The sequence below is a fragment of the Neovison vison genome, chromosome 1 (assembly GCF_020171115.1).
Source record: "Neovison vison isolate M4711 chromosome 1, ASM_NN_V1, whole genome shotgun sequence".
Lineage (NCBI taxonomy): Eukaryota > Metazoa > Chordata > Mammalia > Carnivora > Mustelidae > Neogale > Neogale vison.
Genome location: NC_058091.1, coordinates 101,625,507 through 101,759,945, shown reverse-complemented (window position 1 = coordinate 101,759,945; position 134,439 = coordinate 101,625,507). Strand labels below are relative to the sequence as shown.

Here is a 134,439-nt window from a genome sequence, read left to right as displayed (position 1 = left end):
TCACAAACAATTCAAGTTTCTCCATTGTAGAATGTGTGAAAATTCTTAACTTCAGTAGTTTGAAATGCATGTTTACTATTTGACAACTTGAACATAAAAGTTTTTCTACAATTATTTCAAGCAATATTTGAGAGTATAATAGTAGTGGATACTAGGATAGTTTGTCTTGAAATTGGTTCATAAATATTACACCGAGACAAACACCCTAAGTTTGTTGAAGAGAAAGCTGCGATTATGTTTTGCAGAGATATCCACTGCTTCATTTTTATGTATCTTGTTCTTCTTCTTCTTCTTCTTATTATTATTATTATTATTTTTTGGTAGTATAGATGGGTAAGCTTCCTAGATTGTCTAGTTAAATTTTTCTTTCAGCTGTGTCCATTTGGTCTTTTAAAATCACTCATTGATATTTTTAAAATTTGTTTAAATTTTTTGTATTTTTTGTTTCTATTAATTTATTCTTGAAATCCTCCTTTTCCCCCCCAATGTCCTGGTGTGTACGGGTTTAAATTGTGGTTTCTGGTTCTTTTGCTGTCTCTTTATTTTAAGCATAGTTTTGGGTGTTTTTTTTTTTTTAAGATTTTATTTATTTGACAGACAGAGATCACAAGTAGGCAGAGAGGCAGGCAGAGAGAGAGGAGGAAGCAGGCTCTCCGCTGAGCAGAGAGCCCGATGCGGGGCTTGATCCCAGGACCCTGAAATCATGACCCAAGCTGAAGGCAGACACTTTAACCCACTGAGACACCCAGGCGCCCTTTAAGCATAGTTTTTACAATAGTCTATTTCAGATGATTTCATTGCCTCCAGTTTTGGGGTATGTTATATTACACGCTGTTTTATTTGATGACTCCTGCTTATGTTAGATCATTTCTTTATGTGGTTTGTAGTTTTGATTTTGAACTTCTCTTCAATAAGGATTTTCCTGCCTGTTGGAATACTGTGGACGGTAAGTTGTTGAAGGGATGCGATGTACTCATAGCATGTGCTCGTGTTTGTTCAGTTGGTTTAGGACTAGTTTTTCATTTGTTGACTTGAGGAGTCTACTACCACCCTGAAAGGTGACCATGAAGTCTTTGGTTTTCATCTTTAGAGGAAAATTTTATTTTTCCCCCTTAGATCCTCAGGCTAAATTAAATATCCTTATTACTTCTCCAGACTTGCCTAGGTGTCGTGATGCTATTCCTCCCCTCTACCATTCAGGTGTCACTCTTCGAGTCTTTAGCTTTTTATAGGGAGTTCAGGTTCTACACATAACCTCATATAAGTCCCAAAGTCATGTTCATATCCCAAATGGACTTTTAATCTTCAACCCTGAGAAATGAGGCTTTTCCTGAGCCTGATAAACACTTGAACTTGCACTGTGTTACTTTACAAATCTCTAATTTTACATTTCTTCTTTGTTGCTGGCACCTAAGGTTTTCTACATCTTTTATTTAAACTCATATATATATATATTTTTCTTATTATCATGACTGTATGTTATTTACTGTTATTCTACTTTTATAGCCGAGAGGCTGTTTATCAGTAGAATCAACCAGGTTGTGGGAACTGGACTAAAAAAAATTGTATAATTTGCTGTTCAACTAGTTCCTTTATTTACCTTATTTATTAAGGTGCTGTTTATTCTCCCACCCTTAATTCTCCTTGTTTTGTTTTGTCCCCAAACTTAGACATCATAACTTCAGATCTTGCCCTAAATGAAATCTATGCCTATATATAGCCCTTCATTTATTCTCACCTACCAGTTACTCCTTATATGTGTCTAGGCACTTACTGTATCGTTTTTTTTATCCTATAATGTAAAACTGTATACATAGAACACTTCTGGGGTGAGAAGGCATAAATCCTTCTAGCTGAAAGAAATGCAATTAGTGCTTTGGGGAATTTGAGTGTGTCACTGTATAATCCTGTTCTGTAAGGTAGTGGTATGGTTTGGTATAAAGATAAGTAATAGAAATGTTTACGACAGAGCCCTAGGATATAAAAGTCCCTTTGTGTTTTTCATTTTGAGGTCATTATTCACCCTTCTTTACAAAATAAACAGGAAGAATTGTTTCCAGGTACTAAAGTTTAAAAGTTTGGGGAAAACCTTGCAAAATATATTGCAAAATATATTGCAAAATGAAAACTGAAATACTTAAAGAATGACAACTGAGAAACAAAAATTTAAAGATGGATACTTTCATATCAACAAAGATAGGATTACTATTTCTAAAAGCTGCAAGTATGTCCAGATATTTTCATTGAAAAACGCTACAGTAAATGTCTGCAACTTTACAATTTATGTAACCAAAAGGTGGCAGTGTTCCATTTGGTTTCCTTCGGAACCTCATTTGCTAGAGGTATGAATTTAGACAAGTACTCTGCCTCTAATTTGCTTTTAAAACAATATTGAGTAATACTGCTATTACCTCATGTGCCAAAAAAATAATTATGATTAAGAAGACAAATATTTTTGGCAATAGGAGTTTGAAAGAATTAATTGTATCAAAACTTTAATTTGAACAGCCCCAAAAGAGACATTTCCAAAATCAGTATATGGGTGTTTCACATCTTAAAATATTTCATCTGTTGTTAGATTATCTCTTTAGTGTTCTACTCTGTCTTGACTACTGATTGATATGTTTTATAACACTGTGCAAGCATTGAATTATGTTCAGCTCTAAGTAATTAATGAGAGAAACAATGTGGGTTTTGTGCTCATAGCAGATAATACATTTTTATCAGTACGAATAAAAGTTTTCTTCACAGAACAAATAAATATTTATGGCCATTGATGAGTAGGTTAGAGATCTACACAAATACGTAATTTTATCATGTTAGTGTGACAATGAAAGCTAAAATAAATGGCTGAAAAAGATTTCAATCCCCAATTTTAAATCTGGTCCAAAATCTTAAATGAAAGCTTACTTGAGGCAAAAATTCTTTTTTACAAGTATATCCTGGCAAGAACTGACCTAACAGTCAATTATTATAAACAAAGTCCAGGTTTCTTAATTAAAATACAAAATATTGGCTCGCCTGCTTAGCCTGAAAGAAGTTATGTCTTGAGGAGACTGCAATTATGGTGGCGCCTTCTAGTGCCACTGATGGTCAGGGCCTGTCAGTGTTTGTATAAAACCCCCCCTTTTTTTTCCTTCTTTTTTCTTTTTTTCTTTTCAGCTTTGCAACAGTGCTGTGCATTGTTACTTCATTAGCTCAAAATTGGCATAAAAATTCTAAAACAGAAGTTGAGGGATTTTGTTTTGAGTTTAGTCTGAACACTGAAAAAGTTTCATTTTTATTCTCATAAATGTGGGAAAAAATAAACTCTTCCATTTATTCTGGTTACATTTTTGGACTTGGGGATTTTTATCTCCATCTGCCTACTGTATATAAAAGTTAGAATTGGCTCTATTTGGCAAATAACACTAAATACAAATTAGTGGACTGTTCACGGCACTTTAAATTTTAAAACGACTTTTACAGAAAGTCTTTATTTGTTTGAATGATAGCTATTTTTAGCGGCTGAACCAAAATTTGATTTTATGACTGATTTTATCAAAATGAATAAAAACTCATTTTTCGGTTATCTGTGTTAGTGGCAAGGACTTCTTAAAGGGGTTTATTCATTCCTTTAAATCTCCTTTACCACCTAACCTAGGAAAAATGTCGTGTATAGAACAGGTTTGACTAGTTTTCATTTCATCTTTTCTATTCCCTCGCCATCCAATGGACGAATGCAAATGACGGTGAAGCTGTCTCCCGTTGGTCAGTGAGAGGAAGAGAAAGAGTCATAAACTGATTGTTTTATCTTGGGCTCATATTACAGTTGTTTACTTCCGCATAGTATTCTCAAGACATCTGTAATAACGTGAAAAAGTAAAACTGTATCTCATCATTTCCAGAAAACTACTGTTAAAAGCACATACTTCTAAATTCATATGTATTATTGTTCATCTGGTGAGTTTGGCTAGTGTTGTTAATGGATCCCATGGGCGTGAGAAAATGTCCTCCGGGAGATCAGCATTTTGACCTTTTGTGTTTTAAATTGCAGGATGAGTTTTGTTGAGTTGTGTTATCAATGTAATAGCAGTTTGCGTGGACCCGCAACGGTGACTACATTTCTTAGACTTTAATACTATATTGGTAAAGTGATAAGATATGTGAATATTTACTAATGTTTCTTTTAAAAGTGGGTGTTGTTTAGCTACAGGTAAATGCTTAGTAAATATGTTTTAAATAAATGAATGCGCATTAACTCTCTTGGACATCTATCTGCCAAACACTGTACTAGGCAGGGGGATATAAGGACACATAAAAAAAGTCCTGTCCTCTAGGAATTGGTCACTAAATAGTGAAATCGAATGGTACCTGGTGTTTGTTATGTGCCAAGTCCTATGCTAAGTCTTTTCACATTTATTAACTCATTTAACCTCATAAAACCCTGTGTGGTAGGAACTGTTATTGTCCCCATTTTAAAGATTGGAAAACTGAGGTTGAGCGCAGTTACATAGCTACGATATAGGGAAGCCAGCATTTACGTTCAGTCTGGTTCCTGAGCATAGGCTCTTAGTCACTGTTTTATCTTGCCTCTCCAATTATAACATACCGATTAATTCTTTGACAAAATGTGCTAGTTGAAGAGCAGTCCTAGGATATGTTTTACCAAATACCAATCATTTCCTTAAATAAGTGACTCCATGATAAAATTTGCTTGGAAAATATTGTGTACTACCACCACTGCCATTAAAATATCTTTATTTATTCTAAATGTGTACCAGCAAGCAAGTTCTTTGGACAGTTTATAAAAATTGTTTAGTATTCCTCTCAGTGACAGTGTTCTGAATATTAAACTTGCCAAATGCTATCATAACAATTGCTTTGCATTTATGGAAGAATATTCATATACTGTGTCATTAAAGAATCATAACAATATTCTAGAATACATGTTGTTAATATTATCCCAGTTTTGTTTTGTTTTGTTTTGTTTTTTAAGAGGGGCACTGCTGGGGGGAGGGGGAAAGAGAGAATCTTAAGCAGCCTCCATGTCTAGCACTGAGCCTGATGGGGGGCTTGATCTCATGACATGAGCCGAAATCAAAAGTTGGATGCCTAAATGAGACCCAGGCACCCCAATATCCCACTTTTTTTTTTTTTTTTTTTAGATTTTACTTACTTATGAGAGAGTGAGAGAGCATAAGCAGGGGACTCGGCAGAGGGAGAGGGAGAAGCAGGCTTACCACTGTGCAGGGAGTCCAGCCTGGGGCTCGATCCGAGGACTCCGGGATCATGACCTGAGCCTAAGGCAGACGCTCAACTGACTGAGCAACCCAGGCGCCCACTCCCACTTTTTTAAGATAAAGAAACTGAAGTGGAGGTGTTGAGTGTCCTTTCTTACATGTAACAAAGTAGGCAGAACCAGAATTACTGCTTGAAACCACTCTGATCAAAATCTAATGCTATACATTGTGAAAAGTCAATGTCCCCATAGTGGAATACATTTTTATAGGCATGACTATATGCTTTGGACCATCCTTTCTCCTTTTCATATGTTGCTTACTCGAGTCAAAGCTTAGCAATCTAATTCTTCCTCTCTTTTCACTCACCAAGTTCAGATGTGGACTACCTGATTTACACTAATGAAAGACCTCAGGGTAGATGTGCGTTTAAAATATTCTTCCTTAAAAAAAATAATAAAGTGTTCTTTCTTGTACAGTGGAGGAATAGTTAGTTAATCAAACTTATTCTTCTGCCACTGCAGTGGTCTACCACAAGAACAGATTTGAGATGCACTGATAGATACATAAGGAGGCAATAATACTACAGAGAGACATGCTTTATGATCCTCAAGATGTTAATAGATTGTGCATAAAGATAACAGCATGAAATTCCTGGCTTTGTCTAACTTGTCTATCTGTAGACATAACATCTGTAGACATAGCATTAGGGAATAATATTTTCGTGATAATTTTAAGTGTTTTTCTCCCCATCAAGAGACTAAACAGGAATATAAACACTGAATCTCAGTATATCAGTGAGGACCAACCGCTGGAGAAGCTTACAGGAATCTAAATTCTACTGTGCCATGTGCTTATGATAATAAGCGACAAAACACACTGATTTTTATGAAACAGTTTCTCATACAGTCTGTCATTTTTTTTTAAGATTTTAATTATTTATTTGACAGGAAGAGAGATCATAAGTAGGCAGAGAGGCAGCAGAGAGATAGGGGGAAGCAGGCTCTCTGCTGAACAGAGAGCCTGATGTGGGGCTTGATCCCAGGACCCTGAGATCATGACCTGAGCTGAAGGCAGAGGCTTAACCTACTGAGCCACCCAGGTGCCCCTCAGTCTGTCATTTTAATGGGTTCAACAACCCCATGGTGAGGTATTGTTCCTATTCACAGGTGAAGAAACTTAGATTAAGAAGAGTAACTCCATCCTGTTACTCTTAGTCACATGATTACAAGTGACTTTTCCAAGGTTATTCAGACAATAAGTGGCAAAATCAAGATATAAATCTAGTTTCCCAGTTGACATTCTTCGAGTACATGTTAAGTGATAAGGTGTAGTCAGTACCTACTAGAAGATTCAAGCATCCAATGACAAGGTTACTTGCAAGGAAAATAGTATACATGTTATAGGGCAATGAGTTATAAGCTGATACGCCATGATTTTACTGAATTTGTCCTTATAGGTGATTCTGATTCAGTATATTTAGATGATTCAATAATTATGTTTGGTAGAGGAATCACACCCATGTATTTTGGGGCTTATAGTTGTAGAATCAAGCACCCATTGACATCTATAGATTTAGAACAGAAAAAGCTCAGACTCGCCAAACTGTTCCAGAGTTCCATGGAAGTTAAGTTTTACCACCTAGAGAGGGCTGGAAAACTTGACCAGTTGTAAATGTTGACATCTGTATCATTCCGTTTAAGGGACATTATCAGATTGGTCTTTGTCCAATAAGTCTTTTTCAATGATTTAAGAAGCATGTTTGAAAATACATGGAAATAAGCAGCATATCCACATATGAGGAATTCCTGAATTACATTAGAAATTATAGATGATTTCACTTAATTTTATTTACTTAAAAATGGTCAGAAAATAACATATAATTGATAAGCATTAATTCTAGAGAATTTTCTAGAAGTCTTAAAAGACATTTTAGAAGACAGTATTGAGTGTTACTGCATGTTGGATTAGAGCCTCCTATTTAGAGAACTGTGTTTCATGCTAAGAATATAAAAATGTTGAGAGTAAAATGTTCATACTTTGGAATCAAGGTAATAATCCAGTGTGCTAGGTGTGGACTAGCACCTGGATATAATTTCAGTTACAGATTAGGTTATTTATTTTTTGTACTTTCAATGTAAGGCTGAATTTTAATATTTCATTAAAATTCATTCATTTAATATTTAATTAAATATTCATTAATATTGTTATTTTTTTGGCCATGAATGTTAAAAAGCAAATGCTTCAAAAGGATTTATATATGCATCTGAAAACACCAATCTAGTGTTGCCTTGATAAGCTACATATTTGCATCCATTTCTACAGAAGCAGTTTAAACATTAAATGCATTTATCGATGGGAAAAGTATTATTGTACTGCAATTTGATGCTATCAATGCCTTGCTAATAAATATGCAGTGATAGAAAATGCAGCTGTTCCAGAAGGAAGAAGAAAGAACTGGAGATTAGGAGGGGGAGGTAGGATTACCCTGAAGGAAGAGAGAGCTGGTGAAAGGTGAGAGATAAAGAAAACAGTTACACACTTGAAGAGAGTTCTAGATAAGAGACCTAGGAGGATAGGCTTTTGAAAATGGAGACACAGATAAAGAGTTTATTGTAAAATGGAGGAGCAAAGATATCAAGAGAATGCCAGGTTGCAGAAGTGAAAATCAATAGCATTTAAATACAGAAAGTAAGTGGGGAAGAAAGATGGAAAGGAGATTCAGTACAAGAGGGAACTTCAGAGGTATACATGCACACACCAGGTGCGTCCAAGCACGCACACGCATGCGCACACACACACAGCCGTTTCTAAAAACCAAGAAGGTAGGAAAGTTTCCTAACTGAACATTTCCAGTGTAGGCAGGGAAGACACCTGTTATGTGAGCACAGGTGAGTGTTTTAGTTGAATTTAAAGAGTTATGTTGTTGTGGTTCACACTATGTTACAACCCAAGAAAGAGTAGCATGCAGGGGCGCCTGAGTGGCTCAGTGGGTTAAAGCCTCTGCCTTTTGCTCAGGTCATGAACCCAGGGTCCTGGGATTGAGCCCCACTTTGGGCTCTCTGCTGCGTAGGGAGCCTGCATCCCTTCCTCTCTCTCTCTGCCTACTTGTGATCTCTGACTGTCAAATAAATAAACAAAATCTTTAAAAAGAAAGAAAGAAAGAAAAAAACTGCAGCATAGAAGAGCCAAGAGGACCCTGTGATCACAGATGTCAGTTTGAAGAATATATTCTTATTCCTTCTGTAATACAATAGCATTTTCTGTATTAGAAATGGAATTTTAAGCTCGGTGTCCAAATACAAATATCTAAGGAGGTTGTTCTAGAACAACTGACCTCTAAATTGGCAAGAGGAGGGATGGCGTTTTATTATTGTAGTGGGTGCTGAATAAGCTGTACTTAGTGTCTAATGGATGCAAATGTTTTTGTGGACATAAGCATTGTGTATTTGTTTAAGGAATTTATTGCTTAGCAGCAATCAAGGAAAAATCAAAGGTCTTGTTCTAATTTGGAAACACTATTATTACACTGAAACATACTCTTATTATGTGTGTAATGGTTTAGATGTTTCTAAGACTATCTGTTAGTGGTTCTTAACTCTGGCTACGTATTAATCAGTACTAAAAAATACTGGCATCTGGGACTGTCCTCGAGTTATGATTTAATTAGTCTTTGTTGTGGCCCAGTCATTAGTATTTCTTAAAAATTCTACCCATTCCCTTTTGTGATTGTAATGTGCAACTTGATTTGAGAAACTTTGCGTTAAAGGAATTTTATATGTTTATAACTTGAATATTGATAATGGTTGTCTGTCCTCCTCATTATCAGTTATATTTCTTCAGCATGTTCTGTTTTAGGAAAAAGAGTTCATATCCTCTCATGTTACAGAACATTAATGGGTTTTGGGTGACAGATTGCACACATTTTTTTCTGTTGCTAATGGACAATTTTTGTGATACAGTTGGAGTTAATTTATTAGGCTCTAAATTTATCCTGAACCTTTGGATGTGGATTCTGTGAAATAGTGTCTGTTTTGTGGGGGGGGGGGGAAAGATGTTATGGATAAGTAGAGTCATTTAATTAAAAGCATTGCAGATAATAGTAAATATGCTATCGAGGCAATTTTGCATTGGGTAATTTTTAAATTTCCTTCAGATTGTTTTATTGGACATATCATGACTAGCACCATTTATGTATTTTATTTTCCACTGAGGGTTAATTTGCTCTTCATGAGAATTATTGAGGTAAATTGACAGGTGTGCTCTTCCTTGAACTTTAACACTCCCACAGATTTTGCGTCTGTCAGTATGCTGGTAAAGTTTTCATCTGCAAAAGTGTAAGCTATAGAAAGTATGAATTTAGGGATGCTTGGGTGGTTTGGTCGGTTAAGAGTCTGTCTTCGGCTCAGGTCAGGGTCCCAGGGTCCCGGGATCGAGTCTCCTTGCTCAGGGGGGAGCCTGCTTCTCCCTCTGCCTGCCTCTGCTTGGGCTCTCCATCTCTCTGACAAATAAATAAATAAAATCTTTTTTTAAAAAAAGCATGAATTTAGAAACTTTTATTTTGGTATTTTCCAACTTATCTAGTACCTTTGCCCATGTCCAGGCTTTTTCAGATCTCACGTCATCCCAGAGTTTCCTGGGTTTCTCAACTCTGTATATACCTGTTTAAGGCTTAGCAGGGGTGGTGTTAATGGTTAATGGTCACTTTCAGGGTCTCCTGCATTACAATATAGGCCATAAAAACAGAACAAACAAACAAACAAAACAAAACAAAACCCTAAAACAAAGCAAATAAGCCATTGCAATTCAAAAGAATGAGGTATTAATTGACAAAAGTTGCTCTTTTGGGTCAAGGAGGACATTAATTCAATAGACATAACCTAACCAGCTCTTCTTGTAATGATAGACTGAGGCATTTTGCAATTGTTAATGTAATGATGCTTTTCCTTCTAAGTCATTTTGATTGTCTAGTATTGACAGAAGTTTGTACTTCAATTTATAACTGGGAGGAGGCTCCTAATAAACCAATTTCTTCATGAAAGTAGTAACCTTTAGTGTATCAGGCGAGCCTACCTACTAAGAGATACAGTGATTGCTCAACTTATGTGCCTAATGAATCCTTATTCCTAGGTTTCCAGAGAGCACTGTTTAAAAAAAAAAAATCTCTGGAATATTGTTCATCTTTGTTGAAAAATATGTTGTGTGACCTTTATTAATTGAGTTGTTAGTATGTACTGTTTGACATTGGTGAACCAAGTAAACCAACCCCCTACTTTTACACAACATTCATTTTAGTTAATCTCTCAAAAAAGTTGGAAATAGCTTGATTAATAGCTATATATAAATAATTTTATGCTATTAAATCAATTGAAATGACAATGTATGATTATAAACTCTGAGGGGACAAGAGCTTTGTTTGAAGTTTTTGATATTTCTAAAGATAGAGCACACAGTAGTCACATAGTAAGCATTTAGTAACTATTCATCAAATGAATAAATAATTCCAAGTGGTGGGATATTTTGATGGAGTTTTTAAATTCTAAATTGCTCTGCCAATGAAGACATTCTTTCGTGGTTAACTGCATAACTAACTGCTTAATTGTCACCTAACTACTTAAAATATTCTGTCATTTGGTTGAGGGATAAAACATTTAATCTAATATCTTGACCAATTGTTCTTAAGTCAGTCAATTGGGAGTCCATTTGTCAGATACAGTTCTTAGGCCTTTCATTAGCAGTGTTTGATTCAGAATAGTTAAAATGTTGGTTTGTTCTCCCTTAAGTAACTATTAGGAAGCCTACTCTCATGAAATGATGCAAAACAACCTTAGGAATGTATAATAATACAAAGCATATTGAAAAAACCCTCTTTTCACTTCAAAATATTCACTAATTTCATCATTTATAAAAAATAATACTAAATGTTGAATGTTTCTGTTGACTGTATTTTATTATTAATTTCTAACTTTTCCTTAAAAGATATTCCTTAGACAAAAAAGTGTAGGCTGCCCATGATTGCAGCCCCTTTCAGTTACTGCAGGCAAATCTAAGGCGGGGCGGGGGCGGGGGGTGGGTGGTGGCATAGCACCATTCAGGACCCCTGCTATGTATGCCATATTCTCTCTTTTACATGTGCTATGTTTTCTTGGCTCAAAAAGAGTGAGCTGAAGGCAGTTTAATATCACAGAAGCTGCTGTGTTCTGCCTGTGCATGTGTATTCACCAAGAAGATTCTAGAAGGAGATGTTTTCCCCGAAGTCTCCCATTACTGGCAGTCTTTCCAATCTTCTCAGCAATCTCCTTCCACCCTTTCTCCTCATGCCCTCCAACATGATCCAAGACAGCTGCTGCTTAAGGATTTTATGATTGCATTAACATTATTTTGGACTATTTTCCAAACTTGAAAGATAATTTAGGAATGCAGATATCATGTATATTAGGTATCTGTCTTTAACTGCAGTCATGTCTTTCACTGAGGAACTTTTGTTTCAAGGAGAAACCAGCAACGAAACCAGAGGTGAAATATAAAGACCCTTCCAGAAAAAACAGATTTACAAATGTTTCAACTTTCTTTTGAACAAGTTTCTTCTGAAAGTTTGTCTATTGGATGTCGGTGGTTTACATATTCGTGGACTAAATGCGTCAAATTTTGGTGAAGGAAAGAGAAAATGAACAGAAAGAATGACAGTGGAGATGTACCTCTTAGCTGGATTCAGTTGTCTCTGTACCCCACCAGAAGGTCTCTCCCATTAGTATATAGCCCAGGCTAATATTACATTATGAGAGGTAGGTTTCTACGCAGGTTCCTCTTCTTGAAATGTAATTATCTCTAGGAACAATTCTTGAGATGCTTTGGGTGTTTCTCCAGTCCCAACCTCTTTCTCAGGATATATTTATTCAGTATGTTCAATGACTTATACAACTTTTAAATACATACTCTGAAATTTGGAATGTTTATACTTTGCAGTTACAGATACTTTGTCTTTCAAATTGCTCTCATGTATATAAATACACATCTACCTGGGAATCCAAGTTATGTAGTAAAATACATTTAATTGAAAATGAATCTGGCTTTTCATTTGGTGGTTAGCATTTCCCCTTTATTCCTGGCCAGTTTTTTTCTTCTTTATTTTCTTTCTCTCATTGCACATGTTGATCCTTTTGAAAAATGAATGTTTGCCAAATCTAGTCTGAGTTGGAAGGGAAGGTCGGGGGAGGGTGGATACTAAAGATTCTGACCAGAAATATTGGCATCTGATTTCTAACACAGAGGTAAGCTATATATGCCTGGTTAAGTGGTTAAATCACAGTGACACTCATTGATATTATAAATCATGCTTTGGGAAAATGAGTTTTTGTGACTTGTGACACCTAAACTCACTCTTATTTTTCATTTGTATCTTAGGGAAAAAAAAAAAAAAAAAGCATGTGTGGAAGATAATAAACGTTTCTTCCTCTAGTTTGGTCAATTTTTACTTGTAACTTTATGCTGTACTCTAGAGACATGAAGCGTGTTCAGAACCTTGACCGTTTATTTAAAAATGTAGAGAGAAACTGTAGGCTTTAGTTGGGATTGGTTTTCTAAACACAGAGAAAAAGGTTTTGGTCTCAACGTACTTGATTTGAATCCACAGCAATGACCAAAAATTCTTAGGTTAGTTTGGATAGGAAATAAACAACTTCAAGAATTGTAGTGGTTTAAACCCTTTCTTATTGAAATAGTATCCCTTCATCCCTGTTAGCAAAGTTATCCCTTGCTAACAACCTGCACTATTACTCTTCAGTGATATCAGTTTTATAAAGGTGCTCCATGTATGTTGGTTCTTGGGTCTGCCACTGTGTGTCCGACATGGCTGCTAATAAAGGATTCTTCAGTAGGGCAAATATGAAACAGCATTGTCAAGTTTTGGGGCAGTGGGTTTGTATAAGAAAAATGAGGCACACAGTAAGATTCTACCAGCTCTTTCAGATATCTTGCCTTCACCAACAAACTGAAGACTTGTGAAAAATACGCCTTCGCTTTAGACACTCAGAGGAAATATTTAAAAAGAGATTAAACAAGAAACCAGACGCCTCTAGGTAGGGTAAAAGAAAAACATTAAAATTTCATAATAGTTCTAGAATTTGCTCGATAAATCTACGCTGGTATCAGAATAATGTCCCAGACAATGAAAGTACTGTGAGCCCTAAGGTTAAGTGAGAGCTTGTAAGGAAAATTATAGCTGTGCGAAAACAGTGTAGACTTCTAAATTTTAAAGGCATTAAACATAAAGGATAAACACGTACTTTGCTCATTTCCTTGGATTAAGTATGGTATTTTAGAAAGGTGTGCACTTTCCCCATTATACCCATCAAATTTTGAAAATGCAAATTCCAATCTGGATGTAGTCATAGAGAATAATTGACTTGTGTTTATTTGCATGGGTTAAAACAAACCAAAATACTGAGTATAACTTATGGGAAAAATCTAATTTGTAAGTCTGTTTACATTTCAACTGAAATGTCTTAAGACTTAAGAATCATGACACTGTATCTTGGGGTATTTGTCTTTCAACCGTAACTGACTTAATAAGAGAAATGGAAATATATTTTTCTGTTTAAAATTTTTGTATTTAAAGATCATTAAAGCTGGGCTATCTCATCATCATTATTAAATTACTATAACTACTGCTTTGGGAGCTAGAATATATTTACTGCTGATTACTTCTCTACTGTATTTTATTCTAAAAAGATCTGTCATTGAGAAACAACAAATTAACTTCAATTTACAACTCTTCCTTTTTTTTTAGAAGTAAATTTTAATAACTCATAAAAGCTAGAAATAACCTCAAATATAGAACTGAGATTTATGTTAATTTAGCCACAACCTGAGACTTAATATAAGAGTGTATTAAATGTGTACTATGAAAAGAAAGATATAAAAGAGTACTCTATAAAACTGGTGGCAAAATTTTCAGTGTGCTGCTTAAAACTGGCTTTGCCCCCACCCCAGGACTTCTATGCCCCATGTATCACTGTGCTGTGTTAGATGCGTGGCTATAAAATTGTGAAAATGAAGACTTTTCTGGTAGCAAAAGGGTTAAGTTCTTTTTGCTTTACCAGTTTCAAATTACAATGAGAAGCCTCTTCTTTCCCAGCAGGGTTGTGCTTACATTACTCTTTAGATCTCCCTTGAAGAGGGCTGGTATATTTGTGCCTGCTGGAGGTGGAATTAACAGTTAGAAGGAGAAAGGGATTGAATGGACTTACAGGAAGGTTTTCAAGTAAATTCAGGGAAACACATTTACTTGAATAGTACAACCTTGAGTCTTATTTTACACTAAGACGACACAAAAGATGTTAAAGTTATCACCAAGCTGCCGGACAAATATATATTCCAACACCAAGGTGCAGATCAGCATAGATCTGTGATTCAGAAATCAGGATTTGTCTTGGAAAGAGCTCAAGGGTTGAGAAGAACTCAAGAGCAAGTGAAGATAACTTTGGGAACTACAGTTTATCAGAAGATCAACTTTCCTTGACTCAAATACCAAAGGCCTGATTACCATAAATTCCTATAGGAATGCATAGGTCATCTGATCAAATAATTTTATCCGTCTTCTGCTACATCAATGCAGCAAAAACTCTTAACAACTGTGGATAATTGGAAATCCAAGTTTCAGCTTTCTTAGAAATAACTACTCTTGACATATTCCAAAATATTGAAAATAGGACAGGAAAATCAGTGAGCATATTATGTTCTGAAATGTCACTGTCATGAAGAATAGGTAAATTTGTTTTTTCAGCTACTGGGAAAACGCACCTCCTAGGAACTTAGATTTTTTTTTTTTTTTTTTTTTAAAGAGGACAAGAAGGACTAAAAATATCAACTTTTGCTTTTGGACAAAAATGCATCTGACTGTATTTCTACTTAGGAGTATTGTGGGTTTCCTCTGGAGCTGCTGGGTTCTAGTGGGTTATGCAAAAGGAGGTTTGGGAGACAATCATGTTCACTCCAGTTTTATTTATAGAAGACTACGGAACCACGAAAGACGGGAAATACAGAGGGAAATTCTCTCTATCTTGGGTTTGCCTCATAGACCCAGACCATTTTCACCTGGAAAACAAGCTTCCTCTGCACCTCTCTTTATGCTGGACCTATACAATGCTATGGCCAATGAAGAAAATCCTGAAGAGTCGGAATACTCAGTGAGGGCATCCCTGGCAGGAGAGACCAGAGGAGCAAGAAAAGGATACACAGCTTCTCCCAATGGGTACCCTCGCCGCATACAGTTATCTCGAACGACTCCTCTGACCACCCAGAGCCCACCTCTAGCCAGCCTACATGATACCAACTTTCTGAACGATGCTGACATGGTCATGAGCTTTGTCAATTTAGGTATGTTGTTCTTTTATTTGTTAAACGATGTTATTACTAAGTGGAAGTTTTTCTAATAGTCAAGTAGCAGCCTGGTAGGTGGTCATGTTTATATAAAGTCATTTTCTGTAACTCTCTTCTCCAGCTTCTGTTTCCTCTCTTTCATTGATACAAGGTAAGATTTTGCTTTAGGCAACAAAGTCATACACACAGGTACATATATTTCATTTTTTAAATATGAAAAGCTAAAGTTAAACACTTACAGTCAAGTAGCTTTAGGTCCTTGAAATCTTGTTAAAATTTCAGTCATGCTTTAATGTGTGAATAAATAAGCAGTAGTCTACAAAAAAGGAAAATTTATGAGGATAGCTGTGCTATGGGCAAAAAAATAATAATACAAATAAGAAAGAGGTGTTTGTAGATTGAAAACTAAGTGTCTTTTTGGAACATTTTTTTGTTAGCAATTTAACAAACATGTAAGTATACATTTATTTGCCACCTAAAAACTCTCATTTGGCCGAGTCAGTTATTGTGAAAATATCAACATACAATTAACTAAGATCAAATAATTCTGAAAAAGATTACTATCTAAGATTTTCAGGGAGAGATTCTGAAAGTGTGAAAAACACTTTGGAAAAGAAGCTTCAAACTAATATTTCTTAACTTAATGATGAAACGGTATCATACCCATTTGATTGTTTCCAGAAGCAAGAGAAATATAAAACATGCTATGATGGTCTCTACTTATGCAAAAGCTTCCTCTTCCTTTAGGATAAAAAATGAATCAAAAACTTCTTTGATTAGCAGCATTATTAAAGAATACTTTTTAAAAAAATTATGTTTTACTCAAAGCTGGTATTTTTGTGGCAGATTTAAAATACTGACAATACCAAATGGTAAATTAGTGCCCAGTATTTCATCTCTTAAAAGTATTAAGGAGTTACCAATTGAAGGTGATTTCACAGGGCTGTATTTTTAAAAATGTTTTAGTAGAGGCTAAAGATGAAAATTCGCTATCTTCAGACATTCAAAAAAATAACATGGTATATAGTCAGTTTTGAAGACAAAATTTTATGAACAAATGTAATCAACTTGAAAGAATTAGAAACATTTTAATGTAAGAACTTTCGAAACTTTGTTTGAAAACTGCAATCTGCTTTGACTTAAAATTGACATGTTTTATTATACTTAATTAAAAACTTCCTTGTATAACATCTCAAAGAAAATAGTCTTTGAAAAGTCAGATAGCAACAAATTCAAATACATGAATGCTTTTATAAAACATGTTGCTTTATATGCTCTGTTCATTTGCTCTTCGCAATCTTAACATGAAGGATAAGGTGCTTAATAAATCAAGTATCGTGTTGCTAGAGACAGAGCTCTCATTATTATAAGTTTCAGTAAGTCATCATTGGTTGCCCTAATCAGGTGTCCTGGAGGCCTTTTCTTCTACATATAATTAACAGGTTTCATTTGGAACTTTCAAGCCATTGAAATATGGCTTAATTCTAAATTAGTTTGATTGCTTTTTCTTAGTATAAGTGATATGCAATGTGGCTCATGGGATATTTTACTTTGTTGCAATTTCTAAAGTATTATTCAGTAATTTAAAGGAGTTTTAATATTCTAACAGAAGAATTTCAATCTAGCATGATTTACATATGCATAAAAAATATCACTGAAAAAATTAGTTCCGGTCACCTAAAATCTGACAGGGCAGACTGTGTCATGTATTTTAAAAAACAATGGCTCAGTCATGAATCTGTTCTAAAATATATATTTTATTGAAATCAAATATTTTGATCATTCACAAAAGAAATATATTTGTTTTAGGAAGGAATTAAGTAGGATATTTGAATCTGTATGCCATTACTTTTTATACATTTACACAGAATAAGAAAACCAAAAACAATAATAAACAGTTTTAATCAGTGACTTTTAGGGCCATTTTTATCATTAAAGCATACTTATATTTTTAAATCAATGAAATTTTGGTTGTATTGTTTGGATTATAACAACAAAACAGTTTACTAACTATACCATGAAACACAATTATTTATTTTACTCTAGAGAAACAATATTAGATATAAACTTCAGAAGATATTTATTTTTATCATGCTTGAACTGCTGAATAGTGATTTATCCTCAATAATGAATTGTATTGTTTTTTTCTCTATTTAATAATACAAACCTAAATGTCTCATGTGAAATTACTGACAAATTGATTCTGGTACTGAGATTTTCCTAGTAGCCTCTGAGGAAAATTGAACCACAACTTTATTTTAACCTTAGACTGTGCCTTCTAATATATCCAAAGCTTACAATCAAACACTACTTAGTAAAAGGTTTTAACTTCTGTATTTCTTCCATAATAAAATAGGTCAAAGCAGACTTAGAAAAGGTTAAAGTGTAATGTCATGATTAATTGCACTAAGAATGTCAGTGGTTCTTAATGTAACATTCATTAACAAATAGTATTTTTTTATGTTCTTAGAAGACTCAGGAGGATTTTGTTCATTTATTTATGTTAGTATCTTAAAAGATATGCATACTGTGGAAACTAAGGGCAAGTGATCAAATTAGCCATAAGCAAGGGATTTGTATTGAGGAAGTCACCTGGATATTTAAATATGTGAAAAGAATCTGTTGACAGTTCCCATAATAAGCTGAATTACACTAAAAAGATATGTCCTTTATATAAACACAAATCTGTGTCATTTTCAAGTCAAATGACGGATTTTCTAGAATTATCTTGTCATTCAGAAAGACATTTTTTTCTAATGTTAGTTTTGCTCATCAAGAACAATTAAACTCTGAATCATTTAACAAAATAATCTATTTTTTAAAATTCCAGATGAGATTATTTTTTTTTATAAATGAAAAATAGATAAGAATTTCCTAAAAGAAAAAATAAAATGTGAATAAATTGCCTTAAGGCTGATGTAAACAACTAAACATGAAAACAAGCACCTTATTTTGACCTTTAAGTTGTTTAAGTGATTTGGACACTCTGAAGAGACAAATATTAATTATTGTGTGAAGAGAAACTTTCCACTCTATTGGATTCATTATTTTTAGGCCAATTTTTTTCAATCTCTAGTGTCCAGCTTTTGCAGGTTGACTCTTCTGCTTTGTCCCTAAAACTGTTGACCATTCCAGGCGTCCTTGCTCAGTCAATACCATGTCATTTCATGGAGAACAAAAATATCTTTCTGGTAAATCTTTTCTTTTTTAACCATCTTTTTCAAAAATATTAAGGATTAGTTTATATATCAGATATCTATGCTAATAAAAGGAAAGAAAGGAAAATCTGCAATTTTTTAAATAAATCTGTTTACATTAAGATAAACATGTAGTGTATTTCTAAGATCTTTTACAATTTTGTTTGATTACTTGGCAATAGTACAATGAAAATGATACAACACTGTGGATGTTTTAGAGGAAAGCACAAAAAACAGTGAACACAGGAAATTTATTTTCATGGTGTTCCCTGTCTACATGTATTTCTCTGATAAAGATGGAGGGTTTTTTTTTTCTGTTTTTTTTTTTTTAAGGGTTTCTGGTCAGTTGACTTGGAGTCAAAAACTTCTTAGATATATTTTAAGAACATGTATTAATTCAAAGGGATAAATACATGAATGTGTTGCTTGGATTTTTTCATATTTTATAACAACATATTTAGCATGTTAAGATATGAAATAGAAAAAAAAAATACTTTCAAAACTTTGAGTTAAACCCTTATCCTTTTACTTCTCCAAATCATTAAACTCTCCTGGTACTGGAAGAAAAAAATGCTTATGTTCTCGTTTGACAGGTTTGAAAGACATCATTGATATTTATTGTTGCTTTTGGCTGACTCAAGTGCCCAGTGGAGAGGAATTTATACGCAGATCTACCTAAAGATGCCTATCTGTGTAGTCTCTCCAACAAGGTTATTAACACTTGTGTAACATAAACTTACCTATAAACACATGCAAGATTTTTTGGGGAGAGGGGGCAGTGATGGGAATGTTGACAAGAGGGTCTAAAACCATTAGAGTACATATTCATAGATACACCTGGAATAACAAATGCTAATATTGGGTGAAACAATACTTCTTTTACACCTTTAACTTTTGAAGAGAAAAGATGCCTGGGAGGGTGGAAATCTTTTTACTCTCTTCTTTAACAACCTTTTGCCTTCATGATTGTGACCCAAGGGATTCTTGTTCTTTAAAGCCGTATTATTGTCAAATGACAGGCATGGCTGCAGTGATAGGTATAATCATATAGTTTAATTAAAAGATTTTTCCTCCTGTTAATAGCCACTCACAAATAGCCAGTTGTAAAAGTTTATTCAGAATTAACACCTGGAACTGTGAAGGTATGATAACATAAATTCAGAGGGCATGGGTGGCCTCACCCACTACTTCCAGTTCTCTCCTTTCATCCATTTTTTCAATATTGCCTCCCTCGCTCACCCCCTCCCCTCACATTACTTGGCCTCCTCTTTCGTTCGATGGTCTCTACCTCCAGGCTTTCTTGGCACTCCTCTCTTTCTGTCCCCACCCCTTCCTGGGGTCCGCTTTTGGTCCTTGTTTCTTCATAGCTGGAGGCTGAGATTAGCTGAAAATCAATTAGTTACAGCTTGATCATTTAGGTACAGTCTCCTGTTTCTCTGGAGTTGAGAAGGAAAAGGTTATGATGTGCCAATTGCAGCCTCCACCCATCAGGAGAAAAGCTCCCCGGGGCATCAGAACTTCTCTGGCTGTTGCCATCCCCTGGAACTGTTTCTCCACCATCCCATTCTTCTTTGCCTCCTCACCTCTCCCTGAGGATCCCATTGACAGAACTTAATTGTTTTTGCCTTCCCTATTTTATTACATAATTAAAATTTAAAAGGGGAAATGTAAGGGAAAGTTAGAAAAAAATAAGAAAAAACTGCAGCGCTGAACAAAGATGACGCAAAAAAATGCAATTCTGTTCGTTTATGAAATGCTTTCGCTTACGTCTTTTTTATTTCACACTCATGGCACATCCAGGAAGAGATTAATTCCTTTCTTTAAGTTGAGAAGAGAGGAGGATGAGGTAGGATAAAAGGATCAAGAGCAGAGAACAATGAAGATGAGACAGAGACAGAAATAAATACAAAATTTTTTGAATAGCCCTTGGGAAAAAGAAAATGAATGAAATGAGTCATCAGAGGCTGGTCTTGGGGTGTGCAGGTGGAGGGCGTGTTGGGAAATCCTCAGTCTACCTCACACTGACACAGCAGCTAATTCTACATCCCAACCACATCATCTCCAGGGGAAAACCCTTTCATCCTTCCACACTAAAATACCAAAGTGGGGAAAAAGGAGGGGGCCCTGTGTGTGTGTGTGTACAAGGAGCATACAGACGAGCTACTCACATTTACAGTCATAAATAATGTAGTGGCTCAGCTTGAAAAAACCACAGGTTAAAGGAAGAGGCTTCCCTGACGCACGGAGAGGGGCTGAGATCAGAGGAGCCACTGAAAGGGTTGGAGCCAAACAATGAATCCCTTGTTCGAAGCCATATTTATGAGTGCTTCTTTGCACCTTAAGTTCATATTTTATTGGCTGGGCTGTGGGGTTTCCCCATTTGCTCATCTCTTAAAATAATACCCTTGGCTGAGATCTCCTTTAAAATGCACCAGTCAGCCCTGACAGATGGCTCATTTATTTGGGGAAAAAGGGATGGTGTTGTGATTTTTTTTCTTTTTTGGATGTCTGATTGGAATGTGTAAGGTCCAGTTGTGGATCTGAAAATGGTGACAGTAAGATAAAAATAATAACTGGAGTAGTTACCTGCCATTCTCCGAGATGTCTGTAAGAGTCCACATAATCAGGTAGTCACTCTTGACTGGTAGGAGTCTTATCTAAATTAATACAATTATAATGTTTAAATGAGTTAAGATGGTAAAATTATAATCTAAGAAAGTGAAAACAGAATCTGTTGAAGGGTGCGACGTTTAATATGAAGGGAAAAAAAGATCTCTGATTAGTCAGAAGGATCTCTAGTGGTTTTGGGAGAAGGAAAATGACAACAGCCCTCCATACCCAAGGAGAGGAAGGCAGTGAGCTGCGTAAACATTCCATTATAAAACTGAAAAAGCAAGACCTTGTCTGGTTCTAAATAATTTGATATAGAGACTAAACTCGGGTATGCGCTGTTTTATAATTTCTAAACACTGAGGATCCCTGTCTTCATGATGATGTGGCCTTTCGTTTCTTTTTATAAGCTGCAAAATATTGGTGCCTGCTGGAAAAGAAGCAACCCTGTATTTTAGAAATACGTGAATCTAATTAAACGATCTATTAGTGTGTTTACTTCCTTCTGGAAGTAAATAACTCTTATTGTTCTTGTTGTTTCCCAGCTTTCCTTGAGTTGTTAAAAGTAAAGAAAAAAGATTGAGAAAGGCAAGATAAGCAGATTTAAGTCTCATCTAGATTTTATTCAGAACTAAGAGGTCAAAAATCAGAGGATTTCTTAACATTTACAAACCTGTTCAGCTCTTCTTATGCTGTATGATATGAAAGATTCAATTTTGCTTGCTATGCGCAGGTGTTTCGTCCCTATTGTGACTTTGTGATTAGCCTTCCCATGTAGGAGACACTGTTATTGCCAGTCTTAAGTGCATGGCCTATTGCGGCTCACATGGCTTCAGGGTTTAATTATAGGTTAAACGTGATTGTGTTCCTTTCGGTGTTTCTATCGCAGAAGTAGAGTAGCAAAGAAGAAGCTCCAATGCCTGGATTGGAATCCCATATTCTACACCTTCTAGCAGTGTGACCTTGGGCAGGTTACTTAAATCCTCTCTGCATCCCTGGTTCCTTACCTAAAACATGCCAATAATGAGCATGCCTTCCTCATTGGGGGTGGAGAGAATGAAATGAATGAATACACATGTAATTTTAAGAATAGCAGTTGGGACATAGTGAGCCCTCAGCCAAGAGCTGTTAAACTGTTACCAGAGTTGCACTTATCCCAAGTCTGCTCTGGCATCTGCAAGAGTGGCTAAGTAGTCTGTGGAGCCCAGTGCAAAATAAAAATTTGGGGCCTCTTGTTCAAAAATTATCGAGCACTCCAGCCTAGTGGCAGCAGATCATAAGCTCAGGCATGAGGTCCTTCTGAGTGTGGGGCCTATGGAACTGCCCAGGTGACCTTCCAGAGAAGCCAGCCCTGCATATTTGATTACATGTTGTGACGGCAGGAACCATGCCCTATTCATCCTTTCTTATCCCCAGGGGTGGATCAGTGTCCCAGAAGGAAAGAGAGAGTATGTGCAAGCTGAATCATCTGAGGAGAGTTTACCTAATGCTGTAATGTTGATCATGCTGTGGGTAGAGCTTTCTGGCAAAATAGGGGATAATGCAGCTCCAGAACAGCAGAGGAGCCTTCCGTCAGTCCTTCTGGGCAGGGAGCAGAAACCATTACCAGAAAACTCAGAGGAGAGCTGCGTGGGGAAGATATCCTGCCAGGAACTGTGGCCTTTGTGAGAGGGATGCCATGCAGCCAACCCTTAAATACTCAGCAGGGAGGGAAACCAAGCACTAAATACTCAGCCCCTACTTTTCCACTATGTTCTCTTCGGCACCAAAAGCCACAGGGCCCTGGAGCCTCCTGGTGGAGCTTATGGCAGTCAGCTTCCTGGTGCTGAGAGCAGAGGAGAGAAACGTGGAGAGTGGTTCTTGAGGCACGAACTGAAGATCTTCGGCACAAATCAGTAAATGAATATTAAGTGTTTAGTCAATGGAAGTTCTAGAATCACCTCAGTTTCAGTGCAAGTTAGTTATATACCTGTGTGTGTCCATGTGTATGTGCACACATATGTTAACTTTTGCCCTACTAATTTATTATAAAATTCAAGATATAATCATGATTTCGTGTAGGAGTTATTAACTTCACCAGTTGGTGAAGTGGCAGAATAGACATGATGTGTTGAAAAAGTCTTAAATTGTATAGAGATCAGCAGGATCACATGATATATTAAAACTATTTTAGAACAAACTGAAATTAACAACAAAAACCAAAAATCCCGGGAGAAGTAGCCCTTGCAGATCCCATGACAAACCGTGGACTGCAAATAGAAGTCGCAACCAGAAAACTCCGAATAGAAAGCACCAGTTCATGCAAATACACAGAGCAAATACCAAGAACAGATGATTTTTTTCAATCTTTAGGTCTGCTCGTTCTCAATCTTATGTCTTCCTTCCTCAAGTGACCATGACTGTGTGTTAAAGCATTTTGAATTCCAGGTACAATCAGACGATCTCCTCCCCAGGGAATGTAACAGGCAGAAATGTCAGGATGAGGCAAATTGGGATTATTGTTGTTCTTTGCTACCCTCAATCTTTGGCACCTTTCTTGGGACTCAAAGCCACACACACACCCCCTTGCCCCCATCCTTGAATCACAAACAAGCGCACAGGAGAAAGGTGCCTTTCCCGTATTGTCTACGTTCCCCTTCTAAGTGCTAAGGATGGCAATTTTAACCCGATTTTACATCTGTAATTACCACAAGCTGTGGAAGAGACGGTTCAACTTGGAAATTGTGTAGGCTCTTCTACAAATAACCTTGATGCAGACACTGAAGACTTACTTACTGAGGAAGAAGGAAGGTCGTCAATTAGATAGGCTTAATGGTTCCTGTCTTATAGATGTTTTTCTTTGCTCAGAGGGAACAGGGATCATTTAGTTCTTTAATTGTCTCTGTAGGGTGTGAGTGTAGGGGTTTTGGGATACCAGCTTTGCACACAGCTGCATATCCTTGAGCAAACTATGTCACTTTACTGGGACTGTTGCCTTCTCTGTCAAGTGGAGATCCTAATACAGAATTGTACTTGGGTGAGGTTATAGGCCTGTAAGTCTCGTGAGAGAAGTACTCAATGCACAGCGACCACTCTTGCTACAACTACTTGTACTAGAATTGAGTCTATGGTGCTCTAGTGTCAGAGGAGATCGACACCCAGGCCGCCAGACTGACAAATAAATCCTTGCTGGAATTGTGGAATATTATGCCCATGACTTTTCCTCTACCCAAAAGAAAATGAACCCTTGAATATCCTTGACTCTGTCTTGGCGTTGGACTGTCAGTAGATTGCATTCCCTCATTCACGTATTCTGGAAAAAGAGACCAGTCCTCGACAGAGCCTATAGGTAACTGCGGGCCTTCCCTTTGAGCTCCCAAAGGCAAGAGTTTCTGTGATGTACCACTGAGAGGGGCTTTTCATGTTACCTTTGCTCGGATTCTTCAAATGAACCCATGGTTTTACTTTTAGTTCCAGATACTACCTGTCCTATTTGTTTGTTATGGGAAAGGGGAAATTGATTGTGGCCAAAGGGATAGTATACAATTTGAAAATATTTGGTTGTGAAGGCATGAGCACTCTCTAAAAGACCCTTTGAAAGAAGGAAAAAATGTCTTGAGTTTTAATGCTAATTTTCATAAGTCAACTTTTTTTTAGTTTTAGTTTTTTAAAAAGTTGATTTATGACGAAAATCTCGGTGAATAAACTCCTGAACTGTAAATAGAGAAGCCACTCTGTTCAAATGATCACTCAAGCAAGGAAATTTTCATATTGTATGTAACTGAAATCATGTTTGAATTTATGTTTTTCTAATTTGAGTCAGTTCTTATTACTATTTGTATTATCATAATTTTGTTTCTATTTAATACCATTTTTTAAGTATTTTGACTTTCCTAGACAGGGCTGTTTTGTTTTGTTTTCAGATGACAGTCATATCTTTTTATTACTTTTCTTGAATTGCTTTGTTAAAAATATTTTGAAGCAGGATGGGAACTTATGGGTTTAATCAGAAAAATTGAACAAACGGCATACATGTTTACAATATACATATTGTAAAGTCATCACATTGACTTCTGATATTTTATAATACATTGAGTGGGGAAATCTAAATTTACTGTTTTTTTTTCATTATTTGATAGCATGCTGAAAGATGATCTAATATTTAATTGTGATGAGTAATGTTCTTAAAATAAAATATGGATTTTAACTATATATATATTTTTTGATCTATTCAAATCAACATGTAAGATTTTTCTCTTCCATATTGCTGTGTCAAAACAGTTATCATTCTACTGTTAACAGTTACTTTGAGGAAGAATTTATCCAAATTAAGCAAACCATTATCATTCCAGCATGTGTGCATGTGATACATTTAAAGTATAGGACATTGTCACATCCGTATCATTTAAATTATAGTCTAGTTGTAGCAGTAGTAATTAAAGCAACAAAAACAACAATAAATATAATTCTTATGCCAGAAACTGGACTGAGTGATTTGCATATATTATGTCAATTAATTTGCATCTCAACTGTATGCATAAATATTTTGCTTCTCCTATTTTGTTGATGTGAAAATTGAGACATGAGCAGAGATTCAATAACTTACAAAGGTCGCCCAACTGATAAATGGAAGAATCCATACTGGAACTGTGATCTGTCTGGTTACTAGGATTTAGCTCAGTAACCTACTTTGGAAAAGGTGTAATTTTTAATCGCAATGACGATAATGGTTTATACTTCTGGAAAGCATCATTATGTACCTTATCTGGTTTTATCTGCATTGTCTAGCCCTCATGGAAGTAGATACGATTCCACAGTTGACAGCTCTGGAAACTAGAGCTCTGAAAGGTTATTCATTCAGTCGTTTGACAAATAGAAACTGATTACCTACTATGGGGCCAGGCACTGTGCGAAAGACTGCCTGTTTCACTGCCAACATCACAAGGCAAGAGGAGCGAGGTCTAGACCCAGAATCCCTGGTTCTTGTGCCAGGATCTTTTTGCTCAATGTCACATACTTTGAAAAAATCCACACAAAAATTCCAGCACCCTGTACAATTAAAAGCACTCACTGACATTATCTGCAAGAATGTGTTTTGTTATTTAAATAACCATGTATAATGAACCTTCTGGGTATAGGAAAAATATTTTTTCAAATCTCAATCCCTTTACATTAATTTAAAATAAACAAACAAACAAATTAAAAATAAATAAAAGCCTGTTACCAGCAAACAGAACATTGGGAAGACTGTTAGTCCAAAAGGCATAGAACACAGATAGAACCCAGCTTCAGCAAAGCTTGGGGGCTCTTTCAGAAACCTGTATTTTTTAAGCTGTGGGGTTTTTTTTTTTTTACTCATACAGAGGCTCTGGTGATTTTAAAGGTAGTATCTAAAAGCACTGTTTGCTTCCTGCACATTTCAGAGCATACATTGGGCTTAAGCACTCATCGTTTTTTGTGTGTGTGTTGTACTGAGGAAAGAAGGGCAAAATGTCATAGAGTTTTTCAAAAAGAAGTTGTTTGATCTGGGCTCCATCTTGACCCCTGACCTTCACTTACTTCTTTGTTTGTGTGCTAACAAGGTTATGTCCAGTGTTTACTTTGTTCCTGTACACACTGAACATGATGTGGATTCAAGCGATACTCTGAGTCAGTGGAGACACATTTTCTAAAGTCAAAATGGGTAGAGAGTTCCAAGAATTGGTATAAAGACCTCTTTGCTTCCATTGCTTTGAATTTACTCAGGATATTAGGCATTAGGCAATTATTGCTTCACGTTTGACGGGATTATGAGGGAAAATGGATTAATATTTTACTAGTGGGTTACTCTTCACCATCAGGCTGCTGGGTCTGTGGAGTAAATATTGCAGCAAAACACAGATCCAAGTCTGCTGGCCCGCCATCATGGGAATAATCATCATAGCTACAAAACACCAGATTCTCCAAGTGAAATACTAAGAAGAGGAGAAGAACTCAAGGCAGATCATGGTGTCTGCTCTTCTTGAAATTCGTGTTCCCCAGGTAGCCCGTATCCAGGGCTTGGGAGGCGCCAGACAGGGCACTAACAGCATTTCAAGTGTTCACTCAATTAACTCTCACAACATGAGCCCAATCAGAGATGAGGAAAGTGACACCTGGTGATGTTAAGTCATTTGTCCCAAGTCCCACATCCTGTAAGAGAAGGAACTGGATTCAGAGTCCAAGCTAGTCCCTACTGTGCTGGGTCGTCTTTGTGAATGCAGTGGGGAGGGCTGTCACTGGGGCATTGTTTAACCTCCTTGTAAAGTTCTATATATTTCTCCATCATTTCATGTATTGGGGTATTTTCACTTCATTGGTCATGTTTTATATTTTAGGGAAAAATTATGAAATAGTGAGATTTCTAATAGTCTTATCCCTGGAAGTGGGCTCTTCCAGGCCTTCCTCTGAACTGGGATGCTGTGGCCTTTGGAAAGAGGCAAATACAATGCTCACAGGCAGAGGAACAGGCAGCATTCTGCAGACACCAGTGGTACTGACCCTGGAGTCCTGCAGCCAACTGAGGGAAAAAGGAAATGTGATCTGTGTTGATTCCCAACTTCAGAAGATAGACTTGGCATGAAGAGGAGTAACACTTAGCAAAATGGAAGAGAGGCAGAATATCAAACTTACAAATAGTAAAAGACCTCAAAAGCTGTTGTTGGAGACTGGTACAAACCAATAGTGGGTTTATTTGGATGCTGGGCAACTACCAGTCTGCTGGCCAGTATGAAGGCCCCTGGAGCATGGTGTCCAGCCTTGGATAAATGTCCTTGGCCTACCTTTTCTGACCCAAGCCTGTATTGGCCAGAGAATCTCATGAGAAGCCTGCTGAGTGAATGTTTGCGCTTCAGGACCCCCTACAACCTACAGATTAAGAAATTTCTCTTGCTGTAGATAACCTTGGCTTTGTCCTACTAGTTATGGCTGACATCTCCTCTGTGTTCTATCCAACACTGAGCTATCCACGTTTAATACATATCTCTTAATCTGTGTAGCAGCTACAATTTGCATGTGTAAATGAGCTCACTCATTTCCCCGAACCACATGAACACTAAATACATTCTTTCTCCTCCTCGGGTGTATTATAAATTAGAGGCTAAGGCCTTGAGATAATTAATTTTTTTTTTCCAAAAGGAAGCATTTTGGTTTGACAACATTTCTCAAAGCAAAGTGATGAAGCTCATGAAGATAATTCATTTTCAGCTCTCCTCAGCAATCAAGAGGAATTGTAAAAAGCAAGTATCATGGTTAAAATGTCAACCTGTATCAAAACTCCTGACCATTAATCTCTGCTTTGCAAAGCAAGCCAAGTGGTAGCTGCAGAGTAAAGATGAGCATTTAGGATGTCACCTGCTAGTCTGTGTAACAATTCTGTTTCTTTATCTCTTTCTCTATTTGGCTTTACCTGACCACACCAACACAATCTATGGATTGTAACATAAAAAGTATCAATGTTCTTAGTATTTGATTTTTAATTATTCAAACTGAGATGTACTTAGGAAGACATGTGATAAAATGATTGCTCAGGAAGAGGTCAAAAATCATGTTTAATTTTAATTCATCTTCATTGACAGTGACTAAACAGAAGGCTCATGTTGACTCATAATTATTTAAATCTCTTGGGCACTTCAATCATAATCCGACTTCTTTGTCATTTTCTTAAATGTACTTTTTTTTTTTTTTTAAAGATTTAGTTATTTGAGACAAGAGTGTGAACCAGTGGAGGGAGGAGCGTTGGGTGGGGGGGATCCTTAGGCAGACTCGCTGCTGTGCACAGAGCCCCTCGCTGGGTTGTTTCTCACCACCTGTGAGATCATGACCTGAGCCAAAATCAAGAGTCTGCTGTTTAACTGACTGAGCCATACAGATGGCCTTCCTAAAGTGTATTTCTTTGAAAGCATTGCTATGTCTTCTTAAGAGTTGTTATCTGAAATGTGATAGTCAAATCACTGTGGACTTTGCTGAGAAATGGTAATTAAATCAATTTTGATATTTCCAAGAGGAGACTTCTCAGTATCTTTATTGTGCTGATGAGCATTGTGAATCTCCGCAAGGAGGGGTGATCATATGGTTTCACAAGCACGTTACGCTCTGGGACTCGCCTAACAGAGCCCCATGGTGCCTAGTGTAATGGGGAGCTCATTCCGAGAAATGTTCTTGCATGTGGAAATACCAGTTCATAAAAGCTGTTTTGGAGATAGGGCAAGCAGGGCAGTAAGATCATATATTTGTTGATTCTGTGGTTACTTAATATCCAGATTAAAATGAAGCAGGAGAAACATTTTAATTTCACTGTCTAGAACCAACCATTCTTCAAACTTTTATATATTTCCTTCTATACTTTAAAAAATCCATCTTTTTCATCAGGTTGAACAATGTTTGTATAATGTATTTATACCCTTTGTTCTTTAAAAAGCTTTTTTTTTTTAACGATTTAAGTATTACGAATATACAATGTTATATTAGTTTCAGGTACAGGATATGGTGATTTACAATTCTATACATGATGCAATGCTCAGTACAATAAGTGCAGTTACTTTCTGTCAACATACACAGTTATTACAATATTATTGACTGTGTTCCCTGTGCTATAGTTCTCATCTCCCTTGACTCAGTTATTTTATAACTGGTAGCTTGTACCTCTTAATCCCCTCACCTATTTCACCTATCTCCCCACACCTCACCCCTTTGGCAACCACCTATTTGTTTTCTATATCTCTGAATCTGTTTGTTTTGTTTTGTAGATTCCACATATAAGCAAAACTGTATGGTATTTGTCTTTCTCTGTCTTATTTCACTTAGCATAATACCCTCTAGGTCTCTCCATGTTGTCATAAATAGCAAGATTTCATTCTTTTGTGTGGCTGAGTAACACACCACATCTTTATCATTCGTCTGTCAATGGGCACTTATGTTGCTTCTATATCTTGGCAATTGTAAATAATGCTGCAATGAACCTAGGGGTGCATATATCTTTTTGAATTAGTGTTTGCATTTTCTTTGAATAAGTACCCCATGTGGAATTACTGGATCATATGGTGTTTCCATTTTTAATTTTTTGGGAACCTCCATACTGTTTTCTACAGTAGGTGGATTTACATAGGGAATTTACATTCCCACCAACAGTGCAGCGGGTTCCCGTTTCTCCACATCCTCACCAATAAGTTTTATTCCTTGTCTTTTTGATACTAGCCATTCTGACAGGTGTGAGGTAATACCTCATTGAGGTTTTGATTTGCATTTCCCTGATGATGAGTGATATTGAGCATCTTTTCATGTGTCTGTTGGCCATCTGTAGGTCTTCTTTGGATAAACGTCTATTCAAGTTGTCTGCCCATTTTTATTTGGATGTGTGTGTGTGTGTGTGAAGTTGTATAAATTCTTTACATATTTTATTTTTTATTATGTTCAGTTACATATTTTAAATGTTAACCTCTTATTGGATAAATCATTTGTGAATCTCTTCTCCCATTTTGTAAGTTGCCTTTTTGTTTTCTGGATGGTTTCTGTAGCTGTGTAAACCTTTTTATTTTGGTGAAGTCCCCACAGTCTATTTTTCATTTTGTTTCCCTTGCCTGAGGAAACATATTTGTAAATACGTTGTTAAGGCCTATGTCCAAGAGACTACTGCGCATATTTTCTTTTAGGAGTTTTATGGTTTCAGGTCTCACCTTTTAGGTATTTAGTTCATTTTGAGTTTGTTTGTGTATGGTATAAGAAAATGGCCCAGTTTCATTCTTTTGCATGTAGCTGTCCAGTTTTCCCAGAGCCATTTATTGAACAGACTCTCTTTTTCACATTATATATTCTTGCCTCTTTTGTCTTTTTGTCCATAAGCATGAATTTATTTCTGGGTGCTTAGTTTTTCTTAATTTTTTAGTATATGATTTTTCTTGTTTATTCATTTATTCTTTATGAGCATATTTTTGATGACAAATATTTCACCTCAATAATTCAGCATTTATATAAACATTCTTTTATTATAGGACATGCAGTTTTTCCAGTTTTTACTATCATATACTCTGTTACAATGTTTATCTGTATATGTAAGTTTTGTAAACATCGCTGACATTTTCTGATCATTTTCTTAAAGTATGTTCTTAGAAAATGAATCATTCAATTATTGTTTTTTAAATCTCCTGAAATATATTACTAAATTGTTTTAGTAAATTTGTTTCTTTTACACATGCAACAGCAAGTAAATGCTAATGCTATTTTTATCAAACTGAAACCTAAATTATATGATATGTTTACATTTTTAATAATATAAAACTCATGTTTTTTAAAAAATTTATATTTTTTCTAAGAATGTTTTTTTTTTTACATGTCTGTTATCCACTTATATTTTCTCTTTGGGAAGTTCTATGTTATTTTTGTTCATTTTTTAATTTGCCTTATTTCGTGGTTGCTTATGCTTAGAAATCCCTCCTGTGACTAAATATTTAATAATTATTCACCTTTTTCCCATTTTTATGCTTGAGTTTTTACTTTCCCCCTAACTTGTCATTTGCATATAATAGTCACTTAAAAACATTTTCAAATACTTAAGAGTTTGTAAAATCTATCTCCCACATTCCATTTTAGAAAGAATTGCTTGAAGGCATGCCGCGGCAGATTACTGAAATAGAAATTAAGAAGAATGGGGAATTCATGGTCTTTGAGGAGACCCAGTTTGAGAATTAAAATCAGCTGAGCAAATGGATTTGATCTAAATACACTTATGCCCAAATGCTCTGTAATTTAATTATAAAACATACAGACACATGACCTCAGAACAATTGGAATGCTGAAGTGTCCCAAGTATCTCATAGATTATACTACTTTAAAGACTCATTTTGGGATTGCAGGGAAGGAGTACTAAATACATGCATGTATTATGTTTTAATGCACAAGCAATTACCAACATTTGGCCACAAATTACATTCCCCAGTTTAGTATCCAAGTTTGATTTTTGAGTCTGAGCCTTCATTGCTTATAAGAAGCCCGAGATATTTCAGAATCACTTTTTTTTTTTGTCATCTGCAATTATTGAGATGATCCCAATAATTGTGGAATATTCACAATCCAATTTCATCACCTTGACCTCTTTTGCCCCTTCTAGGTTGAGAGGGATATCTGAGATTATGGAAAAATCCCAGGGTACATCTGTGTATTTGTTAGAGTAAAATATGGTCTCTAAATTCTTATTTCTTCATTATACACATTCATCATTTTATCAATCTCTCTTGGCTTTGAAAAGTTTCCATCATACATAGTAACTTTTTGAGTTTTAACACTGTAACATGGTATAGTTTTGAAAAGACATTTCAGAAACAGAGATCCAAATTTAGATATGATAGTGTGCTAGCTGCAATAGTAATTGGACTGAAGTGACAATCAAATAATTAGATAAATTCTGAATCAAGGGATACAGACAGTGTCTGAGGGCTGTGCAAGTAGAAGAAAGCAGGGGTCGGAATTTTATGGTAGCAAGCCTAGAATTCCAAGGAAAATAAATAACATGAAGCAGAACCAGTCACTATGATCTCAAACCATATAAAACTCAACCAAGCTTCAGCACTGTTCTTTATAAGGAAAGTGAGAAATCAAAATGCATAAAACATCCAATTCTGGAAGGATGAGTATAAGTTGGTAGAAACAAAATTGTTATATGAACTCCTACCACACATTTAAAACTGCATAGTAAAGCACATATACAAATACAAAGTAATGATATACTTGAATAATGTAATAAAGTTACATTAATTGACACATCTCAAGGATTGTACTTGAAATATATTGATATGTGTCAGATGTCATAAAGATACACATTTTTTGAGAATCCATGGGATGTTTAGATAAATCACTAATCCTATGACATACAAATTCTAAAATATAGAAGTTATGGATATCCAGAAAGCACCTAAAACCATGTTTAGCATCATATGTCATTAGGAAAATATTAATTAAAACTGCAGTAAGATACTGCTATGTGTCCTAGAAATGGCTAAGATGGAAAAATGAAAAAAATAAAAAATAAAAACACCAACCAGTGTTGACAAGGTTATAGAACTCTCATAAATTGTTGGCAGGTATGCAAAATAATAGGACTATTTAAAAAAAATCATGAGTTTCTTATGCATTACACATACACTTGCCATTGTGATCCAGAAATCTCACTTGGAGATATTTACTCTAGAGCAATATTATCCTAGGTCACAGAAAAACCTATACATAAATGCCAGTAGAAGCTCTCTTCATCATTACCCCAAAGCAGGAAGAATTAATTGTCCTCCAGTAAATAAATGGTTAAACAAATTTTAGTGCATCCATTCAATGAAGTTCTCAACATATAAAGGAGAGAACCATTAATAAATAGTTCTATCTGTTTATCTAAAACAGATAAATCTAAAACACATTTGGCTAAGTGAGATATATCAGACCCAAAAGGCTACATATTGTATGGTTTCCTTGTATTAAATTCTGGATAAAACAAAAGTCTAGAAATGGGGAACAGATGAGTGTTTGGCCATGGATTAAATGTAGGCAAGGAATTGACTACTAATGGAGCTTCAAGGCAGTGACAGAACCATTCTGTATTTTGATTGTGGTGGTGGTCACAGAACTCTGCATTTGTCAAAAACCATAGATCAACTAGCAAGTTTCATTTGTAAAAGTAAATTACAGGGAGAGCCTGGCTGGCTTAGTCTGTTGAGCATGAGACTCTTGATCTCAGGGTCCTGAGTTCAAGCCCCATGTTAGGTAGAGAGCTTACTTAAAACAAAATTACAAAAAGATAGGCATTTCATATGTCATCTTTATAATTACATATTCATAAAATATAGATTATCTTTTTAAAAAATAAATCTTTTGGCAAAATTAAGAGAGAAGTTAAATGTTTAAAGAATAAGATTTAGAAAATGCCATAATACATGAAAATGTATCAAAACAACAGTGGTTTCCAAAACTAAACTCTGTGATAAATTCATGCCTTCAGAGCTTGTGTCCTAAAAGGAAAAATGGAAATATATATGTAGATAAATAAATTAAGTATTCTAGGCTGGCTCAGTCATGATCCCAGGGCTTTGAGATGGAGCCCCACGTCAGGCTCCCTGGTCAGCGGGGAGTCTGCTTCTCCCTCTCCCTCTGCCACTGTTCCTGCTCTCTCTCTCTTGCTCACTTTCTCTCAAATAAATAAATAAAATCTAAAAAAACCATATAATTAAGCATCTATTCAATTTACCCCATAAATCCTAAAAGAGTGACATATAGAAATAAAGACAAAATGTACTGAATGAGAAAACAAACTGTAGAAGTAATTCATCTTAGAGCTGTTAATTCAGAAGACCAAATAATCAACAAGCTTCTGGCAAATATTAGCAAATAGAAAAGAAAAATAATACAAAGAGAAATAATATATAATTATAAATATTGATTTAACATTTTATAGATTACTACATTAACTCTATGCTAATCAGCTGAAAATCTTAATGAGCTACCTCAGCAATTGAGAAACATGAATAAGTGAACAACATTGGTAATTATTAAAAGTTTGCCCAAAACATTATTTTTTCAAAGGATTGAAGCTTTGTCATTCGTGGATGGGTGGAAAAAAAAATGAAACAGAAAGTGAATGCTGCATAAACTGGCCCAGAATGCTAAAAATATGGCTATCTAGAAATTTTTAATAAATCAGCATACTTGGATAAGAAGATAGGAAAAAGAGAGAGCTCTTTTACTGCATGGCAGAAATCTTAATTAAAATTACTTGCAAATCAAATTTAAAAAATCCTGTGACAAAATCTTAATTAAAGTACTTGCAACATGAAAGTAAGTGTAACTTCAAATAGTCATTTAACTTTAGCAGTTTAGCTTGATCCTAGAAATGAAAGGATGATTTAGTATCAGGGAATCTGCGAATTCAATAAATTATATGATCTTGTTGATGGCATACCTAGAAGGCTAGACACTCAGAATAGATCATTTTAACATCTTGCTTCTCTCTGTGATGGATTATTTTCAGTAACAATTGTGAAATGAATCCAGTAAAATAAAACCACAAAAATACAGTAAAACTTTTTTTATTGAATGACATATATATGTATACACACACAAACACATATACATATTAGTATATATGTATGTTTGCCAATAAAATGATTTAAAAATTACAGTATAAGAAAAGAGATACTAAATTAACATTTATAAATCATACTAATGTATTTTTTGAAATAAAAATACAGAAAAATACTGACCAATATCAACTTGTTGGTCAAAGACACAAAAAATAACATTAGAGTTTCTATTTTCAAGCTTTCTGCAAATGATTTTTTTAAAAAAACTATCTTAATTATGTTTGGCAGCAGTATAGTTATTTTTGTCAATTTGTTTTCACTCCCACTTGATTGAAGAATAATTTCTATAAATTTTAATTTTGAGAAGTTCCATTTCATACAACAACAGACATGCAAATAGTTAAGGAAAGTCATAAACATATGGTTAAATCTATCTGAGATTCACAAAAATCCTATTTCACTTTTCTAGACATTACAACTCTATCCATCTGTGTTTCCTTGGATTACTTTTTCTATTGGCTTTCAAGTGTTTTCATGTTTGAAATATTTCTGCTGAAATATCTTCCCCAGAAAATTCATAATAAAATTCTGTTATTTGGTAAAAACTTCTGAAGTTCATAATGGTTCAGAATCGTTTGAGCTTGCTCTGGGTGCTATTTGTGTCACCAAGTCATGTGGCACTACGTATTTCTGCATTTAAACAGATTAGGTATAAATAATGGAAGCACGGTGATTGTAAAGGAAAAATATAACTGAACTTAAGTTCTTACCCATGTGCATCGGGGTCGACTCTCTAACCAACAGTTCTCCATATTAACCTCTACATAATACAGTGTTTATTAAGGGATAAATAATAAAAAATGTGCTAATTTAAAGTTTACATACATATTAGGAAAATACAACAGTAACAATGGCAACTTTTTGAACTTTGATCAACACAAAATTATTTCTGGGAGGAATATTTTATCACTCACACTGTTTAGAGTTGTGGAGGTCTGGTGATAATAAGAAGCAGAGTGACTTAGGGTTGGTTGTGTTATTGTCTTTAATGAATCCCTTTCTTTCCTGGCCCTGGTGTGGATTGCTTCAACTGCTTACTCTTGGGACACCAGTGGTCTTAATAGAAAGTTAATGGCACACAATAAGAAGTCAATCCTTGATTTTGCTGGAGAGAGAAAGCTAGGAATGGAAAGATATTTTACTCACATGGCAAAGTCTATCACAAATTGACAGTACATATTTCAACACTAAAGACCTGTCTATTAAGGTTCTATTAACAAACAAACAAAAACAACTAAACAAGATGACAGCATCGTCATCAGTAATTAGCAGGTCTGGAAGTCCTGAAAAATGCAACAAGTCCAACCATATACAGTTAAACTTTTTGTTTACTTTGGGAACCCACTGAAATTGTACTAAAATAGATCGGTTTGGCTAAATGAGCATACATAATTCTAAAACTAAAAACATACAGAGTTCTTGAATATAAACAACCAATTAAAAATCTGATGAGAAAATTACATCCCAATGACAGTGGAAAAACTAACATAAAGACATGAAAAGTTTAATTGGAACCCTTAGAAAGAACATGTACAACCTTTATGACTAAAACTTTACATAAATAAAAAAGCTTTAAATAAATTCAGAAGCAAACCATTTTCCAAGTGAGAAAAGAGTTGGAAAATATTGTCTTTGTAAATGAATATGGATTTACTATTATTCTGATTAAAACTCTTAACTGAATCTTTCTTGGATTTTGACCAAACATACTCAAGTTCATCTTGAAATGAAAATTAGCTAAGATCTAGTTGAAAAGAAAGTCTAGGAATCTTCTTATGAAATCATAACATACATTGTAAGGCTTTATCAAGTATTACAACACATTATAATGAGGTAATCATAGAAGCAATGCAATATTTGTATATAATGACATATATATCCATGAAACAGAATAGCTAAGAAAGAATCATTACTATGCACAATAATTTAGTATACAATAAATGTGTACTTAAAAATAAAAGTGGCATTAATACTCATTTAATTAACTTTATTTTGACAGATGACATTGTATTCTTTTTAGTTGTGTAGCATGATTTTCATATACGTAAATATTGTGGAATGATTGCCATAGTCTACTTGGTTAACTTGGTCACCATATAGAGTTACTCTTTTTTGTGTATGTGCTAAGAGTTTTTAAGATCTACTCTATTAGCAAGTTTCAAATATACAATAGAGTATTTCAACTATAGTCATCATGTGGTGCAGGCTAATGTTTATTTCGAAGTATTCATTAGGGGAAAACTTCTACATTTAATGGAAATGGAAAAAATCTTGGAAAGAAGAGATAGTTTTTACTATATCACAAATGAGCATTTCTTCCACCTAAAAAGAATAGAATTAGAAGATCAATATCAATTGATTAAAAAAAGTGTAAAAAACAATAAATAAAATATAAATGTTACAAATGTTATAAATTAAATGTATAATGAGCTTCTATAAATTAGCACAAGCACAAGGCAGGGAATATAATAGAGATATGGATCAAACTACTGTTAAGGAATAAACAACCACTTATGCATGTGTTTTGAAAATCTATCACAAAATTCCCAGGAGGAAATAACCAGTTTCCTCCAGAGAACTTTTTCTCTGGGAATTTAATTGGTAGTGATTTTCTAGTTTTCTTTCTTGTATTTGCTACCAGTTTTCAAAATGGCATAGAATGATTATGTATTTTTATCATCAGAAATATATCTTATTAAAATACCTATACCAAAATTTCTTTACTTTCTGTATTTTATATAGGCTCCAGAATTTTCTGCATGCTTTCCACTCATTCTTATTGGGTAGCTATTATTTGCAGATCAAGATTTTTTATGTAGCCAGCTTCCTGAATTGGATCAACTTCAGTAGAGTGAGGGTAGATAGATAAATAAACAGAAAAAAATTGCTGAATTTTCTTAGGAAGTGCTTGATACATTAAAAAAAAGTTTATCCTTAAAGACTTTTTTTTTGGTAGTAGGAGGTTTGAAAATCTGGGTCAATGCCTTTTTTTCTGCATTTACTGGAAAATTAATAGAATCTCCAACTCTCTTGTAGACTTATGCTCAAGGTATTTTTGCTCAATATGGTATTTTGCTCTTATATGCGCAAGATATTTTTACAATGAAATATACTTCTTAAGGATCTGATATAGCCCAAACTTAAACAAAGAAGGCTTTTCATTCTTTTTAAGACACATTTCCTTATGATTTACTAGAGGAAACAGGTAGAATTCTTCTATCAGATGCTTTCTATGACATCTGATCAGAGTATAAACAGCCATAACTAGTGTTTAAAATTAACAAGTACTTTTTGTAGTACTTGATCCTTTTATGTTGATTTTTATTTTTATCAAAATTATACATGCATATGTTTTAAAACATTACAAAGATTTTTTAAGAAAAATAAGAAGTACTCTCTATTTTCCAAACCCACAGATTCCTTTGAAGTTTGATGGCTTTGCTACCCATATTCCTCTCCAGAAATATTCTAATAATATTCCCTGGGATTGGAGGCCTGCTTTCCATACCCCTTCCAGAAGTATTACCACGCCATACCTTCAAGGAGGAACTGGTTTTGGATCCCCTCTATAGTCTTGGGAAATCTTTCTGTTCCATCTTGTTTCTCCTATTTACCCCAAAACAAACAAACAAACAAACAACAACAAAAAACAGAAAGGGAAAGTATGGGACACAAACCTCCTTAAGGAGTTTATAGCCTTTTGGAAAGGTTAAAAGAATAACTCTGGTAATAACCTCCTAATACTACGTACCTACATGCATTCCACAAAATGCTGGAGGGCTGTGTGTGCATTTTATCATTTAAACCACTCTACATCCTGTCAGGTGAGTCCTTTTTTTTTGACTCGCCATCTGCAGATGAAGAAGTCAGAGCTTGGAGAGGCTAAATAAATGTGCAAAGTCACACAACTAATAAGACGATGAAGTTGGAACTTATTCTACCAACCACTATATCAGACAGTTTTCAGCATTAGTAGATGCTAAATAAGTATTGAGCATGGATATTTAATGAAAGAATTTGTGATAACAGATATGTAGCTTATATGGCAGTGCTGTGGTCAAAAAATAAATTATTGTTGTGAGGGTTTTTGTTGAAAAACAGCATGATCACTGTGAGCAGAGAGACAAGGGGTGATGGGAAACATGCACAGAATAAGGCTCACACTGGATAAGGTTTATATTGTCTAGAATTTGGGACTGCAGGCAGATCTCTGTGGCATTGAGTAATGGCTTGAGTAGTGTGAGGATATAGGAGCATGCATGTATGATTGGGGTCCAGAGCTTCCGGTTATGGAGTTGTGAGGAGGAATGTTGGAAATGCATATATAAAGTAAATAATGCATATATATAATCTATAAATGAATATATGTATGCCTGAATGTATATATGTATATGTGTGTGTGTGTATAGATATTTTCTGTAAAGTGAAAACATTTAACTTTTTTTGCCATTAATGAATATTTTATTTTTTATTTTTTGTTTTTAACAAATATCCTTAATCTGTGAGCAACAAAATATTTTTTTCTTTATAGGCATTAACTCTTTTATTAGAATTTCTGATTAATTATGTTATGTAAAATACCTAACTTTTATATACTGCTTGCCATTCATCAGGCATGTTCTAAGCAATTTCTATCTGTTATCTCATTTAATCTTTAACAAAAAATATTTTTAAGTGCTATTATAAATCCCATTTTATGAATAAATAAAATAAAATATACAAAAGTTAAATAATTGGTCAAGGTTGTACAATTAGTAAAGGGCAGATGGGATTTAAATCCAGGTTATCCGAAACATGGTGATGTATTAGAGATAAACCTGACGTTTCACTCTAGGTCAAAATCTAGAATAAAAATACAGTCCCGGCAGATTTTGACATTATTTTGTGTACCATGAGAGACTCCAAGATGTTCTTTGGCCTTAAGTTCAGGAGGAAACAAGTTGATAGGCCCACCAGAAAATGTACTGCAAGTTTAGATTTTATTAATAGATTATCAAAAGTAGGGTGGGGCAGCTGGGTAGCCCAGTCGGTTAAGCTGCCAGCTCTTGATTTTGGCTCAGGTCATGATCTCAGGGTCCTGGAATCAACCCCTGTGATGGGCCTCACAATCAATGTGGAGTCTGCTTGAGATTCTCTCCCTCGCCCTTTGCCCCTCCCCCTGCTTGCTCTCTTGCTCTCTCTGTCTAAAATATTTTTTTTTAAAGTAGGGTGGAAATAATTCTATTCTTATTGTTGATCAGATCAATCTAGGATTGTTTTCATTAATTTCTAGTCCCCATGATTTAAAAGACAGGTAGGGAAAATTCAGTAAGTTCAGGTGGGGTGAATGTAGGTTGTGAAGGTCGTTATCCATCCATCACTTCTAGTCATTGTTATTGCAGTTTTCACCACTAGAGTACGAACTCCATAAGGACAGGAACTTTGTCAGTTTTGTTTCTGGCCATACACCCAATCCCTGGAGTGTGTCTGGCCCATAGTGGGCTCATAATAGATATTTATTGAGGGAATAAATGATGACCATTTAGCCCGGAGAAGGGAAAATGCAGTGAGGTTAATTATTACCATGACAGATTTGAACTGAGTTTGCATAGAAGTGTGGTTAGACATAATCTGGAAGAGCCCTGAATGATTGATTATCACATTCGAGCTCAAGGTGAGGAAGCATTTTGTAAGTATCCCAACCACGCAAAGATAAAATAGGCTTTTACAGGTAGTGTTCATTCCCTGCTACCAAACGTACTCAAATAGTGTCTACGTAATTTCTGAGTTAAGGTTAAGAGGGGATCATGGGCAGACTAGACGCATTTTAAGAGCAGGAGTAACTCCACATTTTTCATGACCAAAAAAGAAGAGAAAAAATGACCCCAGCAGCATCCTTTGTCCTACTTGATGTGTGGCCCATATTTAGAATCATAACATTTTGGGGTTGACAGACACTAGAGATCTTATAGAAAATGAAGTTGAAAACTAGGAAATGATATTATCCCCCTGCAACAAGCCCTCTGTGGTCATCCACAGACCACAACATAAAGTCCCAGCTCCTCATTCATCAGCAAAATATTTATTAAGTTCCAACTACATACCAGGCACTGTTTTCAACCCTGGGGTCGTAGCCGGAAATGAGATAAACAAGGACTTTCTTCTCCCTGTGATGCCATCCGCCATCTGGTAGCTGCACTTACGTATATGTGTATGAATGTATGTGTGTATATATTGAATTTATGAATAGTAGGAATATATTGGACCATGAGTAGTGTGCCCATCAGCTAAACGTTGTGTATTCCTTAATGACAGAGATAGAGGATAAAATGTAGTGACTGGGACGCAGGGCTTTCTTTGTTTACAAATTCACATTCTTTTGGCCTTTGAGTGATTATACCAAAGTGACAGCAGTTGGTCAACCAGAAACCAGGAGTCAGCCGAATTTTTGCAGGATATTTATTCATACATTAGGGTGGTCTTCCAGGAAACAGAACAACAAACAGAACGTTTTACAAGCAGTGTTATAGAAATATACACAAAGAAGCATTCTGGTTGAAAGTAGAAACTTTTAGCCTTACAGAGGGATGTCTAAATGTAGCAGTTTTGACCCAGAAAGTAAATAGGAGTCTTTAGAAAGTTGCTTTAAAAATAAAGGCTTAAGAGTCAAACTGGTTATGTTCAAGTCATTTATCTTTATAAAAAATCTTAACTGGAATATAATTAAAAGCACTTTTCATTGGAAATGTAAATGATCTCTAAAAAAACACTGTAATAGTGATGTGATTCGCCCTAGGAGTCCTTTTCAAATTTTAGAGTGCAGTCTTTAGTTTTATAATATTGTTTAAAAAGATTTTATTTATTTATTTGTCAGAGAGAGCACAAACAGGGGGAGCAGCAGACAGAGGGAGAAGCAGGCTCCCCACTGAGCAAGGAGCCAGATGTGGGACTCAATCCCAAGACCCTGGGATCATGACCTGAGCTGAAGGCAGATGCTTAAATGACTAAGCCACCCAGGCATCCACACATTCACAATATTGAGACGTATCACTGATATTTTGTGAGTGGAGTGTGAGACACCCAATAAACATTTCATACAATGAAGAATTTTCTGCATCTTAACACAAATTTCTGATCCCCTATCAGACATGTCCTGTAGATGAAAAACTCAAACCTAGATTCTAACCTCATTTGACATCAAAATACAAAATACATTTACATTTTTACATAGATTGGCTTCTTCATTAGTATATTTTATTTTTATTTATTTTTATTTTTTTAAAATATTTTATTTATTTGACACAGAGAGAGAAATCACAAGTAGGCAGAGAGGCAGGCAGAGAGAGAGAGGAGGAAGCAGGCTCCCCGCGGATCAGAGAGCCCGACGTGGGGCTTGATCCCAGGACCCTGGGATTATGACCCGAGCCGAAGGCAAAGGCCTTAACCCACTGAGCCACCCAGGCACCCCAGTATATTTATTTTTTATGTCAAAGAATGATTGAACTTGCTTGTCTTTGTTGGGTTCCAAATGTTCCAAATATTACAAAATGTTCCATTTTGATAATTACCAGGGCTGATGGCAGTGCATACATTTGAGGCATGCCAGGTGATGTGCCTTCTGACAGATTCTACTGGATAGATTGATTACTGTATCATATTGACTTTATATTGATGTTTTGGAAACTATGAAGGTAGGTGGGATACAATATCTAAGAGTTTTATTTCAAGATAGAAAAGGACACATTACAGCATATTTAGCATGAAATGAAACGTTGGGTCTGCCTGGGCAGTCACGCATGTAAATCCTGGGCCCCCTAAAGAAGACTACAGGGGCTCAGGTGCATTTTAGAATGTGTTGACTGAACCCAGTTCCTGTATTTTCTTGCCGTGCAAACTTGGGCAAGTAAATCTCTTGAGGTCTCTTAGTTCGCATCTATAAAATAGGAATTGCATTTCTCACTAAGTGAGAAAGTAGAATTGTAGCTATACAGAGCTTGGGACAGATCTGGTCCAGAGTTAGGCCCTGGTGGTTGCTTTTTCTTTCCCTACTTTAGGCAAGGGATTTCACCTTGGAGCTACCTCCTAACTACAAATATTTACTTTCCTGATGTGACTATTATCAAAACAATATAATCTACCCACACCTAATTATAACATCAGCTAAGGCTTAAATGTAATATAATGGAAGAATAAAAACATAATTTATTCTGAAATATTATATAGTTAAATATGTAATGAGTTGGGGTTTACTTCAGTAGATGAAATAATAAAATAGAAGCTTGTACCTTCTTGGAATGAAATACTGAACTTAAGACACGTGATATCAAAAGCCATTGTGGTCAAAAAACACACTGAAATCAGAGATCAGACATTCAGGGGAATCTGAGCATATAAACTTGTGTTAGGGTAAGTAACGAGAGTAGTAAGGTAGGGTATAATGATGTTATGAGACTTTCAGGTTGCCATCTTTTCTAATCTCACTTTGGGCAGCATTCTTCTCTAACAATATAATGAGGACCAACCGAAACAACTATTGTGTGTCTTTGATAACATTCAACAAAATATTAACAAAACGAAAATTACCCAATCAGTATTGGTATGTCCCTTCCCATTTTATTTACTACGGACATATCACATTTAAATTATACGTTGGCTACAGGATAGAGTATCAAGTAAATGATTCAATAATTTCAAGTCAGCACCTTTATTCCCCTTATGCGTCCCTCTCTATGTTGAACTTTTGTTGAATTACTCATATTTTCATGTAAGTTCTTGGGAAAACTTTTAGTATTATTATGTACTAAAGAATAGCCAGTCTGTATTTACGAAGGTTTAGCTTGGTGGCCATTCAAAGGCAATGTGGGGGCCTGAAAAAATTCTTCCCTGCGAGAAACTCTTGGGTTCCTCCTTCTGCTAAATGACTAAGCTCTGTACATTTCTCAAGCTCTCTGTAGGAATAGCATTGCTTCTTCTGAGATTTTCTGCATGTTAGAACATTGGGGATTCAGAGTGGAGTTGGGGAGGAGAGGAAACTGGATTTGCTGTCCTTCTTCCCAAACATTGTTCTATAAAGGTAAGGGCATGAGGAACTAAAATAGCTGCTTAATGGTACAATATATGTTTTCCAAGAAGACTGACATGGGAAAATTTGATAAATGGAGCATAAAGCCTTCATAGCTTATCTTCCAAGTTCGGGTGGGACAGAAGCACCGCACCTTGCTCAGTGAATGACAGAAGACCAGTTCTTGCTTCCCTGTGTTTCTCTGAAAGTCTTCTTGCTGTGGTTTTATGATAGCTCAACCTCATATTTTAATCCAGGTAAATATATTGGCTATTTAAGTAATTGGCTATTGGCTATAAATATATTGGCTATTTAAGTAATTTTAAAGAACACTATTACTATCACCCATAGATCTGCCTAGTAAATTAAAAAAAAAATCTTAAAGCTAGTGGGAGACGCTCATCTTTATAGTAGATGAAGTGTTGCATATTCACACATTCCATGGAAATCTCACCACCTTTTGATTATATCACTGTATCAAAGCTTCCAGACCATAATTTTGTTTCAAGAGTTGCTCCACAGACCCATTTTAGGTTTAAGGTGAATTTTCTGCAGAGTGATTTAGTTACTCGCAGATGTCAAGTAATTTGTATGGTAAAATCATAGCTTGGAATAATTCATAAATTTTCATGTTTATTTTTTATTGTCTCAGCATATCTGATTTGTTGTGAAACTCAAGTTTCTTGGCAAAAATATAAATCTCATTATAAATATCCATTGAAGTAAATATGACAGCTCTGTTTCTTATTATGTGCATGTGCAGTGTAAAGATATTAGCCATAAAATTTGGTGAATGTCCTCTAGGGGATTTCAGATTTTAGTATGTTTTAAATAACTTGGAGAATAGCATTTGTTTATAGTTTTTCATATGTATAGGAAATAATAAATACAATTGACAGTAATGTACATGGTGAATTAAACTGAAGCTATATGATATATATAAGGTGTCAGTTTTTTGCTTTTGAAATGAACTTAAAATGAATTTAATGTGTCAAAATCAATATTTCAAAATGTGCATTTTTTAGCTAAACATCTAAGTCTTTTAGAAAATATTTTGGTAGGTGTTAAACAGCATAGTTACTTTTTTCTTACATAAGTTTTTGTCTTGAATATTTTACTTGTTATGAAATCATAAGTACTTTTCTGTATAATTTCAAAATTATACTAGAGTTAAACTGTATATTTGCTAGATTTTAAAGAGCAAGAAAACAAATTTTCAGTAGATTGTGTAATTTATAATATTATTAATGAAAGCATTGGTATTCTATTTATCAAATACACATTGAATTTTAGTGATCTGCTGTGACCTATTTTGGAGTCTGAAGTTTGGGGAGAAAATAGTGTAATCTGCTAATGTGTAGATCTCACAAAATAACCCTAAAGGAAAAAGTCTATTCTAAAAAGGAAATTTCTTCCAGTTTAAATATATGATATTAAAAGCAAGTTCACAAATATGCATAATCTGTTATAGCTATCACATGGCATAACTTCATGATCCTATATCTTCCCTCTGCTATAGTTTCTATTTTTTAATTGAAAAAAAATCCCTTGCTGTCTTTAGATTGATATTATAGAAAAGAAAACCTGACAATGTTTTTATTCCATTTTCCACATCAAAATTTGATTAATGAGGCACGATGACAGCAGCACAGTTAAAAGAATTGATAGATTACCAGTGGGCCGTCTCCAAATTCTGCTGCTTTTCCTTTTCTGACTGCAAAATCTTTCTGGGGGAGATAGCTTAATGGAATGGAAGGAACAATCAACTTCCAGGCTCTTGCCGTGTTCAGATGCTTTATCCAAAGGGTGGTGGAAGCTTCATTAAACTCAAAGCAACTCATCCTGTAGCACCAAAACTGATTGATATATAGGCTTCTCCCTCAGTCCCTTTCCCTCAGTGTATATGTTGGTAGAGATGTGAAGGGAGCTGTTCATGGTCAAGTCTGACTTTTTGTGAGAACCCTGGGACTGATACTTATTTAAAACTTAAGAACAATTCCTTTGTAGTCAAACAAGAGTGCCATAATCTGAATTCTAAAATTATTCAGAGAATTCAAGTTTCTTTGCAAGATATTAAGGCTATTATTTAGGGCAGGATATTAAGAGTACCAATTCTGGAGTCAAGCAAACCTGACTTTGCATCTTGACTCAGACAGTAGTGGAAAGGCTGGTTAACTCATTCAATATCCATTTATTAATTAAGTGAATACCATGGGTCAGAGATTGCATTTGATATGATCTATGCGAGATAAATCATTTCTGCTGTTTCAGATTAGTTAATTCAGACTACTCCGCTGCACAATGTAATAATTCCTCCATCCTATAAAATGGTTATATAAAGCTTCACTTCAAAGCTAGTATTTAATTTTTTTATCATTAGAAGAAAAAAAAATCCACCAATGTAGAATCTAAGCTATAACTTATTTCAGTTTTTCAGTTATTAAAATTGAAATAATAAAACCCAAAAAGCAAATGTAACAAATTCCATCAGTGTTCTCAAATTACCTTTAGGTAGTAACTTAACTTATTACAGATCCTTTTATCTAAAAGTATTTAAAGCTTATTTGGCTTTGACAATTCCTGATGATTGTGCTTGCAGAAGAGCCATCTAGTTCTTTAAAGAGATAGAGGCAGGGGAGCCTGGGTGGCTCAACTGATTAAGCTCTGGCTTTGGCACAGGTCATGACCTTGGGGTCCTGGGGTCAAGCCCCCTCTTCCTGCTATGAGCCCTCCAAGGAGCCCCCATGAGCCCAGGGCCTATCTCTACACTCATCATGGAGCCTGTCTCTCTCTCTCTCTCCCTCTTCCCCTTCCCCCAGCTCATGTTCTCTCTCTTTCTCAAATAAGTCAATAAAATCTTAAAAAAAAAAAAAAAAAAAGAGAGAGAGAGATAAAGGCAGGCTAATCAATGTGAAATCTAAGGGCCTATATGTTAGGGCTCTGCATGTACAGATTGAGACTCTGTGAGGCCTAGCAGAGAGCTAGGCTCCAGGGATGACAAACAGATGGTCAAGTGATGGGACATGAAGGGACCCACCCTACTCTAGTCCAGTAGGAGTGTGGAGAAATTGCTGTCTTTGGACATGCAGCTAGCAACTCAGAGAGGCCACACCTTAGAAGCTAGGATATGTAAGGTAGGGCTTATAACTAGAAGTAGAAATAAACTAAAACAGATCTACTTTGAAAAAAAAATCGTAATTTATAGGAGTGTGGGTGGCTCAGTCGGTCAAGAGTCTTCCTTCAGCTCAGGTCATGATCTCAGTGTCCTGGGATAGAGCCCAGAATCAAGGTCCTTGCTCAGAGGGAAGTCTGCTACTCCCTTGGCCTCTGCCCCACCCCCTGCTCATGCTCTGTGTGTCTTTTTCTCTACTCAAATAAATAAATAAATAAAAATCTTAAAAAGGATTATTTTATATTAATGAAGGCTGACAGGATTAAAAGGATTATTCAGAAATTGTCTCTCAAAACAAATCTCAACAGATCTTAAAGAATGAAAATGTACGAACTCTCTACAATATAGCATTCATAATCATGGCTAAAATAATGATGTACTCTAGAGGAATGAATGTGGAGATATTTCAAAGCAAGGCGACTTGCATTCTAAGAAACTCTAGAAGAAAATATTCAAGGTCAGGCGAATGATATTCACATTACAACAGACATCTACATAAAATCTCCAGTTAACATTATACTGGGAGATGAAATATTGAGATGAAATATCATCTCCCTCTGAGATAAAGAATAAGGTAGGGCCTCCTGGCTGGCTCGGTTGGTAGAGCACACAACCCTTAATCTCTGGATTGTGGGTTTAAGCACCATGTTAGGTATAGTGATTACTTAAAAATAAAATCTTTAAAAAGAAAAAAAAAGAATAAGATAAGAATATCTATGCTTATTATTGTATTAGAGTACTTAGCCAGTAAAATACATCAGGAGAAATTAAAGATACAAAGACTTAAAAAGGAGAAGTAAAACACTTTATTTGCAGACAACATGTATATATACAAAATCCTTTAAAAAGTTCTACACAATCACTAACAAAAATTAGTGGATTTAGCAAAGTCACAGCATAGAAAGTCAATATAATAATTGTAGTTTTATATCGGCATAAAATGATTGGAAATTAAAATTTTAAAACGCTGTTTACTATAGCATCAAAAATAAATTTAACAAAATATATACAAGACCTTTGTACTAAAAACTAAAAAACATAGCTGGAATAAATTAAAGAGATTTAAACAAATGGAGGGATAGATTGCCTTCATGATTCGAAAAGCAGCTAATTTATGCATTTAATGCTAAGACAATTAAAAAACCAACCATCTTTTAAAAAGATCTAAACTGATAAACTGCCTTTAAAATGCATGTGGTTATGAAAAAGACCTGGAATAGTCAAAGTAATCTTAGAAAAAGAAGAGCAAAGATGGAAGACTTGTGCTGTCTAGTTTCAGGATTTAGTATAAAGTTACAGTGATCAAGACAATGTGCTATTAGGGGCGCCTGGGTGGCTCAGTGGGTTAAAGCCTCTGCCTTTGGCTCAGGTCATGATCCCAGAGTCCTGGGATCAAGTCCCTCACTGGGTTCTCTGCTCAGCAGGGAGCCTGCTTCCCCCCCCCGCCCGCTTCTCTGCCTACTTGTGATCTCTGTCTGTCAAATAAATAAATAAAATCTTAAAAAAAAAAAAAGACAATGTGCCAATAGAGTAAGAACAAGCAGATAGAGCAATGGAAGAGTACGGAGAGTTCTGACGTAAACAGGCAGAATTACATTCAAAGAGTTGTTGACTAAAGTGCCAAGGAGGAAAGGAAATTCAATGGGAAAGGAAAGTTTTCCCCACAAACGGTGCTGAAACAACTGGATAAATGTGCTGAAAAAATGAACCTCAACTCCTCCCTCACACTTTACATGTAACCCGTGAGGCATCGTATAGATTCATAGCATGAATGAATTCATAGAGTCCATACAGATGGATCACAGAATTAAATAAAAAAAAATGATAATGCTTTTACACCAAAATAGGACAATATCTTTATGACCCTGAAAGAACTAAATAACTTGTAACACTCTCTCTGTCCTTTTCTCTAGATAGATAAATCAAACTTCACCAACATGAAAAACTTCTCTTCATAACACACCACTAAGAAAATGAAAAGTAAAGTCATACCCCAGAGTAAACATTATCAGTATACACATCCAGCCAAGGAGTTGCATTTAAAATGATTATTGTATTCCTACAAACAGTTAATAACAAGCTAAACCAATATCCAATAGTATATTAACGAGAAGACTGAATAGACACCTCAAAAACAACGATGGCAAAAAACATGAATATGTTTATGCATGTATTAGATGTTTATGAAAATGTATATAAATGGGAGAAACATGAGAAAGTATGGAATATCATTTGCTATTAAGGAAATGTAAACAAAATACACACTGACTAAAATAGCATAATTTTAAAAAAGCAGCTGATGTTGGTAAAGATGCAGAGCAGCTGGAACACTCATGAGTGGGAGTACAAAATGGTACAACTACTTTGGTACACTTTCTGGCAGTTTCTCAGAAAACTAAAAACACATGCAAGATCAGCACCTCTGCTTCTAGGTATTTATTTAAGAGACGTTTAAAAAAAATCTATGTTCACAAAAAGACTTCTAGTAGAATATAAATAGGAGTTTTATTCATAATATCTTATTTGAAATGACCCAAGTATCTGTCGATCAATAGATTTATCCATTCTAGGTAGGTTAAGATATATTTGAAACATTGAATAATACTTGAATAATACTTAGTATACTTAGAGAATGAACAAATACAAAACATGAATAGTTACAAAAACATGAATGAATGAATGAATCTCCAAGACATTCTGTTGAGTGAAAGAAGCCAGACATTTAAGCAAAACTAAGTTTTTAAGATAAGATTTTTAAGGTAAAATTGAAAGTAGTTATCTATGGTGATGGGGATTGACTGGAAAGGGACATGAGGGAACTGTCTAAAGCAAAGTAATTTATGTATGTATTTTTTGAGGTAATTTATATTTTGACTGGAATGTTGGCTCTATGAGTATATTCATTTGTCGGAATTCATCAAATTATACAACTGCAGACCTCAAGATCTGTGCATCTCACTGTACAACAATTATATTTCACTTGAGAAACAGTTCCATTGGGGCATCTGGGTCGGTATGTTGGCTAAGCGTCCAGCTCTTGATTTTAGCTCAGGTCATGATCTCAGGGTCATGAGATTGAACCCCACATGGGCCCCACATGGTCATGAGATTGAGTCCCACAGAGGACTCAATCCCTCTGCCCCCACACTTATGTCTGTGTGTGTGTTCATGCGCACACTTGCTCACTCTCTCTCAAAATAAAATTTCCATTAAATAAACTTAAATATATGAATTTAGGCAATTAACTCCACATTTTTTTACACCAATGTGAAAATAACCTTCTGGTTGCAAAATACTTTGGTATAGGCAAAGTAAGCTAGAACATACTTCATGCATGTGTAGTGTATCAGTGTTGATGTATGTGTGTGTACAGTATGTATGTGTCATGTATGCACACACACACATACAGATGATCCTTGCTTTTGCACTGTGCTGGGTTAACTGAAATTTGTGTCTGTCAACTGTGTCCTTGCTTTGCAAGCTTCTGGCTTCTGTGACATCTGAGACCATGGCAGAATAGGACAAAGTAAGGACACATTTCAATATGTACAAATTTCAGGTAACGTGGTACTATAGAAAGTGAGCCTGCTCTGTGTGTGGGGTGGGGGTAGGGGAGAAAGGAATGAGGGGAGTAGTATTTTTAGGGTGTGGATGGCCTATAGCAGCCATTAGGAGGTTGTCATTTTACTATATTCTGAGTTTGCTGGAATATTAGCAAACTTTACCCAATATCACTTCTAGTTCTTAGCCCCTGCCAACATTTCAGTTGTTTATGAAGTGTTAGAAAGTGTTAGAAAGAGACTTAGAAAACTGCCACAAGAAATTTAAAAAATGAAGAAATACCTTATATGATGTGGGATATTCAATGTGTCCTAAAAGCCATCTAGGAGTTAGACAGAAAATTGAATATGTATCAGTGATTAAGTATGAAAGCAAATGGTTTCTCTTCATGGTTTAATATTTTCCATATTTTTTATTTTAGAAAATATTTAAAACAATCTAATTTAGAGAGTAAGTTTAAAAATCAGATGAATAATTATTAAAGTATCTCTGGTGAACAGATTATACAGGGAGAATTCAAATTTTATTGCCATAAATACCACGATCTTAATAAGATCTCCTACTAGAAAAAGATTCCTAACACTTCATCTATTGGTGCATTTTTTGTTCAAAAGAGTCCAATGTAATAGCACTCAAATATTTGCCCTCTCTGTGGTTTCTATATTACTATTTGTTAAAGCTTATTTTGAGTTGTGAGAAATTCCAAAATGCAATTAGAAGGAAAAAGGATTAAGAGGAATATGTATATATTCATAATTTATACAGTTTGACAAAGGTGTAATAGCAAAAGCACCATGAAAATATGTGATTTTATAAAGGCTATGTGGGATAATAATAGGACAGAAAATATTTTTTAAAAGATATAAATAACTTGGAGATGGCCCTGTTCTGGAGAATACCCACAGAAGTTTTTAAAGTAGCTTTTAATGAGACAAATTAAAAGGACTGGAATGATTTAGCCCAAATTAAATATCCATCTTTCTCTCTCTATCCATCATCTATTTAAAATAGCTGTATTTTGTAAGATAAAGGACTATTTTAACACTTGTAGTTAGACAATTTTAAGGAGTTCTTCAATACCAAAATAACACATCGGATAGAACTATACCTTAGAATTGTGAAGAACTTTATTTATAATTAATTAATTTTAGTTAATCAATTAACTAAAATTAATTAACTATTTTAGTCAATTAGTTTTAATTAAAATTTTAAATTAAAATTTATTAAAATTAATTAAAATTTTAATTAAAATTTTTTTGTTTTTTTAAATTAAATTAATTTATTTATTTTCAGAAAAGCAGTATTCATTATTTTTTCACCACACCCAGTGATCCATGCAATCTGTGCCCTCTATAATACCCACCACCTGTTACCCCAACCTTTCACCCCCCGCACCACTTCAAACCTCTCAGTTGTTTTTCAGAGTGCATAGTGTCTCATGATTCACCTCTCCTTCCAATTTACCCCAACTCCCTTCTCCTCTCTAAGACCCCTTGTCCTCCATGATATTTGTTATGCTCCACAAATAAGTGAAACCATATGATAGTTGACTCTCTCTAATTAAAATTAACTAAAACTAATTGACTAAAATAAAACTAATTAAAAATAAAACGAATTGACTAAACTTAATTAATTTTAATTAAACAATTTTAATTTTAATTAAAAATTTTAATTAATTAATTTTAATTTAATTTTAGTTGATTAATTTTAGTTGATTAACTATTAATTATTGTGTTTAATTAATAAACACAGTATTTCTTCTGATTTTATTTTTTATATCCCGCACGTTCCATATAAGAAATGTGTTTAAACTGTAGTATGAGTAGGTATTTAAGATAGATCTATGAACTTCCTAATAGTGATATTTCACACTGGACCAAGAAATTATAGAGGTACAGCCGGGTGAGTCCAGAATTGTCTGTACTCTCTGGAACGTGTTAGTTGGCAAACCCCAGTGTGGGGGTGGGAAGGCAAACTAGATAATCTAGTTTGGTCTATCACGAGGTATCCCCGTGATACCTACTTAGGTGTGTGTATGACGGGGGTTAATATCTCTACATCTTCGTGACAGCCAACTGGGAGTCTACAAAGTCAGTAGACAAAAATCTTATTCTTACTACTATTCATCACAAATTAGATTAACTCAGACTATCAAGTCAGATTTTTATGCCAGACAATGAGACTATTACTTCTAGCCCTCGATCCCTTTAGAGTGGTGGGGGAAGGTTTTTGTTTGTTTTTGTTTTTGAGATAGGCTCTCTATTCTTTGAAAAATAATTCTCTGTGTGTACATGTTCCAGGATTTGGTTAATGTTTACTCCTTCTTGATGTTAATAATTTTGTTGCAAAAATTCAGTAACCATCACTTTTAAAATTATTTTGAATTTTAGTTATGGACTTTATTTAGTACTGAATTTAAAAATCCATTTATAGCCCTTAATTCATTACATGGCAAACTTTAAAGCTCAATAAATACCACCTGTAATTATTTATTAATAACTGTTTATTCTCTGCTGTTTTTATGAGTGTTTTTAGAATCTTGATCAAGTTCACACATATATTAATTTTATTTTATTTTGTCTTGGAACTGAGCAGTGTATCCTACATGTCAATAGATAAAGAAATTTTTGGGGTTTTTTTTTTTTAAAGATTTTGTTTACTTATTTGACAGAGAGACAGCAACAGAGGGAAGACAAGCAGGGGGTTTGGGAGAGGGAGAAGCAGGCTGCCTGATGCAGGGCTCAGTGTGGGACTCAATCCCAGGACCCTAGGACCATGACCTGAGCAGAAGGCAGACGCCCAAGGACTGAGCCACCCAGGGGTCCTGATAATGAAGTGGCCTTATGAATCTATTTAACATTTACTAAAGAAAGAACAAATTAAGTATTTAATGGTGCTAAGACCTAGTGAAAAACATACCAACAGTAGTGTAGGCTATATGCCTATTCTTTAGTTCTAAACCAGTGCTGTTTAACTTTAAATTTACTTCTCACTTTGGTTTTAAATTTAAATTGAAACTTTTTGTAACACTTCCCCCCAAATAGTTTCTGACAGAAAATTCCTTTCTTAGTCCCCTGCCACTGAAGCATTTTTCAAGTGTTACAAATCTGCTCTATCTGTTGCCTTTCCTCTTGAACACAATGAAGGCTATAGTTGGGATTCTAGAAGGGGAAAATGGGTTACTAGAAGTTGGACAGAATCCAAGCCTCAGCCAGAGAGATGGAAAAATAGAACTATATAATCCTGAGCCCTGAACAATGCAGTTTAGTCTTAAGCACAAAAAATAGTGTCTACAATATGTATTCTGTTCCCCCTTCACAACTGCAAGCTGATAACTTTGTATAAAATAAGTGCCACTAAATACGAAGATTTGCAGTTTGAGTTTATTTGCAAGATAGTATGTTGTGTAAAGGTTAAAGCAACATTGCTTAACCAAGTCAATGTTTTCCTGTACATGTGCATTTTAAATCAGTTAGGAAGTTTTGTCCCATCCGTGTTACTTGCTCTTGTAAGGTTTTGATGAAATCTTGAATTTTCTTACCTTTTTACTGTAGGGAGTTTGGTGGGGTGGGGTGGGGGTGGGGGGGATTGTGGAATGGATCTTGGTTCTCCTGCAATTATATTTTAGATGGCATGTTAAGTATAAAGTAAATGCTTCCCTGCAAATGGAGTTGTGTCAAAACTACTAAGTAGAGATTTCTAGTCACAAAGAAAGTTATCTCAAACGAACTGCATCCTGAATTTTACACCATTTGTTTGGTATATTATGAATCTGTTTCTGAAAGCTCATCTGTGCTGTCAATTTCACATGGTCTTTTATTTTAAAAATGTATCAGTGAGGGTATATGAATTGTGAATTTTACTTTTCTTGGAGAGTTGCATTCCCCATAACACACAATATAATATCTACCACATGCAAAGTTTCAACAACATGATAGTTGATTGCATTTTTATAGACATAATCTCAGTGAATGGAATATAGACCTGAAAAAAAGAAATACATGGACCAGCTGAGTGTAAACTTTCCTTTGAGTCAATTCAGAATCTTAAAAAGATAAAGGCAGCCTTCCATGTTAGAGACAAGAGGCAAGCAATGTTAAACACCTGAGAATGTCATTTTACTTATCAGACTGATGTAGATAACATATACTTTCATTTAATTCTTTTCTCAGAATATAAATAGGAGTAAATGAAAGGTGGGATTCAAGGAGAGGGGAAAGGAAGTACCTGTTCTTGAAATCTAGCCATTTTAAAATGGCTTTAAGAGAACCAACAATTTCACATTTTATTTTTTTAATTTTTAAAAGAGATTTTATTCATTTATTTGACAGATGGAGATCACAAGTAGGCAGAGAGGCAGGCAGAGAGAGAGAGAGAGGGGAAGCAGGCTCCCTGCTGACAGAGAGCCTGATGTGGGGCTCGATCCCAGGACCCCAAGGTCATGACCTGAGCTGAAGGCAAAGGCAGAGGCTTAACCCACTGAACCACCCAGGCAGCCCAATAATTTCATATTTTAACAAGCAAGATGTTTATCATTGATGGAAAAAAAAAAGCTCTAACTTAATTAACTCTAATTTCATATTACTTTCTGCGATCTTTACTTTTTTCTAGAATCCAAACACCTCAGAGAGCAATTAGCCAGTTGCCTAAAGGAAAAGAACTTTCTTTACTTCCCCTGTCTCCCCTCTGTTCCCACCACTATTCTCCACCTAAAGTGGTGGCTGGAGGATAAACAGTCAGTAAATGCTAGCTGAATTTCTCTTCCATCTTTCAAAAAATACATACTATATTAGACAAGATGTTATACACTTAGCATAATGTCACCTACTGTTTTATAAGTGTTAATTATTATAATCTCATAATCATTATCATTGATTCTCCAAACATTTCTAACATTATTAGTATCTAAGCTTCATAAATTCATTAGGATTTTATGACTAAATATAGAATATCCCATATGACTTTGAGTAAGAAGGAGATACACTATAGGTTCTAATTTCTGCACCATCATTAATATATTGAACACCACAGACTTTGCTTTATTCTTCTGAGGTTGCTCTTTTGCCTACATGTTCTGACATCCCTTACTTGAATTCATTAAGAAATGAATATTAACAAGTTTGCCAGTTCCTTACTCTTTCAAATGCCTTCAGTGTCTTTTTCAAATGAGTCCTGTTAACTGTTTCCTTTATCATTGTTAGCTCTTGCCTGTTTAATGAAGAGTCATATCACTGTTTTCAGCTTTAGCACGTTTCCTTCAAAAGCAAAAAGGAACAAATCTTGCTATAACTGGAAATATGCGAACCATATCTTAGGGATGATATGGCTTTTATTGTCACTGTGTATTAGGAGCAATGTGGAGCAGACCACTCAGTGATGTTCATATGCTGTCAGGGTTATGCTTGATTTTCCCTTGTGATCACATATCAGGGGGTGAGAAAATAAAATGGAACTTGAAAGGTATTTTCTGTTTCTAAACAAGAGGAATTCATGGAATACTTAGATATGATTGTAGAAATAACACTAGCATTTTGCAGTGTCTAAACATCCCATACAGTACTCAATACCATGAGGATTACTGAAAATGCTCCCTAGCTTTAAATATTGCAAATCACTATGATTTGTTTGTAAAGGAAAGACATCCACAGGAAAAGTGAGAGACAGTAGACTTTTGAAATTAGTAAGAGCACTGAGGCAGAGCATAAATATAAAATTTCAAAAAGAAATTTTGTAGCTTCTTGGAATGTTTCCTAAGAGGTACCCTGATGGGGGCAGATCTAGATTTGAAACTGCTCTATGAATTACTACTGTATGCATGAACTTAGATACATTATTGTTTTCTTGATTGCATATTTTGTATTTTATCAGCTGTATTTCACATATAAGTAAACATAAAGCCAACTGCTATAAAAAGTAAAACAAAACATCATGCTAGCTATTTAAGTAAAATGTTTAGGTAAATGTTTCCAGAAGTTGAGCTAAACATAGCCTCTGAATAAAATTGTGGTTTAGTTTGTTTGACAGTTTTTAAAGGCCCCTTTTTGAGGAGATAGTGCCCTGGGAATTTGTTGCGGGGAGGGGGGGTGGTTGGAGTGTAGCAAGGCCAGGTCAGCTGAAACATAGTGAGAAGCTATGAGCTTGTCCATAGTCTCAACATCTAGGCTCACCATGGTCAGCAACCAGCTTTGAGAAATAAGTCAAAAAAAGAAAACAAAAGATAAAAAAACATTACTGTGAGAGGAAGTGACTATTCTCAGAGGACCCAGGCAGTGGGACTTTCAGGAGAGAGCAGGAACTTTATAAATATATGTCAAGAAAGCTACTTATAGGTACTAGTCTGGTTTGGGCTCACCTAGACTTTGTCAGGTTCAAAGAACAGTATTAATGGGAAATGCCGTCTTTGCAATGTTAGCCTTCATGTATGGTCCTGTTGGGTCACACCTAAGATGGGCTGTTAACCTAGTGCCTGGAGCACAGCTGTCATCCTGAGATCTCCCTTCAAAATCATTCTGGAAATTATCTTTGGTTCTCTTGTGCTAAACCTCCTTTTTCCTATGGCCCATGCTTTCATTTTCCTTCTGGCTTACTTCCTCATTTTGGTGGTACAACTTGTATAGGACATTCCAAAGAAATTCTTTTGGGAATCAGATTTTTAATATCTTCCATGTCTTAAAGTATCCTTATTATGCCTTCACATTTGATGGCTAATTTAGTTGAGTCTGGCATTGTAGGGTATAAATAACTTTTCATCATGATTTTGAAGGCATTTGCCCCTTTGGCTTCTAGATTACAGTGTTGTTTTTGAGCAGCTGGCATCCATTTTGATTCATGGGTTCCTACATATGTGATTTGTATTTTGTCACTGGGACCTCAGAGAATCTTTCTTCACAAAGCAGACATCTTCAGTCCTGAGACTGTTAGGCTTTTGATCAGTGAACTGAATTAATTCTTCAATAATTTCCTCCCTTCCCTGCATCTCTCTTTATGGAATCATGACTATTGGGACCAGTTCTGGACTCATCTTTTTCTTCTTCCTTCTTTCTTTATTTAGTCTTCCTCTCCTGTTCTGTTTTGCACTCCTTTGACTTTGACTAATTGTTCTCCTTTCTGAAGAATTTTTCAACTTAATATTTCAAACAGATTGATTTTAGCCTTATTTACAAGAGATATTTTAGCAATGACTATGTGTTTGTTTTACAGCATCTTCTGGTTTCATGAATATAATATCTTCTCTTAGCTCTCAAAGGATATTATGGTAGCTTCTTAGTAGTGTTTTTTTTTTTTAAGTTCCTTCAAATTCCTCTTTTAGAGAGTTACTTTGCCTCTCTATTTGAAGGTAGAGAATTTCCTCAGATAACTAGTGATCTTTTTGTTTCTCTGCTTTTAGTCCATAGTAAGAGATTAAAAAGCTGATTAGAAGATTTTCACATATGGTGGAACTTGTCAGTATCATTTTCTCTTTGTGATATTCTTACTTTGCCATTTTGTGGAGACTTAGTCCTTCTTCTGGAATGGCCAGATTTCAAATGAGAGGACTCTTCAATTCTCTTGTCTGCAAGTTACAAGGCTGGCTGTCAAACATTATGGGAACCAAATAGGGGAAAGAGGCCTGGGAACTCAGCATACAGTATTCTTAAGTTTGTCTGGTTTCTCTGTTTTCAGTATACTACCACAGTCTCACTATACTAGCAAACTCTCACTGTGTCTGTGGATACCACCATTTCCTCTTGCCAGAAAATTTCCAAACTGAGACTCAGTGGGGAAGAGCAGTCACTGAGCAGCACAGATGTGGAGAGCAATCTAAGAGTCCACCTTCTTCCTAAACATCTGGTACTCAGGTGTCCTTATTTTTTTTTTAATTTGTTTTTTAAAGATTTTATTTATTTGCTAGAGAGAGACAGTGAGAGAGAGAACACAAGCAGGGGGAGTGGGAGAGGGAAAAGCAGGCTTCCCGCTGAGCAGGGAGCCTGATGTGGGGCTTGATCCCAGGACCCTGGGATCATGACCTGAGCTGAAGGCAGACATTTAACCGACTGAGCCACCCAGGTGCCCCAGGTGTCCTTATTTTAACCCCAAACTCATCCTACTCATTTCTGGAGGTACTAGATAGTATCAGTTCCTGATCTTTTAGAGTAATATGTGGTTTAAATAAGGTTGGTCTTTAGCTTTTCTCTTGCTGAATTTGGTTCTTTATGAAACAGTACATATAAGTTAGTTGGATGGATTATTAAATAATGAGGAACATGTCAAACTTTTAGCAACAAAAATTTTAGGATACAGACCTTCTGATAATTGATATAAAGTTGGATCAGAGACTCAGGAAGTTGTTAAATTTGAACCTAAAATGAGACAGTCAGCCTTGGATCTCAGACTTATTGTTTCTTCCAGGTGTGCATCTTAAGAAACTTGGAAGGTTTGTATAGTTTGAACTCAAAACCAGATATTGCTCAATGATGAATTTTGCTCTGAGTTTTGTGGTTGACCCCAAATCCCAATACAAAGGAGAAGCCCAGGAGTGTGAAACCAGATCGACCAAAATATGAGACTGTTCCTATGAATACTCTGTGACCTGAGACGGCTAAGGGTCCCTTGGCTCTAGTTACAGTGTGGTCTCCTTCAATAAATGTGGGAAGATCGTATGATTTCTTTATTGATTTTGGCATCTGTTACATCTTTATTAAATCTAACACATGTTCTGAAGTAGGTCTCCAATTATAGAAAACATCTTTTAGTTCAATGTATAGATTCATCTAACACCATTTTAATAATGTGCTATAAAGAAATGTTAAGCAAGTTATGTACTATCTGTCAACGTACAGACGGATGGAATAAACTTTAACTTTCAAGGAAGATGTTAGACAAAAATAACAAATAAAAGCAGTTATAGTATTTATTTTTTGAACTGAAAAGTAACTAACAAAAACAAAACATATTTTCTGAGGGAGCAACTGTTTTCAGTAATTTTGAAATAAGATTAAACAATTATGAACATGTTACCAAAGACTTGGTTATATATTATATATATATATACACACAGTGGAAGAATGAAATTCTTAAGCATTTTTATAGAGAGAAAAATCAATGAGAATATATGAATTATATTCAAAAACTAAATAAATCTTACCTTATAAAGCACATGAGTAATACTGGAAATTATTTTTTTTTTTTTTTAGATTTTATTTATTTATTTGACACAAAGAGAGAGAGATCACAATTAGGCAGAGATGCAGGCAGAAAGAGAAGGAAACCGGCTCCTTGCTGAGCAGAGAGCCTGATGCGGGGCTTGATCCCAGGACCCTGAGATCATGACCTGAGCCAAGGCAGAGGCTTTAACCCACTCAGCCACCTGGAAATTATTTTCAATACAATTTTATTAATAACCATAAAATAAAAACAATGCTATTTAATTTTTCTATTACCTTTTTCTCCTTCCCCAAGAATAATATGTCCATTTAAGAATCATAGAGATTCTATTAGTCTAGCATATATTTTTAAGTTTTAAGATAGCTAGTGAAAACTGAAAAACAAATATATGGCATTGAGATTCTAACTTACCATTGTTTATTTGAATTCCTTTCAAAGAAGAAAGGGAAAAAAAGGAATATATTGTTAGGAATAATACTATATTGTAATATTGGCAGGAATCATTTAAGAATAAATGGTTGAAGGATTCTACTTTTGGCTAAGTTGGAGTAACAGGGTCTACATAATCTCCCTCCTGAAACAACCAACAAACCAAAAAGAGAACCAGAAGTTGACTATATATTCCTATATTCATTCATTCCACATGCATATTGAACACGTACTATGTGCCAGAGATTGAGGTAGGAATGGAATGTACGGCAATGAGCCAAGCAAAAGTGTTGCTGTTATCAAGTTTGAAATCTAGTGAGGGAGACAGCAAATAAACACTTCTTACGAAACAAACAGGGGCTACCAAGGCTCCTTATGGTCCTTGCCTAAGCAGACAGATAGATAAGCTACCCTTATATTACCTAGAGTACATGTGTAGTATATTCTATATATCATTCTATTCCTTTTATTAAAAACCTGTAAACTATGTAGTTATGTCTCTAATAACCTTATATGTCATTAAATACAATCACATTTCTCTGTGACCTCTTTCCACCTACAAAAATTCACTGATGCAACCCATTTGGTGGCAGCAATTCAATTTGCTTTTGTTTCAGAAATGACAGACTGAACTGCAGATTGAACTTGAGTGAACTCTATTAAAGGTATTGTATCAATTTAAAATCTAAAGCACTAAATTTGAGAAAGACATTTATATGTTCAGCTATAAAAATTCTCATGTCCTTCATACTCTGTAAACTCCGCTTTAAACTTCATTTTACCCCCGTAGAGAAATTCCAAACAAATTTATTCTGGTTTTTCTTTCTTCCCATTAAATATAATTCTTTCTTGCTGGATACAAGGTTTCTAAAATTCTCTGAAAGGAGCAATGAGTACATTAAAATTGTGATATGAAAAAAAACTTTATTATATAAATAAAGCTATGAAAACCCTGACAATTGCTTCACTGAGGGCGAGGGCCTTCAGTTTGACATCATGTGTACAATGAGATCAAAATTATCTCTTAATTATAACCAAAGGAAGTGAGAATAGATTTCAGGCTTGGGGAAGGGCTGTTGAAGGGATAATAGACTTTTGATGTCTGTCTTGTCACAGTAGCACAATAGTTAATTCCTGTGACTCCTGACCTTTTAGTGTCTCCTAACCAAGTATTGACATTAATCTACTGCTTATCTGTCACCCACCACATTGTATAGTTCCAGTCTCTGTTTTCAATTATCAGTCATTAGAGAAGGCACTGAGCAATTTCAGAAGAAAACTGTCTAAACCTTTGACCTGTTTTTGTCAGATAACCACAAGCATTCACTGTAGATAAACTATTATAGCGTTGTAGTCAAGATGTAAAGGAAGGTTCTTTGCCATATCCCAACTTACTATAACCTCTGTCACCTTCAGATGGCTAAAAATCAACTGTTTTATTTTACTGATGGAATAGAAGAATTCACAAGGTCATTCAGTGAAATCTGGTGAGATTAGAATGGTTGACCTCTAGCTGCCTGGCAATCTATAAAACCCACAGATTTTTCTACTAAAGAAAACATGAGAACTAAATATTTACCAAGAGGTGATTATCAGACAGCTGTGCTTTTCTGTTGAGTTCTTATAGACAAACACAAACTTTTCTCAAATATTTGTACACAGTGTGATGGAAATCCATTATTTATATGCTAAATATACACACTCATCACTAAATAATCGCTCTTATTACACAAAGTGAATTAGACAGGTATTCTGTATTTACCCTAAATAGTTTTTGAAGTTAAATATTAATATTCAATCCACAAAAGATGAACATTTATTTTAAATTCCAACTCATAATTTCTTGTATAAAAAACTTCTTATAAAATCAATAACAAAATATTTTCTGTGCTTTATGATGTATTGTTGTCCTCAGGGGGGAAAAGTAACTAAGTGACTCTCAGACTCCCTTAAAAGAGAGGTGTCAGAATCAGTAAATTTGATTAGATTATGGGTAATATGTGAATGTCAAAATATGCACAATGTGTTTTCTACTTTACACATGTGAAATAGCCAAGCAAGGTATCAAGTAAATACAATTGTTTTCTATCCACTCTTGTAAAAATCTAGTTCTAGCCTGAAAGTTTTTAACTCCACTATAATGAATTTTAAAAACCCATAATATTAATCCCCTTTATTAAGATACCTATATTCTAGATACAGTGACATTTTGATAATCAAAAAGGCTGTGTTTTTTAGGACAGGTAGCAAATTTTCTATACTTAAATTTTATCTACCATTTCCCCATATACAAAGTTCTGTTTGGCATTTATGCAGGAATAAAAAGATAAGAAACAAAACAAGAAAACATGGATATTTCTCTAAAATGTCTTACCCACGGGTGACATAATAATTACATAATAATTACAATGCAAGTGGAAAGTGATTAATAGTATAGCTACCACTTTTTGAGAACTTGCTGTGTTCTGGACACTTACACTAAGACTCTCTCAAATATCATTTAACCCTTACCACACACTGGAGTAGACCTTTTTATTATCTATCTCTATTTTAAAGATGGATAAATAAAGGCATAGGGATGTTGAATCACTTTCCTAATATCACACTTTACTAAGTTAGGTAAATACGGTTGAATTCAAGGTTTTCTTACTTCAAATCCAGCACTCTTAATTATGTCATGTCCATTATCTAAAGGGAGTACAGGAAAAAGTGTTATGGGGTCCTCAGCAGGAGAAATTAACATGGACAGAAATTTTCAAAGTAGCGTTTGTGGTATTAGAACTGGAAATTTTTTAAAAAGATTTTATTTATTAATTTGAGAGAGAGAAAGAGTATAAGTAGGGGGAGAAGCAGACTACCCACTGAGCAGGGAGCCAGACACAGGGCTCCATCCCAGGACCCTGGGATCATGACCTGAGTCAAAGGTAGATGCCACCTAGGTGCCCTGGAACTGGGGATGTGAAGTAAAGGTGGATTTGAAGTTCTGAAAATGGGGAAAGCGTCTTAGAGAACAGGGTCAAGAAAACCATCAACTTAGGACAGGGAGAGGATTATTAAGGCATCATTAACTCTCCCAACTTTCTTTCAAAATTGAGTGTTGACTATATACTAGCCTGTGATATCGATTATAAAAATATAAGTTCCTGTCTTTAATTATTAGAAGACATAATGCACCCAAAGGGATGGGAAGAGTGGAAAATACTGATCCGTTCTCAGGAAACTGTTACTATTCCTCAGATCCCACTGCTGACCTCTTAGACTCCATATTGTGCAATGACAATGAACTATTTATTATTCACAACTTTGGCTATGGCCTTCAAATCTCTTTCCATTGAAATGAACCCTTTACTTGATGACCCTTCTTTGAGACCAAGCTCAAAATGATCTCCTCCTGCAGCCTCCTACATACAATGTGTTGTTCTTTACTTTTTTATACTGCCTTATATTACACACATCCCCGGTAGCCTCAACACAATTGTATCAAAATTGTACTTTTCCATGTCTTTCTTTCTCATCCTGACCTCCTATCCCTTTTCTTCTTATATCTCCTTAGCTCTTAGGTTTGGCCCATAGCAGTTATCCAATAAATATTTTGGGATTGAATAAGTGGAAAAGTAGCCCAGTAGCTATTTTTAGGATAACTAAATGAGTATATGTGGAAGACAAGAAAAAGAAAAGCAGTCTTCTGACAGCCAGGGGATGGACTGCATCCAATAAGGGAGAAGGAAAAAAAAATTGAAATATATTAATTTTATCAAATAAAAATGACTTAACTTATTGCTATTATAGTTTATTATTATACAATATATCCATTTTCATGCCAATGCTTAATCTGTAAAGCTATCATTATAGTAATCTGGATAACTACTGAGGGCTGAGTGCTGGGTTCCTCCAGTCTGAAGGCAAGTAGAAAACACATCATTTTTTTTAAAGATTTTATTTATTTATTTGACAGAGAGAGATCACAAGTAGGCAGAGAGGCAGGCAGAGAGAGAGAGAGAGGGAAGCAGGCTCCCTGCTGAGCAGAGAGCCCCATGTGGGACTCGATCCCAGGACCCTGAGATCATGACCTGAGCCAAAGGCAGCAGCTTAACCCACTGAGCCACCCAGGTGCCCCGAACACACATCATCTTTACCCCAGTTCCAAGCTCTCTTTGTACAAGATTGAATTGTGCTCCTAAGTCACTTATGTTTCTTAAAGCAAAAAACATTTAGATATTGGATGCTTAATTAAATTTTATAAATTTCAAAATTGCATGTATTCAAAATTGATTCAGGAAACCAATCTGTTTAGCCATTTCATTAAAATATTTAAAGTATTTAGCCATCTCACCTTTCTTTTGAGATTTCCTTCTGTATAAAACTGAATTCAGGAAGCATTTATGAAAACAAGTAAAAGCATTTTAACTACAGAACATGTGAAAGCCAATTGAATTGTTCTTTGAAACAATACGTTCAGGGAGATAGTTTTCTCTCCTTCAGGTCAAACCTGACTGTGATGTTAAGAGACTCTTAGGGTTTCTGGAATCTGGAGTTTACCACACACTCTGGAATGGTTATCCCTTCAAAGGAGCATGTGTGTGTGAGCTCACCAATCAATGAATAGGCCATTCTAGGACCAGTTTATGTTTCTCACTGGACTAGTCTGTGAAGGATGTCTTGTGAAGTGATACTTCTGGGTAGTCACATGTTACCTTTGCCTTTTTTCCCCCTTTTACTTTAAAATGCAATGCAGATAAGTAATAATTCTATGAGTAATCGCTTAATGATTTTTTGCACTCAGCAGCAAACCATGATCTGTACTCTTTCAACAGCTGGCAAGGCTCCTGGGAGGACACTATCTTTGCCCTGCAGCTACTGATTCTATTTGTGTCTTCCGTGTTATAGCCCTTGTGTGGGAGATTGAGACTGATTGCCCACGAATGCATCTCTTGAAGAGGGCAGATAAATCACTACAGAGATAAAACTGCAATCCTCTACAATCCTCTGCAATTAATTCTACTCTTCAGATATGGTAGACATGAAAATCTTTAATCGGAACATTTCCATCCAATCTCTACTAATGATAAAGACATTCAGAGAGGTGTCTGTTTGGGAGTGACAGGGACTGCAATCAGTCATGAACTTCTGTTAAGTCATACCTCAGCAATAGAAGGGTCCCGTGTCTGTCTTTAAACACGAGAAGCTTAATCTTTGCGAAACGTTGGCGATTTAGAGCATTTAGAATGTAGTTTGGTGCTTCTGTTTCTTTTAACTGTTTCGTTGTACTGTCAGCCCATGAATCATGGAATATGAATCTTTTGATTCACATTTTACCTCTTGGATGCTTTGATGTGGCCACTTTTTAGAACCAAATAATAATAATAAATTCTTGGTTCTGTCAGTGTAGGGGAGCTTCTGGTTGCTCCAGGCAGTTCACGTAGATGCAAGTGTTTGGAATAGAAGACAACCTGCTTCCTAGAAGAGAATATTCACCACCATTGTTGTGATTGTGTTTTGAATGGTGAGCTATCAATTTTGCTGAATTTTTGGTGGTTTCTCTGAGTTTGCATATATATATATATATATATATATATATATATATGCAGGAAAGCAACTGCTTTTAATTTTTGCAGAACACACTATTGACAGCCATCATGTCACATTAAGTAAACAATCCTATGTTGGGAGATTTATTTAACCTTTAGGGTGACATTCATTGGTGTACACCTAGCAATCTTCCAAACAAGCATGCATCCTAACTGGCAGTGGGAGAAGAGTGGGTGGCACTCATATACTACTCTATGACCATTAGCAAAACATGGCCTATGGACCTTGTTAGATACGTAGGCAGATATGAAAATAGCAGTCTGGGCAGGTCACTGTGTTCTCTTTTTAAATGCAATGTTCATAAGTGAATTGATTGATACAGATGTGCATTTTTAATCTACTTACATGTGTTCCCAAACTCTCCTTTCCACTTCCCAGCAGAGAAATGGCGTCTGTGGTATGGGATAAAGGAATGGTCTTCACTACAGAAAAGGGTCAACCTCCTGACCTGTGTAATTCTATCCCCTTGACCAATCTGGATCTGCTTTCAATGAGCGAAACCTCCTGCCTTCGTTTTTGTTTTTTTGTTTGTTTCTTGTTTATCCAGTGATTAAGAGAGTCTTTTCTAGAACACAATAGAAATGTAATTATGATTTTATGGAGCCACATATTTTAACCTGGCAATACAGATTTTATTAGAAATGATGATAAAAATGATTGAGGAATCTTATGGCAGTTAGTGGGTTTAACATTCAACTTAAAGAGTGATTTGAAAAAATAATGAATACTGTTTTTCTGAAAATAAATAAATTCGGGGAAAAAAAAAAAAAAAAAAAAAAAAAAGAGTGATTTGAGAGAACCAAACAGTTAATACAATATGAATTAAAAAAACAGAAATCGTATGTTTCTGATTTTTTCTTGTTTATTTGTTTGTCTTTTAAGCTTTCCAAGCCATTTATAACTGCAGTGGGTTATAATACACTGCATATATGGTGAAACAATACTTAATATGTACTCAAATCATCAGATATAAACATAGCAGGGATATCACCTATAAAAAGCTTACACTTAAATATATAAAACATGTCTGTATGTTCTTTTTCATCTATTTTGGGAAGGTAGTTTTGGTAATAGGCCTGGTGGAGAAAATATCGGAATATAGTAAGATCCAGTTGGTCAGTTACATTTATTTTTAAATATGTTTGTAGTAAAAGGGTGATCTTGCATACTAATACAGATGTTACATAATATTAATTCACATTATAATTACAATAACATGCTTATTCATAAAAATTTCCTTAGATAAGAAATGGCATCAATATTAAATAAGTGACTATAACATGACATTTACTACAATAAAGATTGGAGGGACTGAGTTCTAGAAGAATGAGCAGAATCCAGAACGTATGACATCTTCTATAGAGTAGGAGCAACATAGAGGAGAATGAAAGCTTCAAAAGATCAACTTTGCTGAGTGAGAATGAGATAAAACAAACAAAACTACATCCAAGGAAAACAAACAAACAGTGTTATATTGTTGAGGACTTGGGAACTGAATTTTTTTAAAAAATTTTATTTGTTTATTTGACACAGAGAGAGAGAGTGAAAGAGCACACACAAGGAGCGGGAGCAGTAGAGGGAGAGGGAGCAGCAGGCTCCCCATTGAGTAGGGAGCCTGATGTGGGGCTCGATCCCAGGACCCTGGGATCATGACCTAAGCTGAAAGCAGATGCTTAACTGACTGAGTCACCCAGGCACCCTGGGAATTGAATTCTTGACTGTGGAATGAAATTTGTTCTCTCCCAATTATTCATAGTGGGCTTTTGGGCAAGTTATAGAAACTTAGAGACATAAGTAAGGTCTGAGATTAGATGAAGCACGTGCCAAACAAATGAGAGTTAGAGAAATTATCATGCCTTTCCTTAATAGGTAATGTGGCAGGACGGCACTTAGTGAAGAGATAGAATCAGATTTTCATCCAGTCATCCAGTCTTCGGTTCAGTATTTCTTAGACTTCTTCGGGTCAAGTGTTGTTTGTGTTAGATGCTAATTAACCATTATTGATCAAGCCCTTATTCTCTACCTTTTTGCATACTGCTTGAGAAACATTGTATAAATATACTAGCTATGAACTAGTCTCTAAGTACAGAACAGTAGGATGTCATTACGTAGGTGGTATGGACATTGAGCAAAGATTTATAATAAGCTTTAGAAGACAGACATCTGTTACCACCTAGCTGTCATCACCCAATTTCTTATTCTTAAATTAGGGGTATTAATATTTGACACCTCCCTAGCTTTGCTCTTTGAGCTAACTGAGATTACCTTGTGAATATTGGTGAGCATCATTAGGAGTGCATGGCTATATAAATACACATTTTATTCCATTATTCACTCCAACATGTCCCATGAAATTTACTAGTGCAATTATAATTCAAAGCAATAGGATATAGGAATTTGAGTCACTGGACAAATCTGCACTGCAACTTTATTTTGTGTGGTATATTTAATATAGAATTTTATTAAACTCTTTGAAAATTTGCCCCCTTAAGGGGTTAGGTTAAATAGCCTGGATTAGAAAACTGAAATTTTAGAATAACAGCTGAAATTCTAGCTTTCCACCGTATTATACTAACATCTCACGGGGGATTCCAGAACAGTAGATGACTTTACATAATATGAATTCAGTACTTATTTGCATTATGCAGGTGCATGCTTTAGATTGGATCCTAACAAGCTCATGTCTCAGGCTTTATTTTGAGGACTGTAAGTTTGGTTTTTTTGGGGGGGTGTCTGAATTTCAAATATAAAATTGATAATGAAAAATCACACAGCAACTGTTATTTAGAATTTTAAATATTGATTTTCAGAACAGAAAAATGTATTTTTGAATGGCTGGTTGGTGCATTTATGAAAAAATATGCAACTCCTCAAGCAGAGTCTGGAATAGGGCAATCTAGTCAAACATATAAACGTTTCTCCAGCAAAGTAATAAATATTTATATAAAGTAGGATAAATAGAGACTTTAAGTTGCCTCAGATCAGCTAATTTCCAGTTCTCCTGCCAAATTAACTTGAAGCCAAATATTCATTTTTCAGAGCTTTTTGAATTTTCGGCTTGTGTATCTGGGATTTCAGATTTCATTCCTTGGTGGCCTCAAATGCTTGATTCATATTCTTGGGTATTTATTCTGTCTCTTAAGTTACTCATCTTCAATGTGAAGATAATAGTAGAACCTACCTCACTGGTTGTTACAAAGTATAATATGTTACTCTTAATACAATGCTTAAAACAGGACCAGAATATAATGGGGGCTATTTAAATTCTGTTTTATAATATCATCTATTTCATTTAAATCAGGATCAGAAAAGAATAGGTTTGCAGTGGATTAAATTTAGTCCACTGTAAACAAAAGCTCTGTCAAGTTTTAACACGACAAGTTTTAAGGCACTTTGCATTAGTAGATACCCAGTTTACAGGCATTTTCTACCCTTGCACTTTCCCTCTCACACAGCCGAGTTGGGAGAATGGGCAAATAGAGCCATGGGAGAGGTGTTCGTACCAGTGCCTTCTATTGGCAATAGAAGTTTAGACAGAAAAGAAGTTTAAATTATGGACTAAAATAACATCCTAAAAATGAGATTATCTTCCTTATTTAGGGAAAAGTTGATGGATGATCTCTCTGGGAGTATACCTCTCTTAGGACCAAGATAGTGATATTAAAAAAAAAAAAATGACTCATATGAGGTGATGTCAGCCAGAGAGCCCAAGAGCACCATCCTTGCCAAGCTCCCAGGACAAAGTGCCCCCAGACGTAGCTTATATTTTTCTTTGCTGGCTTAGTTATGGGAGGTAGAGATGGAGATGAGTTCCTTGCTCTCCTAAACAACCTCCTACTCCTGGGGAAAATAAACTGAAGACTTTTTTTGAAGTATATAAGGCAACAAATCATGCATTTCTTTGTCACGAGCTTCCTCACAGACATGGAACCCATCTGGCTGTGGAACACAGAGTTCTAGCATCCTTGGCTTCCACAGTCATTCCTGGATGGTCATGACCCTCTTCTCTCTTCCTTAATTTTAATCTTTCCCCTAGTTTAAGACCCCAGGTTTCAGATATTTATAGCAGTGTTGATGTGATTTTAATGAACCCTCTCAAGATATTTTCATATTTTCATGCAATTTCTTCAACTTGTGAAATCATTTATAGAACTTAAACATTTTTATCTTCATGTAACAAATTTTTGGCAATGAAACATCATTGAGAACACGCACAAGTGCTATTACAGGCTGTAATTATGAGATACCTCATGCAAAGTGCTTTGCAGTGAGATTTTTGTGATCCTGTCTTACAGTATCCTAGACAATGGAGATTTTGAGAAAGCTACCAATATTGAGAAACATAACTCCATCAAATGATAGTGCAGTACTAAAAAAAATGAGTCCTTTGAATAGGTAATTCCTTAAGAAGGCGTTTGGTGCCCAGTGGCTATAGACTGTATGAAATGACACTCTATTTTACAAAGCCAGGTTATATAATAATATGCCTGACACTTACTGTCCTGAATTCTTCAACATTCCATCATGTTCCCAAGAGGAAAAGTTCTCTGACTTCATTTAGCAGGAAGGTTATTGAAGGGGGAAAATATGTTTCCCTGTATTGTGAGTAAGAACAGACAGATGTCTTTGGATGGCTTTATGCTGCACCATGGATAAGGAGGTTGTACTAAACAATCTATAAGAAGTAATAAAAGTGCAATTTTTTAAAATAAAAGAACATTTTATTTGCTAAAAGGAGAAAAACAATTTCTGGGGAAGGCATTTTCGGAATACTCTTTCTTGTGAACATGAATTTGTTTTATTTACTTGACCTTTATAATGTCATAAACATGGTCCTTATGTGCCTGCAGTTTCTCAGTCCTTCCTATTTTCCTCCCTAAGGTGTGCTAAATCTCATCACTGACTTCACCTGGATCTCTGGGGGTTCCTATAACTTATTTCTAATTCCTGTATGAACCCTTCTGTGTTCTGGTACCTGATACATGTTAGTAATCATTTTACAACCTTTGCTTTTTAAAATATTTTTGGATAGCCTTTCTATTTAAGATCCAGGAATTTGTATGAAACCACAGAGGTTATATTGCTTCTGAACTAAAGGTTGTTGGTTTGTGGAATTTCCTTCCACTGGAAACATGTATGGGTCTGTGGCTCTAGTGTTTTCCCAGTTTCATAATATCCTACTTGTTTGTTTTCATTTTCAAAGCTGGAGCATTTACTATTAATTTCCATATTTTATAAAGGACTAACTTTTTTCCTTTTTTTTTTTTTTTTTTCTTCTTCAGTTGAAAGAGACAAAGATTTTTCTCACCAGCGAAGGCATTACAAAGAATTCCGGTTTGATCTGACTCAAATTCCTCATGGGGAAGCAGTGACAGCGGCTGAATTCCGAATATACAAGGACCAGAGCAATAGTCGATTTGAAAATGAAACAATTAAGATTAGCATATATCAGATCATCAAAGAATACACCAATAGGTAATGACTTTATATCTAACTTACTGTGCAAACAAAGGCTAATTGTAGTAAAAATCACTGACAACCCATGTGATCTATCAAATCATCTTTTCTTTGGATGTAAAGACATTGAAAGCCAGGTATAGACACATTGAAAGTAAGAGTGATTGATCTGAAATATGCCTTCCACATTCCCTAGCTATTCCTTCCTCTTGACACCAATCTGTATCCTAGATGGTCTCATGTTTCCCAGGCCCCTTGTTTCATTTTGTAAATGAGAAAACTTCCATTTTAGTATGCACACATAAAATCGATAATTAAAATGATTTAAATAGCTTGGTGTTTCGTAAGTTAGAGAAGAATAGCTTTATTGCTCCCTGGCATGAATGTAAATTGCCTGTGTGTAAATATGTGTATTTTGATATAAGGCATTACATTTGTAGCAGGTTCTGACCATTAACATTTATGTCTTCTGTCTGTAAAATGCTTAATTCAAAATGGAGCAAAAATGAACAGATAACCTGAAATACTAAATATATGGAAACTTCAGTTGATAATTACCGCAAATGAACCGTAAACAGAAGAGTTGAAAAGAAAGCTTAGTAGAGTTCTCTGACCTTTCCCCCAGTGAAGAAGTCTCTTGGGTAACACCTTTATAGGTGATAAGCTACCTTTGTTGGACAGTTCTTCTGTTATCGTTGTTGTTGTTTATTTAACTCTTTTTTTTTTTTTTGAAAGATTTTATTTATTTATTTGACAGGCAGAGATCACAAGCAGGCAGAGAGGCAGGCAGAGAGAGGGGTGGGGGCAGCCTCCCTGCTGGGCAGAGAGCCAGATGTGGGGCTGTATCTCAGGACCCTGGGATCATGACCTGAGCAGAATGCAGAGGCTTTAACCCAGCCGCCCAGGCGCCCCTGTGTTTTTTAACTCTTAATTGATATGTCATATTCAGGTGAAATCTTTCGCCCGTAGCTTGCAATCATTAGATCTAGATCTATCCTTTGGTGAAATGGTATGTCATTCTTTGATGAGATAGGTATTTAAAGACAGCTATCTTTTCCCCTCCAGTGCTCCTCCCTCTCCTTGTTGAATATTTCTAGTCCCCAGTGTTAAGATTTTTCTTGGTCTTTGAGAATGCCAGAGTTCCCATTGGGTGCTTAATGGGACAATAGCCTCTCATAATGCTCAGTGAAGAAAAAAGAATAAAAAGCTACTGAGATCAAATCTATTTGAAAATCCTACTTGTTAAACCATTCTCTAGGAAGTTCACAATGCACATCAGAATATTAAATTCTTAGGGGCACCTGGGTGGCTCAGTCATTAAGCGTCTGTCTTCGGCTCAGGACATGATCCCAGGGTCCCTGGACCGAGTCCCACATCAGACTCCCTGCTCAGCGGGAGGCCTGCTTCTCCCTCTCCCACTCCCTTTGCTTGTGTTCCCTCTCACTGTGTTTCTCTCCCTCTGATAAATAAATAAAATCTTTAAAAAAAAAGAATATTAAATTCTTAGAAAAGGTTTAGAGTAAAGAAACCTAGTCTTCCTCAAAATTATTTGACTATGAAATCTTTTTCTTTGGGTATATAATACTTAAAACCCATGAAACACTGTTTCAGCCAGACAGACTTTAATAAGTGCTGATCTTACTTTAAGAGCAGTAATTCCAAGGTAGATAAATCTTGTGTTCGTTTCTTAGCTCAAACATTTACTAGCTATTTGTCTATGGGTGGATTTTTGTTTAAATCTCAGTCCAGTGGTTTCATTTGTAAAATAAGTATACTAAATTTGTGGCGGGGGCGCGTTGATTTTGTCAGAGACAGAGCCTGGCATACCACATTGTTTTTTTAATACTAAATAATGATGGTGTCTTTAAAAATTAAGTGATGAGGGGGGTGCCTGTGTGGTTCAGTCTGTTGAGCATCTGCCTTCGGGTCCTGGGAACCTATGTAGTTGGGTTCTTAGAGAGGAGTCTGCTTCTCCCTCTCCTTCTGCCCCTCCCCCTGCTTATGCTCTCTCTCTCTCTCAAATAAATAGATAAAGTTAAAAAAATAAGATTAAGTGATGAGAAGGCACCTGGGTGGCTCCTTTGGTTAAGTGTCTGCCTTCAGCTCATGTCATTATCCCAGAGTCCACGGATCCAGCCCTAAATAAAATATTATTTATTTAATAAAAATAATTCTTTTTAATAATAAAAATAATAATATATAAAAATAAAAATATAAAATATAAAATAAAATAAATAAATAAAATAAAAATTAAAAAATAAAATAAAAATAAATTAAAAAAATAAAAATAAAAATAATTATATATGATTTATTTAATAAAAATAAACTTTTATTTCAGTCTATTGTTGTATATGTTCAGGATATTATTTTTTAAAAATATTTTATTTATTTATTTGACAGAGAGAGATCACAAGTAGGCAGAGAGGCAGGCAGAGAGAAAGAGAGGAGGAAGCAGGCTCCCTGCTGAGCAGAGAGCCCAATGCGGGGCTCGATCCCAGGACCCCGAGATCATGACCTGAGCCGAAGGCAGAGGCTTTAACCCACTGAGCCACCCAGGTGCCCTAGGATTTTTTTTTTAAGATTTTTTTTATTTGGAGGCGCCTGGGTGGCTCAGTGGGTTAAGCCTCTGCCTTCGGCTCAGGTCGTGATCTCAAGGTCGCGGGATCGAGCCCCGCATGGGGCTCTCTGCTCAGTGGGGAGCCTGCTTCCCCCTCTCACTCTGCCTGCCTCTCTGCCTACTTGTGGTCCATCTTTCTCTCTGTCCAATAAAAATAAATAAAATCTGTGGCCATTGCTGCTATAAACATTGGGGTACAGATGGCCCTTCTTTTCACGACATCTGGCCACAGTCGCCAAACTATGGAAAGAACCAAGATGCCCTTCAACGGATGAGTGGATAAGGAAGATGTGGTCCATATACACTATGGAGTATTATGCCTCCATCAGAAAGGACGAATATCCAACTTTTGTAGCAACATGGACGGGACTGGAAGAGATTATGCTGAGTGAAATCAGTCAAGCAGAGAGAGTCAATTATCATATGGTTTCACTCATTTGTGGAGCATAACCAATAGCATGGAGGACAAGGGGCGTTAGAGAGTAGTAGGGAATTTGGGTAAATTGGAAGGGGAGGTGAACCATGAGAGACTATGGACTCTGAAAAACAGTCTGAGGGATTTGAAGTGGCGGGGGGGGTGGGAGGTTGGGGTACCAGGTGGTGGGTATTATCGAGGGCACAGCTTGCATGGAGCACTGGGTGTGGTGAAAAAATAATGAATACTGTTTTTCTGAAAATAAATAAATTGGGGGAAAAAATGCAAAAAAAAAAAAAAAGATTACAGCTGCACTTCACTTGTATATACATATATTGTATTTAAGTCCCCTTAGTAACTTTTACAATAAACCTGTAATCCAACCCCCCCCCAAAAAAAAAATAAATAAAATAAAATCTTAAAAAAAAAAAAGATTTTTTTTATTTGTCAGAAAGAAAGCAGAAGCATGGAGAGCTGTAGGTAGAACAGGCAGAGCAGGTAGAGGGAGAAGCAGGCTCCCCGCTGAGAAAGGAGTCTGATGCAGGACTTGATCCCAGGACCGGGGGATCATGACCTGAGCTGAAGGCAGGTGCTTAACTGACTGAGTCACCCAGGTGCCCCTGCTCATGATATTTTTAAATGTTATCCACTGAACTAGCCATCCATTTCACTTTCTTTTACCTCTATTTTTTAAGTATGTGAACTGCATAATTTAAGACATAATAAACATGATTAAAAAAAGGTCTACTAGAAGAGGCTATTGATAATAATTTATAGATTGATTCCTGATCAATCCATGATGATCTTTATGAATAATACATGTGGGAATATTTATGGGTGTTGATGCTTAGCTTATCAGATTTCACAGTTTTGAGAATTTTAATTCCTTCAAACAACGAAACATTTGTTTATCTTGAAATTTTGGTAATTCTCTAATTATACCTGGTTTGAAAAACATTGCTCTGAGTGTTTCTACAACTGCATCTGCATGTTTTTTCAGTACTCTTGAGTATAGTGTGGCTGTCTTTACTTATTTTAACATGTGTTTAGAGCTATTCTAAGATCCAAGATTTCCTATTATCCTTGATATTTTCCCTAAATCTTTGAGAAATGATTTCTAAAATCTAAAGTACATGTATATATTTGATTGATACATGTGATTGACTTGCCATTCTAAACTTTAAGATAGTATAGATTGCAAAGGCTTTCGTCCAATTTACTGAATAGCATTTATAAAAGTTCGGTTCAGTAAATTAAATTCCAGGTCAATTCAATTCACTTAAGTTGACATTCTTGAAATCTATCACATATTGTTGCTGAATTGTCCTGTAGGTTTATGCTCTACTTACTGTTTTCTGTGGGTTTTGTTTTTGCTAATATATATAGGCTTTTTCCCAGTTATCTTTTTCAATCTCTGAAACATGCAAACTCACACACGTATAACCTACATTTCAGTTTTATATATATTGATCAGCTGAAAGAATCTCTGGAAAAATGCTTTCCTTGTCTTTGAAATAGGCATTCATCCATTACTAGAGGCTCGTTAATCCAGTGTAAGAAAATGCCTTGTCTTTGTCATACATCCAGGACTCACTTTTTGCACTCCCCTCTTTGTTCAAAATATATATATGTAAGGGATGGCTGATATGGAAACAGCACATGTCCCTCTTAGAAAATTTCAGGTTTCCATGTGGGATTTCAGCTACCTAGAAAATAGTGATGTATACCAAGAAGAGCATGGACTTTGGAATTCCTCTATGGGTGAAACTGCTGTATATCTTAGGATCTCAAGTTTACAAATATGAAAAGAATAAAAACAATAATAAGTATTTCAGAACAGTAGAAGTATTGCAGTTGGTTTGAGAAGAACTAGAGCTTATCACAGTACAAAGACTATAGTTGATACTTTATAAATACATTGGTCAGTATATAATCATATAACTCAGTAGGAGTATCTATTTTGTAAGGGTTTAGAGGATTATATCCATAGGGGAGCCAAAAGTAGGTGGTTATTACAGTAACAATAACTACCATCTAGGGATACCTGTTTTTATGTACAGATCAAGTAAGTATTATGATGCCAGGTGCCTTTACTTAATAAAAAACCACCAGATATTTGATTCATAAAAAAACGATTGGTACATTTTTAAGTTTAATAATGAAATGAATATCACCCAACTTAACAGCAACATCATGGAAGCTATCTCTGAACTTGCCCCTGAAAGCATATGTTAAACAAATAATCAAACTCTTCTTTGAAATACAGTTGAAGAGTGATGAAGATGGGAGACTAGTTATTTATGAATAACACAGAAATATCAGAGATGTAGACAAACTGGACAAAGATTCACATATAAATGTTTACTACAGTATTATTATTTGCAATCACATAACTTGTTAAACAGAAAATGTCATACTTCATTTTATGGAAAATTGAGGTATTATACTTTATATAACAAGTAGAAATTGTCTGAGGGTTGCTGGGGGGATGGGGGTTGGGAGAAGGGGGGTGGAGTTATGGACATTGGGGAGGGTATGTGCTATGGTGAGTGCTGTGAAGTGTGTAAACCTGGCCATTCACAGAGCTGCACTCCTGGGGTATAAATATATTATATGGGTATAAAAAAATAAAAATAAATAAAAATTAAAAACATTTGATAACACTGGAAGGTTCTCAGACTGTAACATTAATTGATTAAAGTATGTGGCATAACTATACTATTTTAAATAAATTCATATGGAAAACAGATCAGAAGGAAGCACTGTTTATTGCAGTCTTATGGGTCTGAAATTTTAATTCTTACCCTTTTGTGTACTTTCTAAATTTTTATAGCCAACATTGTTTTTATAATCAGAAACAAGTTTAATTATAGTTAAGACAAAGACAGTAATGAAACAACCTCATGCTACAGATTTCTTTACAAAATAGCCTTCCCAAGGTACTCTTGCCAGAGGTTGAGGTGGGCAAAAACCAAACCAAACCAAAACAAAACTGAACAAAACACTAGCATTTAGCAGTAATTTCTCTTACTTTTAACTAAGCCACAGAAGTCACTTTTCCCCCACAGAAAATGAAGATAGCTAAGTAAATCTATAACTTTCCTTTCCACTAATGGGAAGTTATTGTGCCAACTGGGAACCTTGACTTTAAGTCTCTGAAAGTGAGGAGGAACAGATTAAAAGTACTTCATTATTACATCATGTCATCACAGTTCAAACAGAAAAAAAACTTAATTTTAAAAAGTCCTTTGAACTGGGTGTTATATATACATGATGAATCACCAAATTCTACTCCTGAAACCAATATTACACTATATGTTAACTATCAAAACTTTAAATAAAAACTTTAAAAAAAGGTACTTTTGAAATCCAATTATTATTATATTTTGTTTAGTATTACTTATCTATGGCTTCATATATTTTTTAAATCAAGAACTAAAAGGGAAGTAGGAAAAGAAAAAGAAGCTAATACATCTGACCATTTCCAAAGCTAGGGTCACCTCTTAAAATTTCTATGTAAAACTTCTATCTTCAGACTTGTGGGCTTTATTTTGCTTAGTGTTTTGAATTAAACTCAGAAACAATTAAACTGTCAGTGCAGACCATTCTTCAATACAGAGCATTCAACAATGCATCTATCTATTTCACATACATAAAGCTCACTTTCCCTAATGTTATTATTGAGGAGGGTTCTGGTGGGGATGGTTAAGGCAACTCAGACTGATGTTTCGTAGCTATGTTGTATATTCAAGACATTGTCTAATCTATTAACCATCTAATATATGACTTTTTTGACAGTGTTAGGCAATGAAAGTTTTTTAAAAGACCCATTATGTCATCTCTTTCACATGTATTTATCTTAGCGAGACTTAAAAGTCTTAAAATAATATGTTCTAGTTCTACCATCTCCCACTTCTCCCATTTGTTCCTACTCATATTTAAATGTGTGCAGTTTAAAGGAGCGTTCTGATATTTATCCAGATTTTTATTTTTCTTGGTAACAAGTTAACACACTTTGCATCATTTCACTTATTTAGCCCTTTCATATAAGGCTGACAGCCCCAGATTCTATATAGAAGGCCTTGCTCTTCGGTCACACCTCATATATCTGGCATTATTGGGAAATGAGGTTTCCACATGATTGAATTTTCCAGATAATTCAGCTGAGGTCGGCATGCTTTTGCCGAGCGCCTACCATGTAGCAAGCACAAGGGACATAAAGCCGAGTAAATAAAATCTCCAAAGCTCATAGCCTGGGGGCTAGGGGCTGTGGTGGGCCTGCCGCACACAGACTTTAATAACTATAATACAATGTGCTAAGCACTATGATGTAAGTATGCACTAAGTGTTGTGGAAACACAAATGAAGGGGAAATTAATTCTTCATGTGGGAAGGTGAAGGACCTTAAGGGAAGCCACTGAGAGGAGTACACCCTTGAGTTGGGCCTTTCAAGATGAGTAGAACTTTCTATAGGTGGAGGGAGAGAGATGTGGAGAGGGAGGGACAGAGAGACAGAAACAGAGAGAGGGGTGTGTCCTAGGAGAAATATCCCTGAGGATTAAAATGTTTAAGTGTATAGAGAATTAAATAATTCAAGTAAAACTATCAGTGCCAATATCACTGTTACTAAGAATAGCAGTTGGTAATTATCCATTTAATGGGCACTCACCATGGGTCTGAGTGCTGTCCTTGAATTAATTTTTCACACACATATGTATGCATGTGCATGTGTATGTACATGTATGTGCGTGTCTGTGCACATGTACACACATGCATATGTATGTATAAATGTGCTATGCAGAACTCAACCTTTTCCTAATGTTCTGCTATGAATATGAATTTTTGTACTCCATTGTAAAAACATTTTAGGCTAGCCTGCTCGATGTCATTAGCCACCTTCACTACTTGGATATATTTAGTTGAGCTGTCATCATTCCAGTTCACAGTCAGCTTCATATTTACATCATCTCCCCCGTCCTGTTTCGCTAAGATTTGTGATTCTTCTGTGGACATGCTTCAGAATGTACACTGACAATTTCCACTCAGGAAGATTTCATGGGCTCTTGAGAGCAGGAGAGCAGAGCAGGACGCGCCGTGGCTGGAGCCATTCTCTCTACACAGGCCGGCACACAAGCACAGCTTGCCTCTCTTCGGTGTGCAGGGTTGCGTGCTCCCTTTCCCTGGTTCTCAGCGAGGACAGTGTGGGCTCCAGGGAACATTTCGCAATGCCTGGAGACATTTTTGATGGTCCCAGTGGATGAGGGTGGGAAGATGGAGCGCGAGTGGAGTCCGGTGGGTAGAAATGCTGGGATAGTGGGAGATGCAAGTCAACCTCTGCAGTGGACTTCTCCTCCACCCAACAGAGAGTGTCCTTGATGTCCACAATGCTGAGGTTGAGAAGTCCTGTTCTATTTAAAAGTTTAAGATATAAATTTAAAAAAAATGGTCATAAAGTGCTAGTCCATCAATTTTTTCTTTGACTAATTTCATATTTTGCATCCTAAGACTCATAGCACGGAAGAGCTTTTCAAGTCCTAAGAGCTCTAGGTGCATGGCTTATTGATTAGGAAGCATTAAAAGTGGTTGGATGATCTATAAAAGTCTTACTTCTTTGTTTCTTGTTGCATGAGGGGGCCTCCTGTGTGTATATATATCTCCAGTAGCATGTTTAGATTCTCTGCAGGGGAAAAATACGGGATAATATAATGCCAGGAAACCTGTTAAACATTAATAATATTTTAGCAATTAAAAAAAAAAACTCTGAATTTTCATAGTGAGAATTCAACTTGTTTTTCTATTTTCCTATGCTTGTCATTGAACTTCATCTAATATTATTTTATCAGTTTACATCTGTCCCCTTGAAATGTAAATACAAAATTGAGTTAGATATTCTGAAAATTGATGCTCTGTAAGATTCATAGAATTTTATTATTTCACATTTGTTTTGGTAGAAAAAAATCAGCTGAAAATATCAGTCAGCTGACAGGGTCAAATTCTAACACTTTTAAGCTAATGTTGTTCCTGAAAGAAACTCTTGACAAAAATTCCAGAGAATATAATTTATTAAATATATAAATATAATTTATTTATATATTATATATAATATATAAATATAATTTTTTAAATTGTCCCTTGTTAACATGTTCCATACTAGAGTTGTACATTGGGCTCCTTAAATGTTGTTGTGATATATATGTCAAACGCCCAGAGAAAGACGTATGCTTGGTCCTTGGGTGGCTGTCATTGCATTTTTTCAGACTCGATAAGCTATTCAAAGGCATAGGGTGATGGAAGGAGGTGAAATACTTGTAACAGTAGAAATTTTGTAAAGACTGGGGAAGTCCTGCAGACCGTAAGGTTCATGTCTTATAGAAATAGAGGAATGCCACTTTTCCTCCAAAGTTTATCTGTGTATCTTCCAGTCAATTTCTGAAAGCTTTTCTTGACCAAGTTTAGGGCTTGGTGGTTAGATTATAGAATGATTACACTCTTGGTTAACTACTTCTTCTCTTCTATATTATATAATATATAATGTATGTGTATATGTATATACACACATACACATGCATAAATAAATCTAACTGAAAACATATTGACTTGAAGAATATTTCTCTTTTGTTATCTCTTATTATTGATTATGTAAATAATTTTACTTCCTTTTGATAAGTTCGCAACTTAATTTTTTTCCTTCTGATTTAGGGACAAAGATCCATTATGGATTATATGCATCAATAAATGTTACTAAAGTTAAAGAGAATGAATGAATACCTATATCTAAAATTTATCATTACAGGTTATTAAAGAACTTTTGCAGTAATAATTGCATAAATCACTTCTGATTCTAATTATGCCACCAAGCATAATATTTACTACTTATTAATATATATACTTACATGTGATAAATGTGTTTTGGTAAGAAAATAGTAATTGTAAAAAAAAGAGAAAATAACAATTTTGTTTGCATAGCATTTCTTATTTGTGCATCCTTTCATCTCTGCAATATATTTTTGAGATTGATATTATTTTAATCTTTTTTTTTAAATATTTATTTATTTATTTGACAGAGAGAGATCACAAGTAGACAGAGAGGCAGGCAGAGAGAGAGGGAAGCAGGCTCCCTGCTGAGCAGAGAGCCCGATGCGGGACTCGATCCCAGGACCCTGAGATCATGACCTGAGCCGAAGGCAGTGGCCTAACCCACTGAGCCACCCAGGCGCCCCATATTTTAATCTTTACTTAAAGAAAAAAAACAAGTTCAGAAAGATGACTTAAAGGGCATAATTATTCTAAGCAAAGCCAATGTATAGCAAGTCATTGTTGAAATTAAGCAGATACCGAATCCACCTACAACTATGTTTCTTTGCTTTATAAAGGTATACTTATAAAGAAGATCATTATAACTTTGCTTTAAATCCTCTCACTTTCTTATATTTATTCATCCCTCAACTCCTGCAATTTGATTCTCATAATTCCATTCTACTGATTATCCATCAACATCGTCCTCAAACAGCCTCTTTGTTACCAAATCTTACGGACACTTTTTCATTCTTTGATATTGCATACCACCTCCTATTTAATATGTGAAACATCCCAACTAGAGAACTGTAGTAGTTTGCAAAAGCTACTGGAACAACTTACCAAAAATTTGAATGGCTTAATACAACAGAAATTTGTTTTCTAACAGTTTTGGAGGCCTGAAGTCCAAAGTCAAGGTTCTGCAAGGGCCACATTCCTTCCAAAACCTCTAAGAAAGGATCCTTTCCTGGTAGCCGCAGATATTCTTTGCCTTGTGTCAGCATAATTTCCATCTCTGCTTTTGTCTTTCTTTAGCTTTCTTCCTTCTGAGTGTGTCTATCTGTGTCTCCTCTTATAAGGAGAGCAGCCGTCCTGGATTAACCCCACCTGATGACCAAATCTGAACTTGATTACACTGAAAAGACCCTATTTTCAAATAAGATCATATTTACAGGTGCCTGGGATTAAGACTTCAACATATCGTTTTGAAGGACACAATTCAGTGCATAGCAGGGAGTATGTCAACTAATGTTGGGTAAGAGCAATAGAATCATATATGTGATAAAGAATAAAGGACTTATAGTGATTTGTCTTTCTGCCATTGTGGGACCTGGTTAAAGAGTTCATGTGAGGCTGTTGCTTCTGCATCTGGTGATGGATCTGATGCAGTACAGGCAACTGGGAAGGGAAATGGTTGTGGGGTAGGAGAGCATGAAGAGAACTGACACCTGGGAGGATAAGCTGGAACTCCAAGGGCATATTGGAAACCATTCTACGTCTCAGAAAGACTCAACTTCAATGATGTGAGTAAGCTGTAGGATAAGCTGGTAAACTTCACCATGAGCTTCACATACCCCTTGTTTAGGATGTGGAGAAGGTGAAGGGGATGACCTGGCAGGAGGAACTGTGGGCCAGGATTTGGAGAAACTGATGTTATTGGGATCCAATGGAAGCTGGAAAAGCACCAGACCCAGCTGCTCCCCATGATAAGGTGAGCCAGCAGATCAGCAGCAATGCATGTGAGCAGGAGGAAACCTGGCACTTTACCAATCTTCCAAGCATAAACTTGGCTGCTGCTTCCCTTCAACTCCTGCACAGATTTCTTGTATGGCTAACCTTAACATAGACACAAACAGGGAAGAGAATTTTGGGAGGCTGGGTTTCAGTTTAGCTGATTTGACAAAGTATAAAACCACAGAAGTCCATCTTTGTCAAACTGACACCAACACATACATTCTATAACCATTCATACTTTCCAAAAATATAATAGGCAAATCATTCTCTGATTTTTTATCCATCTTTGGATGTTATTCAATACTTTTCTAGCTGGGTCATATTGCCCATTTGATATCCTGTCACTTCAATACAAAATATGAAGTTAGCTACCATCAAAACTACTTATACTAGATGGGAAGGGAGAAAAAGAATTGGTTCATAGGGTACAAATACATTAATATCAAAATAAGAAAGGAATACTCATAACTGTTACAACCCTCACTCTGTAACTGGTCACATGGTGGTAGTTGGTATTTATAATCTCCTTTTTATGCTGTGTAATCCATATTCTTTTTGTTTTCACCAACCACTACTGCCAGTCATTGGTCCTTATCTAGTGAGGTAAAAGAAATACTCATTCTAGAAGTGTCTGGGCCATTAGTAGTAATGCCTGCATTGAGGTCTAGTTTTCCACTGACTTTTATCATAGGACATGGGAGAACCTAAAGGGTGTTTCAGGTGAGGTCTTATATTTCAGACATGCTCCTTTCTCATACTGTGGTAGAATCAACCTAGTTTCCTCTTTGATACTTAGGGTTGATCAACCTGCATACTATTTTATCAGCTTGTTGATTCACTGGCCCGAAGAGCCCAAAGTGATCACATGGATGTCTCAATTTCTAACTTAATGGAATGACTGCTAAGCAGTGGTAGTGGTACCATTCCACTATTGGGAACTAAGAACTCTGGACCAACAGAGCCCAACATTTTGGGGCCAAGCAGCAACATTTTTGTTCATTGGATCAGAAAGAGTGAGTAAGAGGAGCCACCCCTGTGTCCACCCCTTGATTTCTAGACTCAAGAAAGAGGGACGTTAGAGAGTAGTAGGGAATTTGGGTAAATTGGAAGGGGAGGTGAACCATGAGAGACTATGGACTCTGAAAAACAGTCTGAGGGGTCTGAAGTGGCGGGGGGGTGGGAGGTTGGGGTACCAGGTGGTGGGTATTATAGAGGGCACAGCTTGCATGGAGCACTGGGTGTGGTGAAAAAATAATGAATACTGTTTTTCTGAAAATAAATAAATTGGGAAAAAAAAAAAAAAGAAAAAAAAAAAGAAAGAGGGATGTGACAGAAATAGTGGTATACTGGTTGCTGATATAGAGCATATAAATATCCCTGAGGATATTAGTCCATTTGTACAAGATACTGATGACCAACTGGAAGCATAACAGTCTTCAAAGAGGCCATTTCCTTGTCCTATCAGGCCATCTGCTATAAGGCAATGGGTAACATAGGAAGACCAAAGGATTCCATGTGCACGAGTCCACTTTGCACTTCATTTGCTGTTAAATGAGCTTTTTGATCAGAAGCAGCTTTGAAATTCCATGATAATAAATAGGGTATTCTGTAATTTCATGGATAGTGATATTGGCAGAAACCTTATAGGCAGAGAAGGAAAATTTGTATCCGCAGTACCTATTCCAGTGAGAATCAGTACTGCTCTTCTATGATGTAAGAGACTCAATATAATTGACCAAATATAAGGTAGCTGTTTAATCCCTCTGGGGAATGATACCATAAGGATTTATTATAGGGATTTGACCTTATGCAACTGTGGAAGTTATTTAACAACAGTCTATTGTAAGGCTGTTGCTCTACCTTTGATGTTGGGCCTAAGATCCTCTGAGAAGGCTGGAAGAGAAGATGGGTGAGTTGGGGAAAGGAAGGACAAAATAGAACCTGAAACAATGATCTGGAAGGCATGAGGACAAATTGGAACCAATCTTCCAGCCTCCAGTTTCAATGATGCAGATGATTTCCTTGCTATCAAATCTTTCCTCATAGATATGTCCTCATGTCTGACCTTGGATTCAGAGAAATTGAACAAGAAGATTCACTGGAATCTGAAGGAGCTGCAGGCTCACCTGCTGCCCCACACCAAAAAGGTGAACCAGCAGATCTCAACAGTATGCCTAAACTGTAATAACACTTGAACATTTGGAAGTCTTCCAAGCATAAATATAGCTACTACTTCACTTTCACTTTCCAAATATTACCTAAATTTTTTTTGTGGCCAACCCTACTCCAGAACCTTACAAGGCAGTTACAGTTTAGTTAAACCGATACAATATAAAACCCACATTGGGAGTCAATATATATTAAATTGAAAGAGTGAGTTAGTGAATGGATGGATGAATGGCTTTACAAAATGTCTCAGGTCACTCCTTGGCTCAAATTCTATCATCTTGTTTGGGGTTGGTGGCTCCACTCAAACTTTTGGTATTCCAGTCCAAAAACAAGTTATCTTTTGGTATAAGGAAAACAGTCAAAATATAGTTGGGACTAAAGAGAGCTGCCATTATATAAAACAAAGTGTTCTGAAAATGAAATATGGAGAACTGAGATCTGCTCTCCCATTTGGCTGAGTAACCATAAGAAATAATTTGCTCTCTCTTTAAATTTTCTCATCAATAAAATAACGGTTTGGCTCAGTAATTTATATCCCACTTAGTTTTAGTATTCTTTGATCAATTTTTGTTACCTTCAGAGGTAGAATCCCAGACTAGTTAATTTCACATCAGACATTTTTCATCATAATTTTTTATTTAATTTTAAAATAAGAATATTCCCTTTAGTCAGCTATTTAGGCAGTAGAGAAAGTTAATATTTCCAACGATCAAAACTGCATTCATACTGGGCATGTCTGCATACTATATAAGCCTGATCATACAGAGAACATACAATCATGATATGATCATATAAAGATGATATCTGTTTTACCCAAGTAAAAGATCCAAAAAATTGGAGAAATTGAATATTTATATAATGGATTTATTTATAAACATAGCTATATAATGAATGCAGTTAAATAATACAAAAAAGTTTACTCATATAATTATGTGTAAAATATTTATATAGTCATATTCCTTGTTTATTCTCAAAATATATATGTGAAAGCTTTTAAACTTTTTACATGCAGTTTGACATCATGTCTATCACAGTATTTTAGGTCATGTATCACAATACTACAAACCACATCATCTTCAGGTCCATCTGTATTGTCTGAAAAATAGCATTTTTTTCAATCTGTGTATGATGCTGGCATTGGAAGTAGTATGTTATCAAAAGCACCAGTACATACACATTTATTGTTATTATTGTTCATTTTTAAGCTTTTCTAGAAGGACAGATATTATATCCACAAAACAACTTCTGACTCTATGCTTATATAAGTGATTTTTAACAGAGTGACTTACAAAGACAATTACTGGATTTTTCAAGACAACACACCCAGGAAAAGTTACTGAATTTCCTTGTGTGTCTTCTTCTTCTCTGCCTCCTTCTTATCCTCTCCTTCTTTCTCCCGCCCTCATTCTGCTCCTTCCCTTATCATTGTTCTCCCTCCTTTCTTCTTCAGTTGTAACCAGTTCTATTGCTACCATCTCAAAGAAACCCCAAAGAAACTTGACTCAGGTCATTTGATGGTAATGTGACTCCACAAATAAAACTTTCCCAAATTTCACAGGTCAAAATCAAACAATTTATAACACATTATCTGTGTTATAACACATCAAGTAAAACTTCACCTGTAATTTTCCTCTTGTGCATAAAGAATGAATTTTGGAGCACTGAAAAAAATAAAATTAGATTTAAAAAAAGATATTCAGATTATATTACATTTGGTTTTTTAAGGAGGGATTACCATACTATATTTTAAATATTGTAGAAACTGAGACAGGAACTCCTTAATTGTTCAAGCTCTGTCTGATCCCCAGATCCTTTTTATCTTTACATTACACTGATATCTACATAAAGATGGTAAGATAAATTTTAGCTCTTCTGTTGTCACATTCTTAAATATATAACCGTCATTTTCTCATTCCATCAATCTATATTTTTGAGTTGTAAGTATGATGACAATTCAAAGCTTATTAAATTTTGGCTCCTGCTGTTCAGTCCTTAGTAAAGTACCTATGCTTCCTACCCTTCTGGTATTTTCAGACTCCCAAGGCACATATGCAAAACTCTTTCCTCTCTCAGTAAAATGAAAAGCACCCTTGCTAATCAATATCTATAGTCCACCAATTCCCATTACTAAACATGTTTAAGCCTTTGGACATGATTAAAGTAAACTGTAAATGTGTGTGTGTGTGTGTGTGTGTGTGTGTATACACATACACATACATATTATTCACTTTTGAGTAACTATTTTTAATATACTTACGTATTTCACATGTAAGAAGTCTATATGCATGCTATGAATCCTTTATCTGTTAAGTATAACTCTGTACTTAACACTTGCATGATGACTTCATTTAGCTATATAAGAAATTGTTATGCTGATTTATATCATAGTCTAGACAAGTGTTCAAATTCTTTCTGAAAAAGAAAAAACACAAATTTTAGTAATGATGAATTATTTTAATCAATATAAGTTTACTTTGACATATTTGTTTTTTAAAACATTTCAATGTTGATAATTGTTGTAACCTAAACATGGAACATTCACATCTAGGATAATTTCTGCTTGTAAAAAAATATTTTAAAATAGTCTTATGGGTTGAACTGTGCTCCGTCTCTCCCCCAAATCATATATTGAAGTCTGAGCCTCCGGGACTTCAGCATGTGACCTTATTTGGAGATAGGGTCTTTAAAGAGATAATTAAATTAAAACAAGGCAATTAGGGCATCCTAATAAAAAGGGGAAATTTGGACCCAGAGACACATGGAGGGAAGATGATATGAAGACACAAGGAAAAGATGAACAGCTACAAGAGACAGTGACAGGTCTAGAACAGATACTTCCCTCATCACTCTCAAAAGAGCCAGCCCTACCTACACCTTGATTTGGACTTCCAGCCCCCAGAACTGTGTGACAATAAATTTCTGTTATTTAAGCCACTCAGTCTGTGTTACTTTGTGATGGCAGCCTTAGAAAACTAATACAATACCACTGTGAAACATTTGCTTATACTCATCCATGTAAATGGACTCTATTGCCTTTGCTAGAATGTAGATTTTAATTTCAGTTTCATTGTTATGATTGTAAACAATATACAGAAATTTTATTATGGATTTATTTCTGCTACAAGTAAATATATTTTGCTACATATCTATTTTTTTCTCTACTGCATTCCTTTTAAATGAATTAATATTTTAAAATATCTTTTATTAGGTATTTCAAGAATTTCTATAAAAACATCAGGTAAAAATAGTAAGATGAGATAACTTTAACAGGTTTATTTTATACTGTTCATTGGACATAGTATTTCTACTGTTTCCAGTGATGTAAGTTCCATTTTTAGTGGAGTAATTTTGTACTTCAAAAGAAATCACATCTAATTTTCTACAGAATGGGTAGGGATTTATTTTTAAGAGAGTTCTATGAAAGGAACTACATGAGTGAAAATTGCAGAATTGTTACCGTTGTGTTGATTAATAATAGACTTCAATCTTCCAAAGAGTATTTTGTTGCTTGTGGGTAATACAGAAGAACTTCTAGAAGAGGAGAGAGGAAAAATTAAAGAAAAGAATTTATCAGTCAAAAATAAAATAGCTTTGGTCAGGAATAGAAACCATGGAGCTTATGAAAGCAATCGAAACTTTTCAGAGGGGGAACTAGAAATGTATGGATTTTTCAAACCACACCGTCTGCCTAGATTAACCTTCCGATGAATTGCAAGTTGTGTCTCTGAAATTCAGATATTTAGGGCTTGCTTGAATCCTTTGGCTGACACTTTTTCTAAATATATCCATTAAAACTGAAACCATTTTCTTCACAGACATGCTTGAAAATTTGGGTACCTGGATGTTGATAGTTTGGGGATTTTTTTTTTCTGGAAAAATACTACAATCTCAAAATAATAGAAAATATTACTGGATAACTACTTAAAGATACTTGCTATTTAGTGGAAATTGTTCTCAAATTTTACCTCTTTGTTCTTTTTTGTTCTTCAAGTGTTTGTTTATTTCAGGCCAAGGGTGGCATTATAAACTCTGCAGACTTCAGTAGAACATTTATGCCATATTTCAAATTGAAAGCAGGCTTGACAGCAGGGTAGCACTTGAATATTTCCCAAGCTACAGAGTGACTCCTGTTTCAGAGCCTGATAATGTAATTAAATTATTCTAATATTATAGTTTCAAAAGATATTTACCAAATATCTCAAGAATTTAAGGATAATTTGTATTTCTCAAAGTTTTGTTTACTTGATGAATTTTCACCTTAGGAAGAAGAGGGACAGTTTGACTGATATCCCTTCATAATATGAATAGAATGGGTCCTGAAAATTCAAGTTAGAACTAATGGAATATTTTCACTGTGTTGTAGTTTATGCTTGCTATATGTCTTTGGTATCTCAAACTAAGTCCTATGTTAGATATGAAAAGATGTCTGTACCCCTCTTTTGTTAAACATTGAGATTAAAGCTGTGAAGGAGAATGAAATTTACATCAATGGGAAATAGGGTACCTGAATGATTTAAATAATCATAATGCCTTTATTTTAACTTCTCTAGGTTAGTGAAAGAATGAATACATTAAGTTGAAATAAAGAGAATAAAGATGCAGCTTCTAAAATATTAAGAATCTCCACTCTGTTAAAAACAGTTAAATATTCAATGATAATAGAGTTTTCTTCTTAAATCATATATATATATATATATATATATATACACACACAATTTGTTTTTACTCAAAATTTGCTTTTTACATTTTGTAAGCCACCTTTGAAGTGACTTGTGTGATGCAGCTAGATGGCAAATGCAGAATAGTATTTAACATGGGTGATTATGACATAGCTTTGCCTTTCCTCGTATAAGTAATATGTCTTTAAACAGATTCAGCGCAGTATCAAAGTCAGAAAAATACGTATGTCTATGCTACTTTGAAGAAGAGCTGCTGTAAGGATTAAATGTTGGGCATGTGTAACTTTTGGATCAGAGGCTGCCTGTAGTAAGGATATCATAAATTAAGCAGTTCACTATAACTCAACAAATATTCATACATTTAGAAATTTAATGCTATAGTTAAGATTGATAAATGTTAATCACAGTGACCCTGCGGAGACTATTCTCAAACATACGTGTTCGTAATCATAGCTGGTGTTAAAGCAAGTCAGGGTGTATCTGCTGCTCAATTTGTGGGATTCATCCTTTAGTCCAATGGTGTGGTCTGAGAGCCTCTCTTGGCCTCTGCTATCCGTAGAGTAAATTTATAATCAAAATGGAAAATGAAATGAAAAATAAAGATATACATTATATAATGCGAAAAAACAAGTGTAATGAAAATGAAAAATAAGGAAAAATTATCTCTAAAGCAGATGATTGCCTGCCCTTGCTCCATTGCTTTGACCATCCACATTCATCGAAATTAGAGTAGCCACTTTCCCATCCATTTCTACTCAGTTTGGTCCTTGCTAGTGAACTTGCCAGGAAGGGCTACTTACAGACAGGAGTTTCAGGGAATACTGATTATCAGAGCCCAAATCTAGACCACTAAGTCAGTTTGTAAGGGCCAGCGAAGAGCAGGAAGATGGAAATTACTTTCAGATATTACTAATTTGCACCAGACTTGGGTTGTGGGCCCAACAATAAAATGTTCTGTATCTTATTACTCATCACTTGAGTCACTTGTTCCTCTTGTTCTTTAATTAACTTTTGTTATTTTTTTAACTTTTGTTATTTTAAAGAGTGCCTTTGGAATGTTTTCACTTAAGTATAGGAAATGATGGTCTTCGTTCACACTTTTAACTTTTTTTGTTGTTCTTTTTCTCCGTAGGGATGCAGATCTGTTCCTGTTAGACACAAGAAAGGCCCAAGCTTTAGATGTGGGTTGGCTTGTCTTTGATATCACTGTGACCAGCAATCATTGGGTAATTAATCCACAGAATAACTTGGGTTTACAACTCTGTGCAGAAACAGGAGATGGTAAGCAATGAATTTCAAATATTTTTTGTGACACTAGTTTTGACACATTGAGAATTCTAGCTTTCTATATAATTTGACCAAGATAGAATAGATTGTTGTATACTTACGATGGGCAAGGTAGCATCTGCCATAGAATAGTGCAATATATTAATTAGTTAATTGATTTATAAGCATATTTTCCCAACACACGTTTATTTTAAGAATTTGTAGTAGCCATAGAGGAGTAAAGAAGAATTAGATATTGTTTCTCGCTCTCAAGGAAAGAAGTTTTTAATCTAGTATTGAAGACCTGTGCACAAACAAGTAGGACTACAGTAATATAGTAGCTCCAAAAGAAAGCTATATACAAAGGGCTATGAATCTATGTTCTGGTTGTGATGGTAGTTATACAACTATGTAGTTTGTAAGAATTTATAAGCTGTGCATTGAAATAAATATTATTATGTGTAAAAGATATCTCAAAATAACTAAAAATAACAGTTATATATAATATATATATTATTGAACACAGCTTTATATATATATTATGTATATAGTATTATACAGTGGTGCTAGGAGAACAGGAAAAGGAGCTACTAATAATACAAGCGGAGAAGGGAAGATGGAGATAGAAAGAAGCACAAAATCCTGCAGAAAATATCATTGTTAGGTCTTAACATATTCCAATATTGGGTCAAAGACAACAGCTCCAGAATCACCTGTGGGGTGGAAGGGTTTTTAGGAAATCTTCATTTTGAAGAAGCTCCAGAAATTATTCCTGTGCTCACAAGTATTTATTGAGCACCTGTGTGTGGTGTGCTTGGCTAGATGCTGGAGATAAAATGGTAAGCAAGTGCAGAAACGGCCCCCTAAGACTTTCAGTTGAGTGAGTCTCAAGTAGAGAACACCTAGTCATACTAGTGAATGGGTGATACCGCCTACTGAGATTAGCCCAGTGGATTTACAAGTATAGAACTGTGAATGAGTCTGAACTACAGTTGTAAAGATCAGGAAGACGTGACTGGGGGGAAAAAATCAGGGGCAGGCATTTCAGACAAATGGAAGAGAATGGGCAAAGACTGTGGTGAAAGGGGTCTTCGCACATTCCAGCAGGAGGCCAGGGAAGCAAGGCCAGTTTACTCAGAGATTGCTTTGACCATCCACACTCAAAGAGTCCAAAAAGTTTAAATCCAAATCTGGACTTTCAAATCATTTAAAATTATATTTTTCATGATAAGAGAATAGAACATAATTTATTTAATGATTTGTGAGTACTTTTTATCTATTTAAAAGTAGACCTAGTGGATTTACATTGTGCTCTTGCCCCACATCCTGCAATGTGAGTACCAGGCCCAGGGAAGGTAGTTTATAAAAGGATGATTAATTAGAGGGCATGCCTTATTTAAGCTTTACTGCCTGTAGTTTTCTGCAGGCTCAGGCAATAGACATATTAGCTCTCGAGTTTGTCTTACTCCATCCTCTGCTGTATTACACTAAAGTCTTGTTTAAAAAATACAGAGTTAAGTAGAAGTTGGGTCTGACTTAGGTCTCTTGCAAAGGGGTTTATTGCTATAAGCAATAGGACCTCACAGTAGCATTGTTTTACCTCTATAACCAGGTTTACAGCCTAAGAATAATACTATAACCAATGTTGGTACTCCAAGGATTGCATATATGAAATGAGGTTGACAGCTACAAATTAAATTTATTACAGAGTTCATCTAGTGAAATCTTCATGCTTCAGATCTTGACCTAGAAAAAGAGTTCTTGGTGTTATTGATGAGTTTCAGACATTTTCCCACTACATCTAGACTTTTCCATAGATTTCAATTACAATACTGAATTTTAATTTTTTTATGAACAATTCAAATATTTTATATTGTAAGCTATTTTCCAATTATGACTTTGAGATTACCATTAAGGATTTTCAGAGTTCAAGCATCATAAAGGAAGACAGAGAAAAGCCCATATTTAAATAATCTTGCAAGAATTCTTACAATGTTAAACTACTGTACATTTATGGTCAGAAATGTGACTGGGAAATCAGTACTGTGGGGGTGAGCAGTCGTTTCTTCCCTGGTATGTGGCCCAAACAAGAAAAATTAAATTAGTGGTGTGTGCTTCTCCCAGTCTACTCCTTGGGGAGATGCTTGAAATGTTTAACTAAACAACTCAAGAGATCTGTGAAATATGATCAGCCTTTTCATTCCCTACCCACTCATTACCCCACTTGAAAATTCTGAAATTTCTCTCTTGTTTTTCATCTCTTCCCAAGAATATGTTATATTTTGGAGTTCCTTTCCCCTGATTTATTTCTCTTATATATTAATTTTACTTTAAATTATTTTGGTATTATTTATGGGGGGCTTTGTGTTTGCTTTTGAACCTAAAATGAATATTTCACTTTTTTTTCAAAGACTTCCCAATCTTTTATTTAAGTGTTAGGTTGTCTATAGCCTTTGTTGCTTTTCTTTATCTCTTTAATATTGTCTGATATGAAAATATTAAAATGGTTAAATGTGTTAGGCAAGCTGGCTTTGTGCATTTCAGCAATACTTAAAACAGATTTTCACCAGAGCTGGAGCATATTTGGCCTTAAGAAATAAAGTGCCTCCTCCACCCCAGCACCTTAGTTTTATTAACTGCAACCTCATGGAGAATCTACTTGTGACATTTCTCTGTAAATATGAATAACCAGATGCTTCAGCTTATTATTGCTTCATTCATTGCTACTGCTGATGTTCTCAACATGATATTGTGATATTGCTTCAAACAGAGCAGACAAACCCGATTCTGCATACATCCATTTGTTGATTTTCTACTTATCCATTTGTCGGACATAAAATTATTGAGTACCTATACAGGGAAGACATGTTAAAGGGCAATATAATCTTAGAGATGGACATAGGTAGCTAATTTTAGAAAAAGTAAAGTGCCCTAAATGCTAAAAATAGTGGTATCCTCAAGACTCCAGGAAAATAGAAGAGAGAGGGTTAATTCCAAATGGGACAGAGCCTAAAGGTCTGTGATTCAGGTAACTTTTAAGCCAGGTCAGTGGAATAAGATTTTTTTAAAAAATGGAGATGAGAAGAGAGAGACTTGTGGAAGTACGTGGAGTGGTGGTGAGATCAGGAAGAGGGAATTCATCCCTGGATGACGAAACAATGAGAGTAAATGCAGATAATGGCAAAATGGCATGGTATAGTCTGGAAAAAGTCAATAGTTCAGAGTCGGCTAGAGCAACTTTCACGTCTAAAATATGACTGCAGATGCTATTAGGAAAGTGATTTGGAGGCAAATCATGGAGGGAAAATGAAATCTCACTTATGTAGAATATATTCTTGTTGCTTGATCACACGTCATAAAAGAACCAGACCTGCTGCTTTACTCAATCACAGCAACACCATCGTGATTACACGTTTGAATGAATGTCAGTTTCATGAGGTCATAGGATGTGTATTGCTCCTTCACAGTCGCACCCTCTGTGCTTGGTATAATGTAAGTTGTGGGTAGGCATTAAAAATGCGTATTGAATCATCACTGAATGAGATTTTGATTTAAAAGACTTTTATACACCACCTGCCACTGAACACTTTATTCCTAGAAAACATTCCAAACTGTAACTTTTGGGTGATTATTAACCAAATCTGTTTGGTGTAACACAGGGGCAGAATTTTGTACCCAACTCACAGTATAGTAGTTAAAGCGGTTTCAGTCGTAAGATGAGAAAATCAATGATGTATATTATTAAATTTTTATTATCCTGCTCCTGCAAAAAAAAAAAAAAAAAAAAAAAAAGGAAAGAGGCTGAAGTTTGTATTTTGGAAATCAAAACATTGCTGAAATCAAAAGTTGCATGATGATTCCTCAGAGGAACTGAAAAAAAAATACCAGTTTATGAAGTACTTTTTTTAGAAATTTGACAAATGAACTGTGGATTTGGCAGGAGAGTCTGAGGATATTCTATTGATTTTCTTTTTTCATACAGAATAGTTCTCCAAGCTCCACATGTTTGTTTCAGCAAAATAAAGCAAACATATGAGCAGGCTAACCAAAAAGAAACACTGCTGCTTCTTAACGGTCAAATCTGGAGATTCCAGACAAGTGGTTGGATCCACTTGTGCAAAATCAGTTTCAAAGTTCTCAAGTGTTCTTTCATGGTGGTTAATAAATCTCGGTGATTAGATAGTTACTCTTTTTTTTTTTTTTAACAATTTTATTTATTTGTTTATTTGAGAGAGAGAGCATGAGAGGGGGTAGGTCAGAGGGAAAAGTAGACTTCCCACTGAGCAGGAAACCCGATGCAGGACTTGATCCTGGGACTCCAGGGTCATAACCTGAGCCAAAGGCAGTCACTTAACCAACTGAGCCACCCAGGCGCCCTAAGTACTCTTTTTTTTTAAAGCAAATGAGTAGGCTTATGTCTGTTTTATAATTTATTGTAAGATTTTCAGCTCACCAAATTATAAAAAATTTATTAATTATCTGACTTATTAGGTCTTTAAGATTGATGATAAATCTATGTATCATTATCCTTTATACATATATACATACACAGTTTATTACACAGATAGCAATTTAACTAAGCTTTTAAGGCCTAGAATTTCCCTCCAAACACTATAATTTCCCACTGTTTGATGCTTTATATAGTTTAAACCTTCCAAGTAAATTAATTCTTTTTTCAAACTTGGGTTTATAGAATAATTAGAGATGGAAAAACAAAGAGAGTATTTTTGGGTTCATTAGAATGTCTTTTAAAAAATCCTATGTTTTCAGACATTTTAGGTTTGGCAATACTCAGATTGAATTTTGCCAATGACTTTTTTTCTTTTCTATTCAAACCCACTTATACGTCAAAGAAAATTCAATCCGTATGTTCCTGATTCATTTGTATTCAAGTCATCAAAATGTTGTTTTGTCAGACTATTGTTTAATGTCCAAGAAACATTATAAAGTTCTTTTTTTAAATAAGACTCTAATATCCATCTTTCTTTGAATGAAGTTGTGGCATAATCTTTAAGCATATCAGGGTAAAAATTAAGATTTATAGATAGATATTTCAAAGTTTCACTTAATTTTATAGCCTAATCAAGAAAACAGGTTTCAGAGGTATTAAAGTTTCAATTTAAATTCCATTGTAATTGATACTTAAATATAAGATAAATAAACTCATTATTATTGTTACAGATAAGAGAATGTAAAGTTTTGATTCTTATTTTTTTTTAATCTTAACTTAATTTAATTAAGGAGGATAAATAAAGAGAATAAGTAGCTCCAATCTGGAAATACAAATTCTAAGAAGAAATAATTAGGAAAACTAGATTCAAATCTTGGCTCTGACAAGGTAGTTCATATTATATCCATAGAATTAATAAAATCAGTGTAATAGTAATAACTTGCAAGGACAGTGTGAGACTGTAAGATAGCAATAAAAGGCTGAATATCAGGGTGAAGAGAACATACAGAGACTTTGCACTTATTCCAGGGGGGACTCATTTAATTTAGAATCAATTTCTTCTTTTTTCATTTCTTCCTTTTCTTCTTTCTTTCCTTTTTTTTTTTTTTTTTTTTTTTTTTTTTTTTTTTTTACTAAGGAGGTTGTACAGATGACTAGATGATTTAAAGGAGTTTTAGATAAATTTGCAAATGATAGTCCACTGGAAAAAGGCAGGATTGTTGATATGTTCTTAAACTTTGAGTTGGCAACACAGTGTATAGACAGCTGTGTTTTTAGGCTCATGTCTAATAACTTTGGCTAATAAAGTGATTATTGGTAGGAAACTTTTAGATATAGTCCTGTATGAGATGTGAAGTCAATAGAAATGAGCACTCGGAGACGAGGATCATGACTGGCTGATTGCTTACATTGGTTAGATATTTATAGGTACCAGAGACTATCAAATTATCAGTACTTAATGTAGTACCTTTCTTGAGTCCCAATCATCTTATTCTTAGAAAACGTAGATATTTGGGGGATAACTAATTGTTTTAATGAAAATAAGGGAAATAGCTTTTTGTCACTCGATAGGCTTATAGGTGTAGGGATAACTGATTAAAGGCTGGGCTATTTTACCATCAGAATACATTTCCAGGAGTGCCTGGGTAGCTCATTTGGTTGAGCATCTGACTCTTGATTTCAGCTCTGGTCATGATTTCAGAGTCCTGAGATCAAGTCCCGTCTCCGGCTTTGCACTTGGCTCTGAGGATGCTTGAGATTCTCTTTCTCCCTCTCCTCCTGCCCCTCCCCCTAGCTGGTGCACAGATGTGCGCGCTCTCTCTCTCCCTAAAATAAATAAATAAATCTTTAAAAAAGAAAAAGAAAAAATTTCCGACCCAAAGATGCTTTAGTATAAATTACTAGCGTTTGGCTTCATAAGCTTATTAGCATCTAGATGGGTTCTTACAAAAAATGTAGAATTACAAGCAGTATTTTAATGTTTGTAGAAGATGTGGGTAAAGAAATATTGGTAGTCTTTGCTAAAGAGTCTTTTCTAAATATGTTATCCTAATATTTATAGCACATTGCATAAAATCCCCACTATATAAATGCCATTTTCTATAAACTAATCGGAAGATGGAAGGTATCTTATGAGTTCATTAGAAGAACATCAGAGAAGATCTTCCTGAAAAGTCAAGGAAACAAATCATTGTCCCACGCTAGTCAGTAGTTATATTTCCAGACATCATAAAGTGTCAAAATTAGAGCATTTTTTTCTGCTTGTTCATATACAAGTGTTTTCTCTGTTCTACTTTTAGAAATTACACATATCAGAACTTTTCTAAAAGCAAATTTAATCTATTATTTTCACCCATTATTGTGCAGACTTAAAAAAACACATTGACTTTACTTATTAGCACTATTAGATTGAAAGTGGGTATTTTTGAACTTTTATTACCCAGGGTTCTAACTTGTGGGTTTTTTGTTGTTGTTGTTTACTGCTTGAAATTAACAGCTGCCTCATGTACATTAATAATAAGGAATGGAATTAATCATTTTTTCTACAGCCTTGAGGTGTGTGCTAATTGCTCATTTTTCTTACTATGTGCAGAGTAATTTAACCTACTGATAAAAATCATCTTCAAAATTGCAGTGTCCTGTAATTTCTTTTAAATATGCTGTGTTAAAAATTGGATTTTTCTAAAATTCCATGACATCTTTTGAATTACAGAATATATATCCCTTTTTTTTTTTACTTTTCAAACTTCCAATTTTAAATTTTTTAAATTTAAACTTAATTAACATATAATATATTGTTAGTTTCAGAGGTAGAGATGAATGATTCATCAGTGTTGTATAATTCCCAGTACTTATTACATCACATGCCCTCCTTAATGTCATCACCCAGTTACCCCATCCCTTAACTCCCCTCCTCTCTAGCAACCCTCAGTTTGTTTCCTATAGTTTAGAGTCTCTTATGGTTTGTCTCCCTCTCTGATTTTGTCTTGTTTTATTTTTCCTCTCTTTCCCTAAGATTCTCTGTTTTGTTTCTTAAATTCCACATATGAGTGAGGTTATATGCTAATTGTCTTCCTCTGGTTGATTTATTTCACTCAGCATACTACCCTCTAGTTACATCCAGAATATATATTCCTAATTGGGAAAATATATCCTAGTCCTCATGTCACTATATATTAAACAAATGTACAAGGTACTAACTTAAGATTCGTTTACCTTTGTGGAATGTGAGTATGTTTATGTGAGGCAACTGAAGAGTTCTTAATGTAATATCTGCTTAAGTTTAATGTCCTGGAATCTGCTTTCTTAAAATGGAAGTATTTGGTTATATAAGTTTGTTGTGTTACCCTTAGGATTCCTAGGACAGTCGTTTTTACCTCGGGGGAAAAATCTGTAAATTAAGCCCCTGTGTTGTCAGATGACTATTTATCTGTGTCAAGGATCCGATGATCTATGTGGTTAGTTAATCTGAATATCAGCTGACATAGTGCTAATAAGTAGCAGAAGAAATTCAGAGATCAAGGGTGGTATTTTTCTTTTTGTCCTGCTGTTTTGACTGCAGTTTCCCATTATTTATCTAAGTTCAAAAAGTTGAATTATGTCTGCTTATCAGAGGATCTTTTAAACATTTTGAGATTTGATAATATTCTCTTCCCTTATCTGAACTTTATCTTATAAAGCAATTAAGTCACTTTTGTTCATAAAACCATATGGCTCCTGTTAGCTGAATTTATGATGATGACAATTGGTTTCAAATAAATAAATGAGTCTCCATATCCAAGAAATGGCAAGAATCACATATCTTGCTAAATGTTCTGAAAATAAGAAGGAACATATACCCCTATGATTTGTTCTAGGTAAATATTAGTATAAATGAAGTAGTTCTTTATGTACTGTTTATTGTTAAGTATAATTAGAGCATACTTGCTTGACTTTTAGATGAATATGTAAGAATAAATTAGGAAGATAGCTGAAGAATAGTTAACTTCAGATACTTACATAAATAAATAAGTAAAAATTGAACTTTTACTCCACAGTCCAGAAATTAAATCAATGTGGAAATTTAAAAAAGATAGCTGATTTAGGTACAAGGAAAAAAATGCCTAATAAACAGAAGTTGATGACTACAGAATAATTTGTACTGTGAAGGAATGAGCTACATATGACTGGAAGAATCCACCATTTATTTGACATTTTCCGTAGGCATAATGAGATTTCATGAAATAATTTATCAGGTAATTGTAATTTATGAGCTTAGATTTATACTTCAACCTTAATATATATAAATATTATGTTCAGAGAGGGTGCAGTGAATAGAAATGTGCCATCTTAAAGGAGCTCAATATTAAATAGTTACATTCAAACCAAAACTCAAGATATGTAAAATCAGAGATGGAGAAACTGGTAAGAGAAGCAAGAAATGTTAGACATCTCATGAACTTTCTTTTGAGGTAACTGCGTGCACGTATGTGTGTGTGTGTGTGTGTGTGTGTGTGTGTAGAGAAAATATTCAGTCATAAACACATTCTCAAGGAGTCATGGAGGAATCAGATATAAGTTCATCGTTGATAATCTATAATTGTTAATTTCTAGAGTGGTCTTGTGACAGAATTTAGAAAGATTATACTTTCTTTTATTTTAAGGGCCACAGTAACATTTTCAGTATTGTAACAAAACATAAAATTTAATCTAAATTTTTCTAGAATATTTTCTTTAAAGTGGTTTCTGTTTCTATCACATTTCTACAGAATTTCAAAATCATTAAAACATAAGTTTATCTATGGCAGTGTATTAGTTTCTAAAAATCATGCTTTGTATGAATCAAGCCATGGAGTGATATTTATAAGATGGCTAAAATAAACAACTGCATTGGTCATTTTATGTGAATGTTTCAGAAAAGTTCCCATTGAGAAGAATTCCATATCTTTCTTACCATATCTTTAAGGTAAAAATGACTAGATGTCTACTGAAAATAAATATGACATAATTTCTCTTGGGGTTTAGAAATCAGTATTGTTAACTTTCCAAACCCATGTAAGCTGTGACCTATGGGTTTTCTAACCCATGTAATGTATTAAAGAACATCAGAGAACATATATCTTTCCTGTAGGCTTCAGAATTTTTTTCTGTTTTCCCACTGCATAAAAATGAGCAAAATCATCAATACACCTTTCATGACCAGGATAACTAAATGTAAATATTGGAGCACTGGTAAATTTGTGCTTTGTTCAACCCAAGACGTTATTAATTCTCTTATTAGTCATATACAGTTTTCATAAACTATACTTCATGTATTTTCCAACTCACTCTATTTTTCAAAATTTACTTTCTATCTACATAAAAATCCGTTTTCTTAAAAAGATTTTATTTATTTATTTGACAGACATCACAAGTAGGCAGCGAGGCAGGCAGAGAGAGAGAGGAGGAAGCAGGCTCCCCACCGAGCAGAGATCCCAACATGGGGCTCGATCCCAGAACCCTGGGATCATGACCAGAGCTGAAGGGAGAGGCTTTAACCCACTGAGCCACCTAGGTGGCCCACAAATCGGTTTTTTTAATAACCTGATTTTCACAGTGTTTTTTACTGACATCAATTATTCTTTCATGTTAATATTTTATTTTATTTAGTTCTTTATGATTAATCTGAGTTTTACTTCCTAGATACATCTTTAGTTCATTCTAGATAAATATTCAAACCATGTGTTTGCTGTGATGGTCAATTGCAATAATATTAATAAGTAATGGAAACTAACATTTACTGAGAGCTTACTGAATGCCAGGCATTTTGCTAGCTCTTTAATGTCTACTTTATCTTCACGATTATCCTATTTTATACATGAGGAAACTCAGCCTTAGAAAGCTGAAGAATTTAGCCCATGAATCTAACAATGACTTATTTTCAGAGCCAGCTTTAATATACTATGACTTTCACAAATTACACGATTTTTGTACAAATTCTAAAATGAAAAAATAAATGTATTTTTGGAATTTCCAAATTTAAAAATACTATTAATAATGATCGTTATGGGACAAAGTTGAACTTTGTGTTGGCTCTGTTGGGAATCACTTTTGGGTTTTTGTATTTTCTGTCTGGAATGGAATTGTGATCTGCCCTGCAAAAGGTAACAGCATTTTAACCATATTTTTTGTTTTCTAAATCTAACTACTTCAGCATTTCTTTCAGTCCCTTACATGATTATAGTTAATTTGATAAATTCATAAATTGAGAAGGTAACTTTTTCTCTGCCAGTGATTCACTTCAACATGTAATTAAATTAACCAAATTTAATTTCTTTATTTTGAATTTAATAATGAACATCCCTTTCCCTTACATACAATGTCTTTCACTAATGTATTTTGATAGGTTCTCCTCCCATTTTCTCTTCCTTAATCCATATTCCCCATCATGGAATCCTCATATCAACCTCCCTCACCGCCCTTTTTAATTGCCAATGGGTGCTCAGGTTTGTGAAACCAGGGTACAGCAAAGTCCCCCTGAGGCCAGTCAAGCATGCAGTTTCCAGATTTATGAATTTACTTTTTTATAAAAAGCCGGTGTGAAGTTAACCCTTTCTCCCATCTCACCCTCCCATCTTCCAGCATCAAAGCTGAGAGTGAGTTGGTATTGTTTCAACCCTAAAGAGATCTTGGACTACCTGAATTGTGTTTTGGGAGCAACACATTGGGGTAATTCTTTCCTAAAAAATTTGAAGGAAAAAAAATCCTCTGTCAATGAAAGATGTTTTTAATTGTTCGTGTGTTTGTTTTGTTTTGTTTTTTTTCCCTGTAAGTTGAGCTTAATTGGGTGATGTGCTTTTCTAAAAACCTTGTATTTTGACCAAAGTGATTAGAATGCAAATTGTAGATGTTTTCATTCTGCTGGAAATGAAGAATCATGATTCTGGTATCTTTTAAAATATTACATCTTTTTTTGATACCTATTTTTTTTTCTCTGATCAGTATCCTGAATGGACCTCTTGTAGCCTAATTTAGTCTTATATAAAAATTCGTAGAGAGAAAACGATTTTCTTTTATAAGTAGATACTGATTATGGAATATATTCAGTAATAAATGGAAAACCTTGGATATGCTATTTTACCATGGCTCATATGTTTTAAAACTAGGTTTTAATGGCAGTTTTCTTTGTTTTAATTTATAGTATGTATATATTTCAGTGAGAGACACATGGTAAACATAATTTGCTCATCCAAATTTTACCATCATAACTCAAAAACATACGTGAAGAAGAGTTTTGAAATCAATGATTTCAAGTAGGCAGAGACAAACAGGAGTTAGTTAGTCTTGCTTCATTATCTGGTGAAAGAAGTATTTTACCATTTTTTAGATTTCCCTTAATGAAAAGGGATATGGAAGTGTTTGGCTACATCTGTATTTCTGTTTTTGATTTTCCCTAATTCAGAACAGAAACTATGGATCACCGATCTTGCCAAACAAATGCCAACGTCAGGGACATATGCCAGTTTTTGTTGTTTGTTATATTCATTCTAGACTCTAATTCTGGTTTAACTAGTGATCTGAGGGGTAAATATTTTCATGGTAATATTGATTTAGGGCCATGAAGAATATGAGATTCTCCTTATTCTCACCATGCACTGGAGTTAACTATGTCTTTGCCATTTTTCTTTCCATTGTGAGTTTAACTAATTGCTGGTCTGTATTTTTCAAAGACATATGTAAAAATAACAGCAGGATGGGTTTTGCATTATAAGCAGAGAAAACAGTGGGAAGAAAAGAGAAGCATTAGTTGCTATAAGGCATGCTCAGGTACCACGTTCTGTGCTGCTGAGAATTAAACTTCGGCACACTTGTCGTGGGCTCATGTGCAAGAGAGGAAAACCAAAAAAAGAGACACAAAAGTGTAGGACAACCAGGGCCCATAGTTGTGTCATAAGAGGTGATCAAAATTTGTAGAGGAAAATACCTTGAGAGGGAAATTACATATTCTAGCTCCTTAAAAATGCATGCTAATTTCTCTGTAGTATGACAAGTTTTGATTTGAATGGACTATAAACTGAGGACATCACCTGCCCTTCCATGGCTGGCAAGTCGTGTTGAATCCTTATTTTCTTGCTTACTAAGGAAAGTCCGACCTTGAACTTAACAAAAGCAGTGGCTATACCACTGTTCTTCCAGACACCATGTGTGTATCACTGACAGATCTGAGATGGATGGTTTTCCTCCAGTCTTCTCTAGGTGGAAAGCAGAAACTCAAGACAAAGCAACAGCCCCAACCAATCTTTAACAAAGGGGTACACAATGTATTTAAAGGAATAGCATACTACTTCAAGGTTCACAGGGCTTGGTTAAAAATCTGATCCTTCTCTGAGTCTTATTTTATTCATTTTTAAAATGTAATCCTTGCCTTATTGTACAGAGTAAATACGAGGTATATGAATCTTCAATAGATGGCAGCTGTTTTGTTGTTACAAGTATTGAATGAGTTAAGCTTCTCAATTTCCTTTTTCTTGATCCTTTGGGAGGGCATTCTTATTACTACTTTTGGGTACCTGTTATATTTATATGTGGAGGTATTTACATGATTTCTCTCTGAAGGAGTATAGCTGATAGAAATATAAAAGATTTACTTAGGCTACGAAATCAGATGTTGCTGCTGAGGGTGACCAAAAGGTACCACTCTTGGGACCCAGTTGTTACTTTATACGCGGATGGCTCAGAGGGATGCTTTTCCTCTGGGGAACGTCATGGCATCCTGGTGGTGTGACTGGTCATTTATGTGAGGCAGGCCAGTTTATATTTTTTCCAGAGCCAGAGACATGAGAACCTGGTGAAGAAAAGTTCTGCTTTTGTTTCACTCAAATGTATGTTTTGTGATCCAGCGTTCATATGTGAAGGGAAGAGTTAAATCCCAAATGTCTTTACTCTTTTTTTCCCCCTCAAAAGTAGACACTGATGATAGCATATGTATTTGGTATCTTAGTATCAGTTCTTCACTGCAGATTTTGGAAAATATCTTTTGCTCTCTTCACTCTCTTTTATCAGGTGTCCAAATAAGATTCCTTTTCATTTTGGTGGTATGGATAGCCTAAAGATTCTGGAAGTGGCTTGTGATCATTTCACAGGTTCATTTATCAAACTGCAAAGAAAGATCAAACATTTAACGAGCCATGCTTTTCTGTATGGTAATAATTCTTTTGAATCATATATCATATAAGCTGGTCAAAAAGAGTGTTTCTTTTAGACACTCATCAGTTTCTTAAGTAACTGTATTAAGTTCATTTCAAAGACCACTTTCACCTCCTAGAGATAAAATGAAGTGTGAAATTAAATTAATTTCACTGCTATCAAACAAATGAAAATGAGTTTGAATTCTAAAAGCTTTTTTCACTGATATCTAAACACATCAAAAAAGTTGTTAAAGACTTTTGGGTTGATAGTCTGCTGAAACTCTGCCTTGTTAGAGTTTTACTTAAATCTATGATTTTAAAGGAAAGACTTGTGTGTGCGCGCACGCATGCGCACACTTTTTTTTATTTTTAAAAGGCACATAATAACTGGAAAAAAGGCTAAAAATAATTCACCCTTTTCATGGTTTTGTGAAAAGAATGTTTCTGCTTTCTTAAAATAAATGAGGACTGTAAGACCAACTGCTAACCAATCTTTTGGGAGCATGTGACAGATGATGTCTGTAAAGCTTGTAGGGTCTCAGGGGAAAGGCACTATATATAAAGCAAAGAGCTATTAAAAAGTAAGTGCTTACGTGAAGGTAAACTGCAGTTCCTAGTTTGAGATTCATATTTCCGCCAGCTGAAAACAAGGCCTGAGTCAGAGACATTTGTTGGGCTCGTCAGACCTGAGACAGTGAGCCTCCTCATCTCGGAATGATGTCCCATGGAAGGAGACCGATCGTTTCCATCACCTCAGCTCCACTCTTGGTGCAATAAAACACTCGAGCATTCTGGACGGCTTCCACAACTAGGCACAAACCTGGCCCTGATCCTTAATGGTTCTTGGTCTCTCTTTCTCTAGGCCCTCCTTCCTGGAGTCTCTTGAGCTGCAGTTCTCAAGTTTTTGCATCCTCCTCCCCAGCCCATCATGCCTCCGCTCACTGTGCCAATGCTTCTGAGCAAATAATCTACTTTTTTCTTCTAATCTCCACCACTTTTTCAAACTGCGGGGCACCTTATAGTGCCTTCAACAAAATGTTTAGAAAAAATTTCAAGTCTTTAAAAGTTGTGGTTTTTTTGTTCTTTTTTGTTGTTGTTGTTTTTGTTTTTTTGAGAAAAGGAGGGGTACTGGGGAAGGAGCAGAGGGAGAGGGAGACAGAGAACCTTAAGCAGGCTCCATGCCCAGTGTAAAGCCTGATGCGGGGTTTGATGGCACGACCCGAAGATCATGACCTGAGCAGAAACAAGTCAGAGGCTTAACTGACTGAGGCACCCAGGCACCCCCAAATTTCAACTCTTTAAAAAATTTCTTCCTCCTTTAACTTCTTTAACTTTCAGTCCTCTCAGGTATAGAGGAAAATGGAGTTCTTCTACTGCGGGTTTACCAGGAATGGTAACCACATTTCTTGTCTACAGACAATTTTCAACTCCTAGTTTATGTCACTGTGTCAGGATATGGTTCTCAGTTGTCCTCCATGGAGTTCAGTCCTCTGATGTGTCTTTTTACTGTCAGCCACAGAGTCCTATCCTATTTACATATATTATGACATTTGTCCTTTTGTTTTTCATACCTTTTCATAATGAGTGTATAATTATAAATATATAATATTTAATATAAAATTAAGTGGTTATTTTTAACTTACTCTTTTAAATGTCAGTATAAAAAAGAGAATGGGAACATCTAGCAAAGGCCTTACATGCAGAGCCCAGCTTGTTAAACAGAGTCTCAGAATTACTTTGAAGAATCAAATATCTTACTACCTTGCATTCATTCTAAAGTTCAAAAGCTTTTCCAGAAGTCTCTTAACAATGAGTTTTCAGTATCACTGAAATAGTTTATAATCCCAGATTTTCCTTGCTTTTGTTTGAGGTTATAAGCAATGGAAACCATCTTGAAAATAAGAAAGTTCTGATCACAAACATAAAATTCTGTTTGTGATACTTCAAATCTGTGTACTTATATCTGGCAATATGCCAGTGTTTTTACTATAAAACTATAAACTATGGAAATGTTACCAAATTATAACAGAGTTGAAATTCATAGCTAGATTACAACCTGCTTAATTTAAGTTAATTTGAGTTTAAATGTATATGGAATTTAAATAGACAAAATCCTGTCTTCCCTGCATTCCTTAAAATCTGATATAAAGATGATTTAGTCTGTATTCTTAGTAGAGAATTCTGCACATTTTAAATCATCTGTTTCTAAAAAGGGTAAAATTCCAGTATAATTTAGAGTCACAGAAACTATAATTTAAGAGCACCAGAATCAAATTTAATCACAGATTGAAAATAAATGCAGATCAGAAGGGTATGTGGATTGGAAACAATGCACTGGTTTGTCTTCTATGAAATAGTCCACAAAGGATGCTGCAAGAGTCTTTTTCAAGATGAAGGAAAGGTAATTTAGGCACAAGTTCCATCCCAGGTGTTTTGGGTTAAGCAGTCAATTACTGTGGGTTTACAGGAGGAAAAAAACTGGAATTTATGCAAACATCTCAGAGCGATATCAACGTTTAGACTGATAAATCCTCAAATGCATGTTTTTCAAACTGTGTATTCTGCAGGAAACGAAATGCTCATATTTGGAACCACTTATCCTTATAGTATCAACATGCCTCCAAAGAGCTGTTTTATGTCAGAGCCTCCTTTAATAACCCTATTTTTAAAGAAATAAACATTTTCAAAGTCACATTTTCCAAAAAAAATGGTCTGAAATGCAAAACCAGTAGGTTTAGGATAGATCTTTTGTTTGCCATTCTACCTTCTGGATGACTGTACATTTCAAATAGTTCGTTGTGCCCTTGGGCACATGTGAATACAATAACCTGACCCCCTTGCTTATACAAAGGCATGAGGGTCAGAGTGGCAGGTCTGGAAGTCTCCAATCTCCAGCTTCAGTTATGGCAAAATTGAGCAAGTTAGAGCCCCAGACTCAGATATTTCCCTCTTGATTTTCGGGTGAAAAGTGTAATCATTTCTTCGGAAGATACCATCCTAAGCCCATTTTTACTCACTCTGTAGTTAATGAAACTGAGGAATAATATCCACATATATTTGCTGCTCAAATTGTCTCTTTTTCCTTACACACCCTGGGGCATTGTTTTGAATTTATACTTTCCTGGGTTCTTTCCCGTGATGTTGTTCCATGCTCTGTGCTTGGTGAAATAAACCTAGCAATGTTCTGGCTATGCCTAGGCCTGCCTAAATCCTAAGGGGATGAAGCCTGGGCCCAAGCTCGTCCCCCTTCTATTTAATATTTTTCTCATTACTCGACCCCATTTCCATTTCACCATATAGTCAATCTTTAATCCTTCTATAGCTATAGGTTTTAGTTAGAAATCAAATGTAAGGATCCCCTTTGAAAAATAAAACCACAGTGATACATACATACGTATAATTTTCCCAAATCAAAATGTTTTAGGTAAAGCTTCTTTATACATTTGCAATATCTAAAGCACACTGTACATTTAATAATAAAATTCAACATACTCAAATCAATTTTATAAAAGACTCACTATTTTCAATACATGCAACATAGTCTTCCTGTTAACACTTTTAGCAAAAACAACTGCTCAGCCCTTCAAAAAGGCTTGGTCCTCGTAATCGGTACAGGTATATTGTGTCTGAAGGCACAGGAGCTCAAGACCAAGAGTGACTGAGCAAGACTTAACTTATGGAATCTTAATAGTCACCTCATTGCTGAAGTAAAAAGGAAACCAAAAGGAAACTTAATAATATCAAAAGTTATTTTAAAGGGAGTTCACGTTGGTTTGAAGACTACTTTGCTTCACACACAATATCCACCTTTGTAAAACCCAAGAAACCCATATTTGTAACATACACACATCTTTACAGTTTTCAGAACATAAACCTTTTAGAACAGTATTATTTCTCCACAGATTAAAAATTACAGTATTGAAACTCTTTAGAATGACAATAAAAGAAACTCTCTTGCAAACCCGGGGAAACTTGGAACTTTGCGTTAAGTGCTTGTTTAACTATAAAAGGGGCAGTGTGTGTTGTAATGAATGGAAAACCCACTTTACCTCTGTTCCATTTGCGAACATCTTGTGGCAACCTATTTTAGTATTAGAGAGATCATATATTAAAAATGATTTCTGCAGTCATGGATGTACACAAGTAAAAATTTAGTTCCTGTTAAATTAACACTTCATTAAAAAATCAAAATAAAAGCTCAACAAATACATCTTATGTTGTACTCCAAGAGAGAAAAAAATTATTTTTGAAGAACAGATCGCCAGTTATTCTATTCCATAACAGTCAAGTTTCTCAGTTCTTTTTTTTTTTTTTTCTTTTGCTGAGCTCTCTGTCACTGGAAACATCTTAAACCAATTTCAAGTGCTGCACCTGAATAAATATGTTGTAAAAGTGTTTATGTATTGAAGTGGGTCAGTTCAAGGTATGGTATTTGGCTGGAACTTCTAATTTCTCTTTTTACAGCAAAAGGGCTGCCAGAAGGAGGAAGTCTGAGCTGAATTAATACATTTGTTACAGTGGAAGTAGAATGGAAACTGCTCTGACCACAAATCAAACTGCCTCTTTCATTTATGCCAGTGATAGAGTTTTTCTAAGAAATATAGACTCTGGCAGAGAGCCACTGTAAGTTTGCATTTAAAAGAGAAACCTATATGCTTATTTGTTTAAGGTTTACTGCCTTGATTATTTGGAAGTTCTTTCTTCGGTAGGACTCGGTACAGTGGCGTTTGTGAGGCAGATCCCGCCGTTTTAATAATTGTGGGAACCAAATAAATTTCCCCCAATACGTTGTAGGACAATTGATGAGGCCATGGATGCTCCTTGTATCAGCACACACGCTTCCTTTTTTTCCTTTTTTTAACCAATACCTCCACATTTTAAATGTCCTTTAAGGACCTCTGTGTCCCTCCCAACAGCTGCACAGCCTCACATGACACGGTCTCCTTTTCTGACGGTAGAAGGTCTCTGCACAATACAAGTATACACAAAAGTGTTTATGCTGCCAAAATAAATTTTGTTAAGAGCAAGAGTTTATTTGCTAAAATGCCATTGATGCCGTTTCAAGGACTTGTTTTCCTTTTCTTGCTTCTAAGGTGGGTCAGGTCTTATAATGGACTGAGGTTACTCCACAGTCTTTACTGAATAAATATTTTAAGAAAACAAGCACATCTCTCAGGGGGCAAGGCAGAGTCAATCATGCACATATTTCAAACCACATTATATATGACTCTTAAAAGTTTGGTAACTTCTGTATCTAGAGTAGAAACTTTGCATGAGTTTTTAGTAATTCTCAACTAAATTTACAACCTAAGGTTAAATAGTTCATCCTCCTTGGGTGATTTTCATGGAACTAGATATCAGCCAATGAGAGATATATGTATCTCAGATAAAAATATATATAAATATATATATTTATAATATATAATATTATATAATATGAATAATAATATATAATATATAAATATGTAAACTATATGTGTATAATATAGCCACAGATATATATATATTTTTTTTTAATTCAGTGTTTTTTTTTTTAATTAGAAGAACATAACTAGAGTGAATTGTAAAGAGGGGAAAATAGTAATACCTAACTTCTAGAGTATTTGTAGAACCAAATTAAATATTGCATGGCAAACACTTAGAAAAATACCTAGCACATACATAGCAAGTGCTCCAAATACCTTTGGCATTTCTGTTAGTATTATTATTACTACACAATTGGAGAGGTTCTTTATTAACAACTACTTCTAGTCTCTAGGACACCTTGACTTCTAACGCATTGCTGTGCAGTCTCTGGTTGCAGTCATTCTCTGATACACAGCCACACCAGCGGGCTGGGAAGGGTCTGGCATGCAGACTGGTTTAAAGACAAAAGTGAGTCTCCAAACTCACCTGGAACTTTTCTTTCTTAGAGTCTCTAGGCTTGGTTAACAAGTTTCAAAATCTCTTCAGTAAACATTCAGGTGTGTCCAAAACTCAGAGAGGGAGGAACTCTGAAATTGCCCTGATTACTTCAAAATACTTGGCATTGAGAAAGAACTGGAATATAAATCAAAACTCCATCTCCAGCAGGGCTTCTAGAATGACCTGTGATGTGAAGAGCTTTAAGTAGAGCATAGCTTTGTAGAGTTTGCTGAGCACAGGCCAGAGGTGAAGGGGAAGGCTCTCAGCACTAATTAACACTTGAAAGGCTTGAAAAAGCTGAAGAAAGTAGAAACACCCAGGCAGCCATTCAGCTTTTATCACTTAGAGGAAAATTATAGAGTATTTAATGCAGAAGAGTCCATAGCTAATATTTTTGAAATTGTTATTTAATGTGGACATTTCCAGGCTGATGGTAATCAAGACTTTCCGTCTGAAATATTGCTGACTTCCAGGTCTGAGAAGGATCAGTTAGTGAAGGCAGCCTGAGGGCATTCTGTGGTGAAGAATGATGCAAAATGTAAGACCGAGCATGGATAATTGTCTGTACCGGCAAACTTTCCATGTTTATAAAAATCTTTGGCCTGCAAGGAAAACATTCTGATAATGTTTTCAAAAATAATGTTCCTTGTTCAAAGCACCCTCAGAATTCATTCACGTCAGGTAAACCTTCTTTCTTTCTCGTAAACCAAGTGCTTGCGCTTTCTGTTCCAGGACGCAGTATCAATGTAAAATCCGCGGGTCTTGTGGGAAGACACGGGCCTCAGTCCAAACAACCGTTCATGGTGGCCTTCTTCAAGGCAAGCGAGGTACTCCTTCGATCCGTGAGAGCCGCTAACAAACGGAAAAATCAAAACCGCAATAAATCCAGCTCTCATCAGGACTCCTCCAGAATGTCCAGCGTTGGAGGTAAGATTAAGCCGGAGCAACGGTTGTACACAGAGAGTTATGGGGTCATATGTTGCAAATCAAGTAGCCACAGTAAATCTACCCTCTGGATATACCTTCGTTTGGTCTATTAAATCATCTGGCAATGTTTCGAACATCCTTAGAATGTTTCATCAGTGAATCACTCAGTAATTCATTTCAAAATAAGTATGACTTGCCTTTGTATGTTGAAAGATTCAGTTCAAATTAAAATCAAGCTGGAGGTAATAAAATTATGAAATGGCTATATCAACCAAGTCTAGTCAAAACTCAACTGCACAACTCACTGAGCTGACTTCCCTGGGGCCTCTCAGACGTGGATGGGCAACCAGGTAACTCAACAAAAAAAGATTTCTTCAGTACTTAAGACGACAGATGTGAAGCATGCAGTTTCCATTCTCTCTGACAATAAAAGCAGCCGAGATTATATGGAAATTGAGGTACTATTTACATTTCCATTGATTATTTGGAAGACTATTATCTAGATAATCTGCTTTGTGTGTATATATATATATACACACCTATGTATAAAACCTAGTAACAAAATATCACAGATGCACAATGATCCCAACGTGCTTGCAATTTAATCCATCAACTGATAGAAAAGGAGATAAAAGTACAGTCGACCTGAATGAATCCAACTGCCAAAATCTGAAGTTACAGAATCATTTTATTTATACCAGTAAGTACCTTGTTTAGTCCAGGCTGCAAACAGACTTTCATAAGCCGTTCTTAGATGAAAATGATGGCTGTTTTATTCCAAGAAATTTTCTTTATCTCCAAAAAGTAAATCTGTTTGAAGGGGAAAATTTATCCTGGAACATCCCAACTTAGTACAATATGTTTGTTCATTTGAAAAATATGTGTTCTGTGTTAATGCCCACCATATGCAGTGTATTGCCAGGCCCAATGGATGTGCTGGTGAACAAAACAGACATGATCCCTGCGTATGGTATTCAAGCAAATTAGAATGCTTTACCCTTCCAAAAAGACACATTCAGACAGTATTTACCATTATTCCTGAAATCTTCATTCCGCCCCCTGCTCCCGCCCCGGCACTTGAAACTGATAAATCATACTATAATTTTTTTATTACTCAAATATGTATGAGTGCTAGGTAAGAATGATTCTAAATAAAACTATATACATATCTATATGTGTATGTGTGTGTGTGTATATATATTTTGCATGCACCTGGGACTCTCAGCAAAAATACCAAATTGGAATTCATTGGAATCTTCCTAAAATATGGGCACCAGGGCAATCGTGTTAGAAGTCTATTTGATAAATTTAGTAACAGAAATGAGGAAGATTTCTATATGAAATTACATTATACTGAATTACATGCTATATATAGAGTAATATTGTAAAGTAGTTTTCCTGACCAAATAAGTTTAACTGTATTTTTCACGTGAAAGTAAAACATGATATTAGTGCCTTGTTACAAAGCTATTTTAAAAGATCTTCACAAGGTATTTAGCTTGGCAAAAATTATAATTGCTGAATATGAAAGATGGAGAAAAATAACTTTCTAAGACCTTTTCTTCCTTATAAATACTAGCCTGTCAAAGTTGTATATTTTTCTTTTCATGTAGAATGGTTCTGAAATTGGTTGAAATGTTTTTAATTTGATGTAACAGACTGCATTAAGAAAAGGTTTGTTAAACCATGAATAGAAGAGTGAATAATTTTTGAGGAAATTACAAAGGGAAAAGTGTAAGTCGCATACTTATTATTGGAGCGCGTAAGGACTGTGGCAATGGCGTTCCAGAGACTGAAATCATCAAAGTCCTTTTCCCTATTGGTGAACTCTATTTATCTTCTCTCTCTAACCACAAGAAACAAATGGACTTCTATAACTAGAGATGAATAAAACACATGGAGCAGAAATCATGTAACTTTTCACCAGTTTCCTAACACCATTTAGAGTACAAAATTTATTCTACTCTAGACTGATATTTTCTTTTTAAAAAGTTTGTCATTGGCAGCCATTTCTGTGAAATAGGTGGTAGATAGTTTTGGAGCATGATCATATTTTGATACTAAGAAAGAAAGTAGCTGGTTTGTGTCTATGAGACGTAACCTTTCAATAGGTAGTAATCAAGGAGCTGGGAAAAGGTCTCCTAGGATTTGGCCTAACAGACAGGGGTTTAAGGAAAGGGAATGCTAATATAAACAAAAAATTTGATACTTAGGAAACTTGAAATGCCAGTGAAATTTTAAAATTATTCAAATATAAATAATAAATGCTGTAATAGTACCAAGTCTTTATAATAAAATACTGTTTGAAGACTACAGGGCTAAGAGAGAAGCCAGTGGGGGGGAAGAAAGTTGTATTAGATGTTTGCGTGATTACATTTTTTTCTGTATGTGCCAAATGTTGAAAGTCTCAGTTAGGAGAATTAAAATCCAGGTCATTTTTGCTTTCTTTACCCAATTTTTTCCCTATTTCAAAGAGTCTTACCTTCCAGCTTCTCAATGATCCTTTGTTCTTCTATACTCCTATGGAAAATCTTAGAACAATGTCTAGCACAAAATAGGAAATGGTTAAATAAATTAATGTATCCACTGAATGGACAAAATGAAATTCTTCTTTCAGATGAATATGCACAGGAAAAGTGTCCCCAGATTTTTTGCAGAAACTGTCCCTCGTTGTTCCTCTTCAGATATTTGGCAAGGAGACTGAGCAAACACGTTGTGTGAGATATTGCCTCTTTCACGAGGAGGCAGCACAGTGGATGTTTATTTGAATTTGGGTAGGGTGGAAAGGAAATGGAGGTGATAGCTAATTTTTTAGTTAGCTTAAAAAGGCTTTAGGTACCTGGGTGATAAGGTCTTAAAGAACCTACTGAGAACAAGATACTCTTCTAAGGACTAGATGAGTGCTGAAAAGAACAGAGTACTAAGAATTGGGAAGAATTAATAAGACAAACGGCAAGTCCTGGTTTGCTGTAGAATTGCTTGTAAAGATTGCTGACAGTGTGCTGGATATTAGGACTTTTGAAGGTGAATCCAATCCTCAGTGGCCCTGTCTGACACCATGTGATTTCTTAGGCCAAGTCTTTCCAAGAGTCATTAAAATGGAAACATTCTCTACTTACTCTCAACTCTGATAGGTAATGTCTTTTGCCTAATATAGACAGTGTAAACTCATATCTCTTGAACAAACAGATGTTAACCAAAATCAGAAAGAATAATTATAACTACTTCTTTAGAATGCTTTATATCATATAATTAATACATATTTTCATTATTTAAAGATAATAAAATCATCAATAAAACTGAAGTTCTCTCTTGCATACGTAAATCCTTTTGTGATAGGTTACTTGGATACACTTATATCAACATAGTACCTATACTCGCAAATCTTTACCTCCATATATATAGGTATATCTATCTATCTATCTATCTATCTATCTTTTGGAGAATGTATTTTATTATGTGTGTTTAATCACATAAATGATATATTGTATGTATTTTTAAGGACTTTTTTTTGACAGACAGAGATTACAGGTAGGCAGAGAGGCAAGCAGAGAGAGAGAGAGGAAGGGAAGCAGGCTCCCTGCTGAGCAGAGAGCCAGATGCGGGTCTTGATCCCAAGATGTTGGGATCATGACCTGAGCTGAAGGCAGAGGCTTTATTTAACCCACTGAGCCACCCGGGCGCCCCTTTAAGGACTATTTTTTAAAGCAATTTTCGGTTCTCAACAAGATTGAGAGGAAAGTACAAAGATTTCCCATATACCCCTGTCTGACACTGCCTAGCCTCCCCCATTATCAACATTACTCATGAGAATAGTGCTTCTTACTAAGGATGAATCACAAGAATGTATCTATAATTGTCCAAAGTGCATAGTTTACATTAGGGTTCTCTCTTGGTGTTTACATTCTGTGGGTTTAGACAAATATTTAATGACATGTATCCATCATTGTGGTATCATACAGAGTACTGCCCTCAAAACCCTCTTTCCTCTGGCTCTTCATCCCTCCTTCCCCTTAGCAACCACTGATCTTTTTAGTATCCTCATAGTTTTGACTTACAGGAATATAATAGAGTTGGTTTTATGGCTTTTTTTTTTAAAGATTTTATTTATTTATTTGACAGAGAGAGATCACAAGTAGACAGAGAGGCAGGCAGAGAGAGAGAGATAGAGGGAAGCAGGCTCCCTGCTGAGCAGAGAGCCCGATGCGGGACTCGATCCCAGGACCCTGAGATCATGACCTGAGCCGAAGGCAGGGGCTTAACCCACTGAGCCACCCAGGCGCCCCAGTTTTATGGATTTTTTTTTAAACAATGTATCTCAGCCATCTTTCAAATTGAGTGACCTCATTCTTTTTAACCGTTGCAATATAGTCAACAGCGCTTGTATCAGAGTTGATTTGGTCACGCCACTCTTAAAAGACATTTTGGTTGTTTCCAAATAAGGGCTCTCAAGATGAAGGCTGAAGTGAAAATCTTACAAGGTGGCACGTGTGAGAATGTTTCTGATCCACTTAATTTCTATAATAATTAACACTAAAAACTGTTATTTGTGCCCTGAATCCTACAAAAGTTTTGGAAATCCCTCCTAAAACAGCAATTTTGGTGTCTATATTATCTATTTGTACATTTATTTACCTATCATGTATTTCATTTTGTCATTTAGTCCTGGGTCCACTACTTACTATTTGCATAATGTTGGACAACATGTCTCCTTTCCCTGCCTCCATGTCTTCATCTGTAAAGTGAGAATATTAATAGTATTTGCTCCCTAGGATAAGATTACATGAGTTGTGAGGATTAAATGAATTAATATGTGTAAAGAACTAAGAACAGTAGGGTATGTTTATTTCATGTTAGCCATTAACATTGTTACTTCTGAAATGAATTCATGTGGTTTGGTTTTTCAGAAATGGTACATAAAGAATTTAGACTCTTACATCTGAGAAAAGTAGAACTTCTCTTCACAGAAAGTACCAATACTCCTGGTCACTTAATTGGAATTTCTTGGTCTTTAAGACTTCAGAAGAAAGAAGGATGTTCGAAATTTTAACTGATTTGGCCAATCTACCTGAGCAACTAATTATATAATATAAAATAAATGTATCAATAGACATTAATGCTTTGTGTCTCTTGCCAAGTCTCTGTCTAGAGAGAATCCTTAGAATATATCTGGGCATGATTTACTGTAAAAAAGATTTATTCAGTATTAAATAAGTACCCTTTGTGTGATATGCACAGTATTAACAATACACTGAGAAAAGATGGATAGCTGAGCATCTTGCTTCTTAAAAAAATACTCCCACAGACAATAGGAAAGACATGAGCGTTAGTAATTATTAAGAGGTCAATTCTATTAGAATAGGTATAGAGTACTGAATAATAGGAAAGATAGAGCACCTAAGCAGCCCTGGTTATGGCTCCAAAGACTTCATGAAGAACTTATGGAAAATGTCTATGAAGACATTTGGAGGGGTGGGTGAAGCCATTGCAGACTGATGTGCAGTTACAGAGCAATGTACCCATATTCAATAGCTGGGCATACAAGTTTTCTAGCGTGAGAGGTGTGAGAAAAGCTAGAAAAGTATGGAGGGACCAAATTATAAAGACTAGGGTATGCAAAGTAAGGAACTATGGTGTCTTCATGTAGGCAATTGGAAAAAGGAGTGCCATAACCAGATATACATTTTAAAAAGTTATATTTGACATCAGAGTGAAGGATGGGATGCCAAGGGAGGAAATTGAGAGCCCAAATAATGATTAGGAATCTAATCCAACACTCTAAGCAGTGAAGATTATAAATTGGAGAAAGGGGAAATGGAAACCAAAACATGTGAGAGGAGACCAGCAGAGGGTAAGAAGACAGGACTCTGGATTTGGAGTGTCAAGAATAAGTGGATGGTATTAGGAAAAGACATGGATGTGAGCTTAGATGAAGCAAAGGACTTGACAGTACCATTGAAAATAAAACAACAACAACAAAAAAATCAGCAATGCAGACTCCCATGGAAGTTTAGTCCTTTCATTATATGCAAGGAGAAAAAGCAATTCCATAAAAAAGACAAAGACTTATGGTCAGAGATGTAGGAGGGAGAGCAAGGGTGGACTGTTATCCTAGGACAAAGTTACTGGAAGAGGATGTTGAGGAAGTATGAGGTAACCAAGAGAGCAAAGGGCTTCCGACAGGTTATCTAGACTAGAAATCAGTTAGTGAGTGGACTTTATGGACCAGTTTAATGGTAGGACATGAGAGAGGAAGAAAGAAAGTAAGAAACTTACCAAATGTTCTTACTTGGGTCACTAGATGACAGGTGATCCTATTAACAAAGTAGCAAACATCTAAAGAGTGCAAGGTTTGTGGGCAAACCTTTTGTCAGTAAGCTCAAAGATGAGGATATTAGTTGGATCATCCTTGTAGACACTTTGCTAACCAGAGTTAAGCAAACATACCAGATAGTTGTTGTTTTGTGATATCTGTTCTGCATCAGACATTTAAACACATAGACAAATACATATATTCATAAAAACATCAATAAAAGTAATTCCTAGTGAGTTGCACATTAATTCAAGCAAGGAGTTCACTGGATATGGAAGATTGTGATTAAGATAGAATAGTAATAGCATTTTAAGTCCCTCATCTTTAAAGGGATTGTTAGGTGCTTGGGGTTTATCATGAATTTCTCTACCCCCAGGGCCATATCAAAATTATTAATCAAAATCAAAACCAAATCAAAATCAAAACCAAATCAAAATTATTAATAGTCTATTATAGCATCATTCCTGCTTCTTTACCACTTATACCTTCATCTATTTGTCATTTCCACTTTCTATAAATTAGCAAAAATCCCCATGCCTAGGTGCTGTCTTCCTTTGTCTCCTTTTCCTGTTGGGAACTGATCATGAGAATGCTAACACCTCTTTTGTTTTCGAAACATGGTATCTCACTGTCTCTGACTTGTTTAAGCTTTTGACATGACATTCTATTTTGAATTTTGAATGTAAAGTTCAGACTTTTTTGTGGGGGGCACTTTTAACCTCTATGTAGTTTTTTTAGCAATTTTATTTCTACAACAAAATAATGTCTTAAAAATTTAACTAAGAAAAGGATTAAATTTGTACTGTTTAGACAAATTGATCATAAAGAAGTTTACGTAAAGTATTTAACAAAACTTACAATATTTTGGCCCTGGTTTCCCATAGTGTTACCATTAAAAGACAAAACGAAGAAATGCTTCATTTAGAACATGGGCATTTTGGTTGAGGAATGTCAGCATGGTTTTCTAGAGTGCTTGTAGCACCAGAACATTTTAGTAATTTCTGTTAGAATTCTTCATTTGTAGGCAGGTTAATCTATGGTAGGTGACATTATGTCCATTTCATGTTAATTTTCGAGGGGCTATCAATCACTATTTTTTAGAGATACATAAATTTCATTTCCTTGCCCCTCCTCCTTTAGTTTATTCTGCCAACCATTTATAGTAAACCTAACTGCAGACTTTGCTGGTTTGGGTACAACATTTACTTCACTCATCCATTAATTTTTATTTCTAACAGAATAAGCATATGGTCCTCATGCTCTATGAAATCAGACTCTTGGAATCAGATTCTGTTATAAATTTCATTGCTCATTACCTTTATGTGATGTTACATTATATACATCACTTAGTACGAAAAGCTGCATAGATGGAACAGATCTATTTTGACTTTAAGTTGTACTTTTTTTAATAAACATGGAATTCATATAACTATACACATAGTTTATAGCTTTTCATATATATATGTATGTGTTATTGGCTACAATGTCTTTATTCGTGTTCAGTGCTTTTAATTAAGACAAGGATGAATGGATAAATATTCCCATTATTGTCTAATGCAGGGGCTGGTGAAGCAAGGCCCTGTGGCCTATTTTTGTATGACCCAGTTACTAAGAATGGTTTTTACATTTTTAAACGTTTGAAAAAGACTCAGAGGGAGGATAACATTTTGTTTCCCGTAGAAGTAATATGAAAATCAAATTTTTAGCATCCAGAAGTAAAATTTTATTGGAATATTGTAATATCCATCCATTTACATAGTCTATGACTGCTTTCATGCTATAGTGGCAAAGTTGAGTCATTGCAAGGGAAGACTCCACAGACTAAATACTTACTATCTTAAAAAAAAAAAGTTTCCTGACCCTGGTCTAATGCATAGCTGACTTTTTTTTTTCCTCTAAATTTCAAAAAGTTTAATCAAATAATCAAACTAATACCAGCATCAATAATTTCTTTTCCCTAAAAGTGATACAGGGAATTTGTCCATTTCATGTTAATGTACTTAGTGTTACATATGCTTGTCCATTGCCTGGGCAAAATTAACTCCTTATGCTCGTCTGATCAGGGAAAAAGTTTGCCCAAAGAATAAGAGTGAGGCACTCCAAATACATTCTCTTTCTCCGTTTTCCATCATTAGCTACATATTTAATTTGTTTTACTGAAGTTAGTTGCAGAGCATAACTGTGGTGTAGAAGTAAAAACGTCTGAGTTCAAGATTTAATCATTATTTTGTTTTCAAGACAGAAATAAAGAATTACTTGAAGTAACTGTGAAAGGATGACAAGAGCCTCTAAAACAGGCTCCATGGATTTTTGATGTGCCTACGTTTTCATTAGAGGTTGAAGATAATTAAACTGGAAGGTGACATCTTAGAACACACTACTCTGCCTAGTAAACTACTACTACATGGATTTGACGGAGATGACTATCAGAGTGAATGTAGCAGTTATTCCTAGAGGAAAAAAATAGTTGTCTTCTTTGGAAACAAGTTATTTTGCTGACTCCCTTACCCTATATTTTTTTCTCTTTCTATTTTGTATTGGAAATAATAAAGATGGGTTAGCTTTTAGAATGCTATTTGTATAAAGTGTGAACAAATGCCAAAGAAGACAACAGAGATTTTCTATAAAGCTCTGTGTTTCTTTGGTATTAGTTTAGTCCAGATGCAATATTGAGGCTCTCCATTACTCCTTAATTCTTTTTTTTACTTTTTTTTTTTTTTTTTTTTTGAGTGAGCAAGAGCACAAGCGGGTGGGGGAGAGGCAAAAAGAGAGAGGGAGAGAGAGAATTTTAAGTAGGCTACACATAGCACAGAGTCTGATGCAGGCCTTGATTTCATGACACTGAGATCACCACCTGAGCTGGAACCAAGAGTTGGGTGCTTAACCCAGTGCCTCCGAGACACTCCTATCCTTAATTCTTTTGCACAATTATAAAAGGTTATGGGTTTTTCAGATTATATTCTAAAATATGTAAAGGAAATAATGTGTTTCCTTCCCCTCAAGTCATTTGTGGAACACATTGGGGAATTCATTTATTAATTCCTCAAATTATTTATTGAGTACCTACTATGTGTCAGAGACTATTTCTGAAACTTAGGATGTATCAGTAGACCAAACAGAACCAAATAAGATTTTTGACTTTGTAGTGCTGACACTCTAGAGGGAGGAAAAAGACAAGAAGCAATGCACATAATAAATGAGTAAAAGGCATAGCATATTAAAAAATAAGTGAAATGGAAAAAAGTAAGAGCAAGGTAAGGGAGATCAAGAATACCATGGTAGGAGTTGTGATCTTAAATAGGGTAGTTAGTGAAGTCTTCATTGACAAGATGGAGCTTAAGTGAAAAGCTGAAGAAGCTGTATGTTAGCCATATATAATATATATATATATATATATATATATATATATATATATATATATATATATATATATTGTGGGGGGGGGGGTTGGCTCTGAGATGGGAGAAGCTACCTGGGTAGAAACAACAAGGAGATGTCATGGCCAGAATGGAGTGAAGGAGAGGAAGAATAGTAGGAAATGAGTCAAAGAGGTAATGGGGTCAAATCAGATAGGGCTTTGTAAACCACGAAGGTTATTTCACTCTTAGTGATGCAGGGAAACCCAGTGGGACTTTTTGCTGGGGAGTGATATAATTTGAGTTACTTGTTAGAAGGTCTACTTGATTGCTTTGTTGTAGATGAGCAAGGGCAGAAGCAAGGCGAATTAGCAATGAGAATATTGCAGTGATCCAGGGGAAAGATGATGGTGGTTTAGACCAGGACTAGTCATGGGGGTAGTAAGAATAGGTGGGTTTGGGACCTATTTGAAGGCATAATGTGTAGGATTTCTTAAGAGAATGGATGTGAGAGTCAGAGAAAAAGAGCATATTTTAACGTTCTCTCTCTCTTTCTCTGTCTTTGCTGGGAAAGCTGTCATCAGTCAAAAATAGAAGGGCCTACATGTTGGACAGGTTTTGGGGGAAAAATCAAAAGTTCAACTTTGAGTATTCTGAGTTTAATATATTTATTAAAACAAAATCAACTCTGTAAGGTCCCAATTGGTACTTTCCCAGTGTCTGTCTCATGGAAGATGTTAAAAAAACATTGTATGAGTATTTAGTATGTATAAATATATTAAGTTCCTCTAAAGTATGAATTACTTAGTGAATGAGGATTCATTGAGCAGCTAGTACTCAATGAATGGCAGGCATCAGATTAGTGCCCCATAAAACAAAGAGTCTAACCAAATTCTTATTAGAACCTTGCAAGGTAAATGATACTGACTCAACTTTACAGAAGAAGAAACTCAGGACAAGTGATTTGCCTACAGTTCACCAAGTTAGCTAAGTGGCTCTAAGCTTTAAGATTCAGACTTGTATTTTGCAACATCAAAGACAGCTTCCATTTAATTTTATCAGTGATCTTGTAAAAGAAATAATAGGATAACTGTTAACTGCTGTTTGTTTAAAATCTGATTTTTATCTTCAGATTATAACACAAGTGAACAAAAACAAGCCTGTAAGAAGCATGAACTCTATGTGAGTTTCCGGGATCTGGGATGGCAGGTAAGAACTTAGGTGGTTCCTTTCTGTTTTATTATAAATCCGGAGTTATTCATAATTTTTGTTGGTAATCTTTCCAATACACTAACCAATGATTTTTGATGACTGTTCAGTACATGGGCTATCCACATCATTTTTATTTCCCCATTATCCTACCACCACTGAAACATTATTATCAGAGTTTACAGTAAAAAACAACTATGCTGAAGAAGAAATGTAACCCAGTGATATTTTAGAAGGTGGGAAAAGGTGTTGTTGTTTAAATATCCCGAAGTTTTCATTCTAATACCAGTTTTTCAGATTAACTCGAGCAATACCATTTGTCCCCCAGGTCTCAAACTCTAGGGCTAGGAAATAAAATCCTTGACTATAATGTCTGTCATAAAGGAGAGCCACAGGAAAAAAAAAAGAATGTTTTTTCCCCTGAACCTAAAGGTTTTATTGCTGTTTTTTCCACATGCTTCACAAACACGGTGAGGAGGAGGATTTAGTCAAAATAGTTATTAATTTCCCTATGTATTGATAGTTTAAATTGAAGTCTTTAGATTACATTATCCCATTACAATGTATTCACAGAATTGAATTTGGGCTATCTTGTTGAAAAGTAATATTAAAATGTAAGCATTTTAAACTTTTATGATAAACCTTCAACACGATTCATTCAGTGAGTCTGCGTTTGGACCAAGTTTTACTTCATGAGGAAAAAGAATCAGGGCAACCATTCCATAAGCCAATTTTTTGGCTTCCCCCAAAATTTCATGTGCAGTTCTCAAGAATTTGCTCTAATTTGTTTCTTCTAAAGAGACTCTAAAGTTCACATGTGAATGGAAAGAAAAACAGCAAAAGGAACAAATATTCAAGCTCTCAGAGGTTGTGAGGTTTCTAAAACCAGGAATGAGTTTTTAAGGAGTAATGGGAATTATCTCAATTAAGTTTATTCTTCTTTTCCTTTCTGGTTCCCTTGAACTTTCCAGAGTTCATCATTTCCTGTTTAAACAATATTTACAAGCTACTTAATGATTATGGTTTTATTCATGAATACATGAATTAATGCATACTATGAATATCCTACATAGCAACCTCTTGGGAGGAATTGCAGAGGGCAATTTCTTGTGAAAATACTTATACTTGTGTTGTAAACTTCAGCTTAAAAATAAATTAAGGGCTTGAGGGTAGCTATCTTGTGAGAATAATTGTTGGATGAAGAAGAGAAACCTAGCCAGACTAAATGTGGGTATGATTTCAGAATTACTTTATTTTTATTTTGATGATTTCTTTTATTCCTTTTCTTCTTTCTTTCTTTTTCTTTGTGTGTGTGTACATTTTAGGACTGGATTATAGCACCCGAAGGATATGCTGCGTTTTATTGTGATGGAGAATGTTCTTTTCCACTCAATGCCCACATGAATGCCACCAACCATGCCATAGTTCAGACCCTGGTATGCCTTTATGTTTGTAGAATTGGAAATGGTTTATGATGCAAGTGTCATATAAATGTTATTTTAAAGGAAAACATCCATTTATAGCTGTAAATGCATTATTTTTTCTTTAAAATTCCCTTGGTACTTTTTTTTTTTCTTTTTAGAGCCAAAGTAATAATTGTGGGAATAGTCAAGAATTTCAGACTGGTTTAAAGAATAGTCCTGATTCCAGAATGGAGAAGAATTCAGCTAGGAAAATTGGAGTAACCACATGAAGTGGTCACTCTGCACTGATTTCTTTGCTGTGCAATATGACTAACCACACAGGTTCCCAGGGGCTGTTTCTAACCTAGCAATTCATTAGAAACCATTGCAAAAACATTGAATAATAGCCTTACTAAATTTCATCTGAGGGCTTTTACTCTAATTATTAAAGAATGTTCCACCACAATACTTTGGTATTATGAAACTTCTACAAGTAGACTTTAAGTAGAAGATTCATTTCTATTTCATGATCTTTATTATATTTTTAATAATCTTTAAGGTGGAATTTCATCTTCATTTTTTCCTTTCCTCACTCTGGCATTCAGCAGTGATTTAATCTCTAATAACCTGGACTTATTTTTGTGAAAACAATAATGAAATGTTGATTTTGTGGTCTCTAAATGGTTGTACTGTATTTAACGAGCTCATGAAACCTCTTGAGAGCCTGACACACCTGCCTTATGGTGTGTGACTTACTGATCTGGCAGAGGGACAGTCTCTGGAACACTAAGTGAGAGGCTCCTAAAAGGTGCAATAGATCATGTGATAAAATTCTGAATTAATATTTGGGTTAATAAGAACATTTTAACCATATGTCATCAAGAGAGAAGGAAAAGGATACGTTGTTTTAGATTCAAGACTTAGTGACAGGGGCGCCTGGGTGGCTCAGTGGGTTAAAGCCTCTGCCTTTGGCTCGTGTCCTGATCCTGGGGTCCTGGGATCGAGCGTCACGTCAGGCTCTCTGCTCAGCGGGGAGCCTGTTTCCCTGGCTCTCTCTCTGCCTGCCTCTCTGCCTACTTGTGATCTCTGTCAAATAAATAAATAAAATATTAAAAAAAAAAAAAAAAAGAGTGACAGAAGTTGCTCTTTGGTAGATGCCAGTAGGAGAGCAATAGCCATGAGGAAAAAATAATCTATCTTTGTGGGTGAGTCTTGTTTATGATCAACAAAAAAATGGAACTACTAGAATTTGTGAGTTGACTCTTAAGGTTATTGTTTTGGAATTCATTTAAAGTTAAAGCTGATAAAAGACTATGCCAGTTTTCTTCTGAATAAGGAATGGTATATATATAAATTGGCAGATTAAATCCTTGAATGGCTTGATGTTTTCTGGTCTGGACATCATAGGTATTGGAGAAGAATTAGATACCAGAGAGGTATGTCTATGGCAACTAGAGTATGGGTATTGTCAAAAACTTTGGAAATAACCTTGGAGTAAAGAGAAACAGAGAGATAAAACAAATGCATGTTTTGAAAGGCAGTCATTTATAAATATTTTTCTTTTTATTCTTGACCAATGAGTGCCTACTTCTGTGCCATATGCAAAGAATAGAGGAAATTCCTAGGGAAATTTTAAGATTTGTTATGCTTTCATATTTGCTATACCTACAAATAGAAGTGCTTCTTGATGCAGGATATCATTTCTGGGGGTTGGGAAAAAGAATCTCTGTGAACCATAGCCATGTATCCTTGCCTATGAGAATTCTATGATGACCCAAAATGCAATCACATAGAGAGAAATGCTGCTGTTTCGAGCATTGAAAGAATCTCCATGGTGCCTGTCTTTCTATAGGGTCAAAGCAATAGCCACTGTTAGCTTATAGAGGAATGACACTTCATTTCTCAGAAAATTCTTTGCCTCTTTATATTGTCTTCTTAATGACTCAGAAAGCAGACTTCTGCTTCATTGAATTTGATACATCCTAATGTATCAAAGGCAGCCTCAGGCTGAGCAATGCTTATTTATTGAAAAAACTCTGTCCAAATACTCTTCCTCTCATTTTTCTTTTTCTTATTTCTTATGAATATATAACCATGTATTGTCAGCTTTTAGGGCTATAGTCTAGAAGGCAGTGTCAAAAAACAAACATTAAAAAAAAATTTTGACATGGACTTGGAACAAGTCCCTGCTCTGCTTCACTATCCTGAGACATGGGACATAAGTCATTGCAAAACTTGAAGCATACATGGGAAGTTTGATTTTTTTTTTCCTGGAATTGTGCACTCTGTACGCTTGTTCTGTGAAGGACATGAAACAAGAAGACATGCTTGTTGCTAAAGGAAAGCATATTTATGACTAATATGTTTGAGAAACGAGTCAAGAACAATCCATTTTTTTTTCAGAATGATTGCTTTGCGAAGCTGCCAAGGCCATTGAAATAAGGGGTTATCAATCATGTATGTGTGGGTTATGGAAGATCAAGCTGATGAGGGACACAAGCCTGCATCTGAACTTTGTCGAAACTATCCAACTTTTAGTTTTGTGAGGTCCTAGGAAATTTCAAGTTCATGTCAGATCACCTCATTTTTCCTGCTGTTTCTGTCCACATGCAGGGCTCCTATATCATTTCAGCCAGAACATTGTGCAGCCAAAACTCTAAGAGGCTATATTTGCTTTTTGTGGATCCCTTAAGACTCATCAGTAGGACTTCCCATAAACTCCTTTGGGGGAAGGGCCAGGGTAGCTGGGTGGGAAAGGGGGAACCATGTACTGGCTTCTTGCTCAATGACTACAAATTATAGGCAGACTGCCAGTCTGATCAAAATGTGAACAAACTCTATGCTTAAGCATTTCACTTTCGGTGTACAGCTACCTTTTGAGGCTCTGTGAGGAGAGGGATTTTCAGTTTGTAAACTATCTAGGCTCCTTGCTTCTGATTTAGCTGAACGTGCTTTTTGGCACTTGTCTAGGAGAGAAGAAAGCAAAAGGGTATTAATCTCCAGCCAGTTTGGTAAAAATTTCTGTAGAGAAGAGTTGAAATCATTGCTTTAAAATAAGTTTTGGATTATACCTGGAGTTCACTTTGCTGTGATTTTTATGTTTCCTTTATTGTGGAAAATTAAAAGTGTGTGTAACTTTTATGAGTTGTTGTTAATTGTCCTTTAAAAAATAATTCTTAGATTCAAATCTTTCTACAGTCTAATCGTGTCCCTTCATGAATTTGCATTTATAACTTCTGCATTTCTTATGAAGTAGATAGAAGGAGTCATTCTAACCAAAAGCAACTCAGTGCTAGTTGCCATGTTCTTTCCCCCAGGAAAATTTCCACTGAATATTCCATAGAAGGAGTTTTCCTTACTTGATAGAGTATTTTTGAAGGCCCCAACACATAATGAGAACGGGTGAGTTGAGTCTAGGTGTTCACACCTAAAAATACATCCTTCCCTACCAATCCCCAACCTCCACCCCAGCCACTGAACATAAATAGAAGAGTGATAGCTTAACGGTGTGTCTGATTGTGTGACAAAACAAGAATATTATTTGAGGGCGCCTGGGTTGTTCAATGGGTTAAAGCCTCTGCCTTTGGCTCAGGTCATGATCTCAGAGTCCTGGGATCGAGTCCTGCATCAGGCTCTTTCTGCTCAGCAGGGAGCCAGCTTCCCCTTCTTTCTTTGCCTGCCTCTATGCCTACTTGTGATCTCTTTCTATGTCAAATAAATAAATAAGATCTTAAAAAAAAAAAAAAACCAAGAATATTATTTGAAAGCACTGGACAAAATGTCTATCTCATTTCTTAAAAAAAAAACAAAAACATATTTTTCTTTCCCAGGTTCATCTGATGTTTCCTGACCACGTACCAAAACCTTGCTGTGCTCCAACCAAGTTAAATGCCATCTCTGTGCTGTACTTTGATGACAGCTCCAATGTCATCTTGAAAAAATACAGAAATATGGTAGTGCGTTCGTGTGGCTGCCACTGATATTAAATAATATTGGTAATAAGAAAAAGATCTGTATTAAGGTTTAGGCCTATAATAAAAAGTATACTTTCACACAAGAAGGGAATTTCATAAAATTACTCTGGCTCATTTCATCTCTGTACCTATGTACAATATTGTGTATATAGTTACTTTTATTTATTTAAAGGTATATATTCTCCTTTGTGGATGCCTTAGCAATAAAATCTATTCTATAGGTCTATTACACAATAGATAGTTCAGTGTAACTTTCAATGGGATATGCTAAGTCCAATTCAATTCCATGTCAACATTTTTCCTAATGTAATTTTTATATAATTTTCTGAAATTAGAACTCCTTTGCATGTTAATCACTGATAAAGGACATTGAATTCATTTGGCTATGTGGTACCTGTGAAAATGGATAGGTTGTTTATTTAGAAATAAAACTAAAAAAATTAATAATAATAATAACAACCCAAACAAAAATGCTTGGATAAACACAACTTTTCTTTCAGAGTTTCTGCTACATTAGATAAAGTGAAATGTTGAACTGGATTTGAATAAATAAACAGGCAGAACATAGAAGCTGAGAGATTACACATAATTGTTGTAACTATTTGCTTTAACAGCATTGATGTAACTGGAGGAGTGCGTTCCTTCTTGGATTGTGTACTATAGATTTTGCAAAGTGCTCAAAGCTTCAGGAATTCTGTGGAGACAGGCTTGAGCCTGTGTCCTTAACTTTCCAAGTTAACACTAAAATATTGTAGTACAACCTTCTTACCTCAAATAAATCATGTCTGCCTATTATCTAGAACACTACTGCTGCGGATTTTTTTTTTTTTCAGATTTAAAAACAGTCCAAAATAAAGAAACATTTACATGCGCTCCACTTCTCTCCCCACAGACAAGAGTCATTGCATACATAAAACATAGCAGAGCGAAGATGCCGACAGAGCCATTTTCCTTAGCTCTCCTTTATGACTGAGTCTGCTGATTGATGTGATGCAAGGGATTTTATTTAGGGTAAAAGCACTGAAACTAAACTGAAGGAAATTACCAAAAATCCCGGAATGGCTTTGACAGAATTGCCATTTTGAAAGAACAGCTGAAATCCATTTTTCATATCTTTGAGAACGAGCTCAATGAAAACCTTATTTTGTGAGGGGATTTCATAAACCTCCCTCCAAGCACAAATAATTCCAAACGGGAAGGTTCCGATGTGTGCATGTGCATGTGTATTCTTCCCCCTGAAATTAATTTATTTTCTTTCTTTGCCTTCTAAGGCTTTTCTTTAACACACACTAACTTTTGGAAGAATGACATTTAGATGGATTACTCGCTCTTTGTCGTGGCTCTACAGTTAAGCTTATTTACAGCTCATCTAAAATATTCATAAAACACCATTAATTAATCACCTCTTTGGACCTTTCAAGTAAAACTTGTATCAGAAATAGCTTCAGAAATATTATGGTCTTGCTTGTAATTCAGGTATATTACAATGTTGTTTGAGAATACAGTTTATCTCAAAGAAAATTTGATAATAACTATATTGGGGGTACATTAAGTAATATATTTTTAAATAAATAGTGTACCATTGTAAGAAAAAGAAATGGAAGTCTATTATATTATTCTTTAAATGTGCTGTTTAAATATATTTCTATATTTTAAAATATATTAAACTTGTGATGCTAGTTTCTACTGATTTGGCTCTTTATTTAAGAGGGACACAAAAATGTAAGTATGTCATAAGCTGAGATGCTAAGAACATCAGCTGTAAAATGTTGGTGGGTTACATGATTCCTTATGTTCTTTTCAATTGCTGAAACTGGTTTTTGTGTTTTTAATAAATAATGCACTGTTAAATGGACAAAGCAGCAATCAATGAATTAAGATTCTTCTTAATCTGCCCAAGCAGTAAAGACATTTTTAAAATAGCAAAAATTACAGGGATGAAAAAATATCTTACTTGTTCGTTTTCCCTTGAGAGGAGGTATAATTGGCATCAGTATTTTCATAATTTTTCAGATTAGATACATGAATATATGTACATATATGCAATATGCTCAGTTAAATTATTCTCAAATAGCTATTAGCATAAATTTGTACTATTACTTTACTAATACTTAAGCTTATCAGAAGCTTAAGTATTATTAGAAACCAGAATAATTTAGCTTGTTTTAACAGAAGCTAAACAACTCAGGGTTTTTTAGCTAGTTAGGTATTGGCTTTTTCTTTGTGTGTTAGTTTTAAAATTTCTTGCTTTATATGTATTTTGCCTTGTAAAGTGGTCCTCATTCTTTCTGAAAGTAGAAGAGTATAAATCACAAATACCAAGTTCTTAAGGCAAAAATAAATTGTCTATAGTGAACTAAAGAAATAAGAAAAACACAAGAAAGGAAAATCCAAAATTATTTTTTTCTCAAGAACTGTCTTTTTATAATCCCTGTATCACCTCATCGAACCTGAGCCAGAGTCTACTGGCTACTCTACAGTCTGGCAAGTATCATCTCCCAAGAAATTTACAATGAGTGATGTTTTTGATGCAGTTCCATTCGAGGCAGAAGAAATGCTCTTTCCCAAACACACGTCACTGTCTCATAACTACTCAGTCAACTGCTCAATCTATCATCCAATTTCCACTTAGAGATTATCTGCAGTTCTGGGTTTTCTTCTTTGTATTTTATTTTATTTTTATTTTTTCTGCCTGGAAAGTTAGAAATTAGAACTGAAGATGCCTTTGCCGAAACATATACGTTGTTACATATACATGTATACATCTGTACTTTATCAAGTTTGGTTAAGATCATAATTGAGGAGAAAGTAGGAAACGTAACAGTCAATGCCAGTATTTATTCTAATTTAGACAGGAAAGTGACACTATATCCAAGTTAGCAATTTAAAAAGAGCAAAGGTTCTGCAAAATTACCTCAACGTCTATTGTAATATTTGTTAACACTTATTTGGAACATGGGTCTTTCAAAGACAGAAGAAACTGGATCAGATATAACCTTAAAAAAAAAGGAAATTTCAGAAGTCTTAAAACAGGCATCTTCACCTTTGTGTCTCAGTTTCCACTTTGCAGATGCAGCTAATCTTTCATCATTCCTAAAAGGTCAACATATGTACACAGTGGAGAGAGAATGGGTAGATGCACTACAGCTGCTGGAGGTTACCTATAGAAAGATGGGAGATAAAATACTGCATAAACAGTCCCTGGACCCAGCTGTTTGGAATAGAACCGAAGCTGAGTGGTTAGTGAGGTGAGTAGTACTCCCCCCCCCCCCAGTTCACTGTGGCTGCTACTATGTGGTGAAATGTAATCGAACCTACTTAAAAAGCTGGACTGTGTTTATTTTCCTGCGGATACCTATAGAAAGAGCCCAAACTAGGGAAATAATTCTCTACCTCGAGCCACAGGCCCGTAAGATGTCTTAGATTTTGTATCTTTATACTTTCTTCAATGATTCACATTTGCCTACATACATACACACACTTATAAATAAGTGTACTTTTATATGTTTTAAAGAAGAGGGATTAAAAACACAAATAAAAATATTTTAAGTGAACCAACAGAACTTTGGGGAAAGAAAAATATAATACAATGGGGAATTTGAGAGAACTTAAAGTATATGAGGATCAAAGGGAATTGGAACATCCATTTAATCAATATTCTGGAAAACTGGAGACAACTTTTTTTTTTTCTTTTTAAGATCTTATTTATTCTCATGACAGAGATCACAAGTAGGCAGAGAGGCAGGCAGAGAGAGAGGGGGAAGCAGGCTCCCCACGGAGCAGAGAGCCTGATGCCTGGCTGATCCCAGGACCCTGACTAGGGTCCTGAGCCTCAAGATCCGAGCCGAAGGCAGAGGCTTTAACCACAGTGAGCCACCCAGGTGCCCCATGGAGACAGCTTTTAGGCTAACAGCTGACCTCTTTAACAGAGCTGGCTCCTCAATTGGCAAGTCAGTCAACAGGTAATGGCTATCTTCAGAATGCTAAGGGAAAGTAACTGTCAGAGGGAATTCTATATCTAGCAAAACTATTCCAAACTTTAGGGCAAAACAAAAAACATTCAAGTAAAACTGAGAGAGAATTTATCATCAACAGCAAAGGCACTGCTAAAGGTTCTACTTCAGGAAGAAGGACAACCCCGAAAGGAAATGCCTGCAATAATGATGAGCAAGAAGATGGGAGACATGGGGCTAGGCTGAAATAAATAATATGTCTCCTAATTGTGGTTTTAGAAATCAAGAGAATTAAACAGTATCAGATCAGGTTGAGAGTAAACCACAGTAACATTGCACGACGAAGGTAGATGGTAGGAAATAAGCTTTGCATTTTACTTAATGATGATTAAATTAAACTCATTAACTTCAGAACACAAAGTAGTATGTATATTTTAAATCAGGATTGACAACATTTTTCTGTAAAGGATGTGATAATCAAATTTTAGGCTTGGGGTTTCTGTCCCAACTCCTCAACTCTGCTGCAGGAGCATGAAAGTGGCCATAGACAGTATGCACGCTCATATGTGTAGATGTATTCCAATAAGATTTTACTTAAAAAATGCGGTGGGTGAGGTTTGGCCCACAGTCCGTATACTTTGCCGACCCATGTTGTAAACTAGTAGAAGGGATAATTGTAATGTAACATACAATCAATCCGACAAGACAAAAAAGAAGAAAAGGGTTTCAAAAACATTTATGTTTTGGGGCACCTGGGTGGCTCAGTGGGTTAAAGTCTCTGCCTTCGGCTCGGGTCATGATCCCAGGGTGCTGGGGTCGAGCCCCACATCGGGCTATCTGCTCAGCAGGGAGCCTGCTTCCCCCTCTCTCTCTGCCTGCCTCTCTGCCTACTTGTGATCACTGTCTGTCAAATAAATAAATGAAATCTTTAAAAAAAATTATGTTTTAAAATATATATGGTTTTAAAAAACAGCATATATGGGAAATACAGCATATAATAAATCCATACATAGTCACATAATGTTACATGTAAACAGACTGGAAAGATCACTACTGCCAGATTGGATTTAAACCCTCCTTAAATTCTTCCTGCTGATATTCTCCTGATTCCTGGAGTGACTTCTCATTTGCTATGTCCTTCAAAAAGACCTAATACACCAAACCAGATGTGTTTAATACCTCTAATAAACCACTGCAACACTCCTGCTTCTGAGACACACGTCACATTATGCCAGCTACTACAGTTATTTGGAAAATGAAGTGCTACGATGTTCACTCATTTATTAATTCCCTAAATAGTATCGTAAAGATCTTCTCATAGTTGATGTTCGATAAATTTGGAAATGAATAGAAGGTGGCTTAATTTATTATTTTAATGGAAAATAAAGAGCAAACATAAAAGGAATACTGTTGAAGCTGAGTGAGGGGACTCAATTTTTTATTTTATTTTATTTTTAAAACAAGGTGTGCAACTTCTTAAAAAAGATTTTATGTATTTATTTGATAAAGAGACACAGTGAGAGAGGGAACACAAGCAGGGGGAGTGGGAGAGGGAGAAGCAGGCTCTCCGCTGAGTAGGGAGCCCAACAGGCGGCTCCACTCCAGGACCCTGGGATCATGACCTGAACTGAAGGCAGATGCTTAATGACTGAGCCACGCAGGCACTCCTCAATTTTTTGTTTTAAAACAAAATATCCCAAGCAACACATCTTTCACTTTTAGGGCATTCTAATCTGCATTTCATTAGGTTTCTCTTTCTTTCTTTCCTTTTTTCTTTTCTACTTTCCTCCTTCCTTCCTTCCTTCCTTCCCTCCCTTCCTTTCTTCTTCTTCTTCTCCTCCTTCTTCCCCTTCTTCTTCTTCTTTTTTCTTCCCTGAGATTTTATCTTCTTCCTTTGCTTGGGACATATTCTTCTGCTTCTTCATTTTGCTTGGCTCAGCACTGGTTTCTATGCCTGAGGTGAAACCGCCACCTCTCCCAATATTGAAGGAGCAGCCTTGTGTCATTGCTGAACCTCACATTCAAACTTTCCTAGCTCTTGTTTGTCTCAGATCTTTATGAGACAAGCACCCTATCTATTTTTAACAGCTCTCAGTAGTTGAGGGTGTGCCATGATGATTCAGTGACTGACCAGGGGAGGATCTCAGTCAGCCCCTAGATTCAACATGAATGGAAGCCACACCCTCAGGCAGCAGATTTTAAAGTACGAAAATATAT

General features: G+C 35.3%; 1 protein-coding gene across 1 annotated transcript; it reads left to right on the top strand.

Moving 5' to 3' along the window:
• Nucleotides 1-14,392: 14,392 nt before the first annotated feature.
• BMP5 (bone morphogenetic protein 5) lies at nt 14,393-128,370 on the top strand. The gene is made up of 7 exons (XM_044253110.1): nt 14,393-15,596; nt 71,738-71,930; nt 91,454-91,602; nt 111,820-112,014; nt 122,816-122,892; nt 124,218-124,328; nt 128,126-128,370. Exons 1-7 carry the CDS (start codon nt 15,107-15,109, stop codon nt 128,273-128,275), a joined length of 1,365 nt encoding a protein of 454 aa, XP_044109045.1. The 5' UTR covers nt 14,393-15,106; the 3' UTR covers nt 128,276-128,370.
• Nucleotides 128,371-134,439: the final 6,069 nt, after the last annotated feature.

Excerpts from the sequence above, each read along its gene's own strand:
- BMP5 (XM_044253110.1), top strand. The coding sequence starts at position 15,107 with ATGCATCTGACTGTATTTCTACTTAGGAGTATTGTGGGTTTCCTCTGG. Across the intron at positions 91,603-111,819 it reads CTGTGCAGAAACAGGAGATG|GACGCAGTATCAATGTAAAA; the intron begins GTAAGCAATGAA and ends TTTCTGTTCCAG. Across the intron at positions 124,329-128,125 it reads ATGCCATAGTTCAGACCCTG|GTTCATCTGATGTTTCCTGA; the intron begins GTATGCCTTTAT and ends TTTCTTTCCCAG.